Source organism: Pithys albifrons, chromosome 8 (genome assembly GCF_047495875.1).
Source record: "Pithys albifrons albifrons isolate INPA30051 chromosome 8, PitAlb_v1, whole genome shotgun sequence".
NCBI lineage: Eukaryota > Metazoa > Chordata > Aves > Passeriformes > Thamnophilidae > Pithys > Pithys albifrons.
This window is the reverse complement of record NC_092465.1, coordinates 16,922,907-17,027,828: the sequence shown is the minus strand read 5'-3', so window position 1 is coordinate 17,027,828 and position 104,922 is coordinate 16,922,907. Positions and strand designations below refer to the sequence as shown.

At 53.2% G+C, this 104,922-nt stretch overlaps 7 protein-coding genes across 14 annotated transcripts; 4 read left to right on the top strand and 3 right to left on the bottom strand.

Annotated features, from left to right (window-relative positions):
* Positions 1-4,054: 4,054 nt before the first annotated feature.
* Positions 4,055-37,722, bottom strand: SLC4A3 (solute carrier family 4 member 3). 4 transcript variants are annotated; one of them, XM_071561617.1, is made up of 23 exons: positions 37,632-37,722; positions 32,344-32,484; positions 31,006-31,162; positions 27,095-27,414; positions 26,520-26,662; positions 25,761-25,972; positions 20,031-20,182; positions 19,196-19,376; positions 18,538-18,673; positions 18,261-18,435; positions 17,774-17,870; positions 15,881-16,065; positions 14,114-14,327; positions 13,585-13,806; positions 13,113-13,261; positions 11,516-11,710; positions 10,868-11,074; positions 10,171-10,260; positions 8,439-8,605; positions 7,804-8,057; positions 7,384-7,553; positions 6,762-6,935; positions 4,055-6,011 (listed from the first exon to the last, which is right to left on the bottom strand). In XM_071561617.1, exons 2-23 carry the CDS (start codon positions 32,395-32,397, stop codon positions 5,934-5,936), a joined length of 3,732 nt encoding a protein of 1,243 aa, XP_071417718.1. In that variant the 5' UTR covers positions 32,398-32,484; positions 37,632-37,722; the 3' UTR covers positions 4,055-5,933. The 4 variants fall into 4 exon arrangements, with proteins under 4 accessions (XP_071417718.1, XP_071417717.1, XP_071417719.1 ...); XM_071561616.1 differs by lacking the exon at positions 37,632-37,722 and adding an exon at positions 37,536-37,605; XM_071561618.1 differs by lacking the exon at positions 37,632-37,722 and adding an exon at positions 37,249-37,325.
* A 134-nt stretch (positions 37,723-37,856) lies between these two features.
* STK11IP (serine/threonine kinase 11 interacting protein) lies at positions 37,857-57,752 on the top strand. Of its 2 annotated transcripts, XM_071562044.1 has the most exons (24): positions 37,857-38,053; positions 38,153-38,355; positions 40,365-40,439; positions 40,746-40,841; positions 41,756-41,863; positions 42,071-42,142; positions 43,126-43,255; positions 43,434-43,537; positions 44,328-44,417; positions 45,442-45,483; positions 45,983-46,150; positions 46,452-46,533; positions 46,636-47,001; positions 47,163-47,353; positions 48,312-48,422; positions 49,169-49,364; positions 50,834-51,325; positions 52,816-52,931; positions 53,118-53,215; positions 53,399-53,577; positions 53,825-53,909; positions 54,815-54,897; positions 56,383-56,609; positions 56,912-57,752. In XM_071562044.1, the coding sequence occupies exons 1-24, from the start codon at positions 37,999-38,001 to the stop codon at positions 57,050-57,052; spliced, it is 3,510 nt and encodes a 1,169-aa protein (XP_071418145.1). In that variant the 5' UTR covers positions 37,857-37,998; the 3' UTR covers positions 57,053-57,752. The 2 variants fall into 2 exon arrangements, with proteins under 2 accessions (XP_071418145.1, XP_071418146.1); XM_071562045.1 differs by lacking the exon at positions 50,834-51,325.
* Positions 57,753-62,877: 5,125 nt separating this feature from the next.
* Positions 62,878-67,718, top strand: LOC139674969 (gap junction gamma-1 protein-like). 3 transcript variants are annotated; one of them, XM_071562050.1, is made up of 3 exons: positions 62,878-62,963; positions 65,439-66,634; positions 66,763-67,718. In XM_071562050.1, exons 2-3 carry the CDS (start codon positions 65,464-65,466, stop codon positions 66,768-66,770), a joined length of 1,179 nt encoding a protein of 392 aa, XP_071418151.1. In that variant the 5' UTR covers positions 62,878-62,963; positions 65,439-65,463; the 3' UTR covers positions 66,771-67,718. The 3 variants fall into 3 exon arrangements, with proteins under 3 accessions (XP_071418151.1, XP_071418152.1, XP_071418149.1); XM_071562051.1 differs by lacking the exon at positions 62,878-62,963 and adding an exon at positions 63,085-63,195; XM_071562048.1 differs by lacking the exon at positions 62,878-62,963 and adding an exon at positions 63,085-63,202.
* A 1,133-nt stretch (positions 67,719-68,851) lies between these two features.
* INHA (inhibin subunit alpha) lies at positions 68,852-70,746 on the bottom strand. Its single transcript, XM_071562594.1, has 2 exons — positions 70,380-70,746; positions 68,852-69,585 (listed from the first exon to the last, which is right to left on the bottom strand). Exons 1-2 carry the CDS (start codon positions 70,744-70,746, stop codon positions 68,852-68,854), a joined length of 1,101 nt encoding a protein of 366 aa, XP_071418695.1.
* A 25-nt stretch (positions 70,747-70,771) lies between these two features.
* OBSL1 (obscurin like cytoskeletal adaptor 1) lies at positions 70,772-88,513 on the top strand. Its single transcript, XM_071562621.1, has 28 exons — positions 70,772-70,829; positions 72,028-72,098; positions 72,709-72,827; positions 73,325-74,382; positions 75,075-75,344; positions 75,560-75,820; positions 76,167-76,472; positions 76,595-76,873; positions 76,969-77,244; positions 77,381-77,653; positions 80,156-80,428; positions 81,160-81,432; positions 81,726-82,001; positions 82,223-82,498; positions 82,588-82,863; positions 83,134-83,415; positions 84,137-84,412; positions 84,549-84,824; positions 84,910-85,176; positions 85,328-85,597; positions 85,680-85,946; positions 86,207-86,473; positions 86,812-86,924; positions 87,080-87,233; positions 87,335-87,496; positions 87,636-87,740; positions 87,869-88,135; positions 88,374-88,513. Exons 1-28 carry the CDS (start codon positions 70,772-70,774, stop codon positions 88,379-88,381), a joined length of 7,059 nt encoding a protein of 2,352 aa, XP_071418722.1. The 3' UTR covers positions 88,382-88,513.
* Positions 88,514-88,683: 170 nt separating this feature from the next.
* TMEM198 (transmembrane protein 198) lies at positions 88,684-93,912 on the bottom strand. Of its 2 annotated transcripts, none has more exons than XM_071562684.1 (5): positions 93,772-93,912; positions 91,624-91,874; positions 90,942-91,517; positions 90,501-90,706; positions 88,684-90,062 (listed from the first exon to the last, which is right to left on the bottom strand). In XM_071562684.1, exons 2-5 carry the CDS (start codon positions 91,811-91,813, stop codon positions 89,916-89,918), a joined length of 1,119 nt encoding a protein of 372 aa, XP_071418785.1. In that variant the 5' UTR covers positions 91,814-91,874; positions 93,772-93,912; the 3' UTR covers positions 88,684-89,915. The 2 variants fall into 2 exon arrangements, with proteins under 2 accessions (XP_071418785.1, XP_071418786.1); XM_071562685.1 differs by having other exon boundaries at positions 90,519-90,706.
* A 2,729-nt stretch (positions 93,913-96,641) lies between these two features.
* CHPF (chondroitin polymerizing factor) lies at positions 96,642-101,784 on the top strand. Its single transcript, XM_071562585.1, has 4 exons — positions 96,642-97,036; positions 98,197-98,761; positions 98,895-99,077; positions 99,501-101,784. Exons 1-4 carry the CDS (start codon positions 96,732-96,734, stop codon positions 100,761-100,763), a joined length of 2,316 nt encoding a protein of 771 aa, XP_071418686.1. The 5' UTR covers positions 96,642-96,731; the 3' UTR covers positions 100,764-101,784.
* Positions 101,785-104,922: the final 3,138 nt, after the last annotated feature.

Genomic DNA, 104,922 nt, shown 5'->3' with positions numbered 1-104,922 from the left:
CCAATCCCAGCACAGGCACATCACAGAGCCAGAGGGCTGGAGAGCCCTGCAGGAACGATGCACTGTGAGAGAGAGGGCAGGGGCAGCAGGCAGCAGACAGGAAGCAAACCACCCAGGGCGAAAGTGCGAAGGCCAGACAAATCACAAGAGTACTCACTTGTACTGAAGAAGCATGCTATCCCAGCCTGTGCCCAGGATGCAGGCAGCCCTGCAAGAAAACTGTCTTTTGCAAAGGCCTGTGCAAGGGAGAGGGGCTGAAGGCAGCTGGATCTCTGCCCTGTAGTTCCGTGGCAATGCCTGTGGGCCTGGAAATTGGCTCTGGGAAAGACTGCCTCCAGCATGAGGGACATGTCCAAACCTGCCGTTCCCATGGTGAAGGTTTGTGACCATGCCTGAGGAGGGCAGGTTCTTCTCCTGGCAGACAACAGGGCCCAGTTCAGCCCTTTCTCATCTCCCTGGTGTCTCTCCTGGGGCTGGTGAGTCCCTTCTTTTGAATTACATGGAGGGGAGGTGGATGAAGGGCAGAAGGAGACAGCATGGGGCAGGGCCGTGGCAGGGATGTGTAGGGTCACCAGAACACAGCAGTAACTGCTGGTGGTCCTCAGCATCTGCAACAGCAAGCAGGACACTGGCAGCCCTGAGCTGGTGCTGCTCTTGGGGCTTCACATGTAACTATCATCCCCTCAGCATCAGTTCTACTGTCCCCAAACTGGAGCAACTCACATCTGAACAAACCCACTTGCCCTGGGGAAGGCAAATGCAACCAGAGCTGGTCTCAGCCCTGCCAAGTGCCCAGTGTGATGAGCTGCCACCTCCTGCCAGTGATACCTGCCCCATGCCTCCCCCTCCCCGCCGCATCCCTCAAGGGGAGAGAAAAAAGGATTTTTAGAAATTGTTTTATGAAGTTTGGGTACCTGAAAAGCAGATACCAAAGCTCAGGCAAGGACTTTCAGACATATACAGGAAAGGGGAGAGTTTGCCAGTGGCTCTGGTTCACAGTTTTGTTGTGGAAATGATCTTAACCAGCAGTTTCCTTAATTTCCCAGTCATACAGCCATGTGAATATGTGCCAGTGGTATCTGACAACAGAGATGTGCCAGCCTCTCCTAGCTGCAGAGAATAAAAAGAACTGGAGAAGATAGTTTGAGTGTACTTGAACCCAGGTGACAGAAACAGAAACCCAAATAGTTTGCTTAAACATATAATTGTTTAAAATAATACAGTTGACAGTTTTAGGAACAGACCTTCTATTTCTGAGGTCTCTGAACAGGCTTGCTTTTGTAAAGATAAACCTCTTCCCAAACACGAAAGAGGTGAGAGAAACTTCTGGTAGGAGTGCAGTCCTGGTCTGGCTTAAGTGAGTCCCCTGCCAGGGAGCAAGTGAACACTTGTCCCATCCTAGAGCATCCCCTGGGGAACTGGAGGCCTGCAGACACCTAGGATATTCTCCCCAGCCCCAGTGCAGTAGCATCCCCTGAGTGTGCAGGCAGCCTCTCAGCTACTCTCCCCACACTGCAGCAGCATTTTGTGATCCACTGTGCTCCTGGTGTGGCAGCACCCAGCAGCCTGTCCCTCCTCCTCTGGTCCCACAGTACCCTATGGAGTGCATCCCTTCCAGCTCCCTCACTCCTCCTCCCCACCCACCCATTGTCTTCTCTGGCAGAGCAACCAGGACCAACTCCTCCAAGCTGGCCAGATGTCCCACCCTTTGATCAGCACACCAGCCTTTGGAAGAACCATTTCCTGACAGCCCACAAGTGTGATCCAAACCAGAGCCCACACAGCAATCCTCCCTGCATCGCATCCTGGTGCAGTGCATCTTCCAGCACACCCAGCTCCCGGGACCATTTGGATGAGCTATGATCCTGGCTGCTTCCTCTTCACCACTGCAGCCACCCATGGAGGCTCTATGCTCTCGAAGGGGAGATCAGCATCTTTGTGAGGCACATGCAGTGGTGCCAGGAGGGCTTTGACCTGTGAAGTCTGTACCGCATGCTGCTGCTGGTGCTGCTACAGAGCCCCTCGGGCAGGTGGAGAGCTGGCAGCACCTGCAGAAGCTTGCCCACTGTCAGCTCCACTTGGCCAGCCCTGATGTGGCCAGCACCTATGTAAACTGGCTAGCCTCCTACCTGCAGCATCTGAGCACACTCAAGGAGAGGTTCAACACCAGCGTGGTGGTTCCACTCTGTGAGAACTTATACGTGCATGAGGAGCCAGCTGCCTGCCCCACCCGGTGGTCCCCTTTGACATCCATCACCCACCTGGCTGCACTGCTCTTTGCCCACCATCATAACTGGGGACTGCTGCTGCAGGAGGGACCCTCAGTGAGAGGGTCTTCAGCCCCCAGAGCTTGCATGACTTGCGTGGCTTTGCTGATGTGGGGCCCTTTGTGAAGGTCTTGAGGCTGGTCCCTGATGTCCTTCACCAGAGCTTGGTCACAGCAGATCTTGCCCAGCAGTGGGTCTGTCTCCACCACAGCAGGTACAGCCTCTCCCTGCCACCATCACCATCACTGCCACAACAGCAACCAGTATAGGGCAGAGCAGGGCTGGCTTCCAGCACTGTACAGCTTCCATCGCACAGCAGGACTCCCCAGCAGCTGGGTCTCCCCTGGGCTTGTCCAAACTCATGGACCCACTGCAGCCCTCGGACACAGGCAGCAGGGCTGCGGTGCTGCAAGTCCAGTTGTGGGAAAGCCAGGAGCTGCTGGCCCTGCTGCAGTGAGGGGACTGGGTGACCACCCTGCATGCCCAGGTCTGTCACATCACCCAGCACATCCGCCTTCTGAACCTGCAGCAGCAGGGTGAGGGGACGGGGCTGGCCTGGCCTTGGCAGAGCCCAGGTACGGGTGTGGGAGGTCGCTGGCACCAGGCTGCCCTGGCTGAGGAACTGCAGAAGAACCTGGAACTAGCGGAGTAGCACCACAACATCCTGGAGGCCAGCTGGCTGTTGGAGCTGGAGGTCAGGTCCAACCTTGGCAGGAGGATTGATGCGGTAAGGGTCATGTGCTGGCTCTGCTTGCACTCCCTGGTCTGCATACTGGGGTGAGTAGGGTAATGCTGTGGGCCAGGGTGCTATCCAGGTGGGGACATGGATCTTGTGGGACTGGGTGGAGCCATAACCTCTCCAGTTATAACTGATGGCCCTTTGAGCAGCCATGTGAGGATGTGAGGAAGGAGAGACGTTGAGTGGGGAATGGGAGTGTTTCCAAACATGGCAGAGCAGCCTGCAGGTCATGGATACTTCCATCCAACCCGTCTGGATGCTCAGGAGTCAGGCCCCCACACTGCCTCCTCTCCCAAAGGTTCAGCAGCACTGCCAGGACCTGGAGAGGGTGCAGTGAGGACAGGTACTGACTGCCCCACAGCACACCCAACTCAGAAACAGGATGGCCACCACCTCTGTACCTGGGCAGACTCAGCCCTCTGCCACATGCCCCATGGCAGTGGCCAGCCCCTGGAGCAGCCAGTGACCGACCATGAGTAGGGCTTCTGCCTACACCCAGCAGTGGTACCCAGGAGAGCATGACTGGAGGACACCCAACTCATCAGCCAGGCAGCCAGGAGCTCACATGAACCTGGCTCAGCTTCTACCTGGGAATAAAGTGTGCAGAGAACGTGTTTAATGAGATGTTTCTCCATGCTCAGCACATGGCCCTGCCATTTAGCATGTGGCTAGATACTGCATAACAAGATGGGCACTTAGCACTCCTGAGCACACAGGCACAAGCATGCCTGTGTATACAGATGCAAGCAGGCAGGAATGTGTGTTTCTGGTTAAATATAGGGCTCAGACTCCCATTTCCAGCAGTCACCATAGGGGCTCTAGCTGGGCCCACAGTAGCCAGACTGCTTTGATAATGGTGATGCAAAACTCACCTCCATGCTAGTAGTGGATGACAAGGTGACAGTCCTTGCTCCAGCTGGGGCTTGCTACCTTACTGGCTGTCATGGGCAAGAAAGTTTTGTGTTGGGGAATTTCAGTCAATTTAATTTATTGCCACTGGCAATAAAAACCAAAGAGTAGAGCCAGAGGCACAATTCCTGTGAGGAGTTTATTGATGTAGCTGTTTCCACTACAGTCAGAGGAGTCACAATGCACAGCAACAACAGGCCTCCTAAACTACACAGGAAGGACAGGACACACACAGCCACAGACACACAGAGACACTCGTCTCTCTGCCCCGGGCCCTGCAGCAGGGCCAGGCTGTGGGCAGGAACCTGCTGTGGGGGGAGGCTTCTTTCTCTGATGGGATATTTCTGCAGCCTCCCAAGGAAGGCACTGGAGCCTTCTGGTAATGAAGCATCCACCATCTCTCGCAGGAGCCAGGCTGGTAAGTGGGAACAGGGGCAGCGTCTTGTCCCAAATCCAATGGTGAAGCAAGCACCCCAGCTTCCTCCAGAAGACCACTCCAGCTCCAATCATCAGGGAGAGGCTAGAATGCCTGTCTCCTCTGGCACTACCCTTGGGGTTGCCAGAGCCAGCAACGGCACCTTCAAGCAGTATCTGGGCCAGCTCTGAATAAATGCTACCAGCTTAGGGAGATCCCAGGGGAACCCCTGTCAGGTGGAAAGGTGTGATGCATGGAAGTTCTACCTGAACATGAGGAAGAACTTTACTGTGCTGGTGACCGTCCACTGGAACAGATTGCCCAGAGGGGTTGTGGATTCTCCCTCATTGGAGATATTCAAGAACTGTCTGGATGCAATCCTGTGCCATGTATTCTAGGATGACCCTGCTTGAGCAGGGAGGTTGAATCAGATGATGCACTGTTGTCTCTTCCAACCTGACCAATTCTGTGATTCTGTTTTTGGAGCTGCCCAGAGATAATGGAAACTGAGTGCTGCGCATGCTGTATGCTACTCTTTCCCACTAGGAGAGCACTGCTGGATGTGAAAGGTCATTTCACTATGGCAGCAGAACTGGGGCTGGAGGTTTCAGTGACTTCCTTGTAGGGTTGCAGGGAGCCAGACTCAGTGGATCACTGCACAGGGAAAGGGAGGGGACCCAAAGGACTGTTTTGTGCTCCAGCACTAAGTCTGTTGTAATAGCTTCTTAGAAATGGATTGTTCTCAGGGACAGGGATGTGAGGATCAGTAACTGGGATGCAGCTCTGTGATGAGTTTTAACCCTTGAAACCTTTGTGGAGGTGCAGAATGGCATGAGATTCCTCTTAGTTCTTGCATGACTGCAGACACTCAAGGCTTCATGACACCTGCTTGACCCCAGCCTCCCCTCCCTGTCCATTTTGCCTTTGGGAAAATCGAGAGGAGGCAAGCAGACTCTCCCATCCCAAGTAAGAGCTGAAAACAGTCATGTGGGAAGGTGACTGAACAGATGATGACCTGGAGGACAGGGCCAGGGTGTTCATCCCTCTTTGCCAGCAGTTCTGTGGCCCAGGGGCTGTTGCAGAAGCCCAGTGTAAGCACTCCTAGAAAGGGGGCAGAGGGAGCAGGAGCAAGACATCTGCCAGCTGAGTAAGGAGACTGCTGGTCTGGAAGAAGCCCACTGGCCATCCACAGGCAGCTTCTAGCCCATCTCTGTGGGTGCTCAGTGTCACGTGGTGCTGAGACATCCAAGCTTCATGGTAGTGGAGGGGGATGCAGTGGCACCAGTTGGCATGGTTCGCTTTCACCACCTGGAGACCAGGCACAGGCTGCCTGCGGCAGGGAGGGGACAGATCCTTGACCCATGGGCACTTGGGGCCCACACAGCTTTGGGATGTGAGAGGCATCTCGCAGCCCACCAGGTCCAAGAGGAGAGAGACTCAGGGCCTCTGCTGAGCGATGAGGCAGCCGCAGCGGGGGCTGCCTCCTGCAAGGCTATGGAACAGCCACTCGTTGGTCCAGGCACAGCAACTCTCCAGTTAGTTCTTGGGAGGGGTGAGCAGGTCCAAGTGGCTGGTCCCATGAGTGGGGAGGGCAGCTCCCAGCTCACACAGGCATGTGCAGTTCATTGTATTCATCCCGGCCATCCTCGTCAAAGTTTGGCTCCGCATTCTCTGAGTCCAACTGGGAAAAGGCAGAGACCAGGTTCTGAAGGCCACAGCCAGCCCCAGTGTGGGGTCAAGCCTGGCACAGAGGGATCAGCACACAGTGACCCAGGCAGCTGGGCTGTATTGGGAAAAGCAAGGCTCTTGCTCCTTCCCCTCCCAACAAGCTCCTTTTTTAAACCCTCATGCCCATTTATGTATCCCCACCCTGATGCCCTTTCCAAGTTCTGGGGCTTTGGTCCAGCACTGCAGCTCCCACTTCTTCCCCTGTTTGCACCACCCACTTCTAGGTGCTGCTCCAGACTGTTCTCCAACAGGATCTCAGGATGCTGACAGCAGCAGAGGAGCTGCCACCTCTTGAGGAGCTGCCAGCACCCTGGCACTGTGGTTACATGCTTAAGTGCCAATTAGCCACAGACTCTGCTGTGATGCTGCACTGTTCATCCTACTGGCTCAGTGTAGAATTGGGGTGTCTCTTGATGAATGAGCCACAAGATGGAAAGGGAAACATGCGTGCCAGGCCTCTGCCTCGTAGGAACCTGTGTTTCCTTGCTCTAGGCTGCCCATCCATCCCACACTGCCACTCCCAGGGCTAGTAAGCTCTAAGGAAGGCACACACCCACTCACTGACGTTGAGCAAGACCCTCAAACAATAACAACGAAAGTCAAGGCTTTGCTGGCCCAGGTTCTCTCAGCCTTTCAGGCTGCCAAATCTCCTCACCTCACTCCAGTGTTGCAAGCTAGACTGTGAAGACAGCTATCTGCTTACCGCTTTGAGCTCCCTGTCATGGAAGAAGCGGGGTAGCACGAAGCGTCGTAATGGCACTGTCATGATCAGGACGAAGGGGAAGGCCAGGGATGCCACCGTAGACTTCACCACCCAAAGCAGCACAATGCAGGCCAGTTGAATGAAGGTGAAGAGATTCATTCTCCAGGTCTTCACCTAGGAGGTAAATCCAGTCTAAGAACACATTATCCTTCCACATAGATTAACGAAGACACAACTGGCAAAATATAACCCTTCTGCATAGAACGCAACAGTGCTGCACACTCTACCTGCCTTTACCTACAGAGAAGTAGAACTCCATAACACATCAGCCTCTGTGCTGCTTAGCAGTATACCCACCTGGCAGCACAGTGTCCCTTCATCCATTCAAGCAACGCATCACTCCTATAAACTGTCCGCCCATCCATACAATATACCGGCACAACACTCCTGGGTGCAGCCTATCAGCATGTGACCCGAACATTGTACCACCTCTGTGCATGGCTTGAACTTAATTCTCAGCACAAACTTGTAGCCAAGGAGGGTCACCAACCCAAGTATCACTCTAGTAAAGCACTATCCTCCCATCACCTGCCTCTTTTTCCTCTGCTCATCCTTTCCTCACCTTGACAACGTAGATGTGGTCAGGGTGGTGCTTGGATGGCATGAAGATCAGGAGCAGCCGCTCATAGAGCTGGATGCCAGTGAGTGAAGTAACACCCATGTACAGGAAGATGCCAAAGAGCACAGCCAGCGGGATCTGCCGCAGCATGTTCCCCATCACAATGGACAGACCTGCACAGACAGAGTTCAGGGTATGGTATGTCCTACGCCAGCCCCTCCACAAGGCACCTCAATCTCCGTCCCTCTCCCGCCTCCTCTCTGTCCTGGGCTGCAAAGGAAAGGAAGCTCAAAAAGGTTAAGTGTGGGCAGTCCTGCAGAGAGCAGGCAGAGCATATGCTGGCCTGTGGGGCAGGGACACTGTCAGGGGATTCATCTGGCTAGTCCTGACCTCTCCCCTCCCTCTCCTTCACCAGAGGCTCACCAACGAGAGCAGCAATAAGCACTCCAGTCACACGCTGCTCCTTCACCTCCTCGATCCTGGGCTTCTCTCCTGGTGCGATGGCTTTGCTCATGACGGTGAGGGCATTGACGTGGGTGATGGAGCGCACTGTTGCTGCAGTCAGCCAGGGCAGCCCAAAGAGTGCGCAAAGCCCCCCCATAGTGCCAATGAGAAGAAGGTCCAGGTGGAAGCCAGAGCCTTTCAGCAACTTCCTCTCCTTCTTGCTAACAATCAGCCTGAAAGAAAACAGAGCTGGGGTCAGTGCCAGGCCTGAGTCAGTGCCCAGAGACAGCACTGCCACTGGGGACAACATTCACCCTCTGGAGACAGCACACGTAGGGATAACAAGGAGACGGCTGAGGAGAAGGACGGTGGCTGTCAGTCTCAGGTTAGAAGTTTCCTCCAGCATTTGGCTGAGACAGGTCTTTATCACACCATATACCAGGAGGGGAGTCAAAAGATGATTGGAGAAGCCAAGACACAGTCTGAAAGGGCCAAGATCCTGTCCCTGCTGTTCCTCTGGGATTCCTATTGCATCTCCATGTGAATGTGAACCTATCCTGGCCTTGCCTGCCTAGGGGTTAGTGACAGTTGGGGTTGGTAAAGGAGGTACTCACGTAGTGATCTGTGTCTCCATGAAGATAAGAATGAAGACCAGGAGCGCAGGGATGGCAGAGGCAAACATCATCCACAGCGGAAAGGTCCCACTGCTGCCCATGGGGTGAATGAACCAGCCACGCTTGTGAGGAGATGTAACCGACAGGCCAGAGGGGACATTCAGCTTCTGGTGGTGTAGTCACAAAACCCAGCAGTTACTCATCACTACACACCTGACCATGGCCTCACACAGGACTAGCCTTGATCCTCTTGCTCTCCCTGGTCTGAACACCTCAGATGATGGGATAAGCTACCCTGAACGGAGCAGGACTTATGGATAATCAATCCCCCTCAGTGCAAAAGTCCCATGTGCCCTAACACAGACCTATCTCGTTTCCTTCCCACTACTGAAATTTCCTAGTTTTTGCCCAAAAGACCAAGGAAGTATCTTCCCTCAGGAACCTCACCCCCATGTCAGTGGTTAAAATGCTCCTTGTCCTCTTCTTGGACAAATTAAGAGTTTTGCACTTCCTATCCTTCTCTGAGGTGGCTTTCCAGGCTTTCCAAGGCTTTTCTGAGACATTTTTCAGCATTGTTTTTGCAGTGTGAACCCCAGAAGTGGCCAAATTCTTTGGAAATTACCTCACTCCAACCATGCTCAGAAGGAATATCACATTTGTGCTCCCATCAGACCACACAGACTCCTTGCTGTACATCCTCCTGACCCTACATTCATTGTCATTTGACCCCTTGGCTCTGTGCTCCTCTATAGCAATTTTTGCCATCTGCACTGCAGGGAGAGTTTATGATATGCATTTATGTTAATCAGCATAAGTATGAATAATATTCTTGGAATGCTTATCCTTGAGCTAAACTATGTAACTAAGTACCATTTTCTCAGAAAGCTTTGTACATATGCTGAGTTAATACTGAAATGATAACGCTTTTGATATTAATTGTAGAAGTGTAGAAGGGTATGAAAAGAACGTAACAAAGTGCAAGATTTTACCAACGTCTGATAGACTCAAATTTTTCATTGAAATTCAAATGAATAAAAATGCATTTTGATTCCACCAAGCCTTAGACTGTCTTGATAAAAAGCTTGCAAGATGAACAGGAAATAGCTTTCACCCTTTCCCCAGTCTTAGTGGGAAAAAACAAAATGAAACAAAATATGTAAGTACATATCTACTGAAAAAGGAGAAAAAATGAAACCTGTGAGATGGGTTTGTTTGATAACATTAAGTTATCAAACTTAATGCTAAGTTTGTGCACAAACTGGGAAAAAATTACTGAGACAGTGATCAAAGTATTTAGTAGGCTACAATCAAGGAGAGACTAAGTATGTTAAATATTAAACCCCACTGAAACCATTCTACATGCCAGCTTCTTCAGTGTGCATAACCAGTTTATGTCTTGTTGATTGACTGCAAATGTTTAGAGTTACAACTAAGGAATTAACTGCAGTGGATCTCCCTAAAGCTCCTAAAACCTCCCGGAATAACAGCTGAAATACCACAGGAATAGCAGGGCACTCCAGTCCCTGTAGGTCTGGCCTCAGTCTCAGCAAGACCCTTGAAGCTTCCCTTTAGCGTGGGAGTGAGGACAAGGGGAACGTCTCTGTTTGTTTTGTGCTGTTACGACTAAAGAAGCAGGAAATACAAATTTCCCATTGCACAATAGCAGGTCACAGTGCCACAGGGATCACTGCTGGGCTGCAGGAGGGGCTCGGCGGGCAGTGGTGGTGCCTACCTGCGTGTATGTGTCAGTGATGGTATAATCCACCAGCACCATGACCAGGATGGAGATGGGGATCCCAAAGTCTCCGATGATCCGCCGAGCCTGCAGGACAGAGACCTGTCACTGGCCAAGGGAAGGGGCCAGCTCCATGCATCCACCCTGTCACAGAGAGCCTGCGGCAAACGGAAGCCCCAAGCAGGGCCAAGCACCACCGCAAACCTGAGCACTGCTGATGGACAGGGCAAGGGAACCCAGCCTTGACCCATGGGGCTATGCATCCCATTGCCCACGTAAGACACAGACTTTTTAAATGACTGGCTACTTGCCCCAGCTGACCTATTTAGACAGTGGTACAGGTGTTACACAGATTCTCTGCTTGTGAGAGATGCCCAAAGAGAAAACATTGTAAGCTCTTGCTCCTGTATTCCAGTTTAATGGACTTGCATCTGGACCAAAGAGCTTCCCCAAGGTGCAGAGCACTTTCCAGCAAAGCTCAGTGGAACAGGACAGTGAAGATACTGTCATCAACAGTCAGCTCTGGTCTGCAGCCTAGGGTGGGCTACCAACCATTCTGCAAAGTATTTAAGGGATTTCTGGTGTATCTTTGGGGGACATCTGAGTGCTCTGGGGAACAAAGGTCTGTAGCAAGCAGCATGATTTTTTTGGCGCATCCCTTGCCTTTAATATGTGGGTCCCACAAACTTCTCACCTTTCCTCCTAAGAAACGACTGTTCTTGAACTTGCGCATAAAGAAGGCAATGAAGAAGGTGCCTAACATGAGGATGAGGGAGAGGAGAGCAGTGTTGGGCTGCATCCTGGTGCCCAGTGACATCGCATCTGCAGAGAGCATGCTGGCATTCAGGCTGCTCTGCACATTTGGTGGGTAGAACTTCAGCAAAGGATGTTCTGCAAACACCTGCACAGGTGAGAGAAGCAGCAGGCAAGTTACTGCAAGGAGAGGCAGCGGGCACTGTCACTACTGGGGGCAGGGGGAAGTGGAGGTGTCCTGCTCTATGGAGAGGTGAGGGCAGTAGATGGCAGGCACAGACAATCCCAGCATCCGTCACCTCAAAACCTACCCAGCTGGAGAGGGTTGGGGAGAAAAAAGTGGCCCCTCTTTAATGCCTCCTGCAGGAAGAGAAGGGGAGAGAGACATTAGGGCTCTTCCTGCCACCATCTGTGGTGATACAGAAGCCAGCTGGGCTGAGGCATGAGAGGCCAGCAAAGTACTGCTCTGCAGAACGTCTAGGAAAACCGTGGCTGAGCTAGCCCTGTTCCCCTGACTCCTATATGCTAAAGCAGCAAGTTCCTGAGAGATTGAGAGATGCAGCAGCCCATTTCCCCGAGGAAGGTTCACCTTGTACAGTTTGTAGAAGGTCTCGTAAATAAAGATGAGGGAGATGAGGAAAGCAAAGATCTCCTGGGTGAAGGGGGAGATGTAGCGCACCAAGAAGCTTCCCTCAGCTGCCACAATAATGATGATGAAGACAATGAGCCACAAACCAATCCACACTCTGCCTGTCAGGTACTCAATGCCTTGTGTCTGGCAGAACTGAAATGGAAAGAGGAAGGAGTTACTCACGGCTCCTTAGGCTGCCTGATTCATCTGCTCCCCATTAAGGTCAAAGACTCTCTTGGAAAAAAAATCTTATATCTGCTCAGGCATCCAGCACAGAGACAGGGAATTCATGGATGGAGTCACAGGTAAATTTGCAGACTTTCCTTCAACACCTGCCAGCTCACACTAAGCAGGTCTTTACCACTCCAGTCTTTGTAACAGTACCTCCTTTGCTTTCTGCTGAAAGCCACCTCATGCGTGATGCTCCCCATCCCACCCATAGGGAGGTGCTATTGCTCAAACACAGCTCTCCACTGCTACATGCACTCAACAGCACAAGCCTGTTCCCTACAAAGGAGAGCATGAACATCCTGTTATGTCCCACTGCTCAAAGGCTGTGCTAGCTGGGCCATGATCTCAGACAGCACTCTGCGTACAGAAACAGTTGCATGTATGTGGAGAAAAGCCCCCAGGCTTTCACTGTAGAGCAGACCATCTCCACCACCACTGCTCATCCCCACACAGCGGCACCAACAACTTCCAGCATCATCACATCCCTCCTTTTGCAGCCTTCCTTGGTACCACCACAGGCAGAGGTACACCTCTGCACACAGTGACTGGGCAAAGCAAAAGCAGTCAGTGAGAAGTGCAGTCAAGTCACAAGAGAGCAGAGAAATTCCCACTCTATAATGGCCTCACCAGCTCCAAACTCCTGACACACCAAGGTGAAAATCTAGCTGTAGGAAAAACCATCCTTTTTTTTTAAGACACAGATATGCTAGGAGTCAGAAAAAAAGCGAAGGATTAGATCCACCACTTGAAGGTACAGGGATGCTTTTAAGAGCAAAGAGGTCATGCTACTTGAGAAAAACATATCCATCCTGGCTGGCCAGGATACCTCTGCACACACCCTAGGCTCATTCTGAGATGTAGGAGTAATGTATGTGGCACATCTCAGATGGGTTGTACACTGAACATTGTTGGGCTCACATATAAGGAAACCTGGACACAGGTAAAAGTTGTGAAATGGTCTTTAAAGGAAGCCCCAAGAAAGTTTTAGGACACAGCTAGAAGTACTCATTGTGCCAAGATGGGCTGCAGCACAGGGCTGGGGGACAATGCTTCTCTCACAGTCAGCAGGTAGAGGAGTGCTGTTATCATGGTCACACCTCAAGGGATAATGGATACAGCAACAGGAGGCAGAATTCTCTACAGTGTGACCTGTAAAGGGTCAGCAGAGCCAGGGGCAGCCCTGGCCAAGCTGAAAGCAGCCTGGAAGAACCCAAGGAGACCACACTACCGAAGACTCTTTGCAGAACTGAGAAATGCCAGCTGCCCTCTCCAGAGCAAGGGCAGAGTGAGCAGATGCCAAGCATAGACACTGCCTCACATGTACCTTGTAAAAAGCTTCTTCGAACACCAGTAGAGGTCCTGAGAAGCCAATGACCAAGAGTGGCTGGGCTCCAAGCAGGGAGAAGAGGATCCCTAAAACTGAGGTGGAGATTATCAGCTCGGAGACCCCCATGAGACCCTCAGTTTTCTCTCCTGGGAATAAGAACAACACATTATTACAGTTTGGACACAGGCACCATCACTACAGACAGGCAGGCTACACAGCTCCAGAAAGAGGAGGCAGGTCCCCCTCCCATCAGTCAGAGGTCCCCTGGGTTAGACAGGGAGCAAGGAGGGAGCCCAGGATGCCGAGGCTGGAGAGGGCAAGTGGTAGGGAGGGAACGAGGCAGCAGCCAAGGCACAGCACAACCACTCTCCCTGAGCGAACAGCACTGAAGCCCACCCCAGCACAGCATCACACAGACACAGCCAGTGTCCTGGAGTGCAAAGAGCAGACCAGAAAGCAGGCCCATTACCTAGGAGTCCCCCGAAGGTGATGGCAGGAGAGAGAGCAGCAAAGTAGATGAAGAGAACGGCTGCAAGACACTGGCTGTGCAAGGCGTCTCTGATGTCACTGAGGTATTTGGGGTACCTGCGCTTTATGTCCCGAACCAGACCTCCAAAAAATATCCCGGTTCGTTTCAAAGGGTCGTCCTCAGCTTCCTCCTCTTCTTCCTCAGCTTTCACTTCACACAGCTCTGGAGGTGCACGGAGGGCAGGGCTTGAGTAGGGAACAAAGGTGGTCCCTCTCCCCAATACCTTGTAGAGACCTTCCTCCAGCAGCACTAGCCTGGTGGGCCCCTCCGACTGCACCTCCCAGTGCCTTCAGCTACCCCCAGCTGCCAGAGCTGCCCACAGCCACTGTCCTGCTCCCCTTGCCCCCCTCCTCGTTCCCTGCTGCAGGAGCCGACCCTGCTCACCCCTCTGTCAGGCTCTGGGAGGGGAGGGCCCATTGGGGCACGCAGAGCACTAGGCATAAACTTGCCCAAATGTGAGTGGAGAGACCTTTGGCTTCCTGAACAGTCCCCTCCTTCATGGACTTCTGTTCCCTCTCCTTCCTCTTCTTCAGCAGCAACTTCTGGAAGGTGGCAATGGATTTGAGCAAGTCTTTCCCCTCCACCTCTGATGGGGGGATGACAATGCTGCAGTCCAAGAACTCGTTGATTGCATTGAGGAGGTCTTGACGATCATCTGCCAAGTATGCAGCCTCATGGAAGTGCTGGGAGGGGCAGGGAAAAAGAGAGAGGGAGAAGGCTCAGTCTGAGTCTAGACTCAGCTACCTATAGCCTGGCAAGACAGCACTTGCTGTGACCTTCACAGTAACATCCTGCTCCCTCAACCCACTACTCATCTCACTACTGCCACTCTGTGATCCACACTCTGGAATCTTGACTTCTGTTTTGAGGAGAAGCTGGTGGGGCCCTAAAGCACCACAGATATAAAGCACGAGAACCAGGACCTGAGCAGGGAGTGTAAAAGACTCTTGAGAGTCTCCACATGGGAAGTAGACAGAGAGAAAAAATAGGAGTCTACAGCATGAGGGAAGCCATGCAAGGGAAACCAGGCAGAAAGGGGGAAATACTTCCAAGAGGAATGGCAGGGTAACAAGGAAGGATTCCAAGTAGACCAGGAGGACGTAGTAGATAGGCAGGTAGGTGCTGGCAAACAGGTGGAAGTGCTGCACTGCCTCTGAAATGTGCTTCCAGAGAAAGGACTGCAGGACAATGAACAAGTCAACAGACTGCAAAGCAGGGAGGGGACAGCTAAGGTCCCTGCAGCATACAGACTCCCTGGTGCCACACTTCAGTGTAAATGATACTGTACTCTCTCCATGGCGCCAGCCACTGTGTAACCTTGCTACACCCAGCCCTAGCCACAGCAGCTGGCTCTCCTCTTGCTCCAGCAAGAGAAGCAGAGAATCATAAAATCAACTTGCAAACAGCACTAAAGTTGAAATACTGCATCTCACCTCTCCTGGCTAAAAACACATTCTCAGCTGAGTCCTGGGCAAGTCCAGGGAAGGGATCTTTTACCTGGAAGATCTTGTTGCCTATAACCCACATTTTTTAATTGTACCTTTTAGTCTCTGGTTCAGGGAAAGCTGTGGCAGGACAGGAAGGTCTGTTACTTGCTTATAGGTACATGGCACCAGTCACAGGAACCCTGTGAACCTCTGATCCTCTTGTCCCGGATGTATGCAGCAGATGCTCAGATCTTTCCTTTGCATTTAGTTCCTTAACAAGTTAATGAATTTCACTTTCCTGCCATCTAGACAGATGGGGGACTTCTAGCAGTGCATGCACTTGGCAGAAAAACCTTCCTATCTCCTTATTTCTCCTCCTCCTGGATGTGTTCCTCTGCATGGATGCCTCAGCCACAGGACTCAGCTACAAAGCTTCATCCAAACACCTGACAACCATTGCCAGGCATTGCTGGGTCTTTTTGTCAGTGTGGTCTGGGCCAGATGCCATGGTCACAGGCATTGCTCAGCCTTATCCTCTCTCTGTTTGTGAAAACCACCTCTGAATACCACCCCTCTAACCCTGGGCTGTCCTTTGCTCCTTCTTAAATACATGGCCTCTTTCTTCAACCAGCTGAGTACTCTACCCCAGCCAAGTGCCTATCCTTTTAAAAATCCCGGGTGCTCACACCTGCCTACCCCACCTGGGCCTTAGCACAGCATCTCTCAGCGCTTTCATCTCAGGGCTGTCTTCGAAGGAGCCACCAAAGCTCCCTTGCCTATGTCAGCATGACTGTGCATCAGCTTCTCACCTTGTCAGACATGAGGGTGGAGATGGAGCGGCCAATTTCATGGTAGTCCATGTTGGCTTGGCTAGGTCCCAGAAGCACAAAGATGAATCTGACAGGAATTGGGACCTCCAAGACAGATTCCAGGAAGACGGCCTCATTTAGTCGGACAAAAGCCATAGTTGGCTGCTCCAGGAACTGCACGCAACCTACCAGGAGGCAAAGTTTGGAGCAGAGTTAATCATTGGGGTGAGCTGTACTGGGTAGCCTTTAACAGTGAAAACAGGGATTTTGGGGGTTCTCATGAGCCCTGTAGTTCTTTACTTTCCGCAGGGCTGAGCTTCATGTTGAGGATTGCTCCAAGTCCTTTACTGATCTGCTGCTTTCTTTAGCCTCCCAGTTAGCCTATTCTTAATCCCTTACAAATGAGCTCTACTTAAACTATAAAGAGCTAATTTTAAATTGGATGGTTGCTTCCCACTTATGGAAGGAAGTCTCTTACACGTTACAGTTATCAAACAAACTTCTAATCTCAACAAAAATGAAATCAGGTTTGCTTGACATGACCTATTTCCCAAAAACCTCACTGCCTGGCAATAATTACATTCGTATTCTTTAGCTCTATATTAATTGAATCCCATATTAGCTCTGCCATTATGTTGGCCAAGAAAGATGTCAGGTTAAAACACCTATAGGTACAGGCTCACTGTCCTTCCCTTCTCTGAGCACTGATGCTATGAGATTTCTTCTCTTATCTTGTATGTTCCTCCATTCCTAAACTTTTCATTTATTTCAGAGAAAAGTAAGCTAGTTCTCTAGACTCATAGGTGCAAAACACACAGTTTATTTTACAATGTCTGCATCTCATCAGTGCCTGGCAGTCTCCTCGGTTCTTAACAGATTGAGAAGTACTCCTGCATCCTCTGGCACACCAGCCACTTTCTTCACATACCGAACACAAATGTTTATTGAATACTTGTATTTTTCTGGCATTATTACTTATCTTTCTGCCATCTGTGTCTAGCAAACAGTTGTGTTCTATGTTAGACTGGCAAATCTGGGCCATCTGAGAGTCCAAGCAAATCCCAAGACACAGCCTCATCTCAGAAACAAGACAATATTTAGTTATCTGAGTATTCAAAGTGCATTTATGAACCTGATTTGGCCTCATTGTGATAAAGCATCAGTTTGGCTGATTTGCCAAGCATCTTTGAGCTTTTCATCTACTGGATAGGCAATGATGTTAATTTTGCTTGTAGTGGAGCTAGGTTTGCTGAGGTGTTAATGCCAGCAAAGCACTGAGAAGGAATACTCTTGCAGTCAGAAGGCACCAAGCCCACCAATGCTCACAGCACTCTTGTACAAAGAAATATCTTCTGATAGTGCTATGGTAAATATCTGAGACCTTGACACCAGTCAGGCCCTGCTTCTGTAAATTCAAAGCTCCCTGGCACACACATCCAGCAGTCAGCACTGGTCAGGAACAGGGCTCAGCTGCTGGCAAGGTGTGAAAAGGGCAGACATGAGGGTAGCAATGGTCAGAGGCCCAACAGCAGTTGTAGTCTGGCCACCAGTCCCTCAGGCACCACTTACCTACTAATGAGCTTCAAAACCAGAGGTTCTGGTGAGCCTGGCCGGACTTTCACCACTCAGTTGGGCCCCAGCTCCCAGCAGCAGAGTCTGGGGGACTCTTTTTTAATGTAGGAAAATAACCACCCTAACACCCCATACATTTACCACAGACAAACAGAACGTGCACCATCACAAAAGGAGAGAGTGTACCAGGCTCCCTCTCCAGCTGAACTTTGGGAACATGTATGAGATGACCAAATATCCCTCAGGAGGGAGGCCACAGACACATGGGGCCAGACCAGGATCTGCACTAGTTGCTGGGCAACTCTACATGCCAACTCTTACCCACGAGAACCACCGTGGCCTCTGCATCTTCAGGGATCTTCTCCATCAGCTTCAGGTACTTACGGTGGCCCTCAGAGTTATGGAGATGCAGGTTTTTCTGCCAGGGAAGAATACAAACAAGTAAGGATGAAGGCCCCAGACTTTGGTCTCCCTACAGAGCCTTGCACCCCATGACATAACTGCAGCTGGGCTTCCCTTGGCTGCACACCCAACACTCAGGCAAGGCAACCTCACAGCAGAGGCCACCCTGAAAGCACCACGGCTGTTGCTGCCATTACATGCTCAAGCAGACATCTGCATACAGTGTGAAGCTAAAATTAGGTTCCAAAACCATAATGCAGCAACCTGATTTCCAGCACTCTGGGTGATCCAGGGGAGCTCAGTTCTTGCAGTACAAGGCTCCCCCATGAAGGGGCCCAGAGATGGGTGTCAACAGTTGTTCCCAAAGTGTGGAAAAAGAAACAGTAACACCCTGTGTCACCCTCACCTCCTTGCACTCAGTCTCGTTGGCCTTGGGGTCAGCCATCTCAATGCGCTCTTCCCCCATGAGGGGCACACAAGTGTCTGTGGTGTGGTTGTGGTGGTGGTTCCCCACGATGGAGTTCATGCTGGAGCTGGAGTGGTTCCTTGGGAAGAAGCCCTCTTTCTCATCATTGGGGTGGCTGAGGGGGAGAGTGATGGCCATGAGGGGACCTGCCTTCCTTGCCACCTGGGGCTCAGGTAATCCCCAAGCCCTGGGAGCCCTCACCCATTGTGCCACTGACCTGTGCTTCAGCAGCAGGGCACGCAGCACATTGGCTCGGTCTTCTGCTCTGATCTGGTCAGAGATGATCATGGTCTCCACCATGAGGTGAGCAATGCCAGGCAGAGTGGTCTGCTCCAAGTCAAGAAGGACAGCACCTGCCAGAAAGAGGGGAAGAGCCCTGCCCCTAGTGTGCAGTGCTCCCCACTGCATGCACACTCTGCAGAAACAGATGTCCCACCAGAAGCCAGGCTCACAGTCTCTCAGCTGAGAAATGCCCAAGTCCAGGTGCCCCATGTCCTTTCTCTAGTAAACTCTAGTCCCTAGAGAACCCAAAAGCTCCAAGATCCACTGGTCACTCTGGTATCTCATTTCATTTCAGTCTTCTGCTCTGACCAAACTTTCCATTTCACACCAAAAATGGGTCCGAGACACAGAGGGGTGTTGCAGCTGTCACGTGCCCAAGAGCAGTGAAGCAGAGCACAGAGCCAACACAGGCACCCTTGGGCTAATGCAAACCCTGCCAAACAGGCTGCAGGATGTTTCCACAGAACCTACATGAAGCCTGGACATAGATACTGTTGTGTGCCTCTAGTGACGGTCCAAACAGCAATGGAAGCTATCCAGCAAAACCTCTCCCAGAGCCAGAGACAAACCCTGGCCTGCTGCTGCTGACTCACCATGGGCAATTGTCTTCCTGAGCTCCAACAGACTGCGGAAGGACAGTGAAGCCACATGGGGTTTCCCCCACCTTGCTGTATCCTCCTCCACATCCTCCTCAAACTTGATCCAGCGGGCCGTCTCCCTCCAGTGCATCTCCTGGTTCTTATCCACCACCAGCTCATTCAGCTCCACAAACACCTAGTGCAGATTACAGCAAGGACATGAGACTTCCACCAGTGTATACAGCTCTACCAGCAACATACAGCAATACACAGAAAGCTCTAGCTCTGTTCTCAAGGTACCGCCTGGTCTGAAGCACTGCCCAAGCAAGCCTGCTGTAGTTAACTAGAGGCTTAGTAAACAGAAGTAGCCAGGACAAGTATCACTGACAGCATGGCAGGAACTTCCATCAGCACGTGGAGCACCAGAAAACTCCAAGTCAGACGGTGTGGGCAGAAGAGAGAGAATAATGCAATATCACATCCCTTTCTACCAAATGGTGACAATTTTGTCCTCTGCCTCCCTCTTGATTTCCCCCAGAATTCTGCACACTTACCAGAGATGATAATGCAAATGCTAATGATGATGTTGCCAATTTCCACAACAGCAGAACCATTTCTGGAACTTTTTAATATCTTTCCTAAGGTTAAAGCTTTGTGAATTCAGGGAAATCTCTGCTTTTATTAAAAAAGTGTATTTTCAGCCCTCATGATAATGGATAATAGCTTGAAATGTCATTCTCAAGGTCATGACAAGAATTAATTCTATTGAAACACATCACTTTATAAACTGCATGTTTCTAGTCCTGATTTATGGCTTCTGAACAAGTGTGGGAGGACAGCACATGGATACCTCATGGGGCTTTCTATCCAACTTCTTCTTCTTCTTCTTTTTCTTGACAGATGGAGTTGATGCTAATTTTTTGCTTGTCCTGGTGATCTGACTCCGAGACGGTTTTTTCATCAGATGTCTCCTAACACCAGGGTTATCTTCAAAACGGTGGCCTGAAGACATAGGAAAGAAAAAAGACCACCAATTTGTCTAGTGGATACACATTGTCTAGCATTAAAATGCATCCAAGCACACCGTTCTTTCATTAGCTTATGCTACCAAAGACCTGGCAGCTGGAGAACTCACCATCATCTTCCAGACCTTTGAAGATCCTTACTGCCTCATCTGCCTTCTCAGCTCTTCCAGATGTCTATGAGCTAATTTCTTCACAAATAAGGCCTTCTTCCAGGCTATTCACACACTGGAGCTTCATCGCAAAAGCTTTTATTGATGGTACCCAAACAAGTGGTATATGAACCCTCCTCATACTCCCTTGCCTGCACAGCTCTGCACCCCAGATAGCACAAGCAGGCACCTGGCTGGAGCTCATGTCTTGCACTGGAGGAAGACCTGGTGCTCAGCAAGCATAAAGGGCAATGAAGGAGGTTATTTAGCTGCTGGTCTGGGAGACATAAGGAAATATCAATGACTGCTTTATTTAATTGTGCGATGAGAGTGTAAGATGACACTGCAGCTAGGGCTGGCATGGAGGCTGGGCAGAGAGCTCCAGCTATCGCTGCTTCTAGACATTCCACAGTGCTTTGGTAATGCCTCCAGAAAGGTTAGAGAGTGGCTGGCTAAAACAAAGCCTCGCAAAGCCTCCAGAGAGGCTGTCACGGCTGCACTATAGACTCACCACCAAGCTACCAGTGCTGTTGGCTACCCAGGGCCCACGAAAATTCTACCACAACTGTGCCAACCATTTTTGCAATGCCAGAGAAACAGCACCTGGGAAACAGCCTGCCTTGGAGGGTAGTTTCCCTGGACACTACCCAGAGACAGCAAGTGTATCTTCCTCAGCACAGACAAACCATGGAAACGGGGAAAGCCTCATAGCCTGGCTCCAAGATGGGCAGGCTCCACCAAGTAGATCATGGAGTCAGAGCTTTTGCTTGGCCTTGGTCCATGAAGGCTTGCTGGCCCTGCTTGTAAGACAGTGCCAAGGTCTTCTCCCTGGGGCAGCAAGGGCAGCTCTCCCTTGGCTGGGATGAATGTTCTGTCTGCACATACCTTTCTGCACTTAGCTTGAAGACCTGCAGCTCTCAGGGTAAAAGAGGCAGTAAAAAGCACTGGGTTTGAAGGCCAAGTGGTCTCTTTGATTTTGTAGGGAAATATCCATGCACCTCTGGCATGGAAAGACATACCCAGCACTAGCCCAGGCATACCATGGCCTTGCACCTTGGAAATCTGGGTTGCTAAATTAAATAGAAAACGAATCAATATTAAACCTCAGGGCATTTTCCCCCATTGGCTGCCCTACTGATGCACGTCCTGCTGATGGTGGGACTCCTCCCTGCTCCACTTGCTGCACCGCAATGTCAATAGAAGCCAATAACTGCCTACCACTACAAACATTTCTAGGAGCAGGGCATGTGTGGGGCTTCCATGGAGTTTTCCATGGATTTCTGAGTTCCTGTGTGCACAGCAACCACTTCACACTAGGTCCGAGTTTGCACTTAAAACAAGCAGACCACCAGGCAGATGATCTTGGTATCTGTCAACCCTGCCCCAATTCCTGCAGCTTCTGATTCTCCTATGCACCCTGGGACTCATTCTCACCATGTCCCTGGAAAACCAGGGCCACAGAACATTCTGCCCAGCAAGACAGAAGGCTCACCCAGAGCAAAGCAAGCTTTGCCTATGATGATGCCAACTTATTAGACAATGCTTTTCAGCCACAGGGCTAGAAAGCATTCACAGGTGTCCCGTCTCAGTCGGAAAATGGCTGGAGGTCAGATAAAATGCAAGGAGCCAAGTTTCTGGACAGCCCCTCCAGTGACTGCTATACTTATTCAGGAAAGCACCTTGGATTGAGACCAAAGGGTGCTATGTCCTGGGTGTAGGTCTGCCCTTCTTGCTTGAAGCCAAACTCCCCAGGGAATACAGCTCTTGCTGTAGCTCCTCTCCAGTGCTCCCCAGGATCTGAGCACAAGACAGTGACAATGTCAGCAGGCAGAGTGATTCCTAGGGTAGCTCCACTACAATGAACTAGTATGTCACCCTCCCACACAGCATCTCCTACAGTCTCCTCCAGAAGATCTTGCCACGTTGGCTTCCACAAAAGTCAGATTTCTTCAGATGACCAAGTTCCTTTTCCACCAGCTTAAATCTGAATATGACAAATACAACTTTGCACTGGTTAATGTCTTCCCCCAGTGCGCCTGTCCTAGTCAGTCCAACTCAGCAGGCAATTGCCTTCAATTTGTGTGTTAGCTCTTGCTTCCCTCTTTTCATTTCCCATGATCCACAAACAGGAAGAACAGAAAGCGGCAGCAGAGTATTCGTGTCAGTATTAGAGAGCAAACTGCTATCCTGGCATTGCAGGGATGGTGCATGCTGCCCATGTACTCCAATGGTTAATTTACAGCAAGAAAAAAAAATTAAAACTCTGATCTTGAACTATTTAAAACTAGACTAAACAAAATGCTAATTAACATACTGTAAGACACAACTCTATGCTAGCTTTTGAAAAAAGCTACTGCCCTGTCCTGCACAAAGACCAAGTCTCTCCTGGCTGATGTCGAGTTCAATGTGATAGGGACAACTGAACCCCAGCTCATTCCTGCTGCCACCCAGGTTTCCCTCTTCATGCTCTGAATACTTAAAAGAGTTCAAGGAAACCACAGTCTCAACTCTGTTCAAAAGCCAATTGATTCCTCCTGGAGCAGAGTTGGTCCTGAAAGAGGGACTGCCATGGAGTGAATAGCTTGGTAAACGGCACTGCCAAAAGTGAACTCGTTCTGCACAGAACAGACTCCTGTGTCTCTGCTGTATCTGACTCCATTATATCTCTCTGCAGGATTTCAGTGTGGATTCATTATACAGAAATAATTAAGAGTTGACTGTACAGTGCATCCTATTTCAAGCACCTGCAATATTAGTTGTAGCAATCAATGAATGTGTTAAACGCTAGCAAGACGAATTTCCCCACTTTATAAGTGATCCATATTATGCCTTCCAGAGTGATCTGCCCCTTCTACCTTCCCAACAGCCATCCTTTCCCAGGTGAACCTGGAGCAATTTCTCACACTTTTCATGTACAGTTGACTCAGCTTGGGACAGCCACTGGGACCAATTTGCTCAAGGTTTCTATGTTGAACTTTGCTACTATTATATGCTTTATCAATTTACAGTAACAAGTTGCAGACTTGTTACTGTAACAGACAGAAGCTAATACCCACATGCTGGTCCCTGCAGAAGCAAATAGGCAGATGTTTTTTCCCTGAAGGCTTGTAAAGATGGGACAGATGACAAAGAGAACATGATGCTGGGATTAGGAGGCAGAGGAAATTAAGTGTTTTGCCTGAGATCACATGGAGAGTCTGTGGCAGAGCCAGAAGCCGAACCAAGGCATCCTGAGCGTCTGTTGAAAGCACTCTGCCTTCACACTCTGGTGCGCAAAGCCAGTAAGTGGGTTAGCTCGGGTACCACATCACTCTCCCACGTGTGCTCCTAAAATTCCTTGAAAAATTAACACATGATCCAGATGAGGACAACTGGACAACCACCACAAAGCTATGACTATGAACAGTATCACTGCCAAGGTGAGTCACAAAGCCACCTTTTAACTGTGAGTTACCACCATCTGCTAAGGAAGGACCCCTGTGTGATGGTGGGAGTGAGGCTCTGGTTTCTGTGTGGTCCCTGGGATGGCTAAGAGATCCCTCTGTAAGGGATGCACAGGTATAGAAACAGATGCGGAGAACAAAAAGATACTTTTCACTTTCAGGATTCCTATCCTCTCCTGCCCTGCTTTTCCCATTCCTGCTTTCTTTCTCTTTTCCCCCTTCCAGGCACCCCAGCCAGCCTGCCATCAGCTAGTTTCACAGCCATGCTCAAGCCTGCAGACACAGAGATTTGGCAATTTTCTTCTCTGGGCACTAGGCTGCTGTGCAGAGCTGAGAATCTGATATCCACCTCTGCTGTCAGATCTGCACCTCAACTCAAATTCCAGCAAACAGAGCAGCAGCACACTGTCACCTTGTGCTATAGACGGAAGAGGAGAGTTCTTTGTCCTTATACACACCTAGAAGCAGCTGCTTGTTCTCTGGCCACATCATGGGACACACCCTGATAAGCACAAACAGCAAGATGCAATGCCTCCGGAGTTGCTTGAGCAAGATGCACACAGTAAAGCACCTCAACGCTATGACACAGATCTGTACTCAGACCTTGAACAGACACACAGACATCAGGCAGCTCCTCCAGTGTCCCCAGTCACACGGTGGGGCAGACTGTACCTCCTCTAAACCAGGAGACCAATCTAACATGGAGAGGGTGCAGACAGCAAACACAGGAGGGAGATACGCACTGTACTGGGGGCTCTCACCTACAGCTGCAACCATAGGGTCACTGCTCCAGTACTTACAGGTGGGCTCCCCGCCTGGGTAGCCCAGATGATTTCTGATGGCCTCCCATAAATCATAGTCTTCAAAATTGAAGGCAAATTCTTCAAAGTCTTCATAGCCAAATGAGTTGCGAATATGGGTGCTTATCGCTACCTCTGCGCTGCTGCCCCCTTCTGATTCCTTCGCTGGCTCCTCTCTCTCTTCAAGGGTTGTCATTTTGTCCTTGTGAAGGTCAGGGGTCAGGTGTCATGAACCACTTGCCTTCAGATGAGGGAGTGGGGTAGCCAGGCTGATGTGTGGAAAGCAAGCTGCCCCCCTCAGGGGACTTCACTGCAGCCCTGGGGCCAGCCCCAGTGCCTCGCTCACCTCCTTATGGGGCATGAAGGTGCCAGTTGCAGCAGCCCTGAGGACTGACAAGGTTCCAGGAAGGCTGGCTCCACCCAGGGATGTTTCTGTGGAGGCTGCTCCACCAGCTCCTCAGGATGAGGGTCGTCGCTTTTCTGTGGAGTCTCGTGCCAGATGCCCAGGGATGTGACACTCGTGGCCTGAGGACAGCCAGGCTGCGTGTGCAGCACCACTTCTCTCCCTCACTCCCCTCTGGTGTCTCCCTCCCTTTCCAGCCTGCAGAGCAACCTATTGAATTCTCCATGTCCTCAGGCCCGGAGCGTGTATTTCCATGACGTCTCTTCTCTCTGTCCTCGTGCCACACAGAGGGGCAGTCCCCTACTGAGGTGCTCCAGAGAGGGCAGCTGCCTCTGCTGGGAAGGCTGAGGAGAGGAGAGGCTCCTCACCTCAGGTTTTCTGCAATACCAGAGCCGGTGTGTCGCACAGAGTGCTGATTACTGGGAAAGTGTGTCATGAGACAAGAGAGCTGGGTCTCAGGGAAATGCTGAGAGCCCTGACCCAGAGAGGGCAGTGGGGTGGGTGGAGAAACAAGCATTCATTTAGTAGGTAGGAGTAGAGATGCTGGAAACATGGGGATTTGTGCTGTAGACAATGCACAGCTGACAGAAATGAGATACTGTTGGAAAAGCAGGGACTGGGAAATAAGGACATGTGGACCAGGTCCTATGGCAGGCTGAAGACCATGCCTGAGGCTGCTAGGAAAGAGGGCAAAGCAGAGAGAAGCATGGGACAAAGGGACACACACACTGGTAATGCAGGCAGTGTTGCAAAGCCTCACTTTTCATGCCATCCAAGTCAGCAGATGCCAGCATCTGGGCCTCAGCCTCGTCTGTGGGAACACGCTGGTAAGCTGCGCTCTCCAGTGTGGTCATGCTGCCAATGCACATCCTCTCCTTCAAGTCATAGGTAACCCGTTGCCCACTTGCCACCTGGCCCCAGGGCTTGTGCTTCTCCCATCCACGTGACAGACGTTCTCGAGGACCTGGGGAGCTGTAAGAACCAAAGGGACTGATGGTAGAAAACGGGTTGAATGAAGATGGCCAATGGCCCTCAGGGTTTGGGGTCCCTTGGCCTAGCCCTTACCAACAAGTGCCTGAGAAGAAATAGAGCCAGAAGTCACCTATCCCAAACCCTGAAGGCTGCCCCTTCTGCTCCTCCTCTCGTCTACTACAGAGTGGGATCAGCCTGTGGACAGTGTTGGGGACCCAACTCTGATTCAATGGCCTTACAGTCCACCCCTGGGGCTTTCCAGCTTGCAGGTCAGCAAAAGCAGCATAAATTGCTGGAAAGAAGGTAATCCAGGTAGGGAGCCCAGTGCTCCCAAACCCATACCCTGGGGATCCCACAGACCCAGGGATATTGTAGGAGTCCTATGGAGTGACTGTCCCACTGGAGAGTACCCCTTTTACTCACAGCTGCTCTCCCTCTGGGTCTCATGTCCCTTCTGGCTCAACAGGCAAGTTCACGCTGGGCACAGAATCTGTGCAGCAACCCTGAGGCAGGGAGAGCAGCAGGCAACCTGCTATCGCTTGCCTACCTGTGGAGGGAGGTGGAGCCCTTGTCATGCAGCAGGTCAGCAAAGTGAGGCATGGGGGATAGGATGCCACACTCCTCCTCCATGTGGAACTGGGAGGGAGCCACAGCACTGCTGGACTCCTCCTCATCGCTGCCGATGGTGAACTGCAGAGACAACAGTCCTGACAGTGAGAGCTGGAGCAGGCAGCCTTCACCCCAATCGTTGGCATGCATATTCTCCCCATGTCACCATCTCCCACAACAGGCCCCATCAACTTATCCCGCATGTCCTATACCGTGGTACGGGTCATATTGAGCCCCTCACCATCCTATAAACCCTAAGGACACACTGATTTTTTCTCATGCATCTTACAGCCCCAAAATGGTCATGCACACCCTCCCCAGCATCCACCTCAAGGAATGACTTCTCAGTCACTGTCCTCCAATGCTCATCTCTGCTGGCAAGGACAAAAACACTCTTCCCACAAGACTGCAAAGCTACAACATCTTCCCCTTGAGCAGCACACTTGTTGGTACCTTCCCTCCACCTCTCCCCAGCCTCCAAGCCCCATCTAGACAGGGATGCACTGGTCTTGCCTTTGGTTTGCTTGGGGGCTCCAGCTTCAGGGATGTGTCCTTCCCACGAACTTCACCCTCAGACTCTGCAGAGATTTCTTTCTCCTGGACCTCCTCTGCCTCAGATTCTCCTTCTTCCTCTTCTTCTTCTTCCTCTTCTCCCTCCTCGTCCTCTTCCTGGATGGTGGGGGTGACCTCTGAGGGGGCTACTGAGGTTTTCTTCTTTTTCCTCCTCCTTTTCTTCCTTCTGCTGGTACGGGGGTGCCTCTTTTGGAACTTGAGGGCAGAAGGGAGGTGAGTGGAAAGGGGATGATGGATGTGGTGCGAGGTTTGGCGGTGGACTGAGAGAGAAAAAGAGAGTCAAGGGCAGGAAGAGGCTGGGAGGAACCTGCCAGGCGCCCCTCCAGGAAACAGCATGGTCTGGAGATCAAGGGCCAGGAAGGGTAAGCAGAGCCACCAGCCCGCAGGGACATAGCAAAGCTCTTTCAGTGATGTGGCAGACTGTGTCCAGCCTGGGGTAGGTGGGGAGACAGTCCTTATGCAGTGCCAAATTACCCAACACAGCTCCACTGCCCTGGGGAAGGCAGGACTCCTCTCCCAGTGCTGCCAAAAGCCATTTGCATGGCTGCACAGAGCTGCAGTGACCTGCTGGAGGCAACATCCCCTTCCCAAACATGGGGAAACATTTCTTAAATTCTCAAACAAGTAAGATTTACAAATATTCTGCGGATGTGACTTAGCGGTTAGGGCTATGACTTAGTGGTGGAGGTAGTGTTAGGTTATGGTTGGATTCGATGATTTCAAAGGTCTTTTCCATCCTAACTGATTCTGTGATGCTATTATTTCTTTTCTGCATAGTGTTCTTTGAGTTAAATAGATGTGGCTTAGTTATCCCCTATGCTTTGACAGAAAGTCCTTCCTACACAGACCCTGGAAAAAAACAGACCAAACCTTTAGTGCAGATGTAGCCTAAACTCATGTCCCAGGTACTGTGAAGGCGTGAGTCCACCAGCCTCTGAAATGCAGGTTCAATTAGAAGGCTGTCTACTAAAAAGCAGTGTAAAAAACAGGGTAGAAGGACTTTTCTTTAAACTAATCTACAATGAAAAATTCATATAGCCTTGACCTGAGTGTCATGGGAATTACAGAGTGGGAAGAAATTAAGGTCATTTCTGAGCCTTCGCTCCAAAACAAAGGCAACACACCAGGCAGGAAACAGGGTAAACTCAGCATCTCCCTGTGAGAGAAAGGAAAGCCATTTCTGCCAGGCCTATCTGCAGGCGCAAAGCCTCCTATAGGCAGTCTGCAGGACGCACAGATCCTGTGGTTGCACCCAGAGTTGCTGAAATCAGGGGGGCACTAGCCACTTGGCAAGGGGGTGTTGCTCAGCAGCTCTTCCTGAGGAATTGTTTCCAGTCTATTTTGATTTGGTTCCTTCCCAGCTTTCCTGTGACATGGCAGCAAAATCTGTTTATAGTAAAAACTACCTTCAAAGGACATTTTCAATGGAAGCTTTAACCTTCTCCCTGGGAGAGACAGGCAGGTTCATTGTTCTGCTGTCATGTTTCCTTTCCTTTGGTTTCTCAAGTCTTTTCTCCCTTGTTTCCCCCCTTGGGAACAGCAGGGATATTTCACACATCCCCCTAGTACAGCAAGAGAGGTTTGTGACAAGATTGGAGGAGATTTGGAATCGTCAGACATCTACAAATTGGAAAATGTTTGGGGTCTTCATAAATCCTTTTTCCTCAAAAGTGTTCTTTTCTTTGACTTAACTAGATGTACCCTATTTCACTCACAGGATTTGGCAGAAAGACCCTCTTGTCCTCCTGCTGCACTTCCATAGCACTGCTCTGCATGCCACAGATAGGCCAGGCATAAATTTCAAATGTAAGAAGCAAGGAAGGCCCCAACTATACACATGTTGCTCCTTCTACAAGACAAAGCTGCTGGTGAGGACACAGCCCATCTTTCTCTTCCGGCTTGTTCAGGTCAGCCCCAAACAGAACACTTATGTTTCGGATCAGAAGGAAAATGAAGCCTTGGGCTGCAGGGAGGGGCAGTGATGCTAAGTGTGTGATTGGGCACAGGAGAGAGAACACTGCTCTTCACCTCTGCTCTCAGCACTCCTTATGTCAACTGATCACATCTCCACAGAGGTGGGCTGTAGGTGGGAAGAATACACCTCTCCCAAACACAAAAGGATTCATGCCTTCCTTTTCTTCCTCCTTGTCCTTTTGTGTGTCCAGTCCCTGCGCTCCCTTCCAGTCACCTTCCTTGCACTGCCGTCCTGTATGGAAAGCTACTGCCAAAGCAGTGTCCCAGATGTTTGATTACACTTCTGGTTGAACTTCATACAAGAGACATGAAAAAGTAATTTGGTGTTATGGGTTCCCCTAGGTGGGCTTATCTCAAACCAAGACATTTGGATAGGAAGCACAGAAGAAAGAGCCTACATATTAGGAATTCCTGATTTGACTAGAGCAGAAAACATTTTTCAGCCTAGAGAGCATTCACGTCCATAGGCTCATATGTTATCTTTTAAAGTTTGATGGTCCAACCACATCTTCCAGCTTTATGAATACAAACTCCATAAAACTTCTGATAAGCAGGGTTGACATAATCCTAGGTAACAGGAATACATCAGGAGCACAAAGGAAAACAAGCATGATTTCAACAAAGGAAGAAGGACTCTACAACTTAAAAGGGAAAAAAAACCAACTCTAAAAAGTACAAATCTCTAGTCAAATTTTGAAAGGAGCTTCTGCCATGCATGCTCAAGCAGATGGTTCATGTCCTCCAAGCCAAACCGCACACCTGTGCACATGGGCAGAGCTTCTGAGCAGTTAGGTCCTACTGGCACAAGGCAGGAATTCAACCCACAATAAAGCTATTAGCACCTTGCAGCCACGTGCACAGTGACTGTGAGCTCAGGTGGGAAGTGTTATTAGAATGGAACCTTTGTAGAGAAATGACACAAGCAGAAATCAGCAGCTGGGGTGCGCTACAGGACTGGACTTTTACAACAGTCATTGGAAACAAGTGGCCAAGCAGAAAACAGCCTGATGATGTACTTGTGACAGAATGTTCCCAAGCTGGTACTCCATCACAGCCAAACTGGAAAATAAGCAATATGCGACTGTGGAGAGCCACAGACTGGGAAACTATCCCAACCATTGCTGTGTGTCTGCCACACAAACAGGCTGCTGGACATTGGCCTCTTTGTGCCCTTCACTGCTTTTACTAAAAATTAACACAACCCGCCTACACCAGGCAATAGCTTACAGTCACTTTTGCGGGTACACTCTCATTTTACAGCCAAAGTGCGTTTGGGCAGACAGTTACCTCCATCATGGAAGGGCATTTAGAGAAATAAATATGCTGCTCAGAGGAACTGAGGTGAGATATCTATAGCACTTTAAATTCACACTCTATTTTTATTTTGCAGTCCTTTCTTTGATCCGATAAGCCTGATTGTTTCTCAAGTGCTATTTAGAAATACATAGGCATGTCTGACTGGAGCCATCTGCTTTCAGACTGGGGAGGACAGCCTGGCTTCTGGTCATATTTGGATGCTTCTTTGCAGCCACATGGAAGAAAAATTGTTTTAAACTGGAAATTTCAGCATTGGGGAATTAGTTGCAGAGGTCCCTGAGACTCCGTGAGGAGCTGATTGAACACCCCAGGCAGAGCTACACTGCTGTGTGGGATGCGCAATAGCTACGCCTGTGGAGATTGAGAAAACAGGAAACAGACTGGGAACAGGCCGTGGGCACTGGTGCTAAACTGTGTGTACATGGCATTTTGGGAACACTCTAGAGGGAGGAAGTGAATAGCAGGCTAATACAATCTGCAGGGTCCTAGCACAAGGCAGCAGAGCACGTGTGGGTTGGTGGTGAGAGTGGAAGTGGGTATAACAGTTCAAACCTACATACATTCAAAATCTCTCTCACTGTAGCTGCGACTTTGCTTCTCCAGATTGCTTGATGCTGACTTGCTTATGAGGTCCCCAAATCTCTCGATTGACAAAGTCTTATCCAAGTCCTCATCGTCCTCGGCACCAGGAGAGGCTTTCTCTGCGTGATCTCTGCCCTGCACAGAAACCGCCAGATAAGAATCAAACACGGCAGACCCTTACAGCCCTCTGGATCCTGCTGCCCTGCAAACAGTGTTGGCTTGCTAAGGAGCAACACGCTCCACAGGACAGGTCTGGGGCATAGTTTCTCACATAGCGGCACAGCTCCACTCAAAACAAAGAGGCAGAACAGATCAGCAAGCTCCAAGGCACACTCTGCAGAGATACTTTAGATTTCCTCTACACCTCCCTTGAGTGGCAGGTATCAAGACACTATCAGTGCCTGTCTTTCCCAATAGAGGAGAAGCAAAGCTTTTGTTTGGCTGGAATTTCTCTATCTCCTCATATCTAACTGCTGCCCTCTGGCCTTCCCTTTGCTGAGTCACTCTCATTCTTAGACCTCCTCTGCATATACCCTTGGGAAACAGCATACCTGCTCTGGTCAGCTGCCCTTTGGTCACTGATCATCCTGTGCCTTCCTAGCTTCCTTCTGCAGACCTAGGGACTGCCCATTCCCCTGGGATGTTTTCTTCAGGCTTTCCTGCCCATTTTCCTCCTGTTTCAGGCTATGGGCACTTCCCTGCTTTTTGCTGGTGGGAGTGCCCCAAGATGAGCATCACCAGGTGACCCCTGTCCTTTTTGTCTCCTGAGCAGTTGCAGCTGGTAAAATTTTCCATCAATATAGCCAAAATGCAAGCGCGAAGCTGTTGTGGACTCCCGTGTTTCCATGGAAACAGGAGGAGGCCCAACTGTGACAAATCTGTCTGTGCTAGGTGGAAATAGGGAGCAAGGCAGCTTTAGCCAAGTTGTGCCTCTCCTCACATCTCCAGCTGTTCCTAGCTCTGACCTGCAAGCGGCTTCATATTTGTGGGTGAGACTGCTTCTCCTCGCATCTTAGCACACAAAGGTGTTCCAAGCCCAGCCTAAATGGGGAGGGTCCGCTTGCAAGCTGCCCAGCTTGTCCTGCCACTTACCTACCCCAGTCAATGGCCTGTGAAGGCACAGGGACCCCACAGGGCCACAGTTTGCTGTCTGCATGGAGCGGTGCGGGCAGCCTTTATGTAGACCCGCCCCAAGTGTACATAGGCCGTATTTCCTACTGCAGCATGCTGCCAGGACACCAGTCCTGCTCTCAGCCTAGCAGAAGCACAGTCCCCAGGGAAGAGATGACCCCGCTACTACTGGATTCCCACCTCACCTGCTGCAGGTCGATGAAGACATCTCCTATGGGAAGGGACTCTCCAGCTGCCATTTTGGTTCAGGACCTAAAGGCCTGGGCAAAATATCAACCCTTCTCTTTCACCGGCAGGCACCCAGCAAACCTGGAGAGTGGCATAACCTGTGGAGAGAGGGCAGGACAAGGGAATGTCGTAGGAAACTGCTGGCCACTGCCCTCAACCCCTCTGGCTTCTGACCCAGAGAGGTCACCTCACCAGCCCTCGAGGAATCTCCCCAGCATCACTGGGACAAGCCTGTCCCCAGCAGTGTGCAGGGGGTGAGTGGCCCAGCCCGCACTGCTTTGGCCACTGGCTCCAACAGTTCAGGGGCAGATGAGACCCTGTCCTCCTCTGAGAGGTCAGATGGGCTGATGGAGACAGCAGCTAGCTACATATAGGTCCTGCAGGGGCTGTGCAAGAAAAAGAAAGGCTTCCTGTTCAGCCACCTCTCCACCAGCACATTTGTGCAAAGCTATTTGATTGACCACCAGGTAAAAACACAGTTGGAGTGATCAGCTGCTGGGGAGCATGCCAGGAGCAGGTAGAGAGTGGTCCTGTGGCACCTAGCTTTATTGGGCAGATCCCAAAAAAGGCCAGAAGGAACCTCAGAGAGATCTGTGCAGGTTACAGAGATAGCACAAGGGCAAACAGTTCATTATTCAAACACAACATACAAAACAACACAAATTACAGGCAAAGAGGCCAACCTTCATGATGCAAATCTGGGCCCTGTCAGCACTGGGCAGGCCAAGAGACACAGGAGACCCTGCATGCAGCCCAAGGGAGTGATCTGCTCAATATGCAACTGCAAGGGAGGATGGCAACGAGGTGCCACAGTTGACAAGGAATGGGATAGAGACTAACACAGAAACAGCTGTAGTCATATCATCCATTGCAACAGCACAGGCTGAGTTCAGCATGAGCTGCACCTCAGGAAGAACTGGAGATGGCATAGAGACTGGCACTGGGAAGATACTGATCTGAACTCATGGAGGAAGTGAGATGTAAGCACATGCACAGTGCTTTGGGCACAAGGAGAAACAAAGTGCCCTTGGCTCACAGCACAAGAAAAGAAATATTTGTTAAAACTACAAGAGTAGAAAACAAATGAAGTCAAAATTGCAAAAGAAAACATTTTTTCAGTGATATCATGAAGGAGTAAAAAACTGCAAAGTCAAAGGATAGCTTGGCCATCTCTTGCTAACAAGTTTCTATAAAACAAGTATTTATGACAAAGAAAAATAGAAGAAGTTAAACCCATTTTTCAGAACAAGCTATTATCCAGCTTTGAAAGCTTTGGAATAACCTATAATGTTATAGGTTATGTCTGGATTATCTGCTGAGGGGTTTCTTACTATCTCATCTGAAGTACCTAGTATGGGTCACTGTTCAAGACAGGCCATTAAAACACTAAAGCAGATGGTCTAAACGTGATACTAGTAAGGCCGCTTCATCATCCTTTCTTTGAAGATCTCTAGATGGTCTCTAGTTACTCTGCCTACCTGAAGAGCTTATTCAAACCAAAAATCCCAGGGCCATCTGTAAGGCAGATTTTTGAGGAGCTAATCTGACCACTGATGAAGCATTCTCCTTTGGTCCACCCTCCTAATTACCAGGAACAAGGCAAAACTCAATGCGAGAAACCCCTGAAACACACCTAGTGGACTCTTCAGTAACTCAGTCGCTCAATAAGACCTGAACAGCTCAAGAGAAACAGGCTGCCAAGACAGACAACTACACAGCAAATGCAGCATCCAGGCCATAAGCAACAAGGCAGAAAAGAATTGAAGCACCTTGTCCACTCCGTAGATTTTAAACTATAATCTTCAACTTCAAACCCTGTTTTTCAAGAAAAACAGAGCAAAAGGGTTCCAAGAGAGACAGCAGGAAAAAAGGGAGAAAGTTCTGGAAATCATTTGTAAGCAGAGACTGAGTTGCCTTTTAGAAGACATGATAGAGAAAAGGGTAATATATGGCTTTTATTTTCTTTTGCATTTAACTCGAGAAGTGGGTACAATTCCATGAAAACAAACAGCAGCACATTTGAAACTGAAGGCAAGGAACATTTTATTCCGGCAGGAAGAACTAGCAGGGAAACCTCACTCTGAAGGGCCATACCATCATGACTGTTAAGAGAAAGGATTGAATATTTTTAAGGAACAGAACATTCACAGCTACAGACTGTTAGTAAAAACATGTTAGAAGCACTGTAACTTGAAGGAGTAAAAAGATCATGGGGCTTTGGACAGCAGCTCCATAGAGGCAGAATCCCTAAAAACTAGCAAAATAGTAAAGGTAATTTAACAAAAAAAGTTCTAATGCTCAGCTCCACCTCTATGTAACCTCTGTACCACTGTGCCTTGTTGGGCCTCTGAAGGAAATGAAAAACAGCAGTGGTGTGAAGCAATGTGCTTTGTTTCAGGTCAGGCTCAGGCATATCTGGAGCAAAGCAGAGGCTCACAGAGGGATTTGTGCTCCAGGAGGGAGGAAACCCATGTCCAAGAGGGTTGCTGGATGTAATGCCTTCTGCTCACACCAGTTTTGCAAGATGTTAGACTGAGTTTAAAACTATAGCCTGAACGCCTAGATGAAGTTAAAAGGGAGGAGAGATCCAGCACTTTCTTTACCCACCAAACTCAGCATATTTGAATTATTCTGAAACTGTCACTGTAATGATGCTGCTGAACAGCTAAAAGCCAGACAGTTTTACTAGAAGGAAGAGAGCCCAGGGGACTTGCTTTGAAATTTCAGAGGGACTGCAAGGTACCCACAGGATTTCCATCCATGCTCTACTCACCACCCTGTGAAAGCAGGATGTGGGTGCCCCAAGCCAGCAGGGCTCAGACCTGAGCTGTCTGAAGGCTCTGCCACTTTGGGGACAAGAGAGGTGGGGATGGGAGGTGTGTTCTCCAATCCTAACCCTACCAGCTTCTCCTGCTTTCTGGAGAATGTAGAGCCCACAACCTGGGAGCACTGGTGCTCCCCTTCAGCACATTACTTGATGGCTAGCCACTAGAGGCCACTTGCCCCTTACTCTGTGTCATCTTTGGAGGAAGGCTGGAAGGACATCTAGTCAGATCCTGCCTGGCTTTTCTATTACCCCCAACAGATGGAGTTCAGAGAAGAGTAACAAAAAATTGCCAGTGGCCCAGAGGGATTGATTTATAAGGAAGGTTTAGGAGCTAATTTTGTCTAGCACAATACTGGATGACTAAGATGGGGAGGGGACAAACAAGCAGTCTGGAAAGATCTCAAGGATGCAAAACATAATTAAAGATTATTTTTTGGGAGTCAAGCAGTCCTTCACAAAGAGACTTAGGAATGGGTTAAAATGTAAAACAGAAACTTAATATGAATATCAGGGAGAATATTGCTAATAAGGATCATACTGAAGTGCCCAGACTGCTGGCATCACTGCCTGGGCTGCCATAAGAACACAAGACAAAACGGGAAACTGAAAAAAAAAACAACCAACAAACAAACCACCACTAAATAAAAGCGAATGACTGATACCGTCATTCTACTGCATCTCCTGGTTATGGGGAGTATATGATTCAGCATTCCCACTAGAAGTAATTTTCTGTAATAGAAGCATCATGCCAGCATGCCAGATTCAAAAGGTGTCCAGAAAAATCCACAGTCTGCCAACCTGTGCACACTCACATATCCCTGCTCTCTCCACAAACACATCAGTAAACAGAACTGGTTCACCTAAATCACCGTACTTTGTACCGACCATCATAGTGACCAGCTAGGCTTAACAGATGCTGAAGGAAAGCTAGCAGGCACATCCCTGCGATTCTGGCGGCTATGGCATCTCCCACATGTTGCTCACAGGGACTCTAGCAAGGCTTTCCCTGACCCCCAAAGGCTGCTTAAGAGTGCCAGTGCAGAAGATCCCCTGTTCTGCTGAGAAAAATGCACATCTTCAAGGGGCAGAGGTGAGCAGTTCACACTGCAATAAAGATGAGCTGGTAATGCTGTAGGCAGGTCCGTGGGCAAGGGGCTGCCCCAGCTCCATGGGTTGCATGGAGAGAGCCATCAGGCCCCAAACCATCTCCTCAGCTCTTCCCTAAACCCTTGGCCATCAGCTGAGTATAATTTAGCTGTGGAGTGTCTAGACTAGTAGTGGATGTTAAGATAGGGATAAAGCCACAGGGGCAAAGCTGGTTTGAGGACAGAGGAGGAGAAGGGACTCTGGCTGATAGACGCAGATGGGAAGAGCTCACAGAGGAGAAGGATTAGAGGCCTGGGAACATTTGCCTGGGAAGATATCCTGATGATCCTGTCCATGGAGAACATAAGCAGGAGGGGTGCTGCTGCATACACCAAAGCATTTGGGTGCTGCTGTGACAGTCACAGCCTCAAAGTCAAACAAAACAGAAGTGGGCTGCACAGCCCCTACCTCTCCTCTGACATGGCAGAGGAATGGATGCACATACCAGAATGAAAGGGCAGTACAACAGTAAACACACAAAGTTTTCAGGCAAGAAGGGTTTAACCTGTGGATCTCTCTGCCACATGGCTATGTTGAAATTTGTAATATTACACAAGTACTTTAGAAAGCTTAAATATTTCAATGAATCCTATATTCTACTCAACTACCCTCTATGAACCACCACAGCTATTCACTCCTGAAGCACTCTCTCTGTTTCATGACTGCCTCACAGGTTCTTCATAGAAGTACCAGACAGGACTGAGCCGATGCAGCTCACAGGCACATTACACGAACACACGGAACAAAACCCACGTCAGAACGAACTGCCAGCACCAGACAGTAACAAGGAGCAACCGCTCCACTGGACGTACGGATGGCTCTGACAGACACACGTACAGACGGGGGAGAGAAGGACATCAGACAGGCGCTGGGGTCACCGCACACGTACCGTGCCGTGCGATGCAGAGCGCGGGGCTTCTGCACGCCGTGTCGCATCCTGCACCGGGCACTGCGCTGCGTGCGGTGCCGTGCCCCGCGCCTCGTGCCATGCACCGCCCCGCACCGTGCCATGCCATGCAACATGCAGCGCACCGTGCAGCCACCCGCACCGCCCCACACACCGTGCAGCACCGGAGCCCCCCGCACTCGGGGCCAGGGAAAGGCAGCCAGGCGGGGCTGCTGCAGCCAGGGCAGCGCAGAGGAAAGGGCAGGAGTCCACCCCACCCCGGCCCGTACCTCGCACCACCGGAGCAGGAGAGCCGCCCGCCGCCGCGCCGCGCCCCGGCCCCGCCGCCGCCGCCGCCGCCGCGCTCCGCCCGACACGTGCCGTACCGCGCCCCGCCGTGCCGTGCCGTGCCGTGCCGTGCCGGCGGCGGGCGGCGCTGCCCCCCGGCCTCCCGCCGGCCCGCTCCGCCGCCTGCCGCTGCTGCCGGGCCGCCCCCGCTTACCGGGGGGGCTGCGGGGTGGCGGCGCGGGGCGGCGGCGGGGCGGGGGCCGGGGGGCGCGGGCCGCGCCGCGCGGGAGGGGGACGCTGGGGCGGGCTCCATGGCAACCGGATGTGAGCGGCGGCCGCCTCGCTGGGGCGGCGGAAGGGCGCGGCGGCAACGCGGAAGAGCGGCGGAACGGCGGCGGGATCGGCCGAGCCGTGCCGCGGTCGCGGCCACCCCCATCTACGCCGCCTCGGCCCTTCCCGCTGCAGATGGCGGCGGCGGAGACGCTTGTGCGAGGTCTGGCGCGGCTCCTGCAGGACGCCGGTAAGTGGCGGCCACTGCGCACCTCGCTGGGCCGGGTCGTGTCTGTGCCCCCGCTGTGTAGGCACTCACGGCCAGGCCCGTGCTTCCTGTTTCCTGCAGGGGACCTCGTTCTGGACGGCTCCAGCACGCTGACGCTGCTCACCCCCACCCTGCAGCACCTCACGCAGGTCTTCGAGCATCACCTGGGCTCCCGCAACCAGAACCGGGGCTTTGTGGCACTGCCGTCGCACCCCGCCGAGACTGCCGCCATCCTCCAGGCGCAGTTCCTCTTCGACGTCCTGCAGAAGACTCACTCCCTGAAGGTCCGTACATACCGGGCGTGCTGCAGGGCCGGCCAGTGGAGGAGGCAGGCACAGCTTCAGAGCAGCCTCCTGTGTGCTCAGTGGTTTAGGTGGCTCTCACAGGGCTATTGCATGGAGTCATAGTTCAGTAAAACAGTCTGTAGCTACTTCACCTAGGTTCAGCCATACAACTCAGCAGAATGTTTCTTGAACTTAAAAACAGGGCAGAAGGAGTTAAGTGTGTTCTGACCCTGGTTAGGTGTTGTCATTGTTGGAAAATGATTATTTCCTGAAATGTTGGAGCAATTTAGCCAGTATCTGGCAGTCGAGCACAGCTGAGTGCTCCCTGAGTGATGATTGATCTGCCCAAGGCAGCAGAGGAGTTAGACATGTACACACCCGCTACTCTGAGACCATCTGCTGCTCGCTTTGGAGTTTTATATGCGACTGCCTGGGCAGTGGTTCTTACTGATTGGTTTCACAGCATGAGACATTGCTAGTAACTTATCCTCATTAAATTTAACAAGTCTGCAATAAAGATAAAAGTACAGATCTAGAAACTCTTCAGAGAGGTTTTTGAAGGGTGGCGTGTGTTAGAACGCTGCACATGATTCTACTCAGCAGTGGGGGACTGCTGGCAGGGTAGTAGAGCCTGAAAGGGGAAGAGGAATTAGCAGCAGTCCTTAGGTTCCACTGTGGTGCTTAAGTGTCGTGGCTAAGCACTGCAGTCTGTGATGTCTTTAAAACTGTTTTCCATGTGAGACTGGAGAGGTATCTGAATGTTGTTGGGAGGATTTTGTAGCAGTGTACTGAGTGTGGAGGTTGGAGTGGGCCCAGAGCCCCTGGAGAAACATGAGCCTCCTGGCAGGACAAGACATGGAGGGACAGTGCAGTGAGGAGGATGTTGTGGTGAGTGGCTTTCTCTGTAACAAGCCTGTAAAGAAGGGCTAGCTGGCTATTGTTCTCTGGTAACTTACTTACTTACTTGGAGAAACTAATAATTTATAGCAGCCTGATCAGATTTTTAAGACAGTGGAAGGAGAGGAGATGATCAAGATACACAGCAAGAATGACATCTGAAATAAACTTTGCTAAAACTGATCATCACAACTTCCCAGCACAAGCTTCCCCTACAGATGCCCCTGTTCAACAGGCAGAATTAGTGCTGACAGGCAGTGGGCAGTGATTCATTGCTGCCAGGCTGTAACTGTGGAAGTAGTAGCGGTGATGAGGCCTTGGAATGTCTGTTCTGCACCTGATGAGTCACTTCTGCGTGAACATGGATGTAACTGGCAGAGATGGTCTCTCTGGTTGTACTTTGCTGTCTGCAGTGGAGGTGTTAACTACTTCATTACTCACTTTCAGTAGCAGCCTAAAATATTATTTATGCACTGTCCATAGAAAGCATAAAAAGGTGGATTTAATAAGCTGCTTTGTGGTACATGAACAGAAACAGTGTTTGTGTTTGTAACTGCCCTTTGGTGAACGGGCCTGCGCCTGCACTACAGAATGCAGAGGAGGTTTGCAGGCACCTCAGTCTAATACTAACAGTGTCATGGAGACAAACTCTGTTTTCCATTGTATCTTCTTGTGATTTCCCTTATTTGGCCTCTAGTAGTGAAATGCACATGCACACCTCCCACCGGTGTGCTGGTTCAGTTCAGTTGCTTGATAAACATAGCTTCAGTAGTTAGATTTGTCTGTAGTAGATTTGCTAGTGGTGGCTGATGAGGAATCCAGCTGTCAGATCTCCCAGTGGTGCTGAAAGTGGTGAAGCCACATGGGCAGGGAAGATAAAGAGGAGCTCTGTAGTTTGACAGACCGTGCATGCTAACCTGCTATTCTCTTTGACCTCTATTGTACTGTGGAGCCAGGAGACAGTGCTGTTAGCAGTACTCAGGGAGAGCTCGTCAGCGAATACCCAAGCTGGAGGGGGAGCCTTGTTCAAAGTCTGCAGCTGAGTCCATCAAGATGATGGTATTGCAGTGCAGATCAAGCTTGACATGAGACTTCTGTTCTCATTTCTCTAGCTCGTTCATGTTCCAAACTGTGTTTTGCAATCTGCTGTGAAGATCTTCCCTTTCAAGTCTCTTCGGCATCTGGAAGTAAGTACAGGTGGCAGGAGTGGCCTTGAGTCTTGCTGTTTGGCTTTTCTTGACTAGTTTTGTGGTGGCAGGGTGCCTCTACTCCAAAAACTGGGTAGGCTTTTGTGGCTTCCCTAGAAGCCTAAGTCTAAACTGTAACACTTGCTTGGGGTGAAACTTGGATATGAGGAAAGGCTGGAGTATCAGAGAGGGAGTCTGCAGCAGGGAAATGGGAGAACCCTTGCAAAGGTGAGCCTGAAATGGCAGCTGCTCTTACACTGTAATATTTTGATGTATGTTGTCCTTACTTTCTCATCACTGCTGCAGTTGAGGTCTGTCCCTCCACATTGCCTCCGGGGACTGCGATTTGTCTATTCTCAGCTGGAATCTCTAACCTGTTGCAAATGTATCAGTACACTGGAGGTGAGTGTCTCTACACAGTTCATGGGGAAAATTGCAAGGAAAATACTATCTTGATCCTAGCAGCCCTTCACAGAGGGAAGCTAGAGGAGACAGTGTTAAGCCTTTCATCCATCCATGTTTTATGTGGCTTTTTCTCCCTTCCACATTCCAGGGTCCTATTCCTGTCTAAAACAGTGTTGAAGTTTTCCCTGCTTGGATATACATGTGCTCAGTAGTCTCCTCTTTAGCTTCTTGCAAATTTCTAGCTCCAGACAATATTCGTCTCAGCTAGGCCTGACAACTCTGTGTACCTGGCTGTTTCCTCATTCCTAGTCAAGGTTTATTTTGTCATACCTCAGCAGCCTTAAATTAGAGCTGATTGTCAGAGGAATTGCTGTTCTCTTGTGTGTTATCCGCACTGTTGCCCTACAGATTTCTGAGATGTGAAGATGAGCTCCAACCATGGAAAACTGAGTGGCATGGGCTATACCGGTTGTGGGGATCTGAGTTTCTGTCTGGGCCATAGAAACAGCTGCCTGCAGGGGAACAGGGGCTACTGATAGGGAGCGCTTTGAGAGCTTCTTTTGTCTGTCAGAACATAAGTGTTTAACTTGCTTTGATGGAGGTCTGAAAAAGGTTTTGTTAGTGTGAATCTTTGTGCTTAGTGTTCCAAGCCTAAGAATTCTAACAGGTTAACTATTGCTACTTTAGTGTGGGAAACAAAAGCATCTCCCCTTTTTCTAAATGAATAGCTGTGGGATTCCCACCACCTCCAAATACTTGATATAGTGACTTAAAAGTCATTACCTCTGTAAGCCAGGCAAGGCCTGTAAAGCACAATATGTCAGTCTTGTTCTAGACTAACTGTTCTCTTGTGTTCATCTGCTGTTACTGTAACAGTACTCACCAAGGAATGGCTTCTCTCTTCTTCCTAGGAAATTATTTCAGCATGTGGTGGAGATCTGAGCTGCGCTCTCCCATGGTTGGAATTGCAGACTGTGAACTTCAGCTATAACTCAATCACTGCCTTGGATGATGCACTGGTGAGTGGGGCATCTTTCCTACATGACTGAGGGGAAAAGAAGAGATGATCACAGCCAAGAGCTGGGCCTACCGTTACTGATGCTGCTAGGTCTGGGTGGGAGGAAGTGGGCAATGTTAATTTTGCTGGCCTCTCCCAGCAGGAAAGGCTTTTCATGCTGTAGTGGAGACTTTTGTAGGATTTGATCTAGTACCTTTTTGTCCTTCAGCAATTACTGAATGCTCTGAGGGTCTTGGATTTGAGTCACAACAAGATTCAGGATTGTGAACACTATTTAACGGTGAGTGTCATCGGCTAAGAACCACCAGAGTTTCCTCATATGGAGAGGATACTACTAAAGTGCTGTAATCATGAACCATGTGTCTACTACATGAGGTATAGCAAAAGAAATGGCAGATGTGGCCCAGCAGGCATGTGGCTTAGAGCTAGTCATCTGCAGCCTGTAAACTGCTGTCCTGTATGTGGAGCCCCAGTGCCACTGAGGCAGAGCAGGCAGTGTTCCTCATCTGCTCTAAGACAGGAGAGTTAGCCCTAGTTATCACTTGACGCTCCAGCATGGCTGAGTGGTGAATACGCTGATACACATAGAGTACATTGTATGTACAGCTGCAAACACAGTGTGCATTCCGTTGTGGCCAAGACTTCACTGTAATCTGTGCAGCAGGTAGGAATTACGTAGTTAGGCATGAGGCTGTAGAGACTTCCTCTTCAGTTTGTTCAGACTCCCAACACCATTTCCTTCCCATTTTCAGAAACCTGTCAGTTACTGTAGAAAAGGGGTAATCCATCACAGTGGTACATGTGTCTCTGGGGAATGGCAGTGAAATCCTTGCTTTGCTGGGCTAGATCTGCTTCTTCGAAGAGAAGCTATGAAACAGCTTTTCATGGTGTTGGTGGGGCTCACAAGGTGTCATTCACCATCATCTTTACAAAGGTAAGAAAGGGCTTCTTTTGGTAGTTCAGTCCTTTTGCTGAGTCGGGGTGTCCAGTCCTTTCCTGTGCTCCATTGAAGCTGGTGAGGAAGGAGAAAGCTGCTCCTAGCAAATTTTGTAAAGCAGTTAGGTCACGCTGAGTGCCCCTAGTCAAACCACTCTCAATGTGAATATCAAAGTCTTTCTGCAGAAACAGTCTTAAGAAACTCACTTGCTGTTTGACCTTGTTGGGATGGAGAAAATGGTAGAAGCTAGTGCTCTGTCTTGAGTTTAAAGTCAGGCTTTGAGCAAAAGTCCCAATTGATCTGGTACTGTTCTTCTCTCTGAACAGACCCTTACAGAACTAGAGTACCTCAATCTGGCTTATAACTTCCTATCCAAGGTGCCAAACCTTGGCATCTTCAGCCGATCCAAGCTGGTGACTCTGATCCTGCGCAACAATGAGCTTGACAGCATTAATGGTGAGCCCACAAGGGAGGAGCATTTCTGAGCTTGAGGCCTTTCTGTCTTCTTGAGAAGGAACAGAATTTGAAATCTTGGGCACAACTATTTTTACTAGGGTTATTGGGTAGAGGGATAGGTGGGAAGTTCCTAAGTTATATGTTCTAATATGCTGATGGCTTCTTGCTTTATTCACAGGAGTGGAGCAGCTTGTGAATCTGCAGCACCTGGATGTGGCCTATAACCTGCTGCTTGAACATGGCCAGTTGGCACCATTGTCCACTCTGCACTGTTTAAAAAAAGTAAGCATAAAACCAGATGGGTTGGTATATTAAAGATTTCATGGTCAGGGTGCGCAAGATGGAGATTTTGTGGTAAGAAAAGAGTTTATAAAGTGCAACTCCTGAGCATTTAATTTTAACGTGGGAAACTGACGGGGGGAGCCTTGGATAGATACCTGAATTTCAGCCTTCATTTTTGGTGACCCCTGCTCAAGCTAACTTTTTTCCATGTATTCATCCCCACTTCCTTGCTTCTTTATGATTTTAACATTATCAAGTTCAGTGAAATCCTACCATAATCTTGTTGTTGATATGTGTATTCAGGGAAGTTTGAAGGAGGATCACTGCAGTCAGTATAGTGCTTGTGAAGGAAGATCGTAGAATCAGGAAGTGGTTTCTGTTGGTAGGGACCTTAAAGATCTAGTTCCAATCTCCCCGCCACGGGCAGGGACACCTCCCACTGAATGTGGTTGCTCAAAGCCCCATCCAGCCTGGCCTTGAACACTTCCAAGGATGAGACATCCATAGCTTTTCTGGGCCTGCAAAGGACTGTTCTCTCAACACTTCTCAGAGTCAGTACTGAAAAAGCTCATAATGATTTAAGGGCACAGGTAGGAAGTACTTTAATCTCCTCCATTTGGTGAACTAATTTCAGGAAGCATTGTAAAAGCTTAGTCCTCTCCTGGCTCGATCATTGTTCCACTGCAAGGATATTTCCTGAGGCAGAGAGAAAGAGTAAAGCCTGCAGGCAGAATAGATTTGCGTATAGAATATTGCTTCTAATAACAATTTGTCTATTTCTCCCACCCAGCTGCATTTAGAGGGTAACCCAATATGGTTCCATCAAAATCACCGATCTGCAGCCCTTGTACATCTATCTCCTAGGGCAGCCTCCTCCAATGTGAGTATTAGCAACTTGCCTTCTGCACCTGCTGTTGAAGGCACAGAGTATTCTAACACTCGGGGGCAAATGAGGGAAAAGAAACTTTAAAATTTATTTCAGTGGTATAACAGAGGTGATTATTTTGTGGTTGCTTTTTTTCTTTTTTTTCCCCTTCCAGTCGAGTAGTTTATCCTTACATTTTTATGGGGTGTGCTCTCCAGGGCAGAGTGGAACATTGATCTCACGTTTGCAAGACTTCAGATCTTGCCATGTTTTCAGTGTCTACTTCTTCGGTTTTTCTCACTGATGATTTCAAGTTTACTGTGTTCCTGCTGCATAGTAAATACGTAGCTGAACCATGCAAAAAAACCTCAATTTTGGCCGACCTTACCTAAGTATATACTACTTTTGCAGCCATGACCACCTCTTTCTTTCTCCCCGTCACTCTGCTCTTAGATATCATCACTGTTCCCTTGCACTCCAACACTTAGGTCAGTTTTCGGTAATCTCATTTCAAATAAATAAGCCAGCAAAGCCAGTGTTCTGGCAATTTAACAAAGTAAACTTACTTGCTAAGGGTCAGAGGTGTTCAGAGCTGATCTGCCCATTCATATTAGTGTCAAATGACTAGATACATTGTCTTCAAACTGCACCTTAGAAAAAGCTCTCAGTGAGTTCATGTTATTGGAAGCCAGGTGGATTCAGGTTAGAAGGAGGGTACTAGGTCTAAGGTGAAAGTGAGTGCCTTTCAAAACAAGTTGTTGCAGAATAATCTGCTGTAGCCCTTCTGCGAACTGTCTTGGATATGTTTCAGTCTGTAAGCAGGAAACACTATGACAGTCCCTTCTGGCCTTATATGCTATTAGGTCAGATAGCTACAAGTAAAAGAGGGATGGATAGGCAGGATCAGGGTTGTCTCTGCAATTTTGTGCCAGGGATCCCAACCCTAGGGTGGCCTGAAGGAGAGTAGGAGTCAGGGGAAGTTGTCCTGAGTATGTACCAGCCAAATGAAATCTGACTTCAAATGGGTCTCTAATTACAGTTCTTTTTGGATGGGAAGCCACTCTCTTCCTCAGACCTGATGGTAAGTATAATTGTTAAAAACTGCTCTTACTGGCTTTGGGACCTGGAACTCTGACAGGTTTTTGCATTGTCATGTGTCCCATTAAATCTGTATGGGCTGTCTTGACTTGAACATAGTTCATTTTGTCTCAGTCCATGCTGATTCCTAGTAATTGTTAAATATGGCCAGTGAAACTTACTCTGGCTTATGTGGCCTTGCAGGACTTGGACTCTTGCCTCTTTCCTCTTCAAATACTGTCTGATACTTGACACTTGAACTGCATGTCAGCAAAACAAACTTATCAGTTTCCCATCTGCTTTAAGAAAGGCAGAGATTGAGTTAAATCACACTGGTTGCAATAAACAATCCAGTCAACCAGGCAGAATCTGTTGTCACTACTTTGACTGAGATTATAAAAGTTTGGAGTGAGGAGCAGGCAAGTTGTCAGTGTGAGATGGGGCTTGGTTACCTTGTCTGCCATTTGCACTCAGCCAGCAATGTTCTGTTTTTTTTACTTTAGCACCTTCCAAGACTTGTGCAAAGTGTGTCAGAGTCCATCCACACTTCTGCCTCAGAGAAGACCGCACTGGACCGCAGCGCTTTGGAAAGTTCCTGTGCTGCAGACTTCAGTGACAGTCAGTCCCCAGCAGAGAATGTGGCTGTCAGGCTCCCTCGGAAGAAAAGCAGGGTCTGGGAACTGACATAGCTTCTTAAATACATAGCTGGCATGTTGGGTGAAGGGCCTACCTCAACATGAAAGTCTTGTGCAGTGGGATGTGGTCTGGTACTGACTGGGTGGTTCATGAGCCCCTACGCTGCTGTGTGTTAGGAACAGGCTGGGCTTAACATCACTCTTGATGTGTCAAATGTTTCATGGTGTGCTTCTACACTGTAACAACTATAAACCCTTCAGTTTGACAGAGCCCCTCATCAGATGCTGTTTTGGTTGTTCTGATCCCTCACAACTATTCTTACCCTGTTTTTTCCAGGGAAAAATCAAAGTGCGCAGAGCGAGTATTTCAGAGCCAAGTGACACAGAACATGAGCCCCAGACATTATCTCTCTCTGCTGGTGAGGCTTGTCTTCTTCCTTAGTAACACAGCAGCTGAACACACAGTAAGAGTACTCTGGCCTGGTAACTATTTTCATGCTTCCTAAGTTTTCTGTCTGCAGGCCTGGTCCTACAGCATCAGAAGGAGATGAAGCGCTTGGCCAGCTTCAGAGATCGCTTTGGTGCTGAGTGGCTGCAGTACAAGAGACACCTGGAGGAGCCTGACCAAGTACCTGTCATCTCCCGTAGTCGTTCTGCAGATGAGATTGCAGGCAGACCTCCTGCAATGGACTTGCAGAGTGAGAGCTCTGACCCAGAGCAAGAAAAGCCCCAGGTAGATGAGGAAGAATCCTCTCTTCCTTTGAATGACACTGAGAAGGAGAAAGAGCCTGAAGTACAGCTGGATGAGTCTGTGGAAGGAGAACAGAGGGACGAAGAGGAGGCAGATGAGCTAATGCTGGGAGAGGAAGAAGAGGAGAAGCCTGAAGGTAAACAGGTCCTTTCACTGCTGTGTTTGATGATAGAACAGATGAATCAAATAGGATATCTCTGAAGCTTTATTGTGTATTGTGGGAATTCTAAGGGCCTGGGCCCAGCAGGCCTGAAGGCCTGCTGCGTGTACTGACCTGTACTGTGCCTTGTTTGACAGTGGACCTGTGCCAGCCAGTGCTGGTGAGCCAAATAGAAGGTGAAGGGGACCCAGAGCCAGACTGGATCTTCCTGCGAGTCACAGCTAAGCATGTGATTGAGGTGGAACTAAAGGCTGCCAGAGTCCTCCACAAGCTGGAGCTGAAATGCCTGCAGAATGTGGAAACCTCTGAGTTGAGCTGGAAGAGGATGGTGAGTTATGCCTCTGTGCAAGCCTTTGTCGTCTTACTCCCTGTGTGGGCCAGCATTCTGGATTTGGACTTGTCAGAGAATCCTGCAGGTCTCTTCCTAGCTTCTGTAAAGCTTGATTGAAAGAGCATCTCTTCCTCTAATGCATGTGTATTTAAGAGCATCTGTATCGCTTAGAGTACCTGCAATAATGCAGCAGAAGCCAGCATCAAATCTACTCCAAAGCTGTAATTAAAAGACAATGGCCGAAGAAATTGTTCCAGTTTGCAGGAATGCAAGACTTGTCAGGAGGACTTAAATGAAATGGAGGCCTCCTTCCTGTCCTTTCCTCACTGGGTTGTCACCCTGGCCTTGGAGGACTGTTTGTGGATTGCACTGTTTCTAGTGCAGCACCTCGCTGACTGTGATGTTTAGAAAGTTCTCAGTGGGCAGTTTAGCACTTAGTGCTTTAGCACTACCAGCCATATTTGGCTTTTGTGGTTCATTAGAAAGGGAGGTTGAAAATGCCTTTTTCCTTGTGGTAGTGTTTTAACATTCAGCCTGTGCACAGGCAAGTTCACATGTTTCTGCAATATTGTTTTCTGCAAAAGCTCCAACTCATTTTTAAATCCTGCCCTTTTGCCTTTTTGAATGTTTGTGTCTTTATATTCCTCTGAAATATGTTCATGCAAAGGTGTTTTGTTTGAAATGCTTTGTTCTAGGCCTTGAATGTTACTGTTGTAAGTTTCAAGTGCTCATGCAATTTTTCAAGAGTTCAACACAAGTGCTGTCAGCACTCATTAGCTTTATATTTGTTTATGCCCATTCTACCAGACTCCCAAACACTATTAACTATGTAGGGCTGCTCAGGGCTCACCGAATTAAGTGCTTGCATGGCCATGTTTCAGCTGGTTGCAAACAAATGTCTGTATACTGAAAGCTGCTCCCTCTTCCTAGAACTGGTGTTTTCTGTATCCTGCAGGACCTGGAACGAGTATTCCCTGTCCTTACATTGCACTTCAGCTACATTCGCAAGGACCGGCAGAAGCGCAAATATGTGGTGCTTGACGACTGCCCGGAGCAGTGTCTACAGGTGGGGGAGGCCTGATCAGAGGGACAGTGTTACTGCAAAACACTGAATTCTTCCAGCCAGCAGAGGGCTGCTGTTCTCAGAACACATGAACACCTGCTGCCCATGTCTGGCTTGTTGGAATTTCTTCTGCTGCACAGATGACCTGTGAAGGGCCCTGTGAGCATGGCCGTGAGCATTGAAGCTCCTGCAGCATAAAGAGTGCTCTCAAGGAGAAATTCTTGCAGGTTTCTCCCTCTTGGGGTGAAATGTTTGTAGTCAAGCTAGTGATCATTACTTGTCGTGCATGTGCAACATAATGTTTCTTGTGTGCTGAGTGATATGCTAGCTCTCTGGACAGTGAAAGCACTATGGCAGCTCTGGTCCACACAGCTGCTGTAGAGACTGTGGTCTCTAATCCAAGCATTTTTCTCTTGGGATACTGTTTAAGTATATTTAAACAAGTTGTTGGAGAGAAGGCACAAATAGGTGGAACCTTTGAACCCAGAGTTCCAGAGCAAGCCTGTCAGTATATATAGATACAAGCCACAGACCTCCAAAACCATGTTCTTTTGGTCTTCTGCAGTGAAGCTCCATGTGCTTGGCAAGTCTTGCACAGCTGGGAAATGTCCCTGTACCCCTTGTACTCTGAGATGCTGTAGTGAGGCATGTAGTGAGGCATGTGAAAAACTTGCTGGTGTTAGAAGCTTGCTTTTATTAGGACTATCATAGCTGTTTGCTAGCACTCTTCCTTATGTTGCTGCTTTTAGAATGTCCTTGAAGTGTTGTCCCCAGCTGTTGAGGAGAATCGACGAAATCAGGACCAGGAAAAGGGATCAACGAAGTTCCAGTGCCTGAAATGCAAGCAGGAATTTTCACAGTCCCTGACTCCCTGGCATCAAGGTTCCCATCCTTCAGAGGTTGGAGACACCAAAATCCTCGAGCTCCTACTTGCCTCAAATCAAGGTAGGATGTAGTGTGCAGGAGATCGATGCTTGCTAATGCCCAGGCAGACTTCTAGAGTGGCAGCTGTGGTGCAGAGCATGGGATGTATAAGAGAAGGTGATGCCTTGGCTGTACTGGAATTAAAGCATGTTCTGGGATGTACTCTTACTTGGCCTACTTGGACTGGGAAGAGCCTGCCTTGTTTGCTAGCAGGAATAAGCCACTGATTTAAGGTTAAACAAACAACACTCCTGTTCTGGGTGGCCTGGGGTCTGGGAGAACATAAGAGTGCTGAAAACTGGAGTCTAGGAGAGGACTTAAAGGTCATGTAGTCAGTTCTGCCACAGAGACTTAGTTGTTCTAAAGGTCTTTTGCTAACAGAACCTTCCAAGGAATATGCTCTCCAGTGTTTCAGGGAAAATGTTGGCTGTTAGACATCAGAAAAAACAACCAGAACTCTAGCATGTCTCCCTGGCTGTGATCTTAAACCCACTCTTGCTGCCCTTTTAGGAAGTGATTAATTCCTTTCTTTGTGACTGAGGGCCATTGTTCTCTCTTCCCCCAACTTGTCCTGTTTTCTGTCCTCTAGACTAAATAAGGTCAACTCTCTAGATACTTTGCTTGTCACTCATATCTCTTACAGGCCATTTCTTACTGGTCGCCTTTGTACTCTTTCCCATTTGTCCACATATTTCTTTGTCTGTTTAAAACTAGATGTGGTATTTTGGCTGAGACAGGGCTAGTGTTGAATAGGCATCTTCTGACTGCAGAGTTTTTCAAAACTCACTTTATATTTGAAGCGGGGAGTGCCCAGCCTTGGCTCAAAAATGCTGTTTGACAAAGTATCCTGGGATTGAAGTACTGCAGTGAAGGCAGAAGTGCTGTCCTGGCTGCAGCACTTTCCTCTCTATCCCAGACACTTTGTTCTCTGCCAGGGAGTCCCTTGATCCAGCTGGGAGTCTGTTCTTCTGTGAGTGAAGGGAGCATCAGGATGATTCAGAAGGGTCAGGAGGGATGAGGACAGCTGGGGAAGGGATACAGCCTGCTTGTGGTATGGTTGACTGGAGGATAAACCAAGCTGGGAATGGAGGTGTCTAAGGAAAATTGGATTGGCTGGTGATAAGCTTGGTCTTCAGAAGTTACGTGGGTACTTATGGATGTGAAGTGAGCACTTATGGATGTGGATCATGAACCAAAGCCCTAATATAGTTTCAATTGCAAGCACAGCACACACTGATCACCCTAAATCTGAGCAGAACTATTTCATGTGGATGTTGGCACCAATCCAGAATTTCTTGTTGATTTTTGAGGGGAGGTATGTAGGATATGATTCTGAACAAAGTAGCTCAACAACCTGCTCAAGTCAGATTGTAATTATTGTCTGCTTTGAAAAGGAGGGCTTGTGGTTTGCAGAGGGAGGAGAGGAAGCAAAATCTTGCTGAGAGAAAGCTGTTCTGGCTTTTCTTTATTCCTGACAAAATCTTCTACAGATCCTGCAGCAGCTGGTGAACACATAGCATGTCCCTGTTGTTCCAGTGACCATGTGGTCATTCTGCCTTCAGAGGTGTGCTCCAGCACACCTCTGCCACCCGGTGCCGATAGCACGAGTGAGGATCTGTCAGACTCTGTGGTGGAGGGTGGCAGCCAACAGGAGGGCTCAGAGGAAACACCTGTCCGGGCCAGTGAGAGTGGGAAGTTCTACATCAGCGGGGAGGACAGCTCAGAGATGGATACCAGCAACAGCACCAGGACCCTGGAGCTAAGTAGTGAGCCCAACAGTGCTCTTCATTCCAACTCCCGTGGTTCAGATGGAGACTGCAGGAAGGAGCTGGGCGTGAAGAGCCAGAACTTGTCACTCAGCCACGTAGACACCAATGGGGGCAGCTTGATGGGAAGCTACCACTACAGTGTTTCTCGGGGGCCCACTCCTTCCCAGCTCTCTTTGAACTCTGAGTCCGAGGAAACATGGAATCTCAGTCCCTGTAAGTACGTAGCATCTGTCCAGGGTTTAGGGATGTGGACAGCTTGTTCATTGGGCTTTGTCACTGGTGCTTCCTGGGTATACTTCCTCTTCTTTAATGAAGATAGGAACATTAAGTACAAGCAGCTGTAACCAACCATATGGTTCTTGAGAGCAGAGTTTTGCATTCCCTTCTGTGTTAAATCCTCATGCCTGAAGGTAGGGAAATGTGAGTCAGCTCCTAATCCCTGTTACTGCTTAGACTCTGAGTAATAGGGTCTTGTTCTGGAAGCTGCACTGCTCAGTTATGGACATGTTGGGTTTCTGTGGCACCCATGAGCTTCTGGCTGGAGCATTACCTTCAGAGAATAGTATGTGCAATTTCTCTGTATTTATTCTCTGGCTTAAGGGTAGTCTGAGGCTGGTGTGTAAATAGGAGGCTATGGTTGGTGGATCTGTTGTTACTGATGCTTTCCTCACTTCTTTTGTGAGCTTCAGATGACAAAGCCTGTCCAAGAGACTGCTTGCTGGCTGCGTGAGACTTGTCATGCAAGACAGCAGTTACTAGGAGGTCCACAAATGATTTTTGTGAAGTACCTCTAGAGTTCTGATGTAGCAGACTACTTTTATATGGGCATCAGCTTGTCATTTACAGAACAAGAAGTTAGAAAGGAGCTTTGGAGATCAAGCTGGGAATGATCCAGCAGGCCCAGCAGGTCACTCTACTGTAACTGAGTCTAGTTCTGATTTGCAAACCCATCAACTTCTTGATCTGTAGAGGTCTCCCTCAGCCCTTCAAGACTGCTGCACCACTGAAAAGGAGTTGATATAGAACCAGTTTAGGATTGCTATGTTCAGTCTTGTACACTTGAAGTGTGAGAAATAAAGCAGTCTCTTCTTTTGGGTCAAATCACAAGGTCCCAATTTAAAACAGAATGAAAAAATGCCTGCTGTGGAGAAGCTGATTAGTGTTCCTGGTGGAGAACAGGCTCTGCTGGGAAGTGTGTACTCTCAGGCAGTATTGAGCCTGTGGTATACATTATTTGCTCATACAAGTGCATGACAAACCTAATTATGTTCTTTAGCAGTTTTATTGGTGTCTTCCTCAGGCCCCTTTAACCTTGCCACATTCAAAGTCAGAGTTAAGAAGTTGACCTGAACTGGCACCAGCTGAAATGAGAAATACTTTCTGGCTTTGTGATAAAGAGTTGCTCTTCTGCCAAATCTGGCAGCAAAGCAGTGTCCTCCTGTGACTAGACAGTTGAGCATCGTTTGAAGCTGGCTTAGATCAAATCTTTGTATATGTGAAAAAGAGCAAGTGTTGGAGCAATGAAGTCCCCTTGTATCCCACATGTGGCCTGTAAAACCCTGGGTTTGGCCCTTTGTCTTGAGGAGAGACTTGATGGAAGCAGCTGTACCGAGGGGGTGACACTGCTACCCTAGTGCCAGTCTGTATGCTTGGGCAACACTTGGTCAGTGGACAAAGTCAGTGCTGCCCTTTGCTCTCCTCAGCTGTAAATGGTGTCTTGAACACGAGGGACTTTCGTTCAGTGGATCATCGCCTGAAGCTGTACCTGGATATGGAGGTTTTTGAGGAGAATGCTGAGGAGTTCCAGTGCTTTCTAAAGGTGAGCTCCTGCAGCACCACTCCTACTCCTCGGCTGTCCCTGTTGCTGCCCTGCAAATTCTGCACTGGTGGCGTCCCAGAGACTGTGGGGTGTGAAGAGAGCTAAAGCGTCTTTGCATCTGTCCTTTCCATGAGTGAGCTAGCAAGGGGCAGGCCAAGGCTGTGACCCACCCTCTGTGTGCTCTAGGTAGTGATGGTGAAGTTTGGCCGGCAAGGAGAGTTCCTCTCAATCCTGGTTGCTTCTGATCTCAGGATTTACGTGCTGGAAGTCACCGGGGCTATCAGGTGAGGACTCTGCAGCAAGTCTGTGAGTGCTGGGTAGTGACAGCCTGTGTTAGCCTATGCTAACCGTACCCTGGAGGTGTGGTAACGTGTAGAGGCTTTTCTGGCAAAGCTCCCTGTTGCAGTCTGATGTGGGAGAGGAAATAGGCCAGCCTGCTGCAGCTGAGGGCTGTGCTCTGTGATTAGGGGACAACCTGCAGACTGGCTGAAGAAGACTGGCTCTCACTACATGTCTGATATTTCTCATCTGGAAGTGGGACTCTGCCACCAGAGTTTGCGAATGGAGTTTGAGAACCCAAAAGCCTCCTACAATCTACTGATCCGGAACCAAAGCTGCTGTGACCAGTTCCTGCAGACCCTGACAGGTAAGAGTAGAGCTGTAGAGGAGTGGGGGAGAGGATTTGAGAGGTTTGCTCTTGGGAGCTATCAAGAGAGCTGTTGTTGGATATGTGTTGGAAATTGACTTCTGGCCAGCTCAGAAAAAGATCTGGAGAGAACCCCACTGATGTCATAACTTAAAGTGCCTCTCTGAAGACTAGAGAAGCATCCTGAACTAATATGTACTGCGCTTGGGTTTGCAATAAAAGACATCTGCTTTCTTCCCTTCCTTAGATCTCATGCAAGAGCTGCCTGCTAAGCACAGGAGTAAGGTGAAGGAAATTCCCACTGTGGAAATGAATCCACAACACTGGCTATGGTAAGAACAGTCTGTGAGAGGCTTGGATTTCCAATAGAAGGTGATGTCTGCTTGTCCAGCAGGCCTTGGGAAGCATGGTGCTCTAAACAGAGTAGCACAGGAGGAGGTGAAGCTACAGTAAAATCACAAGTGAACAATTCAGATCTATATAAGATCCTGTAGGACTGAAACCAGCCTGCACAAACCCTGTGAGACTTAGCTATCAGCTAAGAAGCAGCAACAAGTCACAGCTGCTTGGAGGAGTTAGCTACTCCCTAGAGGTTTCTCATGGGAGCTCCTCAGGGTTCTCACAGCACACCAGAGAGGTGCTTGAAAACATAGAGGATGAGATAATATAAACGCTGGACTTGTGAGATGTGGATTATAACCAATTAAAGTTTGTAGCCTGGTGGTAATGAGGGTTTAAATTAGCCAATGGTGTGTAGCTTTAGCTCTATATAAACTGTGTGTGGTGTATAATAAGGGGGCATTCACTCAATCATATTGGTCTGTGTGTTTTGTCTGGTTCCTCCGCTGTATATTTATTTATTTCTTTAGAGGAGGCACCACTGAAGTGGCAGCCAGGCCTGTATTACAGGTTTAATGCAGCAGTCTCAGATGCCTGCTGGATGGGGAGTGAACAGGCAAAGGGAACTCATGGACTGAACCAGGCAGGGCAACTTCAGCTCTTCTCGAGGAACCTGAGCAGGATATAATGGAGGGAATAAAAATAGGAGGCATAGGGCAGCCTTCTCACTTGCGAGAAGCATTTTGCTCCTAGCTAGCAAGGTGGGAGGGAACCAGGAGAGAGAGGACTTCTGCAGCATCTGGAAGAGATGGGTCCTTCCCTTGCCCAAGAGAGCAGTGAACAGTAGCTAGTTTGAAGGAAACCTAGCTTAGATTACTCACTGTTTTATCTCCTTCAGGCCTCTGCTGGACCCCAAGACCACAGATTCTGCAGCTGCAGATGACACTTGTTTCTTCTACCTGCTGGCCTACCTGATCCAAGGTACAGGAGATCTCAGTGGCCAGGTGTCCCATACCTTGTGCTGTCTGCTTATATGCTTGTCGTTTTAGCGTACAGTCTGTGAGAAAAAAGCTAGGCCATTCATTCAGCAGTGAGATGGGGAGAGGGTGTGGGTGAGGGCTCTTTTTTAGTGTTGGGATGTGCATGATAGCAGCATACTTCCATACATCCAGTGAATTTTCCAGCCCTTTTCTACACTGAAGTCTAGGTTCTAGGGAGCAGTTAGTCTTGCAGACCAGGTTTGGTGACAACTCAGGGTAGTTTCTGAGAAATGAGAGATAATCTGACAGCGGGATCATTCCCCTGATCTGAGGCAAAGATGAGGGGTCATAAACACAGGTGGTTTGTGTGAATTCCTGAAAAGCTCCTTTATATGGGAAAACAGAAGTAGGTGTCTAGAACCTGAGACGATAGTGCAGTAACAGCCTGCTGGAGCCCATCAAGTTCTGTTCCTGGACTTGCTGAAGGACAAATGTGTTAAACCTAGGGTTTGAGTTTTCAGTGAACAAATCCAGTGTTACCCTAGCTTCTAATCAGATTCTGACCAATGTGTTGCTGCTTTTGCATCCCTGGTCACCACTGTCAATTGGGGAGGTATGAGAGAAAAAGTACGGGAAGTACATTTATTGGTCTCCTCAAACTGAACAAATAGTTTTGTGGGACAGAGAACTTAAAGTGCATTGTTCTTAGCTGTGCAGTTCTCTCCTCCTTTAGAGTGTGGTGCCCAAAACTGGACACAGTTGCAGCTGAGATCTCATTGCCAAGCAGACAGGATTAATCAAACATCTCATTTCTGATATTCCTACTAATTCCCAAGAGTGAGATGTGATGAGAAAAGCAACATGTTGCTGCATCAGCTTGTGATGCCCTGTGACCTCAGCAAGTTCTGCTAGTCATTTCCTATTTCTGTACGTCTAACTTATTCCCAGGTTCTACTGCTCTTAATTTACATCCGCTGAAATCAGCTGGATTATATTTATGTTCCCTAAAGTATGTCAAAACTACTTTGCTTCCTGCCAATACTTATGACACATCCTAGCTTAGTAGTAAACTTTATGTGCTCTGTTCCACTCATCAGATATCTGCAGCCAGACAAATTTAGACCAAAAAAGGCAGCCTTTGAGCTGCAGCTGCTGACTTCTAACTAAGGAGTAGTAAAGTGTTGTTTAGGATCTCAAAGGACTCAGGTGGCTTTTCCTGCCTCACTTGAGGACATGGGCTGGTCAAGGCTTGCTGGACAGTGGTCTTTCATATGCACGTTCCTGCAACAAGTTTGGATAAGCTGGTCAAGCCCAGCCACATTTCACTATCCTGCTCCCCTCTTCAGTCAGGAAGCTGAATAAGGGTGTTCACCCAAGTTACTGCTGCTAGAAAGGATTTCCCGAGGGGAGGAATGGAAAGCAAAGCTGATTCTGTGGTGACTCAAGCTCTCAGCAAAGCCTCTCCTATTCCCTCCTATCCTTTTAGGGACATCTGCTTTCCCTGTGACCTTGCTGGGCACCCGAACCATGCTGTTCCTGTTGGAGGAGAATCACCAGTGGCAGGTGCAGCCCTCCTTGGATGAAGACCATGAGGCAGAAATGCCTCCTAGGAGCAACATTCAGTTGAAGGAGAAGCAGCCGATCACCAGTATTAGCAATGTCATAACCTATCGCCTCTATCCTTGTGACATCAAGCTGATGCTTTATGATGAGGTAACCAGGAGGTGGTCATGAGGTCAAGACGCTGGGGACTGACTGTGCTCAGATCCTGTTCCTGCAAGAGTGTCTTGGGGCTGTCATCTCCCATCCTAACCTAGGCCCTTGCACCACAGAGGCAGGGGGGCACAGCAGAAAGTCATGTAGGGACACTCCACTGCTGGCAGCAGAGAGGAAGGAAGAGGTCACAGAGGAATTGGGAGGAGCTGGCAGCTGTGGTGAGGGATAGTGGCTCAGGGCTTATTCATGCCTTTCAAGCTAGTCTGCTCATTTGCCTCCCTCTCTTTCCTCCCTCCCAGGTACTGAAGGTGGAGAGCACTTGGCACATTCGCACAGAGTGCCCTGAGCTCCTGGTAGAGCTGGTGGAGTGGATCCGTTGTCCCTGGGAGGAGATGTTCTCAATTGAGCTACGGAAGGCTGTGTACGAGGCACTGGAGTGAGCTTTCTGGCTGTAAGCAGGCGGAACTTGGAGTCAAGAGTGCTGCTGTGCTGGCAATGGTGCACAAGTGTCTCCCACTCCCATGTGACCTTGCTATTCTGTGGCCTCTGCTTTCTACTCTTTATTGCCCCTGGCCCTTTTTGGTGAGGAAGAGGGGAGTACATGATGGTTCAGGCTGCAGTCATTCATTTGCACTGGGCTGGCCATGGAAGGATAAGGTGGAGGGTGTTTCCTGTAATACTGCATAAGCTACCCCAAAGCACTTGGGTGCTGTGCTCTTTCTAGGAGGTGTATTTGCTGCCTTCCTAGCTGTCTCAGGGCAGCTACCATTATCTGCTGATGAATTTTGTTTTCCTCTTCCTCCTTGTCCACGATTTCCCTAAAGCTGCCTGCTTCCAACACAAGCCTGATTGCACAAGCTCATGAAACATGTTGTATACAACCCTACAGAGCGCCCTTACGTGTCTGCCTGGTGGGGCACAGCTCGGTCTGCTGCTGTAGTCTTTCACTGGGGAGGAAGGAGCCTTGAGGTTCTCAGTACAGAAATATGTTGCTCATTGCTTAAGGGTCAGGACCTTGGTGGGCACCAGCAGGTAAAAGCGAAGCTTAGGCTTCTTCTAAGCAGTCCAAAAGCAGGAGTCTATTTTAACATGAGTTTTACTATTTTCTATTGTAATAAAATCTTGTATTTATTGAATTGTCATATTTTCCTTGTTTCATCCTTGCAGTGCTGTAATGTCTTTGTAAGGTCTTCCTTACTAGCTTTGCTGCAGCCTTAAGGGTTCCCCAGTATCTCACAGGATTCAAGCCATTCTCCCCTTCCTGTTCAGGGTGGGTGCTGACAGGTTGCTGGGCTTCTCCAGCTGCCTGGCTTCCAAGCAACAACCAAGGAACAAAACCCAAACAGGATTATACTGACAGCAGGTACTGGTTGTGGTGTTCTTCTTTGACAGTTGCACTCAGGTGGGCACCCTATGGCCTTCCAGCCACAGCATGTTGCTTACTGGCTGCATAGACTCTCAGAAGCTTGCCTCTTTCAGGAGCTGTTGCTGCTGTGGCTGTGGAGGTGGGGATACCTGCCCATAGGCTCTTCCTTGTACAAGGCTTTACCTTGTTTCAACCTCTCCTGCACAGAGTTAAATGCAGCTCAAAAAATGCTGCTGCCCGACCAGAGCTTTGCTGTGCCATAGGATCTCTGCCCCTGCCCAGTGAACATCAAGGTGAGATGCTGTGTGTGGTGTTATGGTGCAGCTGGAGCCCCCTGTGGGGATGGGCAGAAATAGACCTACTGCATTATAAGGTGCTGCCAGGTCTGATCTGACACTCTGAGCAGGAACCTTACTGATGGTTGCTTTTCCCCGAGTAGTGTCTCTGTCTTGTTATGAGTATCCAACCTGTGGTTTCAGGGTGTTTTCTGACTGTTCAATTGTTGGTGACAAAACCTCTTTTTTATATCAATGTGATCTTGATTTTTATGTTCAGTGACCAGATGCCTATTTTCTTTGGATACTGAATATGGCAGCTCTTTGCAACAGTCTCTGTGACATTCAAACTTTGCACATGCCCAAAGTTGGTGTTGGTGGCTTCAGCTTCTGTCATTGAGAAAACAGCAGGGAGTTGGTCCTACTGCATCCCACTGATTCCCTGGACAGATGAGATAGTTTCCTTCCCTGCTCAAACCCATCTATGCCATCCTCATAGCCTTAGGAGGGGGGGAAGTTCAGTTTCCATTCTATGTCTGAAGGCCATCTCATAGCACACTGTTGGATGCTTTCTTGGAAATGCTGTACTATTTGATGTCCTCCTGTCACTTCCAGAGGCAGTTGAGTTGTTGAAGGCCCACAGTGGCCAATATTTTTATCTAGCCTTCTACAGGCTAGATTGACAAGATCTATACTGCCTTGAGGCAGATGTCACAACACATTCTCCCCTCTTCCTCAGTCAGCATATGGCTGCTGCTCTGTTCCTTTGGAGTGATCTCAGATCTCAAGTGGGAGTGAGCTCAGTCCATGCTTTGTGTGGGGCAAGTACTCTGAGAAAGCTGATCCAGTGAAGACCAGTAGGGTTTTATGTCTGAATCTAGCCATTTAAGGAGCTTGTGTAAGTTCTGTCTTCACCTTCCATAGCTGGGTTTTTCACAAAGGGCAAGTGTCAAATTTGGGGTTACTGAACCAGCTTGTTGATGTCTCTTCTGCTTAAGCTGATCCCCTGAGAAAGCTCATCCATGGAACTTGCTTTTCCAATCCTAGCAAAGCAGCACCTTTTCCACACCAATGTCTGGGTGTATGTTGAGGGGGCCTGGCAAAGCATGGATTGCCAGAACCAAAAGTTTGGCTGGTGTGCCTGTCCATAGCTCTTCTCAGCTCTTCTCGCTTCTTACTGCAGAAGTGACTTCTCATTTGCTTCTGCTCCTTGCTATGTCTGTGCTGGTCTGTGCTCTCAGCTCAGCACTAGCCTTTTGGTCCTGTTAACAGTTCCCTGTCCTGCATTCCTTCAGCCACTGACGGGGAAGCTCGCATGCACTGCCGCAACCTGTCTCCTGCCTCTTCATGGAACACTTACTTTGTTTTCCTGTAGCATTTTGTTCTGGTTATTACAGATTAACCCTCTTGTGGTTACTCTGTGATCACAATGCTTTGCTGTAGGGCCTCTTGCAGTGGGTGCAGTGATTACATTAACTGGCCTCATTGCATCAGCTGCGTGTGTGCAGTGGTTCCCCTGACACACTGCCTCTCCAGCACTGTAGGCAGCCCTGACTGGAGGTGTGTAGTAGAGCTGGGGTTTGCAGAAAGGTGGGGTATCTATTGAACTAGCTGCACATGTCTTCTGCCCATCTGTCTTTATGCTGTCCCCCCGCTGTGCTCAAACAATGTGGATTTTCCCCCTTCTTCCCTTCTCCTTTTCTTGGTGTACTTGGCTCTGGTGCTCAGCTGCTAGCACAGAGCAAGGTTGGTCTGAACCTCAGTGTTTTCCTGGTTGTGTCTGCCTAGAGCCATCTCTTCTCAAGGTATGTGTAGCTGGAGGATTGCCCAGGCTGGGGTTGCCACAGGGCTCTAGAGACAGGCTGCTGTGGGCTCAGGCTTCAGGCTGGCCATTGCCACCACATTTCCATGGGCACATACCCCCCCTGCCTTACTCTTGTTCAACTCATCGATGAAAGTGATGTCTCAGTCACAGGTTTTGGTGCTTCCTGCTGCGTCTCTATGCCTCTTTAGTACTGCCTTCAGCATGTATAGCCTGTGGGTTAGCTGTCAGCCCCCTTGCACTATGCTGAACTAGTGAAACCTTGTTTCTAATCAGACTGTGTGACTGGAGTGATTCGTCATTTATTTCTAGCTGAATATCCCTGCTGGTGTTGTCTTCAGGGGACAGAAGATGTAGCAGCAAAGGGCACATGTTTCTCATTGCTCAAGAACCTGCCTGGGCAGCTTCATCCCTTCAAGGAGCCAATGCCATTTACCCAGAATAGGGAGCAGTGTCCAGGACCTGTGTAAACCCCTTCCTTGTGGGCTGCCCTCCAGCTTGACTGCTGGAGAAAGAGCAGCAAACACAGGCTGGGCTCAAGTGCCATGTGTGGTGCTGGCAGAAGTCAGCACCCAGGAACCTGGAAGGAGACCCTACCACCAGAGAGGTGAGCAGAGGCTTTGCCATGTATCCCCCACTGTGCTGCATAATCAAGTGGGAGGGGTAAAAGGAAAAGGGACTTTATTGTGAAGCCATCCCAGCTTTCTCTCAGCCTGTGTTGGAGAGAACAGTCATTGCCCTTTATGCTCTTGCAAAGGAGCGTGCCTCTGCCTGTTATCAGAAGGTTATTAAGCTGGTTATGGAGCTATCCTGTACCAGGACAAACAGTCCCTAATAGACCTGTCTGCTCCCTGTCCCAGTGCCAGACAAGCTGTTTAACATGGAAAGAGCATGTTTGCTGCCGAGGACACATGCTGCCTACCTGCACTGCTGCCTGCTCATGACCCTGCTCAGGGAGTGTGGAGCTGGTTTCCTCACCCCACTGCCAAGGACCAGCCAAGCATGGTCCATGTTGACCCATAGCAAACATACCTAAGGTGCCCAACCCTACCATCTGCCTCAGTGCCACTGTCTCCGGAAGCAGAGGCAGTCATAGGAGGGCACAGTCCATCCTGGTGTATTGATCAAAGCAGAAACCAAGGCTGCTATCAAGAACCAAACTGGGCCCTGCACCCTCTCTGTACCCTTGTGTCTGGCAACTGAGGCAGAAGCTGGCAGTGGAGTCCTAGAGGGTGCCTCCATTGCAGCACTGTGGCTGAGCAGTGAGGAAGAACTGCTTGTGCAAGCTCTTGCCATGTACCTCCTAAGCTGTAGCAGTTGTTCCAGAAGTGGATGTTCTTCTTATTTCTGCAATTACATTCCCCTTCAGCCACTGTCTCATCTCTTACCAGCTTCCCTTGCTCTTACTGGGCTATGCAGCTGCCCTGACATGGCTCTGCCCCACAGAGTCAGTAGTTTAGAGCTGGTCCTGGGTTTTGCAGTTGATAATGGTGCTCCTGTTTCCTCTGCAAAGCTGATCTTTGAGCCAGACCCCATAATGCTGCTGGTCTGTACATCCTTCCTTCCCACGATGCTCTGTCAGCCTCAGCTGATGTGGGAAGGGGATGCTCTGTCAGCCTCAGCTGATGTGGGAAGGGATGCGGGTAGACAACACCCTTCATCCACTGTTTTCCTTTCCTGGATGATGTGGGCTTGCCCTCTGTTCAAGGCTGAAAGGGCGATGCCTCTGTGGGCATTGGGGTGTCGCAAGTTCAAGAAAAGGGTAGAGCCCAGGAACACCCAGAGCACCATCACAGGGAAGCTGGAGGGCTCTGACACCAATGACCAGATGCTGACAAGCACAGTAATGCTTGTCCATGGGCTGTGTAACATCAGCCCCTGGGCCTGGCCTCCCAAGGCAAGCTCTGCCCCACAGCCCAGTAATGGGCTGAGCCGTGCTGTGCAAAAATGGTGCAGCAGCGGTGCCTAACCCCAGCCCAGCAAGCAGCTTCATTCTAGGTACAAAGGCTTCAGTTTGCAGTGCCTCAGGGGTCACACTCCTCAGCTGAACGTGAAGCTAGTGAAATGGGGGCTTGTTCTTAACACAGTGAGCACCAGAGTCAAAGGGTCACGTAGATCCCTTACCGCTGACAAACTGCTTGGATGACTGAGATTGAAGCCAGGTTGGAGGCTAGACCAGGAAGCACTTGAAAACAAGTGGTGACTGTGGGAAAAGAATCACAAAATCATATAATTAACCAGGTTGGAAAAGAGCTACAAAATCATCAAGTCCAACCTTTGATCCAATCACTGTGCTTACTAGACCATGGCACTAAATGCCACATCCAGTTTCACCTTAAGAACTTCCAGGGATGATGAAGAATCAATTGCCTCCCTGGATAGCCTATTCCAATTCCTGATTACTCTCTCTGTAAAAAAATTTCTTCCTAATATCTAACCTAAACCTCCCCTGGCACAGATTAAGACTGCTCTCTTGTCTTACTGCTGGTTGCCTGGAAGAGGAGACCGACTCCCAGCTGGCTACAACCCCCTTTCACATAGTTGTATAGAGCAATAAGGTCTCTCCTGAGTCTCCTCTTCTCCAGCCTGAACAACCCCAGCTCCCTCAGCCTCTCCTCATAGAACTTGTTCTTCAGTCTCTTCACCAGTCTCGTTGCCCGTCTCTGGACCTTCTCCAGCACCTCAACGTCCTTCTTGAACTGAGAGGCCCAGAACTGACCACAATACTCAAGGCGTGGCCTCACCAGCGCTGAGTGCAGGGGAAGGATCACTTCCCTCGTCCTGCTGGTCACACTATTCCTGATACAGACCAGGATGCCATTGGCCTTCTTGGCCATCTGGGCACATTGCTGGCTCATATTTAGCCTCCTTTCAGTCAGAACTCCCAGGTCCGTCTCTGCCGGTGCGGAGCGGAGCGGGGCGCTGGGAGCGGAGCGGGGCGCTGGGAGCGGAGCGGGGCGCTGGGAGCGGAGCGGGGCGGGGGTACGGAGCGGGGCGGTCGGTACGCACTGGCGGGCGGGCGCGGGGCGGCGCGGCCCCGGGCCTCTTTGTTCGGCGGGAGGCGGCGGCGCGCCGCCCCGCCGCTTTGTCCGCCGCTGCCGGCGGGAGCCAGTCGTCCCGGTGCGCCGTGAGTGGGGCCGAGGAGCGGGGGGCTGCGAAAAGGCGCGGGACGGTGGGGCAGGGGGAGGCAGGTGGGCAGACGACGGTGCCCCGAGAGGCGAGAGCCCCAGGCGTGGGTTGGGGCCGCGGGCAGAGACGATCGAGGGGCTGAGGGTCTCGGGCAGGGCTGGGGGCAGCTGGGCTTGAGATCTCCGGGGGGTGGAGCCAGGGGGACCGGGAACCCCAGGAAGGCTGGAATTGGGGTCTGGGTCCCGAGAATGGCAGGGCTCAGTGGGACAGGGCTCCCCGAGTCACCAGGGACCAGTGAACCCCAAGATGGGATGCCTGCTGCTGTGCTCCTGGACAGGAGAGACTGGGGGCCCTGGACAGTGCAGGGAGGGGTGGAGGTGACTGAGGGCCCCCGGTGGGGGGAATGCGGTCAGCAGGGCCGAGATGTAGATGTAGCACCCAGCCAAGGTACGTGGCGCTAGTCCTGAGTCCCATCATGGTCAGGAGACCCTGGATAGCTGTACCCCTTGGAAGAACTGGAGTCTGGCCACTTGCCCCATGTGAGGAAGATGCTGTCGGCAGCTCTATATTGCCCCAAGATGCCCACTGCTGCTGCCATTCCATGCTGCCGGCCGTCCCTGTGTCACTCTTCCATGGCCACCGTGGCATTGCGAGCATGTGCTTTTGCTTTCCATGTGCTTACCGTCTCCCAGGGCTGTCCTTGTGCGTGGTCTCTTCATCTTGTTCTCTGCCCCAACCCCTCACCCTGGTACCAGGGCAGTGGGCCACTGCAGGCAAAGGCTAAAGGAGGAACAAAGCATCCTCCTTTCAGTGGTGTGGCAGGGGAGAGGGCCCTCGTGGGATGGGGCAGCAGTGAGATCTTGCAGGGTGTTTTAACCACAGAAGGATGGTGGCCCTTGTGGCATAGGTTTGGGTCTCTGGTGCCAGCCTGTGCCACTTCCCACAGCTCAGCATGCTCTACTGGCCACTAAGCTGTCAGCAAAAGTGTGTCCTCAGCATGGATGCTTTTGTTGGAAGGGCTTTGCTGTTTAGGTGGAGTTGATCAGGAGGCAGGCAGAGTTAAGCCTGAAAGATCCTCTTATTCTGGACAACAGGGGCATAAGTGCAGTGACAGCCATCATCCTTAGGGACATGCCCTGGCCAGAGATGATGGGATGGAGCTGGCAGAGGAGACTGGGGGCTCTATGGGGAAACATCCCCTCTGCTTGCCCTGGGCAGCCCTGTCACCTGCTGCCTGTGCATCATTTCATGCACAAGCTGTTGCAACCACAAGTTGCAGTGGGTGTCTCCTGTTGTGTCTTCTCCTTTGCCTGGGAGATGCAATGTGGTCCTTGCAATTTCCTCCCCAATCTCTGGTGTCAGCTGCTTTGTCAGGGCTTTGTGCAATTCCTTGGCTGCCCCACACTGCCCCTTGCTATCGCTGTCCTGCCTCCTGTTCCATCCCCCCTGCCAGCCCTTGCCATCGGGCTTCAGGCCGCTCTGAGCACTGGCCACTGTGGGCTTTGGAGGCTGGAGGTCCTGCAGAAGAGAGGGCACAGGATAGAGGTTTGGAGGGACAGAGTGATGCTACATCTCTCCTCACACTTGGGGCAGAGCTTTATGTGATGCAGAACACCTGGTTCATGAGCACATGGTGGGGAATGCTTCTCAGGCTATCCCACCTCAGCCAGGGCTCAGGACTGGCAGCTGCAGTAGGCCAGTGGAGCTGCCGCATGTTGCCTTCCTCCAGGGGTCTGTGGACCCCTGTGAGAGGGTGTGGGTGCTTGTCACAGGGTGTGGCACGGGTTGGGGACCTGCCCAGGGCCAGATAGCAAATGGGGGCAGAGGAGGTGGTTCTGCGCCTGCCTATCCCCTCACAGTTCCCAGCTGGTGCTGCCCTGTGCTGACGTGTTTACCCTGGCTGTGACTGTGCTGACTCTTCCCCTAGATGTGTCCCTGCAGGGGACCAGGATGTCCCAGCCTTTCCCCGGGTTCCCTCCACCTACCTAGCTGGTGACAGGGCGGGAGCAGGATGCAGATGGGAGCATAGGGAAAGAGTACTTAGCAGGGGATAGAGTTCTGGGGAGATGGCTGCCTGAGCAGGGCTGTGTTTGTGGATCTGTGGGTAAGGGAAGGGATGTTGGTGCTAAGAAAGGGAGCAGGAGGGAGCTGGAGCAGGAGCTGGTGGACTGGAGCGTGCTGGTAAAGTGCATATAGATTCATGCAGAGACTGTTTGCCTGCCCCTTCCCCACAGTGTTTGAGTCAACTGCCTAGCCAGGATGAGCTGGAGTTTCCTGACACGGCTCCTGGAGGAGATCAACAATCACTCAACCTTTGTGGGCAAGATCTGGCTGACTGTCCTCATTGTCTTCCGCATCGTACTGACAGCCGTGGGGGGTGAGTCCATCTACTATGACGAGCAGAGCAAGTTTGTCTGCAACACACAGCAGCCGGGCTGTGAGAACGTCTGCTATGACGCCTTCGCCCCCCTCTCCCACGTCCGCTTCTGGATCTTCCAGATCATCATGGTGGCCACGCCATCGGTGCTCTACCTGGGCTTTGCCATGCACCGCATTGCTCGCATGCCTGAGTCCTCACGGCGCCGGATACCGGCTGCCCGGCGGGCACGCATGCCAGTGGTGCGCCGAGGAGCTGGGAGGGATTATGAGGAAGCAGAAGATGATAATGAAGAAGACCCCATGATCTTTGAGGAGATTGAGGTGGAGAAGGAGAAGAGCCCAGAGGGTGGAGAGAAGCATGATGGCCGGCGCCGCATCAAGCAGGATGGGCTGATGCGTGCTTACGTCCTGCACTTGCTGTGCCGCTCACTGCTGGAGATGGTTTTCCTCTTTGGGCAGTACCTGCTGTACCACTTTGAGGTGAGTCCCTCCTACGTCTGCAGCCGCAGCCCCTGCCCACACACTGTCGACTGCTTTGTCTCCCGCCCCACCGAGAAGACCATCTTCCTCCTCATCATGTATGCTGTCAGTGGGCTCTGCCTCTTCCTCAACCTCTGTGAGCTCTTGCACCTTGGTGTGGGGCGCATCCGCGATGCCCTGAGCCACTCTGGTGGCCCACCGCTCCCAACTGGTGACAGTCCTGCACCACGGTATCCCAAGAAAGCCCCCAGTGCTCCCCCTACCTACCACTCGCTGAAGAAGGAGCTGCCACAAGCCCCATTGACCAACGGCAAGCTGGACTATCGGGAGAGCCTGGCCCAGGGGCGCTTCCCTCTGGCCGGGGCTCCCCCAGTGCATGAGCTGGACCGGCTTCGTGAGCACCTGCGCCTGGCCCAGGAGCACCTGGAGGTGGCATTCCATCTCCAGCCTCCACCGCAGCCCCCCAGCCCTGCCCGCAGCAGCAGTCCTGAGGCCAATGGCATTGCTGCCGAGCAGAACCGCCTCAACCTTGCCCACGAGAAGGGGACTACCACCTCCGACCGGACCACAGGTGAGCTGGGGAGGGAGATGGATGTGGATGACTGGGGTGGGGGCATGAAGGGTTGCTCCCAGGCTCCCCCAGAGAGGGGATGCCATTCCACCTGTGGTGGGCACTAACCTGCCTCTTGCTCCCTACAGGGCTGTGAGTGCCACCAGGGATGACGGTGGTGTCTGCCGGAGTGGCTGCCCCCACCACCATGGAACAGGAGCGCAAGGTGGAGGATGCCACGTGCCTGCTCAGCAGGACAGTCTGGGCAACCCTGTCCTGGTGGGCAGTGGAGGGGTCAGGGGCCATGGGGTTCATTCCTACTTAATTTTCAAAAAGGGAATATCTTATTTTTGTACATTTTTATAAATTCATCAGTGTATGCACCCTGGCATTTTTATACTCCATCCTGTTCTCCGTTCTGGGCCTGTGCCCCACCATCTATTTTGCCTCCTCCCACACCCATTTTCCGCAGCATGTTGTCCTCACACCTCCCCGTGCCCCCCATGCTAGCTACCACCTGCTGCAGCACTGGCCAGTGCTGTGCATGTGTGGGAGATGCTGGTAATATTGCTATTGCCCCTGATGTGTGGGGCTTTAGAAAAGCAGGCTAAGGGGTCTGGCTGGCTGGGCCGACCTGTGGGACAGAGTGCTGGGCTGGCATTACACTTGAAGTGGAGGGGACAGAAGGGATCCTTTGCAGCAGTGCCACTGGAAAGTGCCAGTATGGCCGTGCTGCGCAGCATCCTGGCACAGGGCTGTGAGCTGTGGGGCTGGCCTGCTTGGAAATGTCTGTGCAGAGGTCAGGGGCTGTCCTTCCTGCTGCCTCCGCCCTGTCCTGGCAGGTTGCCCTTGGACCAAATCTTTTCTCCTTCTGCTCTGCCTGCGGGGCTGGGACCCCCCACATAGAGCCAGACCCTGGCCCCACAGTGTGGGGACGTGGTGCCCCGAGCTCAGCTTGGCCAGGAGCCAGTGGAGCGTTTCTCATCATCTCAGCCTGGGTCACAGGGGAACTTTTGTAGAGTTGTTTTTACTTAGAAATGATTGTCACTCTGTTTTATTTCCTCTTTTTTATATCTATATTAGTAAAGGCTGAAGACGTTTTTTACTTAACTGCTGCATCCGGTCCTTCGGGAGGAAGGGGTGGGAAGGGAATGTGGCTGGCCGGGGGTTGCAGTGGGTGCTCTGGGACCTCCCCACTGCCCGGGGTGACTCAGTTGTTCCTGCTGTGACGCAGCAGCTTTCATCATCGGCCTGGTGGAGAGGGATCGCTCTGGCCACATTCCTATTTGGCTCCATCCCTTTCAAGGGCAGGGTAAGGGGCTTTCCCATGCCTCCCCATCCTCCCACCACTCTGATGCATCCCCGTCCTGCCGCCCCCATTCCTCCACATGTTGCCTGGAGCAGAAGGGATGTTGCTCTGCCCTGTGCTCCTCTGCCTGGGGCAGGATCAAACCCAGACATGCCATGGCAGTTTCACCCGGCACACCCCAGTCCCCTCTCTGGTATCCCAAATCAGAGCTGGATGCCTCTAAGTGCTTGTCCATCTCCTCACTTCCCCATCTGGAAGCCCCCCAGGGAGTTGCATCCCACTCCACAACCGCATGCCACCTCCATGGCTGCCTCTGGAAGCTGGAATTTCCACACTGCTTCAGTAAAGAGAACAGGTTTATTTCACTCATCCCATTAGGCTTTCCAACAAGCTGTGCCGCCGGAAGAGGGCTCGCTTGTGGTGCCATGCGTGCCGTCAGCTCTGCCAGTGTTGAGTCCCAGCATGTGCTTGGCCAGACACATCCTGATCATCTTGCGGTAGTCTGGCCCTGCCTGGAGCACAGGGTGGCTGTTGAATTCTGCAGCAGGAGCAGAACCCCAGTCTTTGGGGAGGGGTAGAATTGAGGGAGTGGAGCAGGTGGGGAGAGATGGGGGCTAATCTGGTTGCAGACAGCAACCTGGCTTTGGCAGGGCAATGTGCCTTTGCCAGAAGCTGTGCCTTTGCCAGAGGCTGTGCCTAACCCTGTCCTGCCATGTCCCAACTTGCTTTGGGCTGGGACTGGCCCTAGGGCAGGTCTGGCAGTGTAATGGTGCCTGGGGAAGCCCAAAACTTTGGCTTGTGCAGGGGAGGGTGTCACAGCCCAAATGGCTCCTCCAGTTCCCTTTGTTCCCTGCAATGCAAAGCTGGGGTTCCACTGGGAAAGCAACTCCTCCTTTAGATTACAGTGTGGGGCTGGGCTGGGGGACGCTCTAGACACAGGTACAGTCCTGGGCCAGGATGTTTGGCACCATCTCGTACTTGAAAGAGTACCCACCATCAGAGGTAGTGCGGACACGCAGGGAGCGCATGGTGCCGGGCAGGGCAGCGCAGCAGAGCTGCACACCCAGCCGGTGGCTCAGCCCATGGCCTGCGGCGCAGCTTCCATGGCAGTAGTAGAAAACAAAGCTGCTGGGATGCACGATCCACTTGTCCCAACCCAGCTCCTCAAACGAGATGTTGAGGGAAGACCGGCGGCAGTTGGTGTGAGTGGCCAAGTCCTCAGATGGGCGCTGCAGCAAACTCAGTGCGGCGGGGGACCAGGGCACAGTGGAGCGACGAGCCCTCTCACTGCCCTTGGCCCGGGTGGTGGCCACCAAGAAGGGCATCTTGTCTCCCTCAGCCAGGCAGGGGCAGCCAGGGCAGCGCACCAGGAGCACGAGGAGTGGCTGTGAGAGCTGGGGCAGCAGCACCGGTGCCAAATGAAACACTGTCCAGTGCTCGGGTGTCTGCTCAGCCATGGCTGTCACTGGCACCCGGCCCTGTGGCGACAGGGCCAGCACATCAGGGGCTGAGTGGTTCGGAGTGACTGAGGGACCAGTGTAAAACCAGAGCTGGGCAGAAGTCACCACACGGCTCAGGGTGTGTGCTGAGGGCTGGAAGAGATAGGTGAAAATCCCTTCTTCCTCCAGCAACTTGTCCGGATGTGTGGGCTCACAGGGCACATCTGTGATGGGTAAAAGATGATCAGGGTGTGTGCCCAAATCTGAAGAGAGGTCCCCAGTGCTAGGCAGCAGGTGGGATGTTGCAAAAGATCCCTGGAGTCCTGGCAGGGCACGCAGCTGCCAGGATAGGCTGTGGCAGGGTGTGGGGAAGCTGATGTCTGGTGCTATGCAGCAGCTTATGTGCTGTGCCCCGCAGCTGAACCCTGCTGTGCCTTAGGCTGGTCCATTAGTGGTGACCCCATACTCCAGCATCCTGCCCCACCTCCTAGTGTCCTGCCCCATAGCTGGTCATCCTGCCCCGTTCCCCCAGCATCCATCCACATCATATCCCATCCCATAGCATTCTGCCTGATCTCATACTGTTGTGCTTTATAGCTGGTCATCCTGCCTCATTCCACAGCATCCTGCTCTGTCTGTTAGTATCCTATCCCATTTTCCAGTATCCTGCCCCATTCCCTAACATCACACCCTATTTCATCCTGCCTGCTCCTCAGCCTACCCATGTCTCTGCACCCTGCCTGGTCAGTTGTTCCTCAGCCTCTCAGCATCCTCTGGTGCTGCCTGCCCCTCTCCCTGTCTGTCCTGGGCTGCTGTGCTTGTCCCTGTCTGCCATACCTTTTTGCCTCCTGGCTCTCCACCAAATCTTGCCCATGCTGATGCCCCAGCCCAACATACTGTGTTTCCCTTCTCTCATAGACCACCACAGAAGACTCTCCATCCTTCAACATCCATGTTGCCCCAAGTCCCCATCCTGCTTCACCCCTCTGCCCTTTCCATTCCACCAGGATGTTCTCACCTGTGGAAGGGAATAAGATCACCTGGGAGGCATCCTCCAGCTCCTCCGGCTCAACTTCAGTGTTTTCAAGGATGTCTCTCCGGTGTACCCTCCTTGCTTCCATGTGGGGCTCCTCCTGGAGAAGTGGGGGGCTCAGATGCTCCAGCACCCAGGCCCGTACCTTGGCCAGGATGAGCTGCCGATCTGCCCCTGCCTCCGTGCAGCTAGCCAGGGCAGCAGTGGGCAGCATGGCAGGCAGCAGGTGCAGGAGGAGCAGCATGACCACAGGGTGTGCAGCAGGCCAGTGGCTTGGGGGGCTCTGCACTGGGCTTCTGCCTGCCTGCCCAGCACGTCTGGCTGCTCCACTCCCCCTGGGGTAGGGTGGCATTGAGATCTATCTGACACTGACGCAAATGTCTGCTCGCCGTGAATATTATCTCTGGGCTGTGAAAGCGCTGAGACGTCTGGAATGTGAGGACTGCAAGGACAGTGTGGTCTGGGGGGGGCCCACACCCGGGCAAGGGAGGTATGTATGGGAGATGCTGCTGGGAGCAGCGTGTGTGGGGCTGGAGAGGCTGGGCTGTAGGCAGGATGCTGCTAGGAAGGTTTTCCTGTGCTGGTAGGGATGGAGGGGGCACTCTGGGTAAGCTTTACAGTTGCTCCATCATGGAGAAGCTGGAGATCTGAGGCTTCAGGCTGTGCACATCAGGGAAATCTGGGCAAGGACCTGATAGGGTTCAGAGCCCTGTGAGGCTCTGGCATGGGACAGGCACATTGGGGCTGATTGGTTGGGCACTGGGATCACTGGGACATGCCAGGACAGCCAGGATGTGAGGACAGGGCAATAGGGAGGGCTGGCTGGGGGAGATGGGTGGGTGTGGCATCTCCAGAACAGTCTGGAAGCTGCAAGGTCCTGGAGACATGAAGCAGGAGGGATGGCAAGAGGTCCATGTGCTGCCTGGGGCTGGGGAAGTCTGGGCCAACTTAAAGGGGAGAAGAAGAGGTAAAGCAGAGCCAGACCAGCTGAAGACCCAGCAGCAGTGCCAGGCAAAGGATCCTGGGGTGCTGTCTGGGCCAACTGGCTGTGGGTTGGCTGACAGGGTGGGAGTTGCAGGAGAGGCAGAGGCGTAGCCTACAAGGGGACCCAGTGCCCTTTCTGTCACTACTGTCTCAGGGAACAGTGCCAAGTGTTCCCTATTTGTCAGCTCTGCTTGCCCTTGTGGGTGGTGAGCAGCCTGTGCATGCCCTCTGCTCCTCCAGCAGCCCAGTGTCTGGCACATCCCATCCACAGCCTGGCATCTCATGCAGCATTCAGTACAGTACATCCCACCCTCTGTAGCATGTCCTACATGGCATGTTCTGTCTCCCTGCAGTCTGGTGTCCCACTCAACATACCCCATACCATGAGCCCCATGCCATGCTCTCCACACAGTGCATTGTCTCATGCTGCTGGCTGAGCCAGCATGGAGGCACAGCTGGGTCTATGGCACCCCAGCTCTCTGGGGTGCCTCCTGCCAAGCTGCTATACATAGGTGGGCCAGCCCTGTCTCAGTGAGGCGCTGAATGCAGCAGACTCAGTCTTATCAACCCAGCGTGTCATCAGAGGGTATTTTTGGGGACAGCAGCTGCAGGCATTTATAACGTTTGGTCCCTGCGCATTGACACCCAGCAGCGGAGCTGGAGGAAGCAGCAGAAGCTGGGTGCCGGCACTGGGAGACACGGGAGAGGCAGCAGAGTGAGGTGCGTGTGTGGGGATGGAAACTGGGCTGGGGGGCTGCCTGAGGCAGAGTGATCATGGAAAGGAGTGGCTGAATGGTGTAGTGGGGTGGCCAAGCCCTCAGGTCTGTTTGTGCCTGCAGGAGCTGCTGTGGGGTGGCCTGTGGTCAGAGGAGTGTATGGCTGGGCAGGTGGCTCTAATGGATGCACTGTCCCAGAGGTAGGGCTCTGGGGGGAGAAGCTGGCCCCAGTCCCTGTCACTCCCTGGGGACCAGCCTTTTTCCACCGGCCCCTCTGCCTCATTCAAGGAATAGTTTTTTTCCCCTCCCCCAGCCTGAGCGAGGCAGGGACGACCCTGCCCCAGTCATGGTGTGAGTAGAGGCTGGGGTGCATTCACTCGGGGGAGGCACAGAGCTCCCTTGCCCTCTTCCCGTGATGTTGGGCACGGTTACCCAGAAAGCTGGGGATGGAGGCAGTGCCCTCCAAAAGCAGGACCAACCTCTGGCCTTCTCTTTGCCCCTGGGGCTGATCATTTCCAGCCATGGTTTTCAGTGCACAAGGGCTGGATTCTGCCTGTGTGACCACGCTCTGGAGGGTAACCTGCTCCTGGGGGAGTGACCCTGTGGGGTGGCAGCTGGACACAGGGAGTCGCCTGCCCATCTGCGTCTGTGAGGAAGTACCCGGATCCAGCCGGGGCCTCGCACCCGTGACAGCCCTGTGTCAGCAGCTGCCCGCTGAGCCGGCCCAGACGCTGTAGGAATGCGGCTCTGCTACCACCCGATACTGCAGGAATGCCCGGCGGGTGGGGAAGGGTGGGGGGCCCCCTTGCCTCTGCTGTCCCCCATCCCCAGCACCCAGCAAGCAGCTGCCTGTCTAGACAGGAGTCACCGGCCCTTCGAGCTGGGGTCCCCTCTGCAACCCTGGGGTAGGCTTGTGAATGCCCCGGGTCCTCGGGACACAAAGAGCTGCCTTTTGTCAACTCTTCTATTGCCTCGGACTGGGAAATGGGTGATTTGGTTGAAGCAGAAGCATATGCAGTGGGACTGAGCTGCTCAGAGCAGGGGTGATGCTCTTGCAGAATGGGGTTCATGTGGGGGGTTTTGCTCTGGTGGGACTGGTCAGTCCTTTTCATGAAGCCTGAGCCCCAACCCTGATCTGTCTGTGCACCCCCTCAGGCAGATGGTCCCCGCTGATGGTCCCCGCTGATGGTCCCCACTGCTTCTCCAGCCAGCTGCCTGCTGTGACCACAGGGAGGTGGTGATGGAGGGGTTCAGGGGAGCCCCCAGGTTCCTGGCCTATCCACGTGCCTTCACTGTCCAAAGCGGCACTGATGTGGTCCTGAGCTGCCAAATCAGGGGTGATCCCCAGCCAAGCATCCTCTGGGAAAAAGACAAGAATCCCATCGAGCCCTCAGGCCATTACCATATGGAGGCCAAGGGGGACCTTTACAGCCTGCTCGTGTCTAGTGCCAGCCCCCAGGACAGTGGGCTCTACATTTGCAAGGCCAAGAACAGCATTGGCGAGACCTATGCTGCCACCACACTCAGCGTGGAGGCAGCAGAGCCCCGAGAGGAGGAGGGATGCTCGGGCAGTGAGGCACCTGCCTTCCTCATTGCCCCCTCATCCATGCGGGTTTGCCGGGGGGAGGATGTGATGTTTACCTGCAGGGTGTCTGGGCAGCCCTGCCCAGTGCTGGAGTGGGAGAAGGATGGGCACAAGCTCTCTGACCTCTTTGAGAGCAGTCACTTTGCAGTGGGGCAGAAGCCAGAGGATTGGCACTTCCTGAAGCTGTTCAGTGCCCGTCCCCCAGATGGGGGTGTGTATGTCTGTCGGGCACGCAGTGGCTCCCGGGAGGCCCTGGCTGCAGCTGTGCTCCTGGTCGAACCCCAGGCACTGCTGGATGGGCTCCCCAATGGCTCTCTTGCTGATAGTCCTGAGCCACTGGTGGAGAGGCAGCAGCAGCAGCAGCAAACAGCAGGATGGCACGTGGGACCAGAGATCTGTGTGCCCAATGGCATACTGCCAGGCGTGGGGGCAGGCATGGCAGGGGCTAAGGCATTTGCTGTGAGTGTGGGGAAGCACGCCAAGTTTCGGTGTTATGTTACTGGCAAGCCCAAACCAGAGATTATCTGGCAGAAGGATGGTCAGCCCCTTGCCCCTGGCCGAAGGCATCTCATCTACGAGGACCGAGAGGGCTACTTCATCCTCAAGGTCTTGTACTGCAAACCCCAGGACCAGGGTCTGTACATCTGCACTGCTTCCAACACTGCTGGCCAGACTCTTAGTGCAGTGCAGCTCCAGGTGAAAGGTAGGAACATGTCCAAGCAGTGCCAGGGTGGGCTGGGTACCTGGGAATTCAGGGATTTTTGACTGGCAGGGGTGTGACCTCATGGGAGGCCAGCATTCCTAGGCTCCTTGCTGCCCTGTGCAACCAGGGTCACTCCAGGCTCTTCAGGATAGAGCTGTCAGCTGGAATCAGGAGATGTTGGGCTCCTCTGGGAGCTGTGTCCCCCTCCATGTCCCTCTCTTCTTGCAAACAGAGAGATGGCCTCTCAGGATGCCTGCAGATATCCAGCCATGACCAGAGACGGGGGACAATGCCTTGGTGACATATTCCCTTGGAACTACTGAATGATTTTGGCAGGCAGTCCTGCAGGGCAAGACTTCAACTGTCTGCACTGCCCCATTCCCCCAGAGTCACCTTGCCAGCTGGAGAGAGCCCATAGCTGGAGTGACTCAGTACCTGGTGCAGACTCTACCTGCACCCCACTGCTCCCCCAAGACTCCCTGCTGAGATGCTGGGGGCATCACTGGGTCTCTCCAGGCTGTGTCATGACTCTCCCTGCTCTGGGGGTTGTGCTTTTCAAGGCTGTGTCCATCTCATGTAGGCTGAAGGAGAGGGTGGATGGCGCTCTTTGTGAGCTGGGAACAATGTGAGCAAAGGACTGTGGTGGGTGCTGTACCCTGCATGCCCTCAGCTTCTGTCTCTTCTGGTGGCAGAGCACCGGCTGCGTTTCCAGCTGCAGCTGGCAGACGTGGAGGTGACAGAGTGGGAGGATGCTGTGTTGGAGTGCCAGGTGCCACTGGAGACCATCCCCACTGCCTGGTACCTGGAGGACAGGGAGCTGCAGCCCAGCCACAAGTATGTGATGGAGGAGCAAGGGGCAGTGCGGCGCCTGACCATCCGCAATGCCCACACTGATGATGATGGCATCTACCTCTGCCAGATGAAGGACAAGGGGTGTAGCATCGCTGAGGTCTCTGTCCGAGGTGGGGGCCAGGTGTCTGGTGGCATGGCTTTGTTTTCCTATCCCCCTCCTTGCAAGGGTCCCTACTACACCCTGCGTTTGCCTTTCCTCCATTTGGCTGTGATTCCTGCTGCTGCCCTTCCTCAACCTCCTCTTCCTCTTCCTCCTCTCTCCCACCTCAAAGAGCCCACTGTGTTCCCCAGCATCCTTCCCTGGCCCTTATATCTCTTTTTGTAGGAGTGATTGTGAAACGGCTGCCACGGAAGCTGGATGTGATGGAGGGGGAGAATGCGGTTTTCTGTGTGGAGACACGGGATGAGGCAGAGGGGACCTGCTGGAGCCGGGACGGGCTACAGCTGCAGGAGTCACCCCGCACTGTGCTGAAAAGCTTTGGCAGGACACACCTCCTGGTTCTGGTGCACGTCACCCGCCAGGACGCAGGCATCATCTCCTTCACTGTCAGGGAGTCGCAGACGTCCTCCCAGCTCCGGGTCAAGTGTAAGCTCCAAACTTGAAGGGGTCCTGTGTCCTCTCTCCTGCACATTCACAGGGGGTGATACAGAGTGGGAAATGGAGTGGGCAGCCAGTATGCTGGGGATGTCATACTGCAATGTTTGGGGTTTTTTTTGTGAAGGGGTTTTTAGCAGGACTCCAGAACCCCAGCCTCACAGGCATTCACAAATCCCTGTAACTAGCACCATGTTATAAGGGATCAAGACCATCCTCTCCATCAGAGAGAGGATCCCCAAAGAAACAGGCTGCATAGCCCCACTTAACACTTCTGCCACCCCACTCAGAGTCTTGTTGTTATGCCCAAGCAGTCAGCATGGGCTGTGACTTGCAGGTGTGAAGCGTGATCCTCCCAGTGCGCCGGTGGCAGCTGAGATGAGTGTGGTGGAGAGCAACACGGCTCTGCTGACCTGGTGTCCAGCACCTGACACCCACCTCCGCCCTGCCAGCCGCTACCTGCTGGAGCGGCGGGAGGCAGTGGGGGATGAGTGGGTGCAGTGCCTTGCCACTGACCTGCCTGGTTGTGTGCGGGTGCTGGGTGACAGTGTGCCCCGTGAGGCTGACTATTGCTTCCGCATCCGTGCCACCAACAAGCATGGCAGCAGCAGACCCATGGAATTCCCTGGCTCCGTGCATCTTGGTGAGAATGCTGAGCCAGGGACTTCCACCTGGGAGCTGGCTCTCCCCAGGGGTGAGCTGGGATGTTGTGCTACAGCATGCTGGTAGTCAGTGCCATGGGGGCTCAGTCTTGCTGTACTCTAGCCCCAGCAGCTCGCCTGGAGAGGGGTATGCAGGATGTTCGGGTGAGGGATGGTGAGGATGTGCAGTTCTCCGTGGAGCTGTCAGCTGCAGTGCACGGCTCCTGGTTCCTCAATGGTGCCAGGCTGGGTGAGGAGCAGGATGCAGGCAGTCGGTTCAGGGTGCAGCACCGTGGGACAGAGCACTTGCTGCTGATCCGGGGAGTGCAACTGGTTGACAGTGGAGCCCAGGTCACCTTCGTGTCTGATGGCATACGGGACTCAGCCATCCTGCATGTGCAAGGTGAGCAGGGCAGTCACCTGTAGTCCTGCCAGGACCCTATCAGCAGGGGCTCTCATGCTGGAGGATGCTTCTCACCCCACTGCGATGTCTCTCAGCTCCGCAGGTCCATATTGCCCCAGTGCCTGAGGCCCAGCGGCTCCAGGAGGTGCAGAAAGGGCTCCCTGTGCTGCTGGAATGTCAGGTGTCTGCCCCGGATGCCCCTGTCCGCTGGCTGAAGGATGGCAAGGCTGTGCCTCTGGATGATGTTATTGCAGTACAGGCAGAAGGCTGCATGCGGAGACTGCTCCTTCGTTCGGCGGTTACCTCCGATGCTGGTGTGTACACCTGTGACGCTGGGGATGATGCTGTGAGCTTTGTGGTGACTGTGACCGGTGAGCTGGGGACTCTGTATGGGAGCCTGGACCCCACCTCCTGATAGTGTTCCTGCTGCTCTTCTCACCCCCATGATGGGGCTGAAAGGTGCAGCCAGTTGAGTACCCATGCTGAGCCCCACATTATCCCTGGCAGAAGTGCCGGTGAGGATTGTCAGCTCCAATGAGGAGGCCCCCCACACCTACGTGGCTGGGCAGCGTGTGGAGCTGTGGTGCCAGCTGTCCTGTCTGGCAGCTCCAGTGCGCTGGTACAAGGATGGAGAGGAGGTGGATGTGGATGAGAGCCTGATGCTGGAGCAGGAGGGTCCACGGTGCCAACTGGTGCTGCCCTGTGCCCGGCCACAGGACACAGGGGAGTTTGTCTGTGATGCTGGTGGGGACTCTGCCTTCTACACCATCACTGTGGCAGGTGGGTGTGATGCAGGAGGGCTGGTAGGGTCTCAGGGGGCTTTCTTTGATGGTACAGGGTGTCACAGCATGTGCATGCTGCTGTCAGTGTTGCTGTCACTTGCAACTATGGGTCACTTACCAGACATGCTCTTGCTGGGTCCTCACCAACAGTTTGCTTGGTTGGTTGGTTGAAGTCTTTGTGGCAGCTCTGGTGCATAAAACCACCCAGACTGATTGCCAGAGGGAACAGCTCTCTCCACCTGTCCAAAACACTAGAGCACCCAAGGTTACCAAATACCTGCATACCAGGGTGTTTGCCAGACCTCTGTCATGGCCAGTAACCAAACCCTCCTCCAAAGTCCTAAAAACACTGGGCCTGGCACTTGGGATGGAGTGACTCATGGTCGGACATCGCTCTGATGGACAGCATTAATTGCTGACCTGAAAATCAGCTGTTGCCTGGAGACCAATGATTGGGTGGTGTTTGCTGGGCAGGAGCAGGGGACAGCATCCCATGGTGGCTGCCCTGGCTATGGAGTGGCCACTGGTATCACTGACTGGCAGTGGAAAATGAAAGCTGAAAGTGAGTGAAAGGCTTCCCCTTGCTGGCCCTGAAACCCACATCCCAGAAGCACAAGAAGGTTACTCAGGGCAGATTTAAAGCCCAGTTAAAAGGCTCTGTTACCCACAGCAGTAAAGCCTCACCATGGTGTTAACATGGGGCAAAGGGTCAAAGTTGATGGCAGAGGATGTAGGAAGAAGGGATGAATGATAAGAGATGCTTGAAGAGTCAGTGGAATGGTGACTGATGGGAGGGTGAGGAAGAGAGGAGTTTTAGTGAGTTAAAGGCAAAATTGCTAGTGGGAAGGACAGGCTGTGTGGGCTTTGGGCAGAGACAGGAGTCATTTTCTGCCCTGTGGAAGTGCAGGTCATGCAGAGTTCTACTTCCCTATGGTAGAAGGGGGAACACCATCTGCTGAAGCTCAGCCTTTCAGCTGAGCGGCTTTGCATAACTTCAACAGAAGGGTCTTAGGGAGGCTGGCTTGGTTCGATCTGGATTTGGACATTGATGTCACCAGCAGAGCTGGGAGTGAGGGACAAGAGGCTCTGGCTGACAACTCTTTGGCACGAGTGCCAGGATGGCTGCTGCAGTCAAGAACTGCTATGGCATGCTTGGGTTTCCCTGAGGCATCCCAGCTATCCCCTATGGGGCTGCTGTGGCATGGAGAATGTCTGCCTCAAGCCTGGCCACCCCTGTGCTCCTCTGGGTTTTCTGGCACCTGCTGAGCGCTGGAGCTCTATGAGCTGGTGAGAAGCTGAGGCCAGAGTGGTGCTGTCCACTGAGAGCTGTCACATTGCCCCCTCCTTGCTTCAGTGCTATTCAACATCCTCAGCTGCACTTCAGAGATGTGATTGCTTTTAGCAGGCCTAGGGAGAGAGGCATCTACAAGTCGTTTGATCAGGAAGCTGGGCATATGCAGGCTCAGCATGCAGCAAGTTAATAGCTGCAAACTGGCGCCACACTGTTCTCCCATGCTGTGGGGCTGTGGTGTGCTGCTGAGCCTGGACATCGCAGCTGGGAACTGTCTGGGAAATATCCAGACCGCATGCCCAGTATGGGGCAGCTGTGGGCTCTGAGAAGGGCAGGTCACTGCTCGTCTGCCAGTGTGCTCCAGTGCTGGCTGTGCCTCATGCCTGCCTGGAGCCATGGGCTGGATGAGCACCCACAGCAGAGTCCAGGCCAGCTGCAGCTGGCTCCAACGGATGTGGCTGGGCAGGTGGTGTTGGCTGTGCATAGCATCCTGACCTTCTCCCAGCAGAGAAGGAGGGCAGCTCACCTAAAATTTGTACGAGTAGCCCCTCTGCCTTTAGAGCTCTGACTCAAGTCAGTGGGGAGATGTGAGCAGTGGCACACATTTTATGTGTAATCCATTAATGGTGGTGTTTAGTGATCAGTGCAATCTTGAGTTGGGTCCTGGGTTCTGGTCAGCCCGAGGGACAGGGCTGTGAGCCATATGCCTGTGTTGCAATGTCAGAAAATGCCAAAGCTGAGTCAAGACAGAAACACCAGCTGGGTCCTGGTGGCCTCCGAAATAGGGAGATAGGCAGAGAGGTGGGCACCCTCTGGTAAAGCAGCCACGGGGGCTGGTTCTGACACCACAGACAGTGATTAGCAGCACCAGGATTTGCTAATGAGCTGCTTGCTTACCCACATCCTCCCTCCACAACCCTCAGCTCTGTCATGGGGCAGAGCAGGGCATGTAGGGCAGGTGTGAGGGCATGGCAGCAATTTACAGCCAGCTTGAAGCCAGGTACTCCTCCTGGGTGTGATGGGTTAGGAGAAGGAGACAGGCAGGACAGCCCAGAAGCTTGTGCTATGTAGCCTGTGGATGAGGCAACATCCTTCCAGCCTTAAAGACAACAAGGCAGTGAAGCCATCACTGCACACAGGGCTGTGACTGCCACCATCACTGTCTCTGGTCTTTACATCCTGGCTGAGCCCTATGCCTCTCCCTGTCAGAGGCCCCGGTGAAGATTGTCAGCTCTAATGAGGGGGCCCCCCACACCTATGTGGCTGGGCAGCGTGTGGAGCTGTGGTGCAAGCTGTCCCGTCTGGTGGCCCCAGTGCGCTGGTACAAGGATGGGGACGAGGTGGAGGCAGGAGAAAGCCTGGTGCTGGAGCAGGAGGGACTGCAGTGCCGGCTGGTGCTGCCCTGTGCCCGGCCAGAGGACACAGGGGAGTTCGTCTGTGATGCTGGCGGGGACTCTGTCTTCTACACTGTCACTGTGGCAGGTGAGTGCGAGGCACATCTCCCTCTCCCCTTCTCTCTCTACGCCAGCTCCATGCTTACACTGTGGTTGCAGCACCTCAGCTACCCCTTGCCTCATTGTGAGCAACTCATTGCCCATGTCCCTGGGCTGGAGGGGGATGCAGGCAGGGGCAGGCCAGCTGCTGTCTCCTTCTAGAGCCCTGGGCCACACTGTCCCTCTACCCTCCAAGGCACAACCAGCTGCCTGCCCATGGTTTATGCAACCTCACACCTCAGCTCCAGTGTCCCCTCAGCTTGCAGTTACCAGCACTGCAGGGCTGGGATGTTCATGGCTGCTGGCCCCAGGGCAGGTAAGATGGAGGACAAGTGACACAGGGTCTTGCTCCTCTCAGCCCCGCAGGTCCACATTATCCCAGTGCCTGAGGCACAGCAGCTCCAGGATGTGCTGGCAGGGCTGCCTTTGGTGCTGGAGTGCCAGGTGTCCCCCCCAGATGCCCCTGTCCACTGGATGAAGGATGGCAAGGCTGTGGTCCCAACCCAGGTCCTGGCCATCTGCTCAGATGGATGCTTGAGGAGGCTGCACATCGCTACATCCACACCATCTGACTCGGGGGTGTACACCTGCCATGCTGGGGATGATGTTGCCAGCTTCAGGGTGACTGTGAGCGGTGCGTGAGCTGCCCCAGGGGTGCCTGTCTTCACATGGGCCTCACCCAACACCACAGCTGAGCCCCACCATGTGTCTCCCTGGCAGAGGTACCAGTGAGGATCATCAATTCCAACAAGGAGGCCACCCACTCCTATGTGGTTGGGCAGCGTGTGGAGCTGTGGTGCCAGCTGTCCCATCCAGTGACCCCAGTGCACTGGTACAAGGATGGTGAAGAAGTGGAGGTGGATGAGAGTCTGATGCTGGAGCAGGAGGGGCCACAGTACCGGCTGGTGTTGCCCTGTGCCCGGATAGAGGACACAGGGGAGTTTGTCCTCAATGCTGGGGAAGCATCTGTCTCCTACCCCATTTCGGTGGCAGGTTAGTGGCACGGCAGGGACATCCTAGGAAGGACAGCACTGCCCCAGCTCTGTGCCATGGGGTCCTCAACCCTGCTCCCTGCCCTCAGTATTGTGGAGGAGGATGTGTGGCTCTATCTCTGTGCCTGCTGTCCCTGCCCTCAAACAGCTCCTGCCTCTTTGCTTTGGGGTGAGAGGCTGTAGCATCTGTACCACCCCTGGGGGACAGGGACACAGGTGACAGTAGGCAGGGACAGCAGAGTCAGGAGCAGCGCAGTAAGCAGGTCTCACACCCTTCCTTCGCATCCCTGACAGAGCCACCAGTGAGGATCCTACACCCTCCACAGCGCCCAGTGGAACTGCTGGTTCAGGCACTGGGGCACGTGGAGCTGCGGTGTGAGCTCTCTGTGCCGGATGCTCCTGTGCGCTGGTTCAAAGATGGGCTGGAAGTGGACGAGACTGACAACCTGCTGTTGCTGGTGGAAGGGGCCTGGCGGTGTCTCTTCATCCCCAAGAGCAGTGTGGAGGACACAGGAGAGTACATCTGCGAGAGCAAGGATGAGGCCGTCTCTTTTGATGTCAAGGTGTCAGGTCAGTGGAGACCCAAGAACAAGGAGGTGCTGATGTGGTTCTGGCTGCAGAGTCTGTCCCAGACAGGGGGAGGGGACTGGCTTCTTCATGATGATGAAGCCAGTGGGTGCCCACCCATTGGGCCACCAGCTCAGGCACTTGCCTGGAGCTGCCAGCAGAGGAATGCCCAGGACCTCGTTGCCCCTGCACTGCTTTGTGTCACAGACATGCCATCCCTGCAGAGCCTCCGGTAAGGATAGTGCAGCCCTGCAGACCTGTCCCTGTCATGACGGTGTCCCGGGGGGAGACAGTGACACTGTGCTGTGAGCTGTCCCGTGAGGATGCGCCTGTGCACTGGGCCAAGGCAGGCATCAGGCTGGAGGCTGGGGGCAGCCTTGTCCTGGAGGAGGAGGGTGCCTGTCGCCGGCTCCTCATCCCTGCTGCCCAAGCTGAGCACTCTGGAAAATACACCTGTGATGCTGCCAATGACACAGTGACTTTCACTGTCCAAGTGTTGGGTGAGCAAGAGGCTAGGGGAGAGCCTGGTGGGGAGTGCTGGGTGCACAGACTCCAGAGACCCCAGCTGTGTTGGTGCTGGATGTTGCAGACCCACTGGTCACGATCCTGGAGAAGGATGTCCTGCCAACCCACCAGCATTGCCAGGCCATGGAGGACCTGGTGCTGGAGGTGCACCTCTCGCAAGCCCATGGGGAGGTGAAGTGGTACAAGGATGGGGAGAAGCTGCAGGACACGGGGCGTGTGCGGCTGGAGGAGGATGGGGTGCGCCGATCCCTTGTGATCCTGGGCACCATGGGCACAGATGCCGGGGAGTATCTCTGTGACACCGGCCATGACAGCATCGTCTTCTTCATCACTATAGAAGGTGAGCAGAAGGTTCCAGTGGGGATGGCCAGGGAGACAAGAACTGAGATGGGTCTGTGGCTGCTGCCAAGTTAGTGTGGGGTGGGGCTGGGATGGGTGGCACTGAGCATAGGGAGGCTGGTAGGGGGCACACAGAGAGCTGGCTGCGCTTGTGTAATGGCCCTGTGGAAGCCCCTGCCCTGCTCAGCTGCAGCTGAAGGAGTCTGGACAGGGCCTGACCATTGCAACACCCAGCATAGGGTGCTCCTGTGGTGACAACCTGTCTCTTCAGTCCCAGAGCCACCAGTGACCATCGTGGGCAGCACAGACTCCATGGTACATCGCTGCCTGGTGGCCGGGGAGGACCTGGTGATGGCTTGTGAGCTCTCCCGGCCTGACGCCATTGTGCGCTGGCTCTGGAATGGGCATGAGATGCATCCAGGTGAACGAGTGCATGTTGAGGCCCATGGGGTGCTGCGACAGCTCACTATCTGTGGGGCACAGCCCAGTGACTCAGGATGCTACATCTGTGACGCCGCCAGTGATCGCATGGTGACAAATGTGGAAGTGTCGGGTGAGCTGGCTCAGCACCCCAGGGACCCCCAGCATGATGGAATCATGCCACAGACCTGGGCAAGGGGAGGTGATTCCTTTGTGACCCTCTAATGGCAGAGGACAGGGTGGCAGCATGACAGGGGAGAGTGCGAACCCTGTTCCCAACCCTACAGGACCCATTGGTCAGAAAGAGACATGTCAGGGTTGTGGCAAGACACGTCCCTGCTGCCTCCCCCAGCCAGGGGCTGTTTAAATTTAGCCTTGAACGGCTCCCAGGCGCCGTTCCTCCTGCTTTGGCTGCCAAAGACTGAGCTCAGCCCACACCCTCTTATCAGCTGGAGATGGAGGGCTGGGCAGGGTGGGAGAAGGCCTGGTGCAGTAGAAGCCCTGGCTCCCAAGCAAGGTGTTCAGGATGAGGGGCACACTGAAATTCACGGTCCCAACCCAACAGCTGAGCTGGCTGTCCAGGGAGTGATGTAGGAGTGACAGGTTCTGCTGATGTCCCTACCTGGAGTCCCTTCCCTGAGTGGACCCTGAGCAACCAGACCCCTCCAACCTGCATGCCTTCCCCTCTGAGATCCCTATCTGGTCCCACCATGGCCCCAGCCAGCCCCATAGCCCTCCTGCCCCACAGTGACTCAATGAGGAATCACCTCTCTGCTTGCAGTGGTCTTGTCCCTGCACTGCCCCACACTATTGGGACACTCCTGAGCCCTGACTTGTCTCCCTGTGACCCTCAGCTCGGCCCGTGTGCATTGTCAACAAGGAGGAGGCGCAGAGCCCATTGGAGGTACAGGAAGGGGACAGTGTGACACTGGTGGCTCGGCTTTCCCCAGAGACAGCGGAAGTGCAGTGGCAAAAGGAGGGACAGAGGCTGTGCTCAGGTGGGCGGCTGCTGGTGTGCAGTGAGGGTCCCACACGCAGCCTCACCATCAAGCAAGCAGAGCTGGGTGATGCTGGCATCTTTCTCTGCGACGCTGGTGATGATGAGGTGCATTTCACACTGCATGTGAAAGGTGAGCCTGGAGGTGTCCCACACCCATGCCAGGGGCAAGAGCAGTCCACTGTCTCATGCCAGGATGCTTTGTACCCCCATTCCATGTTGGTGCCACTGCCAGGGGCACAGCTGAGCCCAGTGCTCCCCTGGCACAGAGGCGCCCATGCTGTTCGTGAACAAACAGGAAGAGCAGGAGAAGCTGCTGGTGCTGGAGGGTGGCAGTGCTGTGCTTTCTGCCATCACCTCTACAGAGCGATCTGATGTCACCTGGCTGGGCCCGCGGCAAGCAGCAGTGGGCAGTGAGCGCTGTGAGCTGCGTCGTGATGGCCGCGTGCACAGTCTCATCCTCCACAATGTGGCCATGGAGGATGCTGGCATCTACACCTGCCTCTCACCCCACGACCAGATGCGGTTCCACGTGAGCGTCAGAGGTGGGCAACAGGGGGGCAGTGGGATTCCTGGGGAATCCACGCAGCAGCAGCAGCAGCCGCTGACATGGAGTGTTTGACTGTGCAGAGCTGCGGGTGAAGTTCCTGCGTGGGCTGTCAGATGTGCGAGCTCGGCAGGGTGAGCGGGTGGTGTTGTGGTGTGAGCTTTGCAAGGCACGGGGCGACGTGGTGTGGCGGAAGGATGGCCGGGTGCTGGCGCCTGGCCCTCACTGGCAGATGATAGTGGAGGGACGGGAACGCTCACTGGTGCTGAATCACGTGGAGCCTGGGGACGCTGGCGAGTACTGCTGTGAGTCCAACGATGATCAGACGCTGGCAACACTGACGGTGCAGGGTAAGCCTAAGGCTTGACTACCACCCCAGTGACCCCTATGACAGAGCAGTGGTGGCAAAGCTGGGCACAGTGATGTCAGTGTTGCAGGGATACTCAGTGTCTCTGCAGGTCAGGGAGGCCCTGGTGCTGAGCCCTGATACCCTGGTTGTAGTCCCCAGGGTGGTAGACATCATCATGGAGCTGCAGAACCTGACAGTGCTGGAGGGGGAGGATGCCACTTTCAAATGTCTGGTGTCTCCCGAGGATGTGGCCCTGACGTGGCAGTTGAATGGCCAGTCTGTGGTCCCCAGTGAGCGGCTGCTGGTGACAAGGAACGGGCTTTGCCACAGCCTCACCCTTCGGCATTGCCAGCCAGGTGACGCAGGAACTGTGACAATCAATGCCGAGGGGCTGGTGAGCACAGCCCGCCTGAGTGTGCAAGGTGAGGGGAAAGGACACTGCTGGGGCTCAGCCCAAGGAATAGCCCTGGGGCCAACTGCTGACCCCGTGCATGGGATGTGCAGAGGCAGAGGTGCTGTTCGTGAGGAAGCTGCAGGACATGGTGGCAGAGGAGCAGGAGAACGTGTGCCTGGAGGTGGAAGTGAGCCATGAAACTGCTGAGGTGCAGTGGCTGAAGCAGGGTGTCCTCCTCCAGCCAGGCAGCAAGTACGTGCTGCAGGAGTCAGGGTGCCGGCGCACCCTCACCATCTGCTGCCTTGGCCCTGCTGACCGCGGCACCTACCGCTGTGAGAGCCTGCATGATCGCACACAGGCCAAGCTCTGCGTGGAGCGTGAGTACCATGGTGGGAATGGTGATGGAAGGTGACATGCATGGGGATGGGGATGGGGAGTGCCCCAACTGCTGCAATGGGAGAGGGTGGGCAGAGCTGGTACTTGGCTGGAAGAGTTGGTTGAGCAGAGAGGAGCTTGTGGGCAGGGGTGGGAGCCTGGTATAAATGGCTGGATGTAGAGTTTCGCTCCAGCAAGCACTGGGGAGCCAGGGTGTCTGTGGCGGAGCAGACGCCTACTTACAGACATGGGTCCCTCACAGCCCGTAAGGTGTCAATCCGGACACCACTGGCAGATGTGGAGACCTTCGAGAAGGAAACAGCCACCTTCCACCTGGAGCTGTCTCACCCTGGTGTGCCTGGGGTCTGGACACGGGATGGCATCCGAGTGAAGCCCAGTGACACATGCCGGATCAGTGCCATGGGCTGTGGGCACAGCCTGACACTGGAGAGGCTGGCGCTGGAGGACTCAGGCACTGTCACCTTCACTGCTGACACCCTGCGCTGCAGTGCCCACCTGCGTGTGCGGGGTATGGTCCCTGGGATAGGCTGGGAGTCCATGCCCCTGGCATTGTCTGTCCTACAGTTGTTCAGTACCAGGGGAGATGCCAAGACGGAGCTGGGCCACCCTGGGCACATGCTGGCAAGTGTCCCCCTGTCCTCAGGGAGGAGATGTGAGTTGGGCAATGGGAACCCCCAAACAGGGTTTGGGTCCAGAGGCAGCTAGACCACCACTGAGGAGTGCTTGCCCATGGTAGTGCCCTTAGAAGTGCCACTTTCATCCCATATTGAAATGCTGCAGGCACAGATACCCTTCCCTCCATGTCTGTCCTACCAAAACTTCCTGCCCTGTGTTTTGCTTCCTCAGAGCCTCCGGTCATTATGGTGAGGGTCCTGCGAGACCTGGGGGTCCCAGAGACAGGGGTTGCCAGCTTTGAGTGCGAGTTGTCTCGTCCCAATGCAGAAGTGAAATGGTTCAAGGTGAGAGTTCGCTCTATCCCCTTCAGCAGCGACCAGCCATATCCTCCTCCCTGCTTTACCTTCTGGTTGCTGCCCTCCCTGCCAGGGCTGCATGCAGGGCAGATGGGGCCAAAACAGCAGGGCTTGCACCCTTGAACACACTCTCCCCTGGGCAGGATGGACAGGAACTGCAGCCAGGGCGCAACTGCCGCATCTACTCAGCAGGCCGGCGCCGCATCCTGCAGCTGAGCCGCTGCGAGCTGGCCGATGCAGGCAGCTACACCTGTGACGCAGGCGACTGCCAGGCCTCTGCCATGCTGCACGTCCAGGGTACAGTCACTCAGCTCCTGGGGGCATGCACGCCCCCAAACCCTACGTGCTCTGCTCCCCCTCACTCTTGGCTGCCCTGGTACTCTGCCCCTCACTTGTAGAGCGCCAGATCCACATTGTGCAGGAGCTGCAGGAGGTCCAGGTGCGGGAGGGTGACAATGCCATCTTCACCTGTGAGGCATCACATGGAGATGTGAAGGGCGAGTGGTTCCGGGATGGGGAGAAAATTAAGGTCTCCAGCACAGTGAAGATACGGCAAGAAGGTGGGGGTGCAGGTGGTCCCACACCTGGTTTGGGGCTGGGAGGGAGCAAATTCAAGCAAGGAGACAAATAGAGGTCTCTGCCCCCCACCTGCTATGGGTGCCAATTGCTGTGCCCTTGAGCCAGCCTCTCACTCCCCAGGGACCCGGCATTTCCTGTTGTTCTGCAGTGTGTGCCCTGAGGACAAGGGACTCATCCGCTTTGCAGCTGGGACAGCCATCTCAGAGGCCAGTCTGCAGGTGGAAGGTATCAGTGTGGGCTGAGATGTCAGGCTGGGTGCCAGCACCAGGGCTGGGGTGCACTAGGTCAGCTTGTGGTGTCCCCATGGCAGCCCACTCACCCCACCATGCTGATGCCTTGCCCCCAACTACCAGCGCTGCCCATCCGGATTGTGAAGCCACTGCGAGACAAAACAGTGCTGGTGAGGCACAAGGCAACGCTGGAGTGCACTGTGTCCCACGCCCGGGGCCGAGTGCGCTGGCTCCGTGGGGACACTGAGATCTTTGCTGGTGACAAGTATGAGATCTGCAATCTGGACTGCTACCGCACACTCATCATCCACCGCGTGGGGCCTGAGGATGAGGACTCGTACACCTGCGATGCCTTCGATGACCGCTCCACTGCCCAGCTCCTGGTGGAGGGTGAGTGGGTGCCCGGGGGGCACCACTGGAGGCTGGCAGTGCTGATGTGCCTTGCAGTGGAGGGATGCCAGAGACCCTGTTCCCATGCCCCACTGCTTGCAAGAGTCTGAGTGTCGGTGTGGGAGCAAAAGGCTGGATATGGGGCCAGGGGTCTGTAACCCCTTGTCTGGGATACACCTGGGTGCCCCACCAGATCTGATGATGTTCCAGCTCTCTCTGATTCCCACTGTTCCCACAGGGAGCTAGAAGCCAGGATGCGGCACTCAGGGCCTGCACAGATTGATGCTGCTTCTGGGAGATGGGGTCATGTTTCCTTGGGCATGTACAGACACATGGACACCACCCTCTGCCTGCTCCAGCCTCAGGCCTCTGCATTAAACAGCCTTTTTTTCTGACATGGCTTCTTCCACCCCAGCAAGCTGGGGTCCTGTTAAGGAGAAGGGGTGATGGCAGCATTCTACATCCCACCCAACATCCCTGGGAGCCTGGCCCTTGGGGCTGCCCCTCACCCCTGCCCCTGGCGCAGCCCTTGGCCTCATACACCAGACTCCGAAAGGCTCTTTACTGTGTGGCCGAGGCCTCAGCAGTGTTTGGCACATTTACAAAAGAGACTGAAAATGGGGATGGCAGCACGACGCTGCAGGAGAGGAGGTGCCTGGCAGAAACATGCAGTTCCTGGGGCAGCGAGGCCAGCTGGTCTGGGCTGTGGGGGGCTCCCAAAGGAGGGAGCATCCTGCTCCAGTCTCACCGCCATTCTGCCTGCCTGGCCATGGGGAAATCCTGGCTCACTCCATAATAAGTTAATACAAATCACAGCAAGAGAAATATATACAAGGCGTGAGCCTCTGCCCACAGCAGTGCTCTGGGCAGGGGCTCCTGCCCTGCCCTGCCCTGCCCCAGGGCCCCCCGGGCCACTATAAAAATCCAGTCGCCAGCAAAACAGCGACGGTCTACTGACACTGCAGGGGTCCCCACATCCCTGAGGCAGCCCAGCCTCCACCCAAAGGCTGGAGCCAGTGTCCTGTCTCCCATCAAAACATTTTGTGGGGGATGCACCCTGCCAGTGCAGCTCCTGCTGGACAGGCACCACTTGCCAACATCACCCTGGGAACCACCTGGCCCTGGCAGTCTCTGCCCCAAGGCCACCCCGGTCCAGCTTGGGAAAAAGGGGAGTGGGAAGCTGTTCTGGGGTGTAGGGAGGGTGGCTAGGGCAAGGGGACCTTCTGAGGAGGCAGGTTTGGGGAAGTATTGCCTAGGAGCCGCTCTTGGGGCCAGGGTGGGACAGGGCACACATGCTCAGGGTAGTCCCTGCTGGGAAACAGGCTGTGGGACCTGCTCTTTGAGGAAAGGACATAGCGGACAGGCACTTGGGGAGTTGCTGGGTGGTGCAATGGGGTGGGGGCAGGCATGGGGAGCTGCTCTTGGGAAAAGTGGGCTCAAATATGGGGAGGAAAATTATAGGATGCAGGATGAGCGTGCCCGGGCCATAGGGTAACACACAGCAACAGGGGCTCAGGAACCCACTACCCCAGCAAAGCCACTTGCACTGCATGTCCATGGATGCTGGTCCCTGGGCTGAGTCCCTGTCAAAGAGCTTCCCCAGCACCTCTGGGTCACATGGGAAGCTGGGGCTTGCCCAGACGTGTCTCCAAGAAGGGTCTTCATCTGCAGCCCCAAGCTGCATGTGGCCATCCAGGGCTGAAGACACAGCCGTGCCTGTCCAAGGGGTTCTGTTGGAGCAGGCTGGGGTGCTGGTGTTACTCGAGGTCACTGGGCTGACTTATACCCTCACGGTAGGGCCAGAGCCCGTGGTGAGGGGCACGGTGGAGCTGCAGTCATAGTCCAGGTCCACCACAGCATGGGAGCTGGCAATAAGACTGTTCAGAGATGGTCCTGTTTGCCGCTCCCGGAAACTCTGGATGTAGCTCTGCTTGAGAGAGGAGGAACAGAAAGTGAGAGGGACTCTGCTCCTGACGCATTCTATTCCACACCACCCCAGCCTAAACTTTGCAGCAGCCACCCTGCTTTTCCCCCCTGAAATAGCCCTGTGCAATCCTCAGTACTTGGGTCCTCCGGGGTCTGGGCACAGTGCAGTGCACAGTCTCATGCTTTCCCTGGGTGCACACTTCACACCTCGCCTGCTGCTTGTTTCTACTAAGCCCACAGTGCTTTGGCTAGCAGTTTTCATTTGCTTGCAAAGATTGAATTGCTCTATGGTGGTGATGTCCTAGCTTAGCCCTTTCTGAGCTGCCTGATCCCTGGGGTGCCTCAGTCTCATCACCCCTTGAGAAGCTAAGATACCAACTGCTGCTTGGGCACCTCAAATGGAGAAAGAAGTACTGTGTAGGCTGGGGGAGATCTCTACCCTGGCTGTGGGACTCACGGGGGAGAGCACATCCCCATCGAAGCGGCGCACAGGGTTGGGCTTGCGGCGGTAAGCAGGCTCTGGTGGGTGGGCCTTGTGCTGGTGGGGTGGTGGGTGGTGGGGTCTCCGCTTCTTCTTCTCCTTTCGGTCTTCCCGCTGCTTGATTCGCATCAGCTGCACTCGGCGTTGCTGCCGGCTGATGATCACTATGGAGCAGAAGGGCCTGTGAGCACTAGGGAGCACACCCAGATGATCTCCACACCCAAACCAGTACCAGCTTTGTGCACCCAAGCCTCCTCTTGAGTGCTGTGCCACCACAGAGTCCCAAAACCTGTAGCTGTTCATGCAAACCAGGGGCTGGGAACCTCCACCCTGGTCCCCAGTGTCCCTGGCTCCTGCACTCACCCTGCGCCATACACATCTTCCCTAGACCCCACATACCTTCTGTATGAGAGTAGCCCTCGGCTGTGACCTTCCACTGGACCAGGACACCAAGTGTGGTGAGAAGCGGCCAGATGCCCAGAATGACCCAGCTGTACCAGCACACAGGGCGAGCAGGGGCCACCTTGATGCGCTCATAGATATATTGTACCAGGAGGAAAAGCTCGATGAAGTAGTCAACGGTGACGGTCATGATGGCACTCCCAAAGACGGCAGTGGAGAGGGTGGTGAAGAAGCGCTGCCACTGCAGGGTGAGGACAGCAAAGAGCATCCCCACGCCCAGGAGCAGCGCAATGGGGATCCACACGGTTGGTGGGTGGTAGAATTGCTCCATCACCACCAGCGTGGCCACTGCCAGCAGCAGCCCCAGGAGCAGCCCCACCATGAAGAGGCCAACACTACGCACCAGCATGGTGACCAGCCCACACAGGACTCCAATGCCCAGCCCGATGCCCACTGAGGCTTCCACGCTCAGCTGTGTGTCCAGCACCCGCTCCTTGTAGCACAGCATGAAGATTATGATGGAGCCAAACATCAGCCCTGTCAGGAACATGACGGCCTTGAAGCAGCGGTAGCCTATGGAGAAAACACCATAGTCAGGGAGTGGATGGACAGCACATCCCAGCTGCCACCTGCCCTTCTCCCCATTTGCCCTGTCAGATGCTGGGTTGGGCTGGCTCACCAAAGAAGCAGTAGATGATGCCAAAAAGGCAGCACATGGCGCACACCACTGAGGGCACCACCTGGTAGCGACGCTCAATTTCCTGCTGACAGCTGTGCTCCCACTCCTGGCTGGGCTCGTGCGGCAGCAGCTTGAACCGCAGTGTCTGCACAGTTGCAGTCATGGCTCCGGGGACTCCTGGGAGAGGCATCAAAATCTCCACTCCTGCCTCATGGCTTTCTGGCAAACCTGTGTCCTGGCACCCACCCCACCTGGTGAGAGAGAGAGACATGGGGAATGGAGATACTGCTGGCATGTGTCCAGCAGCAGTCACCACTCAGCCACCAGAAATCCTGAACCACCCCTCACTACCTGTGTGGGAGGGGAGGGAGTAGGGGATCAGTCTCATCGGCAAGGCTGCAGACCATCACCCAACATGTGGCTGCAGGGATACACTGTCCGCAGAGAACCTGCCAGCACTCCCAGGAGCTTTGTGTTGCTTTATAAATTTTCTGTGGTTTCAATTTCCTGTCCGTGGCCCTCCAGCACCCTTTTCCTGCTCGATTAACGGGAGACTTGCACAACCTGGTATTTTCTGCCCGTAAAGTAATTATGCTCAGTAATTAAGTCACCCCTCAGTCTTCTATTTTTATAGGCTAAACAGATTGAGCTCTTTAAGCTTGTACTCTAAAGCATTTTCTCCAATCCTCTAATCATATTTCTGGCTATTTTTCATCTCCACTCCAGCTCCTAGTGTCCTTGTAAAAACAAACTGGGCCTCCACATTGGATCCCGCCCTCCCAGGCCAACTCATGGGGCCAGAGGGCCACCAGCCCTAGATGGCACTGCTTCTTACCCAAGGGGCTCACCCGTAATGTCGTAGCTGTGCTAGGACAGTGAGAAAGCAGTTACAGGGCCCCCCGCAGCGCCTACACAGACAGAGGGGTCATAATCCCCTGTAAAGACTGATCCAGCTCCAGTTTAAACCTAATTACAGCAGCCGTCTGCCTGCTCCCACCTGGAGCCAGTTCCAGCATCCCTTTGCCCCTGTAGTCCCTTTACAGGCTCAGTTGGTTCAGAATGGGTTTATTGTCACTAATTGTCCCCAGGCCAGCATCACTCTTCCCAGTGCCAAGTTAAAGCAGCCAGTTCAGGACAGCTCACAAAAACAGCGCTCTGAGAAGGAACAGGGAAGAGGGCAGAGGCTCTTGCCCAGCACCTCGCTGCTGCCCAGCCGGACTCCACTGGCATCTCTTCCCCTGCCACTGGCCTCCTCCCTCCCTCGGCTGGGGAAGGAAACACCAGCTAGGGCAAATCCCCGTAGAGAAGTAAACCACAGAGCCTAATCCCAAGGAAGCAGGTGGGCAGAGAGTGGGCAGACAAGCATGGGGCCCCAGGGATGCTAAGCAGGATTGGACTTTACCCACACAGCCCAGGAGTGACGTGCTGGCCCTGGCAGGGATGGGTGATGCTGTGGATGCGAGCAGGGCTCTGCTGGCCCAGGAGGCCTGGGATTGGGCATGGTACGGCACGGCTCAGCATGGCCGGTGGAGTGGCAAAAGGGCACAGAGGTGCTCCTCTCTGGCCTCAGCCCATGCCAGGCCGATGAAGGGCTCGGGGCAGGAACGCCTGGGGAGGCCGGTCCCGGCGGGGCGGCGGGCAGGGCTGCGGGCAGCGGTGCGGCAGGCTCGCGGCGCCCATTGGCGCGGGCACTGTTGCTAGGGGAGCCCAGCGCCTGCTCATTGGCGCCGGGACTTACCCACCTGCTGCTGCCCACCCTGGGCCCCCCGGCCCCCTCTCCCTGCCCCGCAGGGCACAGCGTGGCGGGGCTGGGGGCAGGTCCGGGGCATGGTTCCGCCGCGGCGCCCGCCGGCCGGGCCCCACTGCACCCGCCGGGCCCTGGGCCGGCGAGGCGGGCGCGGCGTTGCCGAGCGACGGCCGCAAAGGCCGCCGGGGCGCGGGGCCGCTCCGCCCCTCTCTTTGTTCGGGGCGGGGGTCCCGGGGGCCGCTCCGCCGGGCCGCCCACAAGCCCACCCCGGGCTTCCCGCTCGCTCCGCCGGATGAGGGAAGGACCGAGAGCCCCAGCCCTTCCCCCGAAGGGTCAGGCACCTCCTCCGCTTGCCGGGCCCCCACGTGCTGGCCCTCCCCTGCCGCTCTGCCCGCTCCCACCTGCGCTCCCAGCGCGGCAGCGGCGGCGGCCCCGCGGTGCCCGGCGCTCCTGGCGCTCCCGGCGCTCCCGGCCGCGGAACCCGCGCATGGTGGCGGCGCGGCCGCCGCGCGGTGCTGAGCGGACAGCTCCGCTGGCGTCACGGCGACGTCACCGCGTGCCGGGGGCGGGGCCGCCGTGCTCGGGGGCGGGGCCTCTACCATGGGCGGGGCGTGAGGTGAGGTGGGGTGTAAATTGGGGGGTGTACTGGGGTGCCCATTGGGGTGTGCATGGGGTGCGGTGGGGTGTAAATTGTGGTTTGCATGGGGTCTGCATAGGGTGTAAATTGGGGGGTGCATGGGGATGTGCATTGAGGTGTGCATTTGGGTGTACATTGGGGTGTGCACAGGTGCATACATCAGGGTGTGCTGTGCCTGTGCTGTGGCGTGGGCTGGGGACTCAGCCCAAGGCCCTGTGTGCAGTGTGGCACAACACACTCCATGCTGTGCCATGTGATCAGTGTACAGTGACTGCGAGGGCTGTGGGCACCTCAGCATGTTGTGTAGGGACAGAGTGGATTGGGGTACAGGGGTGTGGATGTGTAAACTGCAGGATAACCTCATGTCAGGTGTGCGTGGGGTTGTGCAGTGTGCAAGGGGCTGTGCCAGGGCCATGGGGACTACAGTGGCTGCATTCAGAGGGGGCAAATGCACACACACATCACGGGGACCTAGAGCAGGTACCCACCCGTCCCCCTGCAAATGGATGGGAGATACAGCTATGGTAGGCAGGTGCAGGGACATGGCGCTCTGCAGAGGCAGAACTCTGTGGAGCTGACACCTCCTGGCTGTGGTGCCCAGGGATTCCCAGGAAATCCTGGCAGGGAGAAAGCTCTTGGCAGCAGCTGCCATTCTCCTGGCAGCCCCTTCCCAGCCTCATGCCAACACTGGGGAGACAAAGGCGGGAGCTGCAGCTGGTGGGGGGCTGAGAAGGGGCTGCCGGAGGACCGGTGCTGATGGCTGCTTACCCCAAAGGATCTCCCAAGGCTGGGCATGGGGATCCTGGGCTCAGCTACTGCCCAGGTAAACCCCGAGGAGGTGTGTGCTCTGACCACAGTTTCTTCTCCATGCAGGTTTCCTAGACTCAGAGTCTGAAAACTTCATTACTTTCTCTGACCTGCATCTCTGTCTAAATGTAAGTTCAGATCACCAGGGTCGTTGCGGAATCAAACCTCTCATCATTCATGTAAAATGATCCAGGTTTGTATAAGGTGTTCCAATCCATAAACGAAATAAAATACATCTATTTCTAACACATTTCTCTGTGCACAGAAAACAGGCTCCTTTGTTTTTTATATGAGCATGCCTGCTTTTTTGACTTTCATGCATGAAAAAAAATCTCTACTCATTTCTTAGTTCTGCATATTTTCCCTTCTGGTATTTCCTCAGCCCATTGCATTCTCTCTCCTTCTAGTTTTTATATGTTCTTCATTAAACTGCCATCCACATGACCGCCTTTGCCTATTGCTTGTCTTGGCCTATTCAGGAGAAAAAAGGCTTATGAGAATGAACTGAATTTGGATGATGGTCTAGTAACTCAGAGGGGTGGGATGCTGCCAACCGCTTCCTGAGGAAAACAGGATGCTTTGTTTCAGAAAATGAAAGAGATCCTGGAGCGTAGTGGGCCCCCGCCTGCCCTCAGTGCCCTGCAGTGCTCTGTGGCTGCTGGTGCTCGCCAGGGTAGGTGGGCTGCATTTCATGGGGAGGGTGGAATGGGCTCACCACCAGCCGCAGTAAATCCAGAGGCACTTGAGAGTCCCAACGGCTGTGAGCCTGCGGGAAGTGAAGCCATGGGCAGGGAATGGGTGGAAAGGCCAGGTCCTCCTTCTTGTCCTTATGCTTAGCAGTGAGCAGCCATCTAGGGCTGCTCTCCTTGAAGCCTCTGGGTTGGATCATTCCTGTGCCAGAAGCTCCATTTGTGCAGCAAACTCTGCCCCAAGAGCTCTGTCTGCCCGGGGGGCTCTCAGTCAGCTGGTGCAGCAGTGGCTCTGTGCTGCAGACAGCTTGCAGTGGGGTGGTGACCTGACCCCAGCTAGAAGAGCCCACTTTGGTTCAGTCTGACTCACATAAGGGTCCCTGCTGCTGGGATCTCCTGCAGTCTGCCTGCCCTCCTCCTGCTCCGGGATGGTTTGCTATTCTGCATCCAAAGGTCTTCCAGCCGCTGCTGGCCCTCCTGGCACGCCTGTTCCCGAGGCACCGGCCGTGCTCAGCTGCCTCCTGCAGCCCGCGGTCCACGCTTTGCTGAGGCCAGACCCCCCCGTCCTTCATCCACCCACAACCACCAGGCACCTCCTGGTTACCTCTAGGTGGAGTCCAGCGCCACCGCCCATACCTTTTGGAAGACCCTCGGGCAGGGATTTGGGGAATGTGTCGCTTGAAGCCCAGAATGAATTCCCCAGCGCCCTGTTTTGGGCTGTCCTGGGGAAGGGACACACGGCCCCGCGGCCACCCTGCCCCAGTTACAACGGGCAAGCTCGGGTTCTCCGAGCCGGAGTGCGCTCTGTGGGAGGGCAGCCAGGCCCGGAGGCGCTGCACCGCTGCTCGGCAGCGCCGGGGGCGCACGCGGCGGCCCGGCCGGGGCCGATGCGGTGCGCGGTGCCAATGTCGGTGAACGGTGCAGCCCCACCGCGCCGTCCCCCGGCCCAGCCCGGCCGCCGCCCCTTGGGGCTGCGAGCGGTGCCGGCGGTGCCCTCGGGGCTGCGGAGGCCCACGGCGGCGCCGTCTCCCGGCAACCTGGACCCGCCCCCATGCCCCTCCCGCCGTTCGATTGGCCGCGCTGTCGCGTGACGCAACTCCGGCAGCGCGGTCCATTGGCCGGGGCGGGTGACGCCATGGGGCGGAGCTAGCGGGTGACACGTCGGACGGCGGCGCCGCCAGCGGCAGCCGGAGCTGCTCCTGGTCCCGGTCGCGGTCTTGTCCCAGCCATGCGGTTGTCGCTGGTGTTGTCGGTGCTACGGCCCGCCGGGCCCGTGGCCATCGGCATCTCGCTGGGCTTCACCCTCAGCCTGCTTAGCGTCACTTGGGTGGAGGAGCCCTGTGGGCCGCCGCCGCGCCCCGCCACCGGCCCGCGCCCCGACGGCGGCCCCGCACCGGCCCCCGGTCCCGCCAACGGCAACGCGGCGCGCAGGCCCAACGCCGTGCCCGCCGCTCTGGGCGCCGACAGCTGGGAGCCTCGCGTCGTGCCCTACCGCCCGCCCAGCCCCGGCAGGGCCGCCAAGAAGGCTGTCAGGTGCGGGGGGGGCCGGGCCGGGCTGGGCTGGGCATGCTGGGCCGCAGTGTGGGGGAGCGGCCGCCGTTCACCGAGCTTCTTAGCTGCGGGTAGCTGCGGGCGAGCTCGAGGTGCCCAGGTGTGGCCGTGTGCCTGCTGGGCTGGGGCTGTGGAGCTTTACAAGAGGCCCAGCGATGTACTTTATTCTCCCTGAAGCCACGCAGGGCTGCAGGCGGATTTTCTCCTTGCCTTCTGCCCCTTCTTCTTCTTACCCCCAGCCCACAGCAAGCACCCTGAAGAGCCTCCTGCCCGCGCTGCTGCCCTCTGTCCGAAGGTTGCTCGCTGTACGTAGGCTGCAGTACATGCTGCCGGGCACCCTGCCACGGTCCCCTCTTGCCTCAGCAGGGACCCCTCCCGTGGTGACATGTCCCAGCTCAGAGCTGCAAACTGCGGCCTCTCCGAAGCCGGCTGCAGCCCCGTCTCAGTGTCCCCTGGATGACAGGGAGCAGGCAGTGAAAGGGCCTCCTTGTCCTGGCGAGGTGGTGGGCGGATGAAGGGGGCTGAATGGGGCCAGTGTGTACCAGGCAGCGGCTGGGGAACGGGATGGGGGGGTTCGCTTCCTGCCACTGCACCAGGCCGGGAGAATTAAACCTGAAAGTCATTGTGAGTGCAACAGCTGGGGGCCTTGGTGGGGAGAAGGACACAACCAGCCACTTGCTGGCTTCAGACACCTGTGTGGGGCTTGGCGTCCCCAGAGAGGAGAGCAAGGGCTCTCCTGCTCTAGAACAGTATGTCCGATAGGGCAGCAGGAAGGTGCTTCCCAGTTCGTCTGTCCTGGCTGGGACTGGCCTCATAGTCTAGGTGCCTGGTGGGCATGTCCCTGCTAGAGCTAGGGTGTGCAGCCCTGTTTCCTGCTTTCAGCTGTTTTCAGCCTTTTGAGAACCTCTGTTTTGAGCTGGACTAGCCAGCTCATGGGGAAGGTCCTTTATGGCAAAGTACTCTTCTGTGCCTCTGGCATAGTGGCAGCCAGTAATGTTGGGGTGATGTCTTCTGTGTGCAACTGAAACCTGGGAGCAGTTCCTGCAGAGGAACTGAGGTTGGTGCCATTGGTTGCAACAGGGAGGGTGCAGGCTGAGGAGGGCTGCAGTGCCCTGGGGCCAAACATTGTCTTCCTCCTGCAGGACCCGGTACATCAGCACAGAACTGGGGATGCGGCAGCGGCTCTTCGTGGGTGTGCTGACCTCCAAGAGCACTCTGAACACACTGGGGGTGGCTGTCAACCGCACTCTGGCCCACCGCCTGGAGCGCCTGGTGTACTTCACGGGCACAAGGGGCCGCAAGGTGCCCCATGGCATGACGGTGGTGACACACAGTGACGAGCGGCCCATTTGGAACATGTACCAGACTGTCAGGTACCTTCTGGACCACTACGTGAATGATTTCGACTGGTTCTTCCTGGTGCAGGACGATACCTACACAGAGGCACATCGCATCAGCCGCCTGGTTGCCCACCTCAGCATTGACACCCACCTCTACCTGGGCCGTCCTGAGGAGTTCATCGGGGGGGACACTGAGGGACGTTACTGCTACGGCGGGTTTGGCTACCTGCTGTCCCGCAGCCTCCTCCTGCTCCTGCAGCAGCACCTGGAGAGCTGCCGCAATGATATCCTCAGCGCCCGGCCTGATGAGTGGCTGGGCCGCTGCATCATTGACTACACAGGTGTCAACTGTGCTGAGGAACATGAGGTAGGTCCTGCAGCAGAGATGGCCTGGGAGGACCAGCCCTTGCACCCTGACGTCCTTTGAGCTTGCTGTGTATCTGCTAGGGTGGGAGTGCAGGTTGAGACTAGCTGTGACCTATCTCTCCTGACTGCCACAGGGTCTGCATTACCACTATTTTGAGCTGGGGAAAAATGTGGATCCTGAGCGGGAGACTGATCTCCGTTTCCAGAGCGCCTTCACTGTCCACCCTGTGTTGGATCCCCTCCAGATGTACCGGCTGCACAAGTACTTTGCACAGGTGGAGCTTGAGAGGACCTACCAGGAGATCCAACAGCTCCAGGTGAGACCTGTTTCGGCTGGGAGGGTCCTGGTTTCATCTGTCATACCTGTGGGCTTTCTGGTTGCTCTGCAAGTTTCTTACCTGATCCTGCTGTGGGACAGGATCAGCTGAGCCCATGTGGCTACAGAGGCAGTGGTGCTGTCTGGAGAGCAGCTTTGGATCTAGACGGGTCTTGGAGATATGGTGGTGGTTCAGAATGATTAAGCCAGCAGGGTACAGAGGTCCATCAGCAAAGGCCAGATAGAGTCGGGGAGCAAACCTGAGGTGCTGGATGGGAGCCAGGTTGAAAACAGAGTTGTTCTGGCACTGTTCTTTGAGCTAGCTCTGGCAGATCTCTGAGTACTGGGAGTCAGTTTGGCTGTTGCCAGAGCTGGAAGACCTACTTGTGCCTTGGCTCTCGCTCCTCCATCTCTCCTCTTGCAGATGGAGATCCAGAATGCCAGCAGCCTGTCTGCTGATGGGGACCACAGTGCCACGTGGCCTGTCGGCATCCCGCCCCCATTCCAGCCCAAAACCCGCTTTGAAGTGCTGCGCTGGGACTACTTCACAGAGGAGCAGGTCTATGCCTGTGTGGACGGCTCCCCCAAGTGTGAGCTGCATGGTGCAGATCTGGCAGATGTGGCTGATGTGGTGGCCACAGCCATGGAGGAGCTGAACCACAAGTACCAGCCAGTGCTCCATGTCCACAAGCAGCAGCTGGTGAATGGGTATCGGCGCTTTGACCCCACACGTGGCATGGAGTACACGCTGGACCTTCAGGTGGAGGTGGTCACCCAGAAGGGGCACAGCCGCTCCGTCACTAAGCGCGTGCACCTGGTGAGGCCCCTCAGCGAGGTGGAGATCATCCCCATGCCATATGTGACAGAAGCCAGTCGCATCAATGTCATCCTGCCGCTGACAGTCCATGACCGGGACTACGCTGCTCGCTTTTTGGAGGCTTATGCGGCAGCTGCTTTTGAGAGCAGTGAGAACGCGGTGCTCACCTTCCTCTTCATCTATGACCCCTTTGAAGCCCAGCAGGTCACCCAAAATGACATCTTTGCCTCTGTGAAGGCCCAGATCACGGAGTATGAGCACAAGTATGCGGAGGTAAAGATCCCATGGATCAGTGTTAAGACAGATGCACCTTCCCAAATCAAGGTCATGGACATTATCTCCAAGAAGCATCCTGTGGACACACTTTTCTTTGTGGCCGGCGTGGGAACAGAGGTCACCATTGACTTCCTGAACCGCTGCCGGATGAATACCATAAATAACTGGCAGGTCTTCTTCCCCATCCACTTCCAGGGCTACAACCCAGCCATTGCTTACCACAACCAGGTGCCACCTGCCACGCTGGACCTGCTGCGGGATGTGGGGCGCTTCGACCGCGATGTCTTCCACGAAGCTTGCTTCTATAATGCCGACTACATGGCAGCACGCACCCGCATGGCAGGTGACGTGCAGGAGAATGAGGACATTCTGGAGACCCTGGACATCTATGACATGTTCATCAAGTACTCCAATCTCCATGTCTTCCGGGCTGTGGAGCCTGCCCTGCTGCAGCACTACCGGCATCAGGTGTGCAACCCTCGGCTCAGTGAGGAGATCTACCACCGCTGTGTGCAGAGCAGCCTGGAGAGTGTAGGCTCTCGCTCCCAGCTGGCAATGGTGCTTTTTGAGCAGGAGCAGGGAAACAGCACCTGAACCCTGGGGTATGGAGGGGCTGGCCCTGCCATGCCATGCCTGTCTGCTCACCCCACCTCTTCTACTGCCCCAAACTGTCTTCCTTCTTCCAGCAGCTGTGGGGGTTGCTGGTGGCCAAGCTCATAACTTGCCCTGCTGGGGCTGCCTGGGCTGGGGTCTGCCAGCCCAGGGTGCTGGCGTCTTTCTGGAGCAGCCATGGCTGTGCAGACCCCAGAGCAAGAAGGGGTCAGAGTCACTGAGCTGCAGGCTGGAATGCCTGGCTCCTCATCCCAGAGCTGCTGCTTGCTGACCCCATCCTTCTGTCCTGTCCCTGCTGCTCAGCACAGGGGAGATGGGCTGCCCTGTCCCTTGCTGGCCCCCCTTGACTGGGGGAGTGTAGATCCCAAGGTTTCCCTGCTGCAGGGCCATGACTGCCACAGGGCCTGGAGTGATCCCTTGTGGTTCCCCCAGTGCCCTGGGACAGGACTGTGCCCCTTGCTCCTTTGGAGCATTGGGCTGGCTGTGCCAGGAGAGCCATGTCTCTGTACCTGCCACAGGCTTGGACAGTGGGATGGGGCATGTCCCACCCCAAAAGAGCAAGAAGGAGGTTGGTTTGGGGGTTTTGCCACTTGGCAAGAAGCTGGAGTGCTCCTGACTAGTTGGGGTTTGGGGAGCTTGGCCCCTGGGACTGGTGGGCACAGGGGGTGCTGGAGGGGATCCTGCTGTATTCACGTACCGTGAACTGCTCCCCATGGGAATAGTGACCCAGGCCACTTCGGCCTTCGCAGTATTGTTAGGACGTTGGAGGTCACAGCCCTCAGACAAGAGCCTCCTGACAGAGGTAGGATCCCTCCCTATTGTGGGGCTGCCCTCGGGGCCAAGGGACATGGTACCCAATGCTGGTGGGCATGGTAGAGGGTTTGACTGTGCATCTCCTAAGGAGAAAGCGACTGAGGAGCTGCTCTCTGCTCCTTGTTTGTATTTAATAGGGGTAAAGAATGGGGAATGGGTTGCATTTACACTAATAAAATGGAGAGATGAACTGGTAAGCCTGGATGATTCTTTCATGGAGCACTTCTGGGTGTTCTGCTGTGGGTCTGTGTGGTGGTAGGTGCTGGCTCTACAAACTTGGGCTGCAGCTGGCTGGACAGATTCCTCACAGGGATGCTGCTTTCCCTAGGTACCTGCAACATCCTCTACCTGAGCTGGGAGATGACTACCTCTTCATGAGACTGCAGAAGCCCATTGCCTTATGGGCAGGCTGGCAGATGCTGGGCCAAGCAGACACTTGGAAATACCTGCTTGAACCCCTGGGGCTTGTGACAGGAGTCCTGCACCTCCTCTGATACCTGCGGTCCTTGGGGCTGTCCTCCTATAACTACCTACACCTGTCACTGGTGGTGCAGCAGGATGCTGAGCCCCTTGCCATGGGAAGTCCCATGACTGCCTTGCCTCTCCTGCTGCTGTAAACTTATGGCCCCACTGACCAGTCTACAGCCCTGTCTGTGGGTGGAAAAGCACCTGTGAGGCGCTGATGCAGCTGTGTGTCTTCCTGCACATGCTGTCTCCATAACAGCCTTTGTTGTCTGTATGTGTGTAATGGGGGAACCCCTGGCCCCTGTCAAAGCAGAGGTTGGCTGCCCAAGAGGGGTGAATTCTGCCCTTCAGCATCTGGGCTCCGTTCTGAAGGAAACTCCCAGGCCAGAAACTGGATCTGAGCAATGTGTAGGATCATTAGGCCTTGATCTGCCCTCTCTGCATTGTTTTCACTGGGTTTTGGGCTGTTTTAGATCTCAGGCTTCTCAGCAGCTTGTTTCGAGTTCTGAGTCGGGCAGAGCAGTGTGGTCCTGCCCTGGACTGTTTCACCGTCTACAGCTCCTTGTGTTACAGGGAGTGACTGTACCCTGCCCATGTTTCCTGCTCCAGGCATGATTTCCATACTCTTCCCACAAGTGCTTTACTCTTCGTGTTTTACTGGTTCACAAAACACACGTAATTAGAGACATCCCCAAGAAAATTAACTGAACTTAACTCACTATTACTTATCAAGGCTGTTAGTGCTCACTGAAACTCACGGAGAGGCCCTGAGCTGTGTGGCATGGCTTTCCCAAGGATACCTCATTAATCTATTCCTGCTCCAGCCTCTGTATCCATGGTGTAGGAGTATATACGTTCAAATATAATTTTATTATATTTCAGACAGTAGCTAGCCATTAGCTTCTTCTGAGTATCTCTATTTTTGATCTTTCCTGAGCACATCCTTAATTCCCTTTAAATGGAAATCTGGGGCAGAGGGAGTGAGGCAGATGCAGATGTGTTATACATACATTTCTCCTCTTAGAAACAGACCTGATTAGGCGTTAGTTGCCTAAGCGTCAGATCTGATTAGGCATTAGTTGACTATCCAAATGGTAATAAAGCAAACTAGCTTCAGAGCGTTGACTGGGAAATGAAACCTAGAATTGTCATTTAATTAGCACAAGCCTGTCTAGATAAAGTTGCTCTTGCCTCTTTACTGCTGTTTGCCCAGACTGAGGTATTTGCATACTGCACACTATCAACATCAGCAGAGCCTCCCCCCTCTGACATATGCATGAGCAAATGACAGTCCTTGTTGCACTCCCAGCACTGTTACTGCTCCATTTTCAAAGGACCTGGCAGGATTTGAAGCTGTTTTAGTGTTTGTCAGGTTATTTACAGCATCAAAACATGACGAAACCCTGGAGAGGGATGTGCAAAGCTTGAGGAAGGGATTTGGTGATGGGAATGAGGTGGCCTCTGACTGTGAAGGAAGTGGGCTTACTGGGCCATGGCAGAACCCTGTGACAATGGGGACCTACCTGGACTCAGCTGTGCTCTGCTTCCCTCCTGCCCTTACAGGGATGGCAGAGAAAGGCAGGGCACCAGACTGGGATGGTGACATCTTTGAAAGTGGCAGGAGGAGGAGCCCTGGGTGCTGATATGGGTGGCTGAGCGTGCAGGAACATTCTGTGATCCCTGTTCAGGTTTGACTGGTATTTCCATATAATGTGTGGACTTCTGCACTGATGCAGTTGCTGAGGGAGGGCAATGAAAGGAGAATTTTCCCAATGGGGCAGGAGAAAACACGTCTCTGACCTTGTAGACTTCTGCTTCCCTTGAGGAAATTTTGTGTTACTGGCTCACCACAGCCATTAAGAAAGATAAAGCATGTTGCTCTTGGAAAGTTTTTCAGAAGAGTGAATGACAGGCTCATTCAGAGCAGAGAAGGCTTAAGCACAAGAGGGGCTGGCTGGGTGCACTGGAGCTGAGCAGGCACCTGCCTCCCCTTTCATTTCTGTACCATGGCAAGGAAAGGGACACAAACTAGGGGAAACCCAAGCTGCTGATGTGCTGTTCTTTCCCCTCCCCCACCCTCCGTTTGCCTCTGCAAACGCGGCAGTGAGCCTGTGAACAGGGAAGTAACCCTGCTTGAGTCACTTGGTGCTAAACCCTGTGGCAGAGCCACTTCAGCCCTGGCAATGTTAATCAGTTCCATGGCTGACCTTTGGGAGTAAGTTGGAAGTGCAGCAGTGCCAGGAGAGGGCTGGAGAGCAAGGACAAGTGCAGTGCCCTTTTGCCCCTGTGCTTTCATTGGGAAGGGGCAGTGTTGTCTCATTGCCTGTCCTGCAGGAGCAGGTCTGCCAACCACAGGGCAGGACCCAGCTCCAGCGATCATTTCCTTCTGTCCACAAGTGAAGGCAGAAGCTGCTCTTCTTGACGAAGAGCAGACGGAGATGACAGGCTGTGCCTGTACCCAATCCCTTGGGTCACAGCCCAGTACACTGCCGAACCCCTCTGGAGGGTATGAGGGGCTTTGATAAGAATTTGTTTCTGGCCAAGCTTGGGAAAATCAGAGCCTTGCAATGAAGAAGGAAAGAGCTGTAAGGGCAGGCAAAGCTGCTGCTGGTGTGTGCCTGCCTGTGGGCATTTCTCTGCATGGGGTGTCAGCATACCCGGCTATGCCCAGGGATGTCCCCTTTGGGGACAAAAAGCCCTGGCAGTGACAAAATATGGGAGCCTGAAGCTCTGGGGTTAGGGGAAGAGGCAAGAAGCTTGCTTGATTTTAATTGCCTTCTTGTTTTTTCCAACCTGCTTGCCAACTGTCAGGGGCTGAGCACTGGAAAGTGAGGACTGTGTGTTCCCTGACTGGCCCTACTGA

Coding starts and splice junctions, on each gene's coding strand:
- SLC4A3 (XM_071561617.1), bottom strand. CDS start 32,397: ATGGCAGCTGGAGAGTCCCTTCCCATAGGAGATGTCTTCATCGACCTG. Junction 27,415..31,005: donor CAGTGAGAGAGATTTTGAAT/GTATGTAGGTTT, acceptor TTTCTCTCTCAG/TCCACCGCCAAACCTCGCAC. Junction 25,973..26,519: donor GGCTCCACCTCCCTCCACAG/GTAGGCAAGCGA, acceptor TGGTTCTTACAG/CTCCCCAGGTCCTCGAGAAC.
- STK11IP (XM_071562044.1), top strand. CDS start 37,999: ATGGCGGCGGCGGAGACGCTTGTGCGAGGTCTGGCGCGGCTCCTGCAG. Junction 45,484..45,982: donor TCTCTTCCTCAGACCTGATG/GTAAGTATAATT, acceptor TTTTTACTTTAG/CACCTTCCAAGACTTGTGCA. Junction 47,354..48,311: donor AGTTGAGCTGGAAGAGGATG/GTGAGTTATGCC, acceptor TGTATCCTGCAG/GACCTGGAACGAGTATTCCC.
- LOC139674969 (XM_071562050.1), top strand. CDS start 65,464: ATGAGCTGGAGTTTCCTGACACGGCTCCTGGAGGAGATCAACAATCAC.
- INHA (XM_071562594.1), bottom strand. CDS start 70,746: ATGCCACCCTACCCCAGGGGGAGTGGAGCAGCCAGACGTGCTGGGCAG. Junction 69,586..70,379: donor GATCTTATTCCCTTCCACAG/GTGAGAACATCC, acceptor TACCCATCACAG/ATGTGCCCTGTGAGCCCACA.
- OBSL1 (XM_071562621.1), top strand. CDS start 70,772: ATGTCTGCTCGCCGTGAATATTATCTCTGGGCTGTGAAAGCGCTGAGA. Junction 72,099..72,708: donor GGGAGAGGCAGCAGAGTGAG/GTGCGTGTGTGG, acceptor GTGGGGTGGCAG/CTGGACACAGGGAGTCGCCT. Junction 75,821..76,166: donor CTCCCAGCTCCGGGTCAAGT/GTAAGCTCCAAA, acceptor TGTGACTTGCAG/GTGTGAAGCGTGATCCTCCC.
- TMEM198 (XM_071562684.1), bottom strand. CDS start 91,813: ATGCCTCTCCCAGGAGTCCCCGGAGCCATGACTGCAACTGTGCAGACA. Junction 90,707..90,941: donor GGGCTACTCTCATACAGAAG/GTATGTGGGGTC, acceptor TCTGCTCCATAG/TGATCATCAGCCGGCAGCAA. Junction 90,063..90,500: donor CCGTGAGTCCCACAGCCAGG/GTAGAGATCTCC, acceptor TCTCTCAAGCAG/AGCTACATCCAGAGTTTCCG.
- CHPF (XM_071562585.1), top strand. CDS start 96,732: ATGCGGTTGTCGCTGGTGTTGTCGGTGCTACGGCCCGCCGGGCCCGTG. Junction 98,762..98,894: donor ACTGTGCTGAGGAACATGAG/GTAGGTCCTGCA, acceptor TGACTGCCACAG/GGTCTGCATTACCACTATTT. Junction 99,078..99,500: donor AGGAGATCCAACAGCTCCAG/GTGAGACCTGTT, acceptor CTCCTCTTGCAG/ATGGAGATCCAGAATGCCAG.